Genomic DNA, 110,101 nt, shown 5'->3' on the forward strand with positions numbered 1-110,101 from the left:
GTGAACAGCCTTTACAAATTAATAACATAAACACTGAACACCAACCTGGTGAAAAGTTACAATGTAACTATATTAAAGGAAGAGGTGCATGTGTGTGGTGTGAAGATGAAAAAAAAAAAAATTAAGTCTTCTTCTTCCATAGCAAGGAGTAAAGAGAAAAGGCCTAAAGCTGAAAAATCAAGATGGAGCTAAACAAACGTGCTATTTACAGACAGAAGGTCAGCACCAACAGAATTAGTTAAAAACATTGGAAAGGACTTCCCAGGTGGTCCAGTGGTTGAGAATCTCCTTTCAGTGTGGGGAACGCAAGTTGGATCCCTGGTTGGGGAACTAATATCCCACATTCCACAAGGCAGTCACTGAGCCCACAGGCCACCACTACTGAGCCTGCACACCACATCTGAGATCCAATGCAGCCAAATAAATAAAGAAGTAAAGAAAAAAAAATTTTAAGTTGAAAGTTTTCAACTCTGGGCTTCCCTCATAGCTCAGTTGGTAAAGAATCCGCCTGCAATGCAGGAGACCCCGGTTTGATTCCTGGGTTGGGAAGATCCGCTGGAGAAGGGATAGGCTACCCACTCCAGTATTCTTGGGCTTCCCTTGTGGCTCAGCTGGTAAAGAATCCACCTGCAATGCGGGAGACCTGGGTTTGATCCCTGGGTTGGGAAGATCCCCTGGAGAAGGGAACGGCTACCCACTCCAGTATTCTGGCCAGGAGAATTCCATGGACTGTGTAGTCCATGGGGTCGAAAAGAGTTGGACACGAATGAGTGACTCTCACTTTCACTAATCAACTCTGGGGGGAAGGACAGGATCGGAAGGGAGGCAGTGACTAAAACTTTTTTAAGCAAATCTGGCAGAACTATTGGACTCTCTAAACTATGTGGATAAACTTACTTTGTTAAAAATTAAAATTTTAAGAAAGAAAATCCATCAGAAAAGGAGATGTGGAGGCAGCTGATGTAGAAGTCTCCTTCAGAGAGAGTGGCTGGGAGGAGCTTGCAGGGTGGGCTGGGGGTTACAGGACAGAGAGGAGGCTTCCTGTTCTCAATATATGAAAGCGATGGTATTTTTATTATCTATGGAGGGGAACCCTGGAAAGGGGGTAGAATTTGAAAATACAGAAAAGAAGTTGACTATCTACTCTAAAAGAGACTGAAAGAAGTCAGATCAAAAATGCATAACAATATTTTTTTTTAAGGGACCCGAAGAGAAAGACTTTGAGACTAGAAGAAAATAACGTGAGCATGAGGCCAAATACATAAACCTAAAAGATTTGGAATTGCTCCATATTCCTTCCAAATTGCTTCTGGTGACTTCTGGGTAATATAGGCATAGTGAAGAAAAGCACACTTCTGATCAAAAAATGAGGCACAAAAAATTTAAGTACAGTTGATTTACTATGTATCTTTAACTACTGCTGCACAGCTAAGTGCTTCAGTTACACACACACACACACACACACACATTTTTACATATTCTTTTCCACTATAGTTTGTCACAGGATAGGGACTCTTGAGAATCCCTAGAACAGCAAGGAGATCAAACCAGTCCATCCTAAAGGCAATCAACTCTGAACATTCATTGGAAGGACTGATGCTGAAGCTGAAGCTCCAATACTTTGGCCACATGATGCGAAGAGCTGACTCATTTGAAAAGACCCTGATGCTGGGGAAGATTGAGAGCAGGAGGAAAAGGGGACGACAGAGGATGAGCTGGTTGGATGGCATCACCGACTCAATGGACAAGAGTTTGAGCAAACTCTGGGAGATGGTGATGGATGGGAAAGCCTGGTGTGCTGCAGTCCATGGGGTCGCAAAGAGTCGGACACGACTAAGCGACTGAGCAACAACAAAAATTGAGTATTGCTCCTTGTGCCATATATAAAAGCTTACATCTGCTGACCCGAGTCTCCCATTCCATCCTCCCCCAACCACCTGCCCCCTGTCTGTTCAAAAGAGGACAATTTTAACAACTTTATTAAACATTAGGACAGAGATCAGGGAAACACTTTTCCAAGGATGCATCAAGTTAACTTTTAAGTAAAAGATCAACAGAGATGAGGGCGCGATGGAGCCAGACATCTCTCATGGTGTCTTCCAAGACCCTCTTCTTTCTCTGAGGACAACCCGACTCCTCACCTCAGAGGTGGGCGCCGGCCATCACGTTTGTACCGTGGGATCTGATCCCCGTGGGCCGGGGTGGACACTTTCCCTAAGTTTGGGCAATCGTTTGTTTTTTCAATAACTTTAAATTGTGGCTGAGAGACACGGTCTCCGTGGGTGGCTAGAGCTGAGGTGACACACACACACAAGACCCACGAGATCGGCAGGTCGGCTGAACAGGACAGTCAGTCCACACAGAGAGAACACGGCTGACGCGCTCAGGGACCTAGAGAGCAGGGCGTCTGCGGCCCAGAGAGGGCTGGGCGCTGGGCTCTGCTGGCGCTTCAGCTCTGAGTTCTGCTCCCTGTGCGCCTGACTCAAACCCACACTTGGGTTCTGGGTACCACTCCAGCATCTTTATTGTAAACACCCTCTCTTGTGTCTGTGATTATTCTAATAGCGTTTCCGTGACTGACTGGCAAACAAAAATCACGCCTAGGACAGCCCTCCCTCACTCCCACCCAAGTCCTCTCCTGGTCTGTGACCCCCCACCTCACTCTCTGCCGGGAAGCCCACGGAGTGCCCATAATCTCTTCGTTTCTTTCTTTTCCAGGACAAAACGCTCACAATTCCAAACCCTTTCTTGCCCCTACATACCTGTATTACGCTCAGCTTCTTCTTTATTGGGGGCGGGGGCTGTGTCACCTGGCATGTGAGAGCTTAGTTCCCCAACCAGGGATCAAACCCACATCCCCTGTGTTGGAAGGGCAGAGTCTTAACCACGAGACCACCAGGGAAGTCCCTTGCTCAACTTCTACGCCCTAAACGGCCCAGGTTTTCCAGAAAGTCTTCCCAAATCACTCAGACCTCAGGGATCCACTCTTCTGACGACCTCCGATGGCACCAGCCAGTCTCCATCCCCAGACCCCAGCCTGGGGCCAGAACGACTTCATCAGCACCATCTGGAGCGTGTTAAAAATTACAGAGTCCCTGTCACCACTCTCTCCACCCCAGAGATACTCATTCAGTAGATCTGGGAGTAGCCTGTACTCATCAAAAGGCTCCCAAGTGATTCTTCTGTGTATTCAGTTTGAAAACCACCAGTCTGTACCATTCATTTGGTACCTGATATAATAGCTCAGTTGGTAAAGAATCTGCCTGCAATGCAGGAGACCCTGGTTCGATCCCTGGGTTGGGAAGACCCCCTGAAGAAGGGAAAGGCTACCCACTCCAGTATTCTGGCCTGGAGAATTCCATGGATTGTATAGTCCCTGGGGTGGCAAAGAGATGGACACAATGGAGCAACTTTCACTTCACTTCATAAACTACTTTGTAGAGCTGGTTATTGCTTTGGGTGTACTTTAGATTTTGTTCACAGTAAACTAAAACCTTCTGCGTGCGTGGTGTCACTTCAGTCATGTCCGACTCTTTGTGACCCTATGGACCGTAGCCTGCCAAGCCCCTCTGTCCATGGGATTCTCCAGGCAAGAACACTGAAGTGGGTCGCCATGACCTCCTCCAGGGGATCTTCCGGAGCCAGCAACTGAAACTGCGTTTCTTATGTCTCCTGCGTTAGGCAGGCACGTTCTTTATCACTAGCACCACCTGGGAAGCCCTAGGCCACAGATTTAAAGAGGATTCAGAGAGATATCTCCTAGACCTCCCTTCTCACAGATACCTTGAGAAGTAGTAGATCACTACTCTCTACCCTCCTACCTGATGTGATGGACCTCAGACGGAGAATGTGCCCATCCTACCCAAGCCTTGGCCTCTCTTTGTCATGCATGGAATGCTAGCGAATGCAGGAAAAGGAGATAGCATCTACATCACAGCTGGATACCATTGGCCTCTTCATGACGGTAAATCTGAGTAAGAGTGAAGTTTCCATGAATGTTCCCTTGCCTGGTGTCCTTCAGAACTGTCATCGGTTGGGGGAGTTGGCAATGAACAGAATACTCTGCATCCCTTTGGGGGCAAATCTGAATTCAGGATATAAATTTCATGACGTCCATGTGAAATGGTCCGTTCACAAGTGACACACAAGGGGGCCACGCTGATGAGTCAAATGAAGCAAGACATAGCTAGATTGGCCCATGAATGAATGCCAGTCCCCAGTAGCACGTCACGCTCAATGGCCATCACCAGAAATCCCCTCTTCCAGACCCTAGAGTCCTTTGCATGCATGCTTAGTCCCTTCAGTCATATCCAACTGTTTGGGACCCCACAGACTGTAGCCCACCAGGCTCCTCTGTCCATGGGGTTCTCCAGGCAAGAATACTGAAGTGGGTTGCCATGCCCTTCTCCAGGGGATCTTCCCGATCCAGGGACCAAACCCGTATCTCCTGCAGAGCAGGCAGAGTGTTTACCCACTGAGCCACCTGGGAGTTCCCCTAGTGTCCCTTACACCCTTAGAGAACTGGCTAAGGCCTGGGAAGATGGACACTGTGCAAACATTGTTTAAAATTTTACTGCTGCTGGCCAGGGCTTTGGGTAGACCAATAAACTGTGTGTGTGTGTGTGTGTGTGTGTGCGCATGTGTGTGTGTTGGGGCTGGGAAAAGGAACGCATTGGTTCCCCACAACTCCCTGCCATGAGTATGGGGGCCAAAAAGGAGGAGACCTATAGGACAAGGGTTGATCCCATTCAAAGTCAGCATGATGAACTTGGTGGAGTCGCACTGAGCAGGCAAGGGCCGTCAGAAACTTGCCAGGAAGCTGAATGGTGTCTCACACTTGCTTCTCTCAGAAGGGCCATCACCTAAAGTAGCAAAAACCACATGATCAAGGTTCAAGCTCACAATTCTGGGTCCTTTCTCTGCCCACCTCCCTCCAACCTGACCCCCTCGCCTCCCCTCTGCTTGTCCCTGCTCCCCTCCCGGAATCTCTCGTCCTCCACCCCCATCCTGTGCAGGTCCCCACCTTCCTCCCCCAGACCCCCGGAGCACCTGGGGGTGCTGGACAGGCACGTGCCCGTGATGATGAGGGTGATGCCCCCGAGGAAGCCCCCTAAGCCAAGGACCAGGCCGAGGGCACAGACCAGAGTCCCTGTGGTGTCAGGCAGCGCGGTGGGCACCTGGGGCTCTGGGAGAGAAAGGGAGGGTCAGGGGGTCCTGCAAAGGGGTTCAGGGTGAAGGATGCACAGGTCTGAGGTGGGTAGCGGGGAGGGGGCTCCGTACCCCAGTGCTGAAAGAGCGGCTGGTCCAGGCCCCAGTGCTCCACCTTGCAGTCGTAGAAGTCGTCCACCAAGGGCACAAAGGTCAGGTAGTGGAACTTCCGGAACAAGTGGTCAGGCTGCGCGTAGAAGCTGCTCTGGGTCACGCCCTGGGTGACGGGATGGCCGTTGCGCAGCCAGGTGATGTTGATGACCGGGGGGAAGATTTTGTCCACGATGCAGATGAGGACATTGGGCTCGCCCAGCTGCACGTGAGACTTGGGCAGCACGGCCACTCTGGGGGACACTAGGAAGAAGCAGGCCTTGAATCCCACAGGAGCAGCCTCCAGCTGGGGCCTCGTCAGGGTGGACTGAGGGGTGCTTCCTGGTATCAGCCTTCTGAGAGCAGTGGATGCTCTGGGCTGGTGACACCAGGGCAGAAGCGGGGAACAGAGGGACAAGAGACTGAAGGGACAGGGGGTGCCCAGGAGTTGCCGTATCTGCCAGGCAGGAGGGGTCATTCCTACAGGAAGAGGCTGTTGAAGGAATCTGAGGAGATCTAGAACCTCCTGGGAAAGAAAAGGGTTGAATACAAGTCTCAGATTTTGAGAGTGGGGCCAGGGAGCCAACAGAGGCCTGAGGGGTGGGGCAGAGGCTTCTCTGGACCTCCTCTGCTTGCTGGGGGCCTGGGGGTGGACAGGGGAAGGGCCTGGTACCGTTGGGGGCTCTGGTGCCGTTGGAGCGCTTCACCAAGTCCTCCAGATGCGCTTTGATCATTGCGATACTGACCAGCCCGCTCTGCGGGTCAAAGTAGGCGAAGTTGCCAAATTCAGGCAGACGCCACACAGCCTCCCTCTTCTTCAGATCCACAGAAAACAGCTGTTCTCCATCAAAATCATACGTGAACTGACCTGCACCATCATAGGACTGGTAGAAGGCTGGTCCATAGGAGCCCATGTGGTCAGCTGTGTTGGGTGAGTTCAGGGTCGGGGGAGAAAAGAAAAGGTATCAGCTCTCATCCATCAGGTGTGATGGGTTGAGTCTCTGAGCTATGCCTCATCCTGGGTTCTGCATGGGGGAAGAGCCCTGTTCTGACACTGAGTTGGTCCCTGGAGAGCAGAGGAGTTGCTGAGGGTTGGAAGGGAGAGGATGGAGGGGCTGGCCAGCACAGAGGCAAGGGTTTGGCCCAGCACACTGCGCTGGAAGAAGAGAGACCACCTAAACTCAGGCTTGTGACCCTAGAGTTAAATCTTGACTCTGATCACCGGTCCAGTGGGGTCCTGTGCGTGAGACGAGAAGAGTAGGGGTGGGACGAGGAGAAACTAACTGAGGTTAAGAGCACCCATGGCATGCAAAGATTCTTCAATATACGCAAATCAATCAGCGTGATGCACCATATTAACAAACTGAAAGATAAAAACCATATGATCATCTCAATAGATGCAGAAAAAGCCTTTGACAAAATTCAGGACCCATTTATGATTAAAAAAAGCTTCAAAAAATGGGCAAGGAAGGAACCTACCTCAACATAGTAAAGGCCGTATATGATAAGCCCACAGCAAACATTACTCTCAATGGTGAAAAACTAAAAGCATTCCCTCTAAGATCAGGAACAATGTGAGGGTGTCCACTCTCACCACTATTATTCAACATAGTTTTGGAAGCCCTAGCTACAGCAATCGGAGAAGAAAAATACATAAAAGGAATCCAGATAGGAAAAGAAGTAAAACTCTCACTGTTTGCAGATGACATGATACTATACATAGAAAACCCAAAAGAAACTATTAGAGCTAATCAGTGAATTCAGCAAAGTCATGGGATACAAGGTCAATACACAGAAATCACTTGCATTTCTATATACTAACAGTGAAAAAATCAGAAAGAGAAATTAAGGAATCAATCCCATTCGCCACTGCAACAAAAAGAACAAAATATCTAGGAATAAACCTACCTAAGGAGACAAAAGAACTGTATATGGAAAATTATAAGACACTGATGAAAGAAATCAAAGATGCCATAAACAGATGGAGAGATACTCCATATTCCTGGGTAGGAAGAATCAATACTGTGAAAATGACTATACTACCAATTGCAATCTACGGATTAAATCCAATGCCTATCAAATTACCAATGGCATTTTTCACAGAACCAGAACAAAAAGAAATATAAAAATTTGTCTACAGACACAAAAGACCCCAAATAGCCAAAGTACTCTTGAGAAAGAAGAACAGAGTTGGTGGAATCAATCTTTCTGACTTCAGACTATACTACAAAGCTACAGTCATCAAGACAGTGTGGTACTGGCACAAAAACAGAAATATCGACCAATGGAACAAGACAGAAAGCCCAGAAATAAACCCACGGACCTATGGGTACCTTATTTTTGACAAAGCAGGCAAGAATATACAATGGGGCAAAGATAGCCTCTTCAATAAGTGGTGCTGGGAAAACTGGACAGCTATATGCAAAAGAATGAAATTAGAACACTTCCTAATGCCATACACAAAGAGAAACTCAAAATAGATTAAAAGCCTAAATGTAAGACCAGAAGCTATAAAACTCTTAGAGGAAAACATAGGCACAACACTTGATGACATAAATCAAAGCAAGATCTTCTATGACCTACCTCCTAGAGTAATGGAAATAAAAATAAACAAGTGGGACCTAATTAAACATAAAAGCTTTCACACAGCAAAGGAAACTACGAACAAGGCGAAAAGACAACCCTCAGATGGGAGAAAATAATAGCAAGGGAAACAACTGACAAAGAATTAATTTCCAAAATACACAAGCAGCTCATACAACTCAATACCAGAAAAACAAACAACCCAATCAAAAAGTGGGAAAAAAGACCTAAACAGACATTTCCCCAAAGACATACAGATGGCTAACAAACACATGAAAAGATGCTCAACATCACTCATTATTGGAGAAATGCAAATCAAAACTACAATGAGATACCACCTCACACCAGTCAGAATGCCCATCCATCAAAAAGTCTACAAACAATAAATGCTGGAGAGGGTGTGGAGAAAAGGGAACGCTCTTGCACTGTTGGTGGGAATGTAAACTGATACAGCCAGTATGGAAGACGGTATGGAGACTCCTTAAAAAGCTAGGAATAAAACCACCATATGACCCAGCAATCCCACTCCTAGGCATATACCCTGAGGAAACCGAAACTGAAAAAGACACATGTATCCCATTGTTCATTGCAGCACTATTTACAATAGCTAGAACGTGGATACGACCTAGATGCCCATTGACAGATGAATGGATAAAGAAGTTGTGGTACATATACACAATGGAATATTACTCAGCCATAAAAAGGGACAGATTTGAGTCAGTTCTAAAGAGGTGGACGAACCTAGAGCCTCTTATACGGAGTGAAGTAAGTCAGAAAGAGAAATATAAATATTGTATATGACACATATATATGGAATCTAAGAAGACGGTACTTGTAACTTTATTTTCAGGGCAGCAATGGAGAAACAGACATAGAGAGCAGACCTATGGACAAGGGGGGAGGGGAGGAGGGAGAGGGTGAGATGCATGGAGAGAGTAACATGGAAACTTACAATTGCATATGTGAAATACACGGCCAGTGGGAATTTGCTGTATGACTCAGGGAACTCAAACAGGGGCCCTGTGACAATCTAGAAGGGTGGGGTGGGGACGGAGATGGGGGGGAGTTTTGGAAGGGAGGGGACATGGGTGTGTACCCATGGCTGATTCTTGTTGATGTATGACAGAAAACCACAAAATTCTGTAAAGCAATTATCCTTCAACTGAGCAACTGAACTGAACTGAATTATCCTTCAATTTTTAAAACAAAGGCAAAAAAAAAAAGCATCCGTGGGCACAGAAATGCAGTTTAAGTGGGTGTGAAGGAAAACAGGAGATGGCTGTAGGAGTAAGAATTAAGAAGGGTAGAAAAAGGCAGCCCAAGGTATTGCAGAGAGCAATAGAAAAGGAATTCAAAGTTCAAAGTTCATGTCCCATCTCTTCTGCTCAGCGCATTATGATTAAATGTGTCTCTTGACATGAATGAGGCTCAGCTTTCTAGAAATTAGGGTTTAGGTGACGGTGGATAAGATGGCTTGATAATCCTATGAAATTAATTGCAGAGCAGTCATGAGAAATCACCGTGTGGGCAGCACGATACAGGCCCCAGGAATATAGACAAAACAGCTGTGGGCCCTGCAGACAAGGAGCTCGTGAACAGAGCAGGATAAAGACATAAACAACTCTCTATTGACCTGGTAAAAAATATGGTACTAGAGCTGGAGGTGAATGGGCACATTTCAAACCAGGAAGTTCTGCAGAAATCAGGATGCTGGGACTTCCTTGGCAGTCCAGTGGTTAAGACTCCATGCTTCCAATGCAGGGGAGGCGGGTTTGATCCTTGGGCAGGGAACTAAGATCACACATGCTGTGCATCTTGGCCACAAAATTTTAAAATATAAATTAAAAAAAAAGATGGAGTTCCTTGGTTGTACAGTGGATAAAAATCCACCTGCCAATGCAGGGGACACGGGTTTGATCCCTGGTCTGGGGAAATTCCACATGCCATGGAGCAGCTAAGCTGGTGCACTGCAGCTACCGAGCCCTGGCCCCCTCGAGCCTGTGCTCCACAGTAAGGGAAGCCGAGACACTGCAACTAGACAGCAGCCTGGCTTGCTGCAGCTAGAGAAAGCCTATGCACAGCAGTGAAGACCCAGAGCAGCCACAAGTAGATAAATACATAAAAGTTGTTTTAAAAAATCAGGATGCTGGGCAGCAAGATGGAGGTCTGGGTCTCAGAGAGGGGGGAAGGGGACTTTCTTGGTGGTCCAGTGGTTAAGGCTTCACCTTTCAGTGCAGGGGTTACAAGTTCGATCCCTGGCCAGAGGGTAGCTAAGATCCTACAATGCCGCACGTCCAAAAAACCAAAACATAAAACAGAAGCAATGTTGTAACAAATTCGATGAAGACTCTAAAAATGGTCCACAGTTAAAAAAAAAAAATTTAAAAAACGAAAGGAAGGAAGGAGGAACAGGAGGCACCAGAACATGGCTAGTGTGGCCAGGCTGAGCCTGTATTTTAGGTCCAGGACAGACCTGATCGAAGTGAGAGGGATGGGGAGTCTCTTGGCAACGGAAGTTGCCGTAAACCAGCGGAGAGGAACCGCTCACACTCTGTATCATCGCAAGGGTAACCCCACGCCCGTAATCTCCTCTCCTCGCCCAGCGCCCTCAGCACTCACCCTTGATGGCCCCAACTTCCTGGAGGCTCAGGAGGGTCATCAAGGTGTGCAGTCCCAGGACCAGCCTCCCCCTGAGGACCATTGCCCTCTGGCGCTTTAACCAAATAAGTCCCGCTTGGTGTTGGGGGTAAAGGAAGAAGGTGGAGGTAAAGAGGAAGCAAACAGATTCTGGGGTGGGGGTGGGGAGCCCCCTGCTGTGTTCAGCCAATCAGAGAAATTCTCTCAGTTGGGGTAGCTGTTGCTGGGGGAAGATGCGAAGGAAAGCGCCTGGATGAGAAGATGGAAGAGGTCAGTGGGCCCAGGTGCCCCAGGGAGGCTTGTCCACAGGAAAGTCAGGAGGGGTGGGAGGGCCTTAGACCCAGGGTTCCTACATCCTCCAAGGGGGACCCTTTGAAGGCAGAGAAAAGGCCATCGAAGCGCAAATCCTCTTTGATCCGTGGGGTAGGGGCTCCTACTTATCTTGGAAGTCTTTGTGGACCAATTTGGAGTTGAAAAATAGAATAAATATGGAGGTTCTTTGGCGATCCAGTGGTTAGACTCCAAACTCCCACTGTAGGGGACGTGGGTCCGATCCCTGTCAGGGGAACTAAGATCCCACAAAATCTTTTTTTCCAGCACAGCCAAGAAAAAAAATTACATAGAAATTTTAAAAGGGAAACGTTGAATCAGTTCAGGTCAGTTCAGTCGCTGAGTCGTGTCTGACTCTTTTCGACCCCATGAATTGCAGCACACCAGGCCTCCCTGTCCATCACCAACTCCCGGAGTTCACCCAATCCCACGTCCATCGAGTTGGTGATGCCATCCAGCCATCTCATCCTCTGTCGTCCCCTTTTTCTCCTGCCCCCAATCCCTCCCAGCATCAGGGTCTTTTCCAATGAGTCAATTCTTCGCATCAGGTGGCCAGAGTACTGGAGTTTCAGCTTTAGCATCATTCCTTCCACAGAAATCCCAGGGCTGATCTCCTTCAGAATGGACTGGTTGGATCTCCTTGCAGTCCATGGGACTCTCAAGAGTCTTCAACACCACAGTTCAAAAGCATCAATTCTTCGGCACTCAGCTTTCTTCATAGTCCAACTCTCACATCCATACATGACCACTGGAAAAACCATAGCCTTGACTAGACGGACCTTTGTTGGCAAAGTAATGCCTCTGCTTTTGAATATGCTATCTAGGTTGGTCATAACTTTCCTTCCAAGGAGTAAACATCTTTTAATTTCATGGCTGCAATCACCATCTGCAGTGATTTTGGAGCCCCCAGAAATAAAGTCTGACACTTGTTGGATACACAGTAGCAAAAAATATTTAGAGGCTTTAAATCATGTTTAAAATTATTACTTTATTTCATTATATGAGGGAAAATGTATCATTGTTAGAGATGTTTAGAGTACAAAAGAACTCCAGCGGGCTGTTCTGAGCAGGGCAGAGAGCACTGGGTGGCCTCCATGAGTTCGTCCAGGTCCCCTGTGCCCCATCTCAGACTGAAGGTTGGCCTGTATGGACCAAATCACCCTTATTTTTGGCTTCCAATTGGGCTCAGCCAATGGGAGGCATGGAGTGCCCAGGTGGCACATTGGCAAAGAATCCGCCTGCCAGTGCAGAAGATGCAAGAGACCCGGGTTGGATCCCTGGGTGGGGAAGATCCCCTGGGGAAGGAAATGGCAACACACTCCAGTATCCTTGTCTGGAAAATTCCATGGACAGAGGAGCCTGGCAGGCTACAATCCACGGGGTTGCAAAGAGTCAGACACGACTGATCATACACACACACACACACACAATGGGAGGCATTGGCAGAATTTAGTCTAATGTAAAACATATGTAAAGTTAATTCTCTGTCCTGGTAAACAGAAGTCTAACCAAATATCTGAAGGCAATGTGTCAAAAATGATGAAAGAAATAATTTTCAACTTCGAAGGGATCTGAGAAATCATCAGTTTCCAAACCTGACCACACAGAAGAATCAGCCATGGAGTGTGTTAAAAATACGAATTCTTGGGTTCCATCCTGACCTGAGTTAAAGTAGCCTTTCCACAGGTGGGGCCAGGGGACCTGTGTGTCTAGCGTGCTCCCTAGGTGATTCTTGGGCAACAGGTTATGGACTGCTTTCTGGCACAAATGCCCGCTCTGGTGTTCTTTTCTGCACCAAGTGGAGTAGATAGAGACTTCTGACTTCAAACTAACCAGATTATGAGTACTGATGGATTTTGGTGGCACAGTTTATGGGGACCCCTAGCCTTGGTTCTTTTTGTTTCCATTCCCCAGGATCTAGACGAATGCCTAGCGCAGAGTGATGGCCAACAGATATTTTTGTGGGAACAGTGGTCCTGTCCTACCTTTCTCCTTTGAAGAGTTAGAACCTTCAAACGGTGAGAGGATAGACTGCCAAACCCAAGAATGCTTGTGATCAAGAATGCCGCTTCTTTATTTTACAGCAATTGAGTGTTGTGATCAAGAATGCCGCTTCTTTATTTTACAGCAATTGAGTGTTGAATGCTTTTTATTTCTAAATATATGAAAATTGACAAGCGTAAGAGTTTTGTTGTTGTTGTTATTTTCTAACTTAATGACTTTATAATCCAAGAATCTTGTCACTCTGATACATCTTAGAAATGCACTGAAACTTGCGTTATGGCTTGCAGTGTAGTTGCTTTTGGTCAGCGCTCCACACGCGCTCTACTTGTTGGGTGAAGAATTTTGTAAATGTTATTGGACCAAGAGTATTGATTTTGTTGTTCTAATCTCTCGTATCTTTCCTTATCTGGGGGCTGATCTGTTAATAACTAAGAGTGGTGTATTTAAATCTCTAACTGTGGCTGTAGATTTTTCTATGTGTTTCTATTTGGGGAATCATTTCTGCCCTGTTTATGTTTCAACTATTAAATGCATACTTTTGAGAATTATCGTGTTCTCAGTGAATTGAGCTGTTTCCCAATATGTACTGGCAACCTTTCTGTCTTAAAGTCTTCCCTGTCTGATACTGATACACTACACAGCTTTCTTTTTGTCAGCATTTGTTTGATATATCTCTTTCTATCCTTGAGTTTTTACCCTTTCCGATGTAGCTGTCCTAAATATCGTATAGGTTTTGGGTTTTCCAGTCTGACAGTCTCTGTCTTCTAATTGGTGATTCAATTCATATATTATTAGTCAAAGTGAGCAAACTTACTTTTGCCACAGAAAAGCACAGAAACTTCAGTGGTTTGACAAAATATGGGTTTATTTTTAACCCATGTGCTTGCTGTTCAAGGCAGGCGAGACATTCTGCACCTATGAAATTGAAAATGTAGCCGCTCAGTCGTGTCCAGCTCTTTCCAACCCCATGGACTGTAGCCTGCCAGGCTCCTCTGCCCATGGAATTCTCTGGGCAAGAATACTGGAGTGGATTGCTATTCCCTTCTCCAGGGGATCTTCCAGACCCAGGAATCAAACCTGGGTCTCCCACATTGCAGGCAGATTCTTTACTATCTGAGCCCCAAGGGAAGCCCTCTATACCTATAGCATTTCTTTAAAAGTGCCTCATGTACCCAGACTGGCTTCCTCTTGCATCTCACTGTTGAAAAGCCTTTTGCTTCCAGCTTTGCAGACAGGAGAGGGCCTCAGGAAGGCGCATCTGCTCGTGTGGCTCTGGTCCAGAAACCCCATGCCGTGTCTGCTCACATTCCATTGGCGTGAATTAGACCATGACCCTGCCAGGGTGCGAGGGGCTGGGAAATGCAGTTCAGCCGCGTGTTCAGGAAAATATAATGGTTTGGTGAACACAGGCCACCATTGCCCCATTTCAGCCATACTTATTGTGATTATTGCTGTATTTGGACTTGTTTCTAATACTGTATTTAATTCAATATTCTAGTTTTTCCTTTTTTAGTCTTCATCATCTCTATTTTTAAATTAATTTTATCGAAGTAGAGTTGATTTACAATGTTGCGTTCATTTCTGCTGTAAAGCAAAGTGAATCAGTTACACATGTGCATATATTCGCTCCTTTTAGATTCTTTTCCCATATAGGTGGTTACAGAGTATTGACTAGAGCTCCCTGCGCTATAGACTAGGGCCTTATTAGTTATATATTTTGTGTATAGCCGTGGGTGTATATCAGTCTCAATTTCCCGATTTATCCTCTCTCTCTCTCCCTTGGTATCTGTAAGTTTGTTTTCTACATCTGTGACTTGACTTCTGCTTTATTAATAAGTTCTTTTGTACCATTTTTTTAAGATTCCACATATAAGCAATATCACATGATATTTGTGTTTTTCTAACTTACTTTACTCAGTATGATAATCTCTAGGTCCGTCCATGTTGCAGCAAATGGCATAATTTCATTTTTTATGGCTGAGTATTATTCCATTATGTATACACACACACACACACACACACACACACACACACACACATCACATCTTTATCCATTTACCCGTTGGTGGACATTTAAGTTGCTTCCAAGCCCTTGCTGTTGTAAACAGTGTGACGAGGAGCATTGGGGCACATACATTCCATCTCTTTTTTTAAGTGTTCTCTATACCTCCGCCTTCTTCCCTCTAACCAGGTAAGCACCTTAGCATACTTTCAAATACATTCAAATACTTCTCCTTCGCCAAGGTTTCTGATCAGCCTTACTTCCCATACCTTTTTGGCACCTCCTAACATTTTATCTCCAAGAAGGCAATGGCAACCCACTCCAGTACTCTTGCCTGGAAAATCCCATGGACAGAATAGCCTGGTAGGCTGCCGTCTATGGGGTCGCACAGAGTCGGACACGGCTGAAGTGACTTCACTTTCATGCATTGGAGAAGGAAATGGCAACCCATTCCAGTGTTCTTGCCTGCAGAATCCCAGGGATGGGGGAGCCTGGTGGGCTTCCGTCTATGGGGTCGCACAGAGTCGGACACGACTGAAGCAACTTAGCAGCAGCAGCAACAACGTTTTATCTTGTTGGAATACTTCCTCCCAAAGTATTTTAAACATGAGTACTTGTGTGGCAAACCTTCTGAAGCTTTGTATGCCTGAGAACATTTTTTATTATACTATCATTTTGAATAACATTTAGCTGATGTATTAAATTCTGTTTGACTTTTTTCTCTTTAATATTTTAAGTAATATTATCCCAATGTCTCTTTTCATCCAGTGTTGATGTTAGGAAACCTGATGTCCGTCTATCTAGAATCTTTTAGAATTTTCTCACTTTTCTGCGACTTTTAAAATACTTTTATTTTTTTATTTTTATTGCTGGCTGTGCTGAGTTTTCATGGGTGCACAGGCTCTTCTCTAGTTGCTGCGAGCGGAGGCTACTCTGGTTGCAGTACCTGGTCTCCTCATTGCAGCGGCTTCTCTTGTTGCAGAGCACAGGCTCTGGGGCACACAGGCTTCGGTAGCTGAGGCACATGGGCTCCGTAGTTGCAGCTCTCAGGCTCTAGAGCACAGGCTCAATAATTGTGGCGCCTGGGCTGATTCTTGCCTGGAGAATCCCATGGACAGAGGAACCTTGAGGGCTACAGTCCATGGGGTTGCAAGAGTTGGACACGACTGAGTGACTTTCACTATGGGCTGAGTTGCTCCAAGGCATGTGGGATCCTCCCTGACCAGGGATCGAACCTGTATCTCCTGCACTGGCAAGTGGATTCCTTATCACTGAGCAACTGGCGAAGCCCTCACTGTCCGCTATTTTAAAATATCATTTTATGTATCTAAAACGGGCTTGTCTTTATCTTCCTGTAGGACATTATGGAGCCCCTTTCTCTTTTAATCCTGAGAAGTCGTCTTTTTTCTTTCTGTAACTCTTTTCTCCTATTTTTATCAATTTTAAAAACATTTATTTATATGTAATTTGTTCATTTATGTAGTTGGCTGTGCCAAGCCTCAGTTGCGGCCCACAGGATCTATCATCTTTGTTGTGACCTGTGAGATCCAGTTCCCCGACCAAGGATCCCATTGGGCCCGCTACCCTGGGAGCTCAGAGGCTCAGCCCCTGGACTACCAGGAATGTCCCTCAGTCTTTATTTTTATGAAATTCTGTTATCCATACTGGGCACTTGTCGCATTTCGCCTTTAGGAGAGTTCTTTAGTCCTCCAGCTTACTAATTGGTTTTCAGTTGCATCTCCCACTAGTTATTCTTGCTAACATGGTTTTCCATTGGACCATTGTATTTTTTACACCTAGAACTTCATAGTTTCCCCACATCCCCTAGGTTTTTGTTTTCATGTAGTAACTTCTCTTGCTTTTGTAAATGCATTGCTTATGCTCATTTTAAGTGGTTACTCTATATTTACTAATACTTCTTTTAAGGACACCACTGGCCTGTTTGCTCCCTTGGAGGGAGGGGGTTGCTATTCTGGCCCGTGGACCAGGGCAGGCCGGAGAAGACGTGGGAAACAGGACATGGCCTCCCGCTCTGGGCGCCCGGACCCGTAACGTGATGTTCTGACTTTCAGGTTCCTGTATCAAATCCTCATAATACCTCCTAGTTTCTGGTTCCAACTCACCACCAAGACCATGAGTAAGAGAACAGTGAACTAGTTTATGTGAAAACTCCCCCAACCGAGACAGATACTCATTCATATCCCCACATCTTGCTCTGGACCCTGTGGGAGAGATACGCCCTTGACCCACAACTGTGATTCAGACATGCATAAACCAGTTAACATACTGGGGTCTCCAGATGCCCCTGAAAGAAGTGGGGAGAATAAAGTCAAGCCTGGGGGAGTGGGCGGGGCGGCCAGGGGAGTAGTGACTCCCGTACAAGGTGGCATCAAAATGACACTGAATCACTGAGGGCTTAACAACATTTCTATGGGAAACGCCTGTGAAACAGTAGGTCTACTGCAGAGAAAGATAGATATCCCATGATATTGCTTATGTGTGGGATCTAAAGAAAAGACACAAATGAATTTAGAGACTCATGCTGCCGCCGCTAAGTCACTTCTGTCATGTCCGACTCTGTGCGACCCCATAGACGGCAGCCCACCAGGCTCCCCCGTCCCTGGGATTCTCCAGGCAAGAACACTGGAGTGGGTTGCCATTTCCTTCTCCGATGCATGAAAGGAAAAAGTGAAAGTGAAGTCGCTCAGTCGTGTCCGACCCTCAGCTACCCCATGGACTGCAGCCTTCCAGGCTCCTCCGTCCATGGGATTTTCCAGGCAAGAGTACTGGAGTGGGATAACACTGCCTTCTCCTAGAGACTCATAGGCATAGAAAATCGGAGAAGGCAATGGCACCCCACTCCAGTACTCCTGCCTGGAAAAATCCCATGGACAGAGGAGCCTGGAAGGTTGCAGTCCATGGGGTCGCTGAGGGTCCGACACGACTGAGCGACTTCACTTTAACTTTTCACTTTCATGCATTGCAGAAGGAAATGGCAACCCACTCCAGTGTTCTTGCCTAGAGAATCCCAGGGACGGGGCATCCTGGTGGGCTTCCGTCTATGGGGTCGCACAGAGCCGGACACGACTGAAGCGACTTAGCATAGCATAGCATATATGTATAACTGAAAAAAAAAAAAAAAAAACATAATGGAAAATAATTTGAAAAAGGATGTATATGTATAACTAAGTCACTTTGCTATGCAGCAGAAATTATCACATTATGGCAACCCACTCCAGTGTTCTTGCCTGGAGAATCCCAGGGACGGGGGAGCCTGGTGGGCTGCCGTCTATGGGGTCACACAGAGTCAGTCGATCACGACTGAACGACTTAGCAGCAGTAGCAGCATACTTACATAAAATCTTTAAAAAAGAAAAACTGCCCCAAAGTGGAATATCCAGAGTGAGTTCCTGGGACTGAGACAGGGCAGCGTGGACCCCATGCACAGACCCTTGGACAAGGGCCCCACCCTGCAGTGCAGAGCTGAGAGGAAGGGCGGGGGAGGGGAGCCCCTGGGAGGCGTGGGCTCTGGCGTCACAGAAGGGGCGGGCTCTCGGCCCCATCGCCACGCCCTAATAGGGTCCAGGCTGAGCAGCCTGAACCCAGAAGGCGTCACAGGGCGGTGGGGGAGACCAGCAGGAGAAAGAGCCAGACTTCCTGCTCATTAAACACAGAAGGAACACCGCGTTCCTGACTCTTGCTACAGTCTTTTGTTGTTGTTTTGGAGTTGCAGGAGGAAACTAGGAAACACATTGAAAGAATGAATCAAGCTACTTCTCTTCTTCTCTTTTTCTAATGAGGATATCAGACTGAGAGATCAAAAGAAGGCTGTTGGCTGATAATATTCTAATGCCAAAATCGTATTTGGCAGGATGATACATCCTTTTGAGCAAAATGGGGAAATGTCAGTTTAGGTAGCTTCATAACAGGTTCAAGATTTCTGTTCAAAGAATATTACTTACCAGCTTAGACGTTTCTGGCAAAAGTGTTATAGAGTGTTACAGGGTGCCAGCTTTGACCCTCTCCTGTTCCTCTCTGCTCTCTATTATGTCTGACAAGGTCTTTCTTGGGAAATTTGAATGTTTTGTTCTGTTTTTCCAACTCTTTCCCCCATCTTCTGCCTTCAAGTAGCTCATTGGCTGATATATTTATCTTTCGCATCTAAATGTCAATTTGGCTTAAAAATAGTGAGTTACTGTAATGTACACCTGTAACTTATATAATCATGTGCATCAACTATACTTCAACTTAATTTTTTTTTTTAGGTAAAAGTCAGTTTGGCAAGAAAATCACTTAACATGTGCTTTATCTGTCTCCTCTGTCATGACAAGATTCTTTCCCACACTCCTAGTCCAAGCTAAAGTGAATGTCGCCCCTCCAAGCTGGAGACCCTGCGGGAACACAATCTGCTCGTCTAACACGTGACCGATTTCTATCCGGGCCACGTTCAAGCCCACTGGTCCCTGAATGGTCAGCAGGAAACAGCTGGGATTGTGTCCACCCACCTGATCCATCACGGGGCCTGGGCCGCCCAGCTCCTAGTGATGCTGAAAATGGCCCATCAGCGGGGAGGTGTCTATACTTGCCAGTGGAGCACCCCAACCTGGACAGACTGTCACCTTGGGGTGCAGTGAGTTACTCCCTGACGACCCTGTGGACTCCAAGCTCTGGGGTCCACTCACCATGTGTTGAGGTCACACCATGCCGTGTTTCCTCTCCTCAACCCCCTGACTGTGGTCTGGGCTGGCAGATTCATGCTGGATCTGGAGATTCTAGCATGCATTTATCCCTGCCCTGAGAGAGACTAGAGACTCTGTCCTTGTTAGAAAACCTCAGAAAAGTATGCCCTTCATGCCAGGCCCTCAGCCATGGGGATCGGCCTCTGCCCTCAGTCTCCCTTCAGCCCCTGAAGCTGGGACCTAACTGCCTGGCATTGCTTCCTGTGAAGTCTCCACTCCGAGATTCAGAACTTTGGGGTGATTGCCACATTTTAAAGTTAATTTTATTGGACTGTAGTTGATTTACAATGTTGTGTTCATCTCTGCTGTACAGCAAAGTGAATCATTCGAACACATACATATATCCACTCTTTTTTAGATTATTTTCCCATATAGGTAGGTCATGACAGAATATTGAGAAGAATTCCTTGTGCTATACGGTAGCTCCTTAACCTAGTTTAGTTCAGTTCAGTTCAGTTGCTCAGTCGTGTCCGACTCTTTGCGACCCCATGAACCACAGCATGCCAGGCCTCCCTGTCCATCACCAGCTCCCAGAGTCCACCCAAACCCATGTCCATTGAGTCGATGATGCCCTCCAACCATCTCATCCTCTGTCGTCCCCTTCTCCTCCTGCCCTCAATCTTTCCCAGCATCAGGGTCTTTTCAAATGAGTCAGCTCTTCACATCAGGTGGCCAAAGTATTGCAGTTTCAGGTTCAACATCAGTCCCTCCAATGAACACCCAGGACTGATCTCCTTTAGGATGGACTGGTTGGAACTCCTTGCAGTCCAAGGGACTCTCAAGAGTCTTCTCCAACACCACAGTCCAAAAACATCAATTCTTCGGCACTCAGCTTTCTTTATAGTCCAACTCTCACATCCATACATGACTACTGGAAAAACCATAGCCTTGACTAGACGGACCTTTGTTGGCAAAGTAATGTCTCTGCTTTTTAATATACTGTCTAGGTTGGTCATAACTTTCCTTCCAAGGAGCAAGCATCTTTTAATTTCATGGCTGCAGTCACCATCTGCAGTGATTTTGGACCCCAAGAAAATAAAGTCTGCCACTATTTCCACTGTTCCCCCATCTATTTCCCATGAAGTGATGAGACCAAATGCCATGATCTTAGTTTTCTGAATGTTGAGCTTTAAGCCAACTTTTTCACTCTCCTCTTTCACTTTCATCAAGAGGCTCTTTAGTTCTTCTTTGCTTTCTGCCATAAGGGTGGTGTCATCTGCATATCTGAGGTTATTGATATCTCTCCAGGCAATCTTGATTCCAGCTTGTGCTTCCTCCAGCCCAGCGTTTCTCATGATGTACTCCGCATATGAGTTAAATAAGCAGGGTGACAATATACAGCCTTGACATACTCCTTTTCCTATTTGGAACCAGGCTGTTATTCCATGTCCTCCTGACCTGTATACAGGTTTCTCAAGAGGCAGGTCATGTGGTCTGGTATTCCTATCTCTTGAAGAATGTTCCACAGTTTATTGTGATCCACACAGTCAAAGGCTTTGGCATGGTCAATAAAGCAGAAATAGATGTTTTTCTGGAACTCTCTTGCTTTCTCAATGATCCAGGGGATGTTCTCAGAGATCCAGCGCATCTCTGCTTCCTCTGCCTTTTCTAAAACCAGCTTGAACATCTGGAAGTTCACAGTTCACATATTGCTGAAGCCTGGCTTGGAGAATTTTGAGCATTACTTTACTAGCTTGTGAGATGAGTGCAATTGTGTGGTAGTTTGAGCATTCTTTGGCATTACTTCTCTTTGGGATTGGAATGAAAACTGACCTTTTCCAGTCCTGTGGCCATTGCTGAGTTTTCCAAATTTGCTGACATATTTAGTGCAGCACTTTCACAGCATCATCTTTTAGGATTTGAAATAGCTCAACTGGAATTCCATCACCTCCACTAGCTTTGTTTATAGTGATGCTTCTTCTAAGGCCCACTTGACTTCACATTCCGGGATGTCTGGCTCTAGGTCAGTGATCACACCATTGTGATTATCTGGGTTGTGAAGATCTTTTTTGTACAGTTCTGTGTATTCTTGCCACCTCTTCTTAATATCTTCTGCTTCTGTTAGGTCCATATCATTTCTGTCCTTTATTGAGCCCATCTTTGCATGAAATGTTCCCTTGGTATATCTAATTTTCTTGAAGAAATTTCTAGTCTTTCCCATTTTATTGTTTTCCTCTATTTCTTTGCATTCATCGCTGAGGAAGGCTTTCTTATCTCTCCTTGCTATTCTTTGGAACTCTGCATTCAAATGGGTGTATCTTTCCTTTTCTCCTTTGCTTTCCACTTTTCTTTTCACAGCTATTTGTAAGGCCTCCTCAGACAACCATTTTGCTTTTTTGCATTTCTTTTTCTTGGGGATGGTCTTGCTCCCTGTCTCCTGTACAATGTCATGAACCTCCATCCATAGTTCATCAGGCACTCTGTCTATCAGATCTAGTCCCTTAAATCTATTTCTCACTTCCACTGTATAGTCATAAAGGATTTGATTTAGGTCATAGCTGAATGGTCTAATGGTTTTCCCCACTTTCTTCAATTTAAGTCTGAATTTGGCAATAAGGAGTTCATGATCTGAGCCACAGTCTGCTCGTGGTCTTGTTTTTGCTGACTGTATAGAGCTTCTCCATCTTTGGCTGCAAAGGATATAGTCAATCTGATTTCGGTGTTGACCATCTGGTGATGTCCATATGTAGAGTCTTCTCTTAACCTAGACAGCATATTAAAAAGCAGACATTACTTTGCAGACAAAGGTCTGTCTAGTCAAAGCTATGGTTTTTCCATGTCATGTATGGATGTAAGAGATAGACCATAAAGAAGGCTGAGCACTGAAGAATTGATGCTTTTGAACTTTGATGTTGAAGAAGACTCTTGAGAGTCCCTCGGACTGCAAGGAGATCAAACCAGTCAATCCTAGAGGAAATCAACACTGAATATTCATTGGGAGGACTGATGCTGAAGCTTCAATATTTTGGCCACGTGATGCGAAGTGCCAACTCAAAAAAGACCCTGATGCTGGGAAAGATTGAAGGCAGGAGGAGAAGGGGACGACAGAGGATGAGATGGTTAGGTGGCATCACTGACTCAGTGGACATGGGTTTGAGTAAACTCCGGGAGATAGTGAAGGACAGGGAAGCCTGGTGAGCTGCAGTCCTTGGGATCACAGAGAGTCGGACACGACTGAGCGACTGAACAACAACAGTGTGTTTATGTCAATTCCAGTCTTCCAACTTAGCCCTCCTCCTGTCCTTTCCCTCTTGGTAACCACAAGTTTGTTCTCTATATCTGTGACTTTATAACTACTTCGTAATCGTATTTTTTAATCTTAGTTTGAAAATCATTCTGGGTGTTGCCTTAGAGTCCTGAACATTCCACCCTCTGCTTATGTTGCTGTTGTTCAGTCGCTCAGTCGTGTCTTTGCGACCCCATGGACTGCAGCACACCAGGCCTCCCTCCCTGTTCATCACCAACTCCTGAAGCGTGCTCAAACTCATGTCCATTGAGTCAGTGATGCCATCCAACCATCTCATCCTCTGTCATCCCCTTCTCCTCCTGCCTTCAATCTTTCCCAGCATTATGGTCTTTTCCAATGAGTCAGGTCTTCTCATCAGGAGGCCAAAGGATTGGAGCTCAGCTTCAGCATCAGTCCTTCTAATGAATATTCAGGGTTGATTTCCTTTAGGATTGACTGGTTTGATCTCCTTGCTCTCCAAGGGACTCTCAAGAGTCTTCTCTAGCACCACAGTTCAAAAGCATCAATTCTTCAGCATTCTGACTTTCTGTTTGACCAAGAATTCCTTCTAATGTGCTATCATCAGAGCACAGTCATAAAGTTGTGAGTCAACTCAGGATTTTAAGCATCGAATCAGGTTTGAAATTTGCCCTCTTGGGGGTAGAAAATTATCACAAGGAAACATAGAAGATAAATTATTAAATGCTTCTTTTCCTTTCCCTTTTTCATTGGGCAACTATAGGAAATTAAACCTGTGGATGAGGGAAGGAAAGATTGGGAATTTGGGATTTGCAGATGTAAAGTATTACATACAGGATGGATAAAAAGCAAAGTCCTACCTTACAGCACAAAGGAACTACATTCAACATCCTATGATACAGCATGATGGAAAAGATAGTTTAAAAAAGAATGTCTCAAAAAAAAAAAAAAAAGAATGTCTCTATGTGTATAATTAAGTCACTCTGCTGTATAGCAGAAATTGACACAATATTGTAAATCAAGTATACTGCAATTAAAATAAAATTTTAAACATAAATGAACATAAAACTTAAAAAAAGACAACACTGTGGGATACTTGTAATTTTTATGAGAAATAGTCTAAGATTTTTGAGAGAAAAGGCAAAATTATCCATTGCCAAGAATCTGATTTTACGTGGTCTTTAGAGAATATTCAGTAGGCTACCATCGCCCCCTAGTGGCCAATGGTGGAATTTAAACTTGGAACAAGAAACCAAGGGATTTGTGCACAATTTGTTGGAGTAATCCTCCATTCACAATGGAAAGGTTAGACGTATAAAAGTTAGAATAAATGTAACCAAATGTAGAGGCTTTGGCAGCACCAGCACTTCTGTGGTTTGGCTGTGCCTTTGACAGCCCCCATGGAAATATGCTAATCATTGCTCTTTCCAATATTTATACTTTTTTAATCTTTTTTTTTTTTTTTGGCAGCATGATATGTGGGAATCTTAGTTTCCTGACCAGGGATTGAACCTGCACTCCCTGCATTTGGAAGCATGGAGTCTTAACCACTAGATCGCCAGGGAAGTCTCTATTTATATTTTTAAATAATTGCATATAAAGAAACATACCAACAGAAGCCAACCCTTCAAAATCAACTTTGGAAAGAAGAAGGTCTATGTAAGCAGAGTCCTCGTATCCATAAAGCGAGTGGAATCGTCAGCAGCACTGCCCAGTAGAGCTTTCCTGATGGGAGTGTTTGCATCTGAGCTGCCCGGCAGGGTCCTGCCAGCCACTACTCCTGAGTACTGAAAATGCCAGTGGCTGGTGCGACAAGTGGGTTCAATTTTTCATTTAATTCTAAATTAGTCAAATTTAATTATTATAGCCACATGTGACTAGTGACTACCATATTGGACGGGCAGAGTTGAGTTTACAATCATTCTCTAAAAAAAACATAGGCCCTCTTGGAATTCCATGGTGGTCCAGTGGTTAGGACTTGGCACTTTCACTGCTGAGGCTGTGTCTTCAACCCCCAGTCAGGGAACTAAGATCCCACACAGCACAGCCAAAAAATATAAATAAAACAAACAAATAAATGAGGGCCTTCTCTTGTAGCCTTTAATGGAAGCAGGACGATCTGTAAGATAAGTTGCTAGAAAACTGAAAAATGAAAAAGCATTTGAGTAAGCCAGGGAAGGTAGAGATAAAGTCTTCTCTGGTCACTGGATCATTAGATATGGGGAGAGCAAAATCTCAAAAACCGAAGAGGCCCACTAGCAACTTCATATGTTTACAAAAGAGATGAAGGAACAGTCCAGTTCTGGCAGATACAGAAGCTACAGCCATAGAAGGAATCTTGGCAAACCCTCATGTAGTTGGAAAATGCTGGGAATGAAGCCAAAGGGAATTACCAAGACAAAAAGCTCACCAACTTTGAGAACACAGCACATACGGGAAGGGGGCATCTCCACACACCTCCTCGGAGTCACCTTCTGAGTCTAAAAAACTTCGCCCTGAAGATCAAGCCAGACCCTCTCCCAGAATGCACAAATGACTCCGATGTCATTCCCTCCGGATCTGTGTGTAACAGGGTTAGTTCTGTCTGGAAGCACTGCTGCTGCTGCTGCTGCTAAGTCACTTCAGTCGTGTCCGACTCTGTGTGACCCCATAGACGGAGCCCACCAGGCTCCCCCGTCCCTGGGATTCTCCAGGCAAGAACACTGGAGTGGGTTGCTATTTCCTTCTCCAAAGCATGAAAGTGAAAAGTGAAAGTGAAGTTGCTCAGTTGTCTCCAACTCCTAGCAACCCGATGGACTGCAGCCTACCAGGCTCCTCCGTCCATGGGATTTTCCAGGCAAGAGTACTGGAGTGGGTTGCCATTGCATTCTCCGCTGGAAACACTACACTCTATTAATAAACGTTGGGAAAAGGACAATATTGCAAAATTCTAGGAACTTTCAGATACACGATCAACAGCAACTTTTAATTAGGAAACCTAATCTAATAAGAGTGCTATTTTGATGGTTGGGGCGTCTGAAGGAGAAAGAATCTAAAGGGATATAATAAGAGGGCTATTTTGATGGTTGGGGCGTCTGAAGGAGAAAGAATCTAAAGGGATAGGTTGTGATGACATCCAATGGGGTTACAGAGAGACCAAATGTTTCTATGGTGATTTCACCTGTCCCTGCGTATGTTCTTTGAATATATTACTGCAATTTTGGGAAATAGAAAAGCTTCCACTTTGAACCCTTGGAATTCCACGTTCCCACAAAAACATGTCAATAAGAAATAGGGCCAGGTCTCTAGAAGAGTATGCAAAAAACAATTATGACAAAATAGTTGGAGAAACTTGAAGTAATCCATCCCACCAACACACTCTCTTTTTTTTTTTTTTTTGCCGTACCTTAAGATCCCCCCTCCCCGCTCCCGGCATGTGGGATCTTAATTCTTCATTCCCTGATGAGGGATCAAACCACGCCCCCTGCACTGGAATGTGGAGTCTTAACCACTGAACTCCCAGGAAAGTCCCAAACAGAACTCTTAAACATCTCATTTTGTTCAGTCAAAAGACACGTGAATCTTGGAAGTTAATTGTGAATTCTAGCAATATTAAGAATAACAGTTAATTCTTTTAAAAATTTTTATTGAAATACAGTTGATGTACAACGTTGTGTTAGTTTCATGGGGCTTCCCTGATAGCTCAGTTGGTAAAGAATCTGCCCGAAATGCAGGAGACCGAAGTTCGATTCCTGGGTCCGGAAGATGCCCTGGAGAAGGGATAGGCTACCGTCTCCAGTATTTTTGGGCTTCCCTTGTGGCTCAGCTGGTAAAGAATCTGCCTGCAATGCAGGAGACCCGGGTTCGATCCCTGGGTTGGGAAGATCCCCTGGGAGAAGGGAAAGGCTACCCACTCTAGTATTCTGGCCTGGAGAATTCCATGGACTGTATCATCTATGGGGTTGCTAAGACTTAGTTTCAGGTTTACAATGAAGTGAGTGAATATATCCATTCTTTTCTCTTTTTAGATTCTTTTCCCATGCAGCCTATTTCAGAGTCTTGAGTAAAAGTTCCCTGTACTATTCAATACGTTCTTATTAGTCGTCTATTTTATTACAGTAGTGTGTATATGTCAATCCCAATCACCCAATTTATCCTTCTCCAGCAATCAGTTCAGTTCAGTCCTGTCCGACTCTTTGCGACCCCATGGACTGCAGCACGCCAGGCCTCCCTGTCCATCACCAGCTCCCGGAGTCCACCCAAACCCATGTCCATTGAGTCGGTGATGCCATCTAACCATCTCATCCTCTGTCGTCCCCTTCTCCTCCCACCTTCAATCTTTCCCATCATCAGGGTGGGACCTAACTGCCTGGCATTGCTTCCTGTGAAGTCTCCACTCCGAGATTCAGAACTTTGGGGTGATTGCCACATTTTAAAGTTAATTTTATTGGACTGTAGTTGATTTACAATGTTGTGTTCATCTCTGCTGTACAGCAAAGTGAATCATTCGAACACATACATATATCCACTCTTTTTTAGATTATTTTCCCATATAGGTAGGTCATGACAGAATATTGAGAAGAATTCCTTGTGCTATACGGTAGCTCCTTAACCTAGTTTAGTTCAGTTCAGTTCAGTTGCTCAGTCGTGTCCGACTCTTTGCGACCCCATGAACCACAGCATGCCAGGCCTCCCTGTCCATCACCAGCTCCCGGAGTCCACCCAAACCCATGTCCATTGAGTCGATGATGCCCTCCAACCATCTCATCCTCTGTCGTCCCCTTCTCCTCCCACCTTCAATCTTTCCCATCATCAGGGTCCTTTCAAATGAGTCAGTTCTTCGCATCAGGTGGCCAAAGTATTGGAGTTTCAGCTTCAACATCAGTCCCTCCAATGAATATTCAGGACTGATTTCCTTTAGAATGGACTGGTTGGATCTCCTTGCAGTCCAAGAGACTCTCAAGAGTCTTCTTCAACACCACAGTTCAAAAGCATCAATTCGGCACTCAGCTTTCTTTATAGTCCAACTCTCACATCCATACATGACTACTGGAAAAACCATAGCCTTGACTAGACAGACCTTTGTTGGCAAAGCAATGTCTCTGCTTTTTAATATGCTGTCTAGGTTGGTCATAACTTTTCTTCCAAGGAATAAACGTCTTTCAATTTCATGGCTGCAGTCACCATCTGCAGTGATTTTGGAGCCCAAGACAATAAAGTCTGCCACTCTTTCCACTGTTTCCCCATCTATTGCCCATAAAGTGATGAGACCAAATGCCATGATCTTAGTTTTCTGAATGTTGAGCTTTAAGCCAACTTTTTCACTCTCCTCTTTCACTTTCATCAAGAGGCTCTTTAGTTCTTTGCTTTCTGCCATAAGGTGATGTCATCTGCATATCTGAGGTTATTGATATTTCTCTAGGCAATCTTGATTTCAGCTTGTGCTTCCTCCAGCCCAGCGTTTCTCATGATGTACTCTGCATATGAGTTAAGTAAGCAGGGTGACAATATACAGCCTTGACATACTCCTTTTCCTATTTGGAACCAGGCTATTGTTCCATGTCCAGTTCTAACTGTTGCTTCCTGACCTGCAAACAGATTTCTCAAGAGGCAAGTCAGGTGGTCTGGTACCAGGACCCAGGGACCCCACAGAGACTGAGACAGAACTGTGTCTGAGCATCTCCTGAGGAGGTCCGGATCAGCAGTGGACTGCCGCAGGGGCAGGGGCTCTGGGAGCAGCAGACCTGGGTATGGCATAAGCCCTCTTGGAGGAGGTCACCATTAACTCCACCATAGAGCTGCCAGAATTTACACAGGACTGAGAAATAGACTCTTGGAGGGTACAAACAGCAACTTGTGTGCACCAGGACCCAGGAGAAAGGAGCAGTGACCCCACAGGATACTGACCTAGACTTTTCTGTGAGTGTCTCCAGCAATAGCTAATTCTTAATATTGTTGTTGAGTTGCTAAGTCGTGTCTGACTCTTTTGTGACCCCCATGGACTGTAGCCGGCTAGGCTCTTCTGTCCATGGGATTCTCCAGGCAAGAATACTGGAGTGGATTGCCACGCCCTCCTCCAGGGGATCTTCCCTTCCCAGGAATCTTCTGCACTGGCAGGCAGATTCTTTACCATTGAGCCACCTGGGAACCCCAATTATTAATATTACTCAGTGATAAGAAAAAAAAGAATGAATTGTTGGACAACAAGGTCCTACTTTATAGCACATGGAACTACATTTAATATCCTGAAATAAACTATAATGGAAGAGAATATAAAAATAATATATATATATATAATAACTGAGTCACTGTGCTGTACTGTAGAAATTAACACAACACTGTAAACCAACTATACTTCAATTTTAAATGCTTAGAAAGTAAAATAAGTTTTTAATTAAACAATAAAAAAAGAATGAAATATTGCCATTTGCAGCAACGTGGACGGACTTAGAGAATATTATACCTAGTGATGTCAGAGAAAGACACATACTATATGATAACACTTCTATGTGGAATCCAAAAATAATATAGATGAATCTATATGCAAAACAGACCCACAGACATAAAACAAATCTATGGTTCCCAAAGGGGAGCGGGGAGGGAGGGACAAATTAGGAGAAGGGAATTAACAGATACAAACTACTATTCATAAAGTAGATAAGCAAGAAGGATTTACCGTATAGCTCATGGAGTTATATTCAATATCTTGTAATAATCTATAATACAATTTAACCTGAAAAATATATATAACGGAATCCCTTTGTTGTACACTTGAAACAAATACAATATTACAAATCAACTATCGCATTTTTTAAAAGAATAATAGCAAATTCTCTTTTTTAAATAGGTAATTCTTAAATCGTGCTTACTAGACGCCAGGGACTGTTCTAAGTACTTTTAAAAACATATTTATTTTATTCATTTATTTGGCTCTGCCAGGTCTTAGTTGCAGCGTGCATGCTCGGTTGCTCTGTTGTGTCCGACTCTTTCGGATCCCATGGACTATATACAGCCTGCCAGGCTCCTCTGTCCATGGGATTTTCCAGCAAGAATACTGGAGTGGGTTGCCATTTCCTCTCCCAAGGGATCTTCCCAATAGCATGCAGGATCTTCAGCTGCAGCATATGGGGTCTAGTTCCCTGACTAGGGCTTGAACTCAGGCCCCGGTTATTGAATTTGAAATCTTAGCCTGGACCACCAGGGAAGTCCCTAAGTACTTTTCATATATTTCACTCATCTAATTATTTAAAAGTAAAATGTGGTTAGCACTGTACCTGGTGTTATTTCCTTAGTGAAAGATCTCTCTCAATCAACCCTTGACTAGCATGTAGGCACTCATCTGGCTGATACTCTTCTCGAAACCAATGAACTATGCCCAGCACCAGCTTGTTTTCCCTCAACTGCCCCAGCAAATCACATTCGAGATAGGACCGCAGGAGATATTTTCACCCTGAGGCTCAATCCAATAAGCAGAAGTTAAAGAGATGACCTAAACCCAGTGCAAGGATTAAAAGTGTTCATTAAATTTATGACCCATTAGCCAGGGGTGACTTGAGAACAATTATGTCTGTGAGGACCTTTATGGGGTGGTAGACATAGCCTTTATTTTGATAGAGGTGACAATTACACAATGAATATGCTTGTCAAAACTTACAGGACAGGATAGTTAAAAAGCATGAAATGGTTATATGTAAATGATATCTCAGTAAACCTGTTTTTTTTTTAACTGCACCCCAAAACTCTGTCTTCCCCTATTGATTTTATTATGAAAAGAGAATGCACCATAAAACCACAAAATCTTCAGTAAATTTTGGGGGAAGAAAATTTTGCCTAAGATCAGGCCCTTGAAATTCCCTACCCCCAAAAAGAAGAGCAGAAATTAATTGGCCTGTTTGAATTCTGAAATCTGAATCTCCCACATCTGTATTAAACTGGGATCTCTTCATCATATTACTAAAAATGGATCCAAATTCATGTGGATTTTTAAAAATTTATTTATTTATTTGAATTGGAGGCTAATTACAATATTGTAGTGGTTTTTGCCAAGCACTGACATGAATCATCCACGGGTCTACATGTGCCCCCCATCCCGAAACCCCCTCCCACGTCCCTCCCCATCCCACCCCTCTGGGTTATCCCAGAGCACCAGCTTTGAGTGCCCTGCTTCATGCATCGAACTTGCACTGGTCATCCGTTTCACATATGGTAATAGACATGTTTCAGTGCTGATATGGATCTTTAAACAGTAAGATGCCTTAGGGCTATGCTGTCTGATATGGTAGCCTCTAGCTACATGCGGCCATTGAGATTAATTAAAATTTCATAAAACTAAAAATAAAATTCTTTAGGTGCACTAACCTGTTCTTTCAAGTGCTTGACAGCCACATGCGGCTAGTGGCCACCGTACTGGATTGCAGAGATGTAGAATATATCTGTCATCACAGAAGGATCTACTGGACAGCACTGCTCTAGCAGCCAAACAGGTATGTAGACCACTGGAGTTTACAGACGGGTACTGAACACATAACTGTATAGCACGGGTCTCTGAAAATTCGCTGACATTTCTGATTAAAATCATCTTGAGGACTTCCCTGGTAGTACGTTGTCAGCCTACCAATGCAGGGGACACGGGTTCCATCCCTACTCCAGGAAGATCTCGCATGCCACAGGGCAACTAAGCCCATGCACCACAACTACTGAGCCTGTGCTGCAAAGCAACGAAGGCCCAGCACAGCCAGAAATAAACAGAAATAAATTAAAAATAAAATAAAATCATCTTGAGATGATACATACTATAGCTATTCCACTGGTACTCCAACAAAGTCAATGACCTTCTCGGACACTCAGAGGCAAGCACACCAGTAGAGTTAACTCATGGCAGAGTCTGTGACATGCTGTAGGTGCCTATAACAGGCTGCAGAACTGTAAGCAATCCCTAGAGGGAGGTTTGCCAGCAAAACAGGATTCCTGAACAGCCTATTTATATTTAAATTTCTGCTTAATGCATTGCTTAAAGCTGCTGGTTTTTAGGCCACCACTCAAGGTAGGTTACATTGGAACCCCCTCCCATGGAGGCAAAAATAAACTATTAAACAGTTGATTTTTAAGGAAGTTGCGGGACCGCTTTTTTTAAATTCTTTTTTTTTTAGCTAGATTTTATGAGCGTATAGTTGTTTTACAATGTTGTGCTAGTCTCTACAAAGTGAAACAGCTATACGTATACATATAACACCTATTTTTGGATTTCCTTCCCCTTTAGGTCACCACAGAGCACTGAGGAGAGTTCCCTGTGATCCACAGGAGGTTCTCAATACTTCCCTATTTTATCCATAGTATTAATAGTATACTTATGTCCATCCCAGTCTCCCAGTTTGTCCCACCCCTCCCTTTTCCCCCTTAGTGTCCATATGTTTGTTCTCTCTGTCTGTGTCTCTATTTCTATTTTGCAAAGAAGATCATCTATACCATTTTTCTAGATTCTACATAGATGTGTTAACTGTGGGACTGCTTCATTGGTAAAAGTAGCCACCGCACAGTCCTCCCTTTCTAGATTTTCTCAAGAAATTATTTAGAGACAGGGCATGCAGAGAATTGTCCCCCCATATCTTTAAACCCACAATTCCCTGATAGAAATTTCCATGTTATTTGGACTCATAGACTTGGAGAATGAGTCCTAGTTTTCCACCCTCCTTCCCATTACCTGTGGCCACGTGTGAGTTCTGGCCAATGCATTGTAAGCAGAACTGCTGTGTGCAGCTTCTAGAAGGTGGTCTTGGATCCTTCTTTCTGCTTCCTCTTTCCTGCTGATGGAAGGCAAACATGAAAGCTGGAACTCCAGCAGTCAGATTGGACCTGAGAGGTAAGAACAACGTTGAGGCTACTGCAACAAGATGGGAAAAGTCTGAATCTCTGACACAGTTAAACACCATTATCAGCTCCAGGCTTCAACGCAAGAGAGAAATCAAAGTTTGTCTTAGTGAAATCACAATTGTTCTCAGGGTTTTCTGCTTCTCACAGCTCAGTCAATCCAAACCAATGTATACAGCGTCTCTGGTTCACAATGAAAACAGAACAAGAGTAACTCATGGAAATATAAAACGGAGCTCTCGATGTATATATCACCCTCAGTCATCAGATACAGTCCCAAGGCAGAACCCTGACGAATGTCTCTCTCGGCAGTTTATCTGCGCGGTAATCACACCTCACTTGGTGCCTTGTCAGCAAGACACCCTCCACAGTGCTTGTCAGTAAAGAGCAAGGGAGGGTCTGTGAGCCCTGAAACTGCGGCTGACGGGATGGAGAATGAATCTCAGATGCTGCTGTGTGGGTCTGTGTGCATCTATTGAGCTTGGTGCCATCTCAAAGGATTTGAGAAAGGACCCGGTGTAGATTTCTTTGTGGTAATTAATCAATAAGACCATTCAGCAACTGTTATGCTTTCCAGTATTCCATGTTGCATCCTCATCTGCCACGTAGGAGACTTAGTATCTTCAAAGTATTTGCAATAGCCATAAAATCAATCTTTAAAAACATAACAGGTGGAACTGGTTATTTCCACCACTAAGTGGTGTCAGGCTTTCTAAGGCAGCTTTTCTTTCATTCAGCTGTTTGTTTTGGCAGTGGGGGGTCTTTGTTGCTGCCCATGGGCTTCCTCTCGTGCGGTGCAGGGTCTTTTCTTGTGGGGCACCAGCTCTCGGTGCAGGGCTTCAGTAGCTGCACACTGGGCTCAGTAGTTGTGGGGCATGGGCTTAGCTGCTCCACAGCATGTGGGATCTTCCTGGGGCAGAGATCCAACTGGTGTCCCTTGCATTGGAAGGCAGATTCTTAACTCTGGACCACCAGGGAAGCGCTAATGCAGCTTTTCTTTTTCGCCCAACGTCATGTTTGACGGTGATATTAACAAAAGCACAACAGCTATAACCAAAACATGTGTTATACTCTAGCCAAAGAAATTCACCCAGTGATGCCATCTCTCGCTGACTTGATGACCAAGCAGAAGCAGAGTTAGGGAGTCCACAACCTTCTGGGATATGTAGTGCTCCCAAGTACAGTTATCTAAGTGGTCCAAATTTTACAGATTGTTCTTTTACCATAAGCCCCTGGTTGGTCAGTTAGTAAAGAGTCTGCCTGCAATGCAGGAGACCCCAGTTCAATTCCTGGGTCAGGAAGATCCCCTGGAGAAGGGATAGGCTACCCACTCTAGTGTTCTTGGGCTTCCCTGTGGATCAGCTGGTAGTAAAGAATCTGCCTGCAATGTGCAAGACCTGGGTTCGATCCCTGGGTTGGGAAGATCCCCTGGAGAAGAGAAAGGCTGCCCACTCCAGTATTCTGGCCTGGAGAATTCCATGGACTGTATAGTCCATGGGGTCACAGAGTTGGACACGACTGAGCGACTTTCACTTTCACAGATGCCACAAATATCAGCTTAAGGCTAAGAAGCAGTCCAAAGTGTGGCAGACTAGAGGACCCATCCCCAGCATTCATACTATATAGTCTTACTGACTTCCCTACTCCAAGTCCCCCCTTCCTAAGCCTGCCAACCTGCTGTTGGCTGTGTGCCTGTGTCTGGAACCCTCACACCCTCCTCCAACCTGGGGGATGAGGGGAGTTGCCTGCAGACAACTCCATCAAAGCACGTACAGTTCCAAATGCCATCAGTAACTCCCTCTTCCTTATTAGGTTCAAGTTAAACCCTTTTGAGAGGCAGCCAAGACATTTCAGAACCCAGGCCCTCCTACAAGAATTTAGGTTCTGACTCAACCAAACCCAAATTCACTCCCCAGGTTTCTGTTTCCCCGTATATATCTCCTCATCACCCCATCTAAAAGCCTCCACTGCCCACAAGCCACTGAAGGTGCCGCCAACACCCACATGTCCAGATGCCGGAACACTTGCCCCACCCATGCCCAGCCCCACCCCGAAACTTCCACCTCTGAGCCCTGCCCTTGAACTCCCCTCATCCTTCCTTAGAGCCAGGCCCCAGCTTGCTGCAGGGGAACGAGAATCCCCACCGCAAGCAGAGAACTGTGGTCCTGGCGTCCTCGCCTGCAGCTTGGCACGGAATCGCTCATAAAACTGTTATACGAGGTTGCTTGGCATACTAGTTAAAATAGGCTTTTGTGGATTGGCCTGGGGACCTAACCGCCGTGTATAAATGTTATTGGAGTAAATACATGGCTTTGTTTCCTCGGAGAAAAGCCCTCTGAGCTCAGAGCATCTGACCAAAAGTGACCTTTGGGGACACTCCCCTTTGTGCTCCGAGGGCGACCTCTGCGGTTTGGCTCCAGCTGCAGAGAAAGCTCTGGAGAAACCTCGGCTCTGGCCCCGGCTTGGCTGGGAGTGGGTGCGGGCGGGCAGCGTGGGGAGTGTCTATTTAGGTCTAATCGTCTCTTCAGCCGAGGCCTGGGGTTCGGGGGGCGCGGGGAGAGAAGGATGTCTGAAGCCGTTGAGATGGAGACGAGAGCGTGGGTGATCCCAGAAACCACATCCATCGCCTGACCCCAAACAGACGACGTTCAAGGGCTTCCGCCCTTGTGCTGTGGGAGTGAGAGCTCTGCTGGTGACTCCGGAGGGGCGGCGGGCAGGGGTGTTTTGGGGGCTCGGAATCGCTGCGCTTGCGCGCGGGGGCGCCCTGGGCGCTGGCACCAGGGGGCAGCAGAAGCAGAGACGCGCGCCTCCCGGGCGCCCGCGCCGAAAGGGGTCTACACCTGAGCCCGGTTTTCCCGCGCGCCCGCCGCCGCGGCGAGGCTGGGCTTCTGCATGGCGGGGCGCCCTGGGGCTGAGACCGAGCCAGCTCCGGCACTGCAGGGTTTCAGGGATCCGGGCTCTGTCCTCGGGGGCGGGGACGCGGTCCAGGCGGCGTCGTCGGGGATCCCCGGGAGGAGGAGCGAGGGCGCTGCCTCCCGGAACTCCGGCTCGGGGGTGCAAGGCAGCCCCTCTCCCGCCGGCTCCCTGGGGTCTGCGGACTGGAAGCCAAGACGCGCACACACGTGCAGACGCTCGTACACGCGTGCCCCTCCCGCGCCTGCAGCCGGACATCGGGCGAGGAAAGTGGCCTCGCGACCCGGAGGTCCCGGAAGAAGCGTTCGTCTCCTGCCCAGACGGGCGGGAGGCGGGATACGCAGCCCGGGAGCCTCCAGGGATGCCCAGCGATGCGGCCAGCCCTGAGCAGAGGGTACACCTGGCCCGGAAGGCTCGGAGCTGCTGAACAAGCCCCGGGATGGTGGGGGTAGGGCGCCGGCGCTGGGGGGCGGCCCGGAGTCGGAGGAGACTCCAGCCGAGCCCTGTGCGTCTTGCCATGGCAGGAAGCCTGGAGGAACGTGAAGGCTGATACCCACGAGCCTGGGGAGCCCCGGCCGCAGCCCTGGCTATTAATGACGGGGCAGGCAAGCCTGCACCAAAGGCAGGGGCAGTAAACGCCATCGTGAAAGTCAGCCTCGGTCTCCTCATTCGCAAGGAGCTCAGACCAGGCATCTAAGGCCCCTTCCAGCCTCGAGGGCCCTAAAGGTCTGGAAGGGGTGTCAGTTAAAACCAGGGAGGGTCAGGCGCCCTCACTCTGAACCGCTCAGGCGCCAGGGTCACACAGAACCCTGGGCTCCCACCTGATGTCGCTGGGTGGTCTGTTATCAACTCTCTCTGCATCCTAGCACCTCAACAGGACAAGTCCTCCAGGAAACGTATTAAGCCATCCATTTCTGATAACAGCTCAGCCAGGAGTAAGGGGCGTGGTGGGAGGGGGGTCCGGTGAGGATTGAAATAACAACACAAGCAGCAGGCACATACACCCCAGGAGGAGACAATCACATTTTTTAACCACCAGTCAGAGTGGACGCAGATCATAGTGCTGGACGAGGTCCTGGGAGTCCCTTCCATCCAGATCGCATGATAACTGAAGGATCAGGGAGGGTGGGGGTATCCAGGGCAAGGATGGGGCTGGCCAGGATGTTGGTGGGATGCTCAAGGGACTCAGGGCCACCGTGGTTTCCCAACTAATGTGGAGGAATCTCAATATTTCAAGCATCTGCTGACCACTGGCCCTGCACACACCCCTCACTATTCCACGTCTCCCCTGGGAGAGTAGCCGGGTCCCCAAGTAACAGGTGTTCCTGCAAGACCCCAGACTGAGAGAAAGACAGCAGGCAGGCAGGTCAGGGAGCCAGACACCCAGTAGGTAGAGATGAGCGAGCCCCACCTGGGCAGAGAGAGGCAGAGCCCTGAGACAAAGGAGACCGTGTATTCCAGCGTTCACAGTGGGTGCTGCAGGTGGGTGTGAGGGAGGCGGGGGTCGGCCCCCAGCCCCCCACAGTCACTGAGGAAAGCCCTGAGGCAAGGAGGAGGGTGCTGGGGCTCGCCCCTGGACAGCCCCGTCTCCAAAGTCCGCTGATTTTTGTTGGCATTTCTCTCTTTATCTTTTTTGTCATTTTGTTTTCCAAGCTTTAAATAATTAATATAATTACTTTTAAATACAAAATACACAGTGTCCTTTCTCTTCTCTTCCACGTGTTTGGGGTGACTGGGAGGTAAATTTTAAATAAGGGTCTCGGCTGTCGAGCAGGGCCCAGGCTCCAGGGGGGAGGGCCGCGAGGCCCGGGGCGCCCCTCCCCTGCTTTGCCCCTGATGGGGGACTCTCAGTGCCCTGGCTGGAGGCCCCCAGATGGTGAGAAGCCCTCCTTCGAGGTGGCACAGTCCCACGCTGTGGGACTCCAGGTGGGCCTGGTGTCGGCAGACAGGGTCAGATGGAGGAGAAGGTCCTAGCCCATGAAGCAGACAGGCCCCAGCAGCACCCCGCCCCGCCTCGGAGGGGCCCCCAGTTCTGAGAAGGAGGCGTCCAGCACCGGCAGCTGCTCCAGTACAGGCGTGCGAACCTCCAGCACCGTCCGGCCTTGCTGGGTCTTGAGGAGGGGGAGAGACACAAGAGCAAGAGGAGTGAGCGTGGGAAAGGCAAGCGGGAGCCTGGGCCACCCAACCGCAGGCCCAGGCCCCTGCTCCTTTGAGCGCCGCCGTGATCCCCTCATCTGCGTCACGAGTTCAAACTGTGCTACATTTCCTTTCTAAAGTTTCTTCCAGAGAGTCAGGACTGGGAAAGCTGGGAAAGTTGTGTGTGTGTGTGTGTGTGTGTGTGTGTGTGTGTGTGTGTACACACATGTGCGTGCGCTCTTGAGCCAATCTGGACAGCTGTGGGTTTGTTTTTGAGATTATCCGTCTGTAGTGGTTTGTGCGAGCTCGTGTGACTCCACAGGGATGTGTGTACCTGTGTTTGCGGCTGTGTGTGATGACAGCCAACATGATTCCGCACGTGTGTGTACCTGTGTGACCCTCTCCAGGCAACTCTGGAGACGCATGTACAGATTGGGGGTGTCCTCCCTGGGGAGTGAGCAGTGTTAACAGCCCCATGTGTGCAAAGGGGAAAACATGTAAATATGCTTACGAGCCTGCATGCCGGGCTTTGAGTGAATCCGTCCTCCACTGCCCAGCCTTCCTGCCCTTCCCGACACCAGAAGCAGGCTTCCTCCTGCTCAGCCCAGCGCCCCTGCCCCTCCAGCCTGAGTCCGGGCCCACCCCCATCCAGCTCTCCCTGGTGCCCACCTGGCAGCCGTCCCGGATCTCCTTGATGTAGGGGCTGGTCTCCGGGCTCAGCTCGTCCTCGTTGGCCCCCCGGAGCTTCAGGGGGCTGTCCTGGGCCTCCCCAGAGCACGGGTAGGAGATGTTCTGGCGGGCTGAGACGCTGAGCAGGCGCAGGAAGGTGAGCTGCACCACGCCCACTGGGGCGCCCTCGGAGTCCACATAGGAGAACTGGGGGAGAGGGGGGCTGCGGTCACAGGCAGGGCCGGGGCCAGGGTCACGAGAGCGGAGTGAATGGGGAAGGGCCGGGGGAGAAATAGGGGGCAGGGGTCAAACAGAGGGCAAAGTTTTGCTGCAGGTGGTCAGGGGCAGGAGACGAAGTTAGCAGCAGGAGACTGCCGAGAAGGAACAGAAGCGTCAGCCAGCTCCACGGGGTCAAAGGCCAGGGGACGTCAGAAATCCAGGAGCCTCTAGACCCAGAGGGGGACTGCACAGGGTCAGGGCGGCCAGGGGCCAGCTCTCACCTGAGTGACATCGTCCCTGGGCGTCACACAGGTTTCCCCTCCAGCCGTAAAGTTGCAGAAAACCCGGAAGGCATCCCGAGCACATCCTTGGTTGGGGTCGACCCAGTACTCTCCTGTCAAGTGAGGGGGGGACGGTCAGGGCGCCTCGGCCTTGTACGCAAGAGGCTCTCTGCCCCACACGTCCATCTGCGGCTCCCACTGGCCGCCCCCACCCGCCCTGTCCCCCAGGCATAGCCCGCCCTCACTTCAGTCTCCCTCGTCACTTTATGCCCCTTCCCGCAGCTGCCACCCCTCCCCCGGGCAGCACCCCAGGCTGGCAGCTGGAGTTGGTAGGAGCGCTGACACCCCCACCCTGGTACAATGTGTGGTCACAGGCTTGCACACGTGTCTGTGTGTGTGAATGCCAGCATGTTGTCCACGGGTGTATGTTTATCTGTTCCTGTAGACACTGGGCAGACGGTGAGCTGACGACCCTGGGAGGACCGTGTGTGTGCGTGTGTGTGCGCGCGCGCGTGTATGTGTGCGTGTGTGTGTGTACGCGTGTGTGTATGTGTGCATGTGTGTGCACGCACACGTGCGCACTCAGTCGTGTCTGACTCTGTGCTACCCCGTGGACTGTAGCCTACCAGGTTCCTCTGTCTGTGGAATTTTCCAGGCGAGAATACTGGAGTGGGCTACCATTTCCCACTACAAGGGATCCTCCCAACCCAGGAACTGAACCTGCATCTGTTGCGTCTCCTGAATTGGCAGGCAGATTCTCTATCACTACCGCCTGGGCAGCTCTTTAAAAACCCTTTCTAACAGTAGCCCACGACCGAATGAGCTATTTTGCGTGTCTGTGATCAGTCACTCAGTCCTGTCCTGCTCTTTCCCTTCCTTGGACTGCAGCCTGCCAGGCTCCTCTGTCCGTGGGATTCTTCAGGCAAGAATACTGGAGTGGGCTGCCGTTTCTTCCTCCAGGGGATCTTCCTGACCCAGGGATCAAACCTGTGTCTCCTGTATCTCCTGCCTTGCAGGCAGATTCTTTACCCACTGAGCCATCACACCAGTTGCTAAATATTGAAATGCTTCTTATCTGGTTGGTAAGAGCTGCCGCCCCAAGCTGGCCCCCCACCTCATCCCCACCCCGACAGCTTCCCCAGGCCTCCCCGACAGCTTCCCCAGGCCTCCCCGACATCCATGCTCCTTGTTCACATCGGTGCTGTGGTTCACAAGCCAAGCTCCTGAGGCTAGCACTGACCGTCAGGCAGCTCTGGGTGGCAGAGCTTCAGGTCCTGGCAGGTGCGAGCAGGGCTGTCCTGGGTCCCCATGGGCCGCCTCATTTGCTCGATCTCCTCCCGCAGGGAGTCCAGGGAGCCAAAGATCTCCTCCAGGCCCCCAGGACTACCCGGGGCACCCCCAGTTGGCACAGCTTCATCTTCCTGCATCAGGCGGCTTCCGTCCACTGAGCGCCGCGTCTTCTTGGGCATCTGGATGGGCAGGGGCTGGATCACCTCTCCCGGGGGTCCCTGGGTGAGAGATGAGGTCAAGGTGAGGGAGACGCGGAGAAATACCCAGACAGAGAGGGGCCAACAGAAACGCGGGCCCTGCCTCGTGACTCACCGGGTGTCCCGGAGGGCCCTGGACGCCCTTCTCTCCCTTAGGTCCGGCCGGGCCCTGCCAAAGGAGGCAATGAGGTCATGGAGGGGTCAAGAGGTCAAGTAGGCGATTAATGTTACAGAGGATGAAATCGGTCAAGGGCTGGGGATGAGGGGATGGGTGGGATGTTTGTCCTGGAGAGACAGTGTCAAGTTCAGTGTGGAGGGGGGCGGTCAGAGCTGCTGGGGGTCACTCACTGTGGCTCCTTTGGCTCCTTTGGGGCCAGCAGGTCCCTGTGAAATGAGGCACGAGAAAGAGGCGGTCACCTCAGGGGAGGGTCAGGACATGGAGAACTGCAGAGGCGAGGTCACGAGTCCACAGGACCCTGAGGCCACCCAGGAGGGGCAGGCGGGGGAGACAAGGGGACACCCAGGAGGCGCTGGAAGGACAGGTTGGAAACTCTGCAGGTGCAGGAACATATGGGGGACACGGGGGCCTCTGCGTGTTAGGCTGGCGGTTGCCGTGGAAACCAGGGGGATTATGGGGGCCTCGGGGTTTAGAGGATTGAGGGGAGGAACAGATGGGATACTCACAGGGAGGCCGGGGGGCCCTCCAGGACCAATGGGGCCAGATGCTCCCGGAATGCCCTAGAAGGGGGGGCCTGGTTCAAGTGCGTCCTCCTCCCCGCCCCGCTGCCCACCCCCACCCCGCCCGCAGCACGCCCCCTGAATCCCCACCCTTCATCTGCCCAGACCTCCCAGCACCACGCCCTGCACTCACCGTCTCTCCCTTTTGCCCGGTGGAGCCCTGAGGACCAGGAAGCCCGCGATCACCCTTCTCCCCCTGCTCCCCAGGGGGGCCGATGAGTCCGATGAGACCTGGGTGACCCTGGAAAAGCGGACAGGTGGTAAGGGGGAGGCACAGAAGACCCATGATGGGGAGAAGGAGGACCACAGGGGTTGGAGTCCAGAGGGCAGGAGGGACTCAGGTGGGGCTGCAGGAAGCCTGGGGCTGCCACAGCCCTGACTGAGGAGGGGCCCCCCGAGAACATGGGGTCCCCGGAGGCTTCAGGGAGGAGGCTGAGACCCCTGGCTGCACATGGTCACTCACCTTCTCGCCCTTGGCCCCAGTGTCGCCCCGGAGGCCAGGCAGCCCTGGGGGTCCCTGTGAGGAGACAGGAAGTCACTCTCTCCTGTGGGGACCACCACTCCAACTTCCTCCAAGGCTTGGACGTCCAGCCCCGGGGGCCCCACCCCATCCCACCCCATCCACAGTCACTCACCACAGGGCCTGGAGGCCCAGCCTGGCCTGTGGCCCCGGGACGGCCTTGCTGACCCTGCAGATTTGAAGGGACCGCAGGCATCAGGAGACGTGTCCCCAGCACCACACCCCTCCCAGCCCGGCCAAACCTCTGCATCATGACATACCACTGAGCCAGGGAGACCTCTCAGGCCATCAGGACCAGGCTTTCCTGCTGGGCCTGCAGGACCCACAGGGCCTGTCTTCCCTGGGGCGCCCACAGCACCAGGATCCCCCTGAAACACACCAAAGGGTGAGGACGAAAGGCAGAGGATGGTATGGTAGGGGCAGCAGATCCAAGGTGGGTGGGGAGAGACAGAGGGGAGGGGCCTAGCCCCCGAGACCCCTGGGGTAGGGAGGACAGGGAACCCCGCCTGGAGGATGGGGCATGGGAGAGGCGTCTAGGGGCTGGAGGGTGAGGACTGGGAGGCGCGGGGCGGTGCAGTGGGCGTCCCAGCATCCAGGAGGCTCTCCCCACCTTGGCGCCCTTCTCTCCTTGTCGCCCTTCAGGACCAGGCGTCCCTGCAGGCCCCTGCAGGTGGAGGAGGGGAGGGGGTGCAGGCGGCCGTGAGCAGCCAGGCTCACCTCCCACCCGAGCATCCTCCTGGTACACACACACACCCCTGTGCGCACACACACCTGCACGCACACACACACACAATCACAGAGGCTGACTCATCTCCCTCCCCAAAGCAGTCCTCCTGGTACACACACAGACACCTGCGCACACACAGACACAATCACAGAGGCTCACTCACAGGTGTGAGAGCTGCTACAACGGTACCAGCTATCAAAATACTGAGAAGTCCTGTGCATTGGGAGAAGAGCCTCCTGCCCACACACCACCAGTAAACAAAGGGTTCATCCCCTGCCAGCCCTTTTCCTCCTAGCCCCCAGACCAAGGATTAAATTTGTGCCCACTGCCCCCCCCGCAGTGGGATCAAAGAGCCGCAACCACTGGACCACCAGGAAATCTGCCCCCACGTCTATTCTGATTGGTTGCTACACACACCACCACCCCTGGCAAGATCAGACAGGACATACAGGAGCAAAGATACCCAAATCTGCACAGCACACTCGCAAACACATGTGATCACACACACACACCTCCCCCAAGGACGGCTGGGACACCAGGCCTCTCCCCATCCTGCCCCCCCTCACCCCAGCGGCCATCCAGCCTCCCCCAGGACTGCCCGCAAGGTCTGCCTCGCTTACCCTCTTTCCAAGCGGTCCAGGAGGTCCATTCTCCCCTGTAGGACCGGGGGACCCCTGTGGAGGGAGGGAGAGTGGTGGTGAGGGAGCCCTCAGGTGTGGGCACAGCAGAGGGGATTGGGCCTGCGGGTGGGGGGTCACGGGTACTCACAGGCTGTCCTGGCTCCCCGTCCTCTCCACGGTCACCCTTGGCACCATCCTGGCCCTGCAGAGACACAGCACTGTCAGAGGGAGCCCCAGGCCTGGCTGACCTCACCCCCAAACCTGCCGAGCTTCCCATTCTTCCGTCTGCCCCCCACACCCCCAGTTCCCACCCGCCACACAGAGTGCCTCCAAAGCAGACCACCTTCTTCACCCATCCCTCCCCCTGGGTAAGACTCACCCGAGGGCCAACTTCTCCAGGAGGGCCAGGGTCACCAGGAAAACCAACAGGACCCTGATCCGGAGGGAATCCAAGGGTCAGGGTCATAGCTCCTCCTAAGCCCACCCAGCGCCAACACGATCCCCATGGGTACAGGGCTCACGCTCCCTCTCTACAGGCAGTGCCCACCCGCACCGCCCTAGGAAGAGGGCCTCCAGTAGCCCTTCTCCCCACCTCATGCACGGCCTGCCCTCCAAGGCTTTCAGGTCATATTTCATTTTCTCTCTGGATCCTAAACTCCATAATCCCTCCCAGGAGACCCCGTTCCCCCCCACAAGTCTCCCACAGTCTTGCCCCCCGACTCCAAGATCCTCACACACATTCCCAGGTCTCCATGCACAGGGCCCTCCTCCAAGCCCCCTTCCCAAACTCACAGGGTTCCCTTTGGGACCGTCGTCGCCAGTGGGGCCCTTAGGCCCCGGTGGTCCTGCCTCTCCCGCCTGCCCAGTCTCTCCTTTCTCCCCGCGCTCCCCACGTGGACCCTGAAGGATGGGCGGAGGTTACAGATGGTCCCAAAGGAGGAGGATGCAGCCCCCACTTCCAAGACGCCTTCAGCCTCGCCCTCATCCCCCTCCGCCAGCTAACATCAGGGTGCACACAGAAGTCGAACCCATGGGGGGAGTCTGGGCCCCTCTTTCTTTTGAGGAAAGAGGGGTGGAGCCCACTCAGATCCAGGGACCAGGCCCCCTGAGAACGGCTGGGAGCTGCAGCTCCAGGAGGTCACAGAAAAGGTGGGGGTGGGAATGAGGGGGTGGAGGGGGGCTTGGGGAGCCAGGCCCCAGAGCAACCACTCACCTTGACCCCTGGCTCGCCCTGGACTCCCGGAGATCCTGACTCTCCTGGCTCCCCCTGCAAGGAGATGGGGGTCAAGAATCTTCATTCCCCGGCCCCCCCCAAAATCCTGATATTCCCAGTCTTTCTCTCTCTTTTTTCAGTCACACTGCACAGTTCCTCAGACGACTGAGCACAGGCCACAGCAGTGAAAGCACTGACTCCAAGCACGGGACCACTGGGGTCCCCCGCCTTATCAGTCTCCTTTGAGGCCCCCACCGAAACTGGCGGAAACTCACCCCCCAAGACCATCCATGTACCCTTTCCCAGTACCTTCTCTCCAGGGGGACCCAAGTTCCCAACACCTCCTGGGGGGCCTTGTGGACCCTGAAAGAGAACCAGAAATAAAGGGGAGGGGGTGCCCCGTGGGCGCAGAGCCTGGACGACTGCCTGAGGTCATCGCCGTGAGACGGCAGGCCCAGCGGCGTCTCGGCATCTGTGATGAGGCCAGAGGTTACAGTCTAGGGGAAGGGAGGCAGGGCACTTGCCACACCGGGGCCAGAGGACTCACATCTGCTCCGTTGGGTCCAGCTGGGCCTCGAGGTCCTGGGGGGCCAGGTGGTCCCTGGAGAGAAGCAGATGCCCAGAGACAGGCCAGGAGGTGAGAGAAGGTGAGCCAAGGATGCCCGGAGTGGCGGGGCCAGGGGAGCGGGCGGGGAGGGAGGCAGTTAGGCCAGGGCGGGGTGGGCACTGGAAGCAGGGGGGACTAGCAGGTGAGGCTAGAGTCAGGAGGGGTTCACCCCGTCAAGGGGGCCGCACTCACCATCGGGCCCACGTCTCCTGTCTCTCCCTTCTCCCCCGAGGGGCCTGGCAAGCCCTGCGCAGGTGTACACGACACGGACCCAGGTGACCAACACACCTGGAGCACACCCTCTCCCGGCCCCTCTCCCCAGATCCCAGCCCCTGCCCCCACCCCCCTGCCCTCCTTCCTGAGCAGGGGCTGGCGAGGGTCCGGGGCAGACACCAGCCCCGCTGTGACCCCCACCTCGCAGCCCCTGCCTCCTCTCTCCAGCTCACCTGCAGACCAATGGGTCCCGGGGGCCCATTGAATCCTCTTGTTCCTTCGTCACCTTTGGCTCCGAAGTGTCCCTGGGGACCCCGAGCTCCAGGCTCCCCATCTGCCCCCTGAGGTCGGGGAGGGCAGGGACGAGGACTCAGAGATGGTCCTGGGTCTGGGGTTTTCTAGTCCCGCCCAGAACCGGGCAGCAGGCCTGGAGCCCCCTACCCCCACCCCCACCTCCGAGGGCAGAATCGGGGCACTGGTCACTCACCGCAGCACCAGGCTGCCCCACAGGCCCGATGGGTCCGGGGGGCCCAGGGGGGCCCTGGGGGAGAAAGAAGAGTCAGAGACACCAAGACAAGGGGTGGGGCCAGGAGGGGCTGAGGTTCAGGGGCAGCGGGGAGAAGTCAGAGGGATGAACACTCACGTGCTCCCCCTTGTTGCCTTTGGCGCCCTTCTGGCCAGGGTCTCCCACCTCGCCCTAGGGGAATGTGGGGGGACGTTAGAGGACGCAGCGGGCAGGAGGGCAGAAGGAGCCACGGGCCCTGGGGCTGCCCAGCCCAGCGAGCTCACGTGCAGAAAGCTCATTCCGGGGCCTGGGGTTCTCTCACCTTGTCTCCATCCTCTCCCGCCACGCCCGGGGGCCCGGCAGGGCCAGGAAGCCCCACGGGACCCTGCACCCCATCGCGGCCAGTCGGACCAATGGGGCCCTTCTCGCCCTGTGGGAGAGGAAGGCAGGCGTCGTGACCCACAGATGCTGTCACCCTGGAGGCCCCTTGAGACCCAGCAGCTTCCAGACCGCCTACAGCGCCTCCCAAGGACCCCGCACTCACCGGGACCCCTTTCTCTCCCGCTGCTCCAGGCGGACCCTGCGGTCCCGGGCGCCCTGGGGGGCCAATGGGTCCCCCAGATCCTGCCGAACCTCGCTCACCAGGGGATCCCTGCAACAGAGGCAAGCGTCAGACCCGCTAAAGGGGAGACCACAGCCCCCGACACCAGAGCATGCCCAGCCACAGCTCCCAGGAGAAAGGCCCAGCATCAGAGGCCTTATTCCCCCAGCCTCCCTCTGCCAGGTCCCGCAGCCCTACCTGAACCCAGATGCTGCCCCGCACCCTTCCTCCCACCGCCCCCCAGGGGCCCCAGACTCACTGCAGGGCCTGGGGGACCAGCCGGGCCTTCATTCCCCTTCAGACCAGGCCCGCCCTGTGAGCCAGAGATTGGGGATAACAGACGTGAGACGGAAGAGGGGGACCTCACAGGCCCGGAGCTTAGGAGACACGCGGGGAAGGGTGGGGGCTGGGACGTGGGCGCAGGGTGACGCTGGGGAGCCAGGAGGTGCGGGGCCTCTTCACAGGCATCTGGGTCGGGGTCACACTCACAGCAGTGCCAGGGAGGCCTCTCTCTCCCGGAAAGCCCCTCAGACCAGCGGGACCATCCTTCCCCGGGGCCCCAGGGGGTCCGGGATCGCCCTAAAAGGAAACCAAGGTGATGAACCACTGCCAGCCTCCCCAGTTGAGCAGAGCGACCTCTGCCCCCTCAAACCCCCAACAGGCTGTCCCTTTAGGCACCGAACCCCGTTCTCCCAAGTGCCCCCTCCCGGGCCCTCTGCTGACCTTCGTGCCTTCTTTTCCAGCTGTTCCAGTCAGTCCCTGCTCTCCAGGGGGGCCAGGGGGGCCTGGGTGACCTCTCTCCCCCATGGGCCCGGTTTCCCCTGCGGCTCCCTGGGAAAGAGGCAAACAGACTCCAGTCTCACCCCCGCCCCCGTCTCACTCTGGTCACCTCACGGTACCCCCCAGGACCCCTTCCTGTCTGCCCCAGGGCTCTCCTAGGCCTCCACGCTGGTCTCCCTTCCCCTGTGTGGGGTAGCCACACCACCCAGTGTCCCTGTCGGGGACCTTCCTCCGCTCCAAGACGCAAGAAGAGGAGAACTGGTCCAGGAAACAGATGGAAATCTGAGATCTCTGCTCCAAACCCAGCCCCTACCATGCACCCCAGTGCCGGGGCCCCACAGGCAAAGGAGGGTTGGGGGCCCCGGATCAGGAGAAGAGAGAAGAAAGGCAGACATTCCAACCCCCAGGGTCTAGGATGCTTTGTCTCTGTGGGGGAGGGGTGGAGGGGCAAGCATACCTGGGGTCCCACCACTCCTGGGGGGCCAGGGGGGCCGGTCTTCCCTTGGAAGCCCTGAGAGAGAAAGAGAGGAGAGGGGGGTTGGAACACACAGTCTGGCATGGACACGGCATGGACCCCAGGCTCCCGGGTCACCACCGAGTCCTTGGCTGCGGTATGAGCAGCATTAGGATAGGGGCCACTCCGAGGAGACCCTTCCTTGGGGGCCTTCCAGACAGGACGAGGGGCGGGGATGGGGTCTGCAGGCACCAGAGCACCACTCACCACTTCTCCTCTCTGGCCTGGGTGTCCTGGCAGCCCGTCCTTCCCGGGGGGACCCTGGAAGGGGTTCAGAGGTCAGGTGAGCTTTAGACCGGGCAGGGGGTGAGGAGGAGGGACACTCAGAGCCAAGGCAAGTCAGAGGGCAGCTTACCGGAGGTCCTTTGGGGCCAGGAAATCCGTTGGGGCCCTGAGGCCCAGGGAGACCCTAGAGACAGATCTGGTTGAGCCAGGAGAATGGGGAGCGGGCTGGGCAGGGGATCCACCCCGTGGAGAGGGAGCCGGCGCCACTGGCCCCTGGACAGCGCCGGGGTGCAGGGGACTCGACCACACTCACCCTCTCTCCAGGAGGCCCATGGGGGCCGTCTCCACCTGAGGTTCCCTGTGGGGGAGATGGTCAGAGAGGAAGAGAGGCTGACTTCTAGCCAACCCCAAGGTCAGAGGAGGGGACGCAGCTGGGCGCCGGAGCAGAGGGGAGATGGAGCCCTGCTGAGACCACCAACCTTGGCTCCAGACTTCCCGGTGGCACCTCGAGGTCCCCGCTGACCACGTGGACCCTAGAGAGAGGACAAGGGAGTTGTCAGAAAGACCCCCAAAGCACCCCCTTGGGCTCCTGAGCCGCACGCCTCTTTCGCTGCACTCACCGTGGGGCCGCGCTCTCCTCGAGGCCCTGATTTCCCTGACAGGCCCTGGTGGTGGCAAAGTGAAGACAAGGCATCAGCTCTGAGCCCCCCAGAGCCAGCCCTCCCCCCACAGCCCCCCATTCCCCGGCTTACCCGGGCTCCCTTCTCTCCACTGGCTCCAGGAAAACCCGGAAATCCCAGCGACCCCTGGTGAGGATGGAAAAGGGGGAAACCGAGAAGTCGAGAAGAGGGTGGGCTGGGGAAAGGCCAAGGGGGGTCAGGAGAGGTGACGGAGGCAGGGGGTGGGAGACCCAGGCTCTGCCAATAGCTTGGTGGCCTTAGACAAGCCCTGGTGCATTCTGAGCCTCTGTTTCCCCATCTGTAGAATGGGCGTGAACTAAATTCTGTCTAGGGTCCCCCCACTGTTCTGTCCGTCTGTGCTTCCTGCAATTAGAGCTCAGGGAAGGAAAAGGAGGAGGGGCGCAGTGGGGCATCAAGTCACCTTGGGGCCCTGGCGTCCGGGGTAGCCAGGCAGACCAGGAACACCCAGCTTGCCCTGTGGACAGACAGAGGGCCATCAGGAACAAGTGGGGCCACGGATCCCACTCCATCCTGGAGACCCAGCCCCCAAACAGCAAACATCTAGCGTGCCCCCAACCCCCACCGCCCTCATCCCCCACCAACCCCACCCCAGGCTGCCTGGCTTTTGTAATCTCTCCTTCCTGAGAGTGGATTTTCCCCAAACTCCAGGGCTGGAATCTCGTCTCCCCTGTATCTTAAAATCAGCAGCTCACGCCCTGTGGGCACTGGGATCCCCTGCCTGCCCAGCACCTCTGCTCCCTCCTCCCCAGCACACACAACCGCTCCTCCAAGACCAGCCCCTTTGCAGCCCCCGCCCCGCCTTGCCGCAGGCTCAGCTTTGCAGCCCCCACCTCCAGCCCCCCACGCCCTGCCCCCTGAGGCCTCAGGACCTGTCTTGCCAAGGAGTGGATGTGGGGAGCAGGGATCCGGCCGCCTGACTCCTGGGGCTCCAACCCTGGTTCTACCCTGCACTGGCTGTGATGAACAAGCCCCCAAACCTCCTGGTGCTTCAGGACCGTAGAAGTCCCCACCCCGCAGGGCTGACAGGACACCGTCAGCCAGGTTAACCGTGAAGATGTCAGAGCTCACCGCCTCTCCAACTCTTTTCCTTCTCGGAGTACCTACTGGTCTGAGTCTGCACACACTTTCCCTCTGCCTGGCACCCCCAGGAACCCTGTGACAGCCTCTCTGCATGTCCCCACGAATGTGTTGTGAACTCTTTATAACGGGGACTTTCCTAGGCTTCTTGTGTAGCCCCTCTCAACCTGTCAGTGTCTAGGGGGTGCCAGACACAGAGAGGAGCATAATTAATGCACAGTCATCTTTGACTTTCTGACTTCAGCCATTGGCATCCCTGCACCCACTCTGACCCCAGCACCCCAGGCCTCACCCCCTCCACGTCCTAGAGCACGTAGACATTGGCCCCCTCTCCCCCGTCACCTTCTCGCCCATGAGCCCCGGGGGCCCAGGGTCCCCCGTGGGTCCAGTGCGCCCCTTCGGCCCCTCAGGACCATCCTCGCCCCTGGAACCGGGGACTCCGACCTCGCCCTGGAGGAGAGGGTTAGAGAGTGAGAGATCGGGACTCGGGGTGGGAGCTGAGCCCCGAGATGGGGGGCAGGCCCTGGTGAGGCTGGTGGGGTCGGTGGGGGTCCCTGAAGTTCCTGCAAGACAAGGAGCCCCGAGGGGCAGGGAGAGGGCGGTGACCAGCCAGCCGGTGGGTCACAGAGCACAGGGCTGGGTCCTGCTTGGATCGGGCTCCAAAGGGAGGTCAGATCCTCGAGGGAGCCTGGAGATGGGCCATCCAGGGGTGTCAGGGGGAGGCTGGTAATTGGGGCTCAAAGGGGAGGGTCACCAGCGCTCAGAGTTGGGGGCAATGAGGAGGTCTCTACTCACCCTGTCGCCTTTCACACCCATGTCCCCTTTGAAGCCGGGAAAGCCATCCTCGCCCTGAGAAATACGGGGCGAGAGGACATCACGGATGACGGAAGGAGGGGTAGACAGAGGTGGGCAGGAGAAGGGGCGGAGGGTGGTGAGGGCGAGAGGACATCACGGATGATGGAAGGAGGGGTAGACAGAGGTGGGCGGCAGAAGGGGTGGAGGGTGGTGAGGGCGAGAGGACATCACGGATGATGGAAGGAGGGGTAGACAGAGGTGGGCAGGAGAAGGGGCGGAGGGTGGTGAGGGCAGCTGGGGCTGAGGGCCATTGCTCACCTTTTCACCCTTGTGACCCTTCAGACCCCGAATTCCATCCACGCCCTGGAATTGGAAGGGGAGAGACGGAGTGGTCAGGAGGGGTGGCGAGGCTGGCAGGACCAAGCTCCGGGGCCCAGCTGGCCGCCCTGACCTCAGCCTTCCTCTCCCAGCTGGCTGGTCTCTTACCTTGATGCCCCGAGGTCCTGGGTACCCCAGAGGACCCTGAGGTCCAGATGGACCCTGCAAGAGGACAGAGAGTTGTCAATAAAGGGTCTCAGGGGGTCACTGAGGACGCCCAGGGGTGGGAGAAAGGGAAGTGACCAATTGGAGTCCGGAGAGGGTTGCAGGGGGTGGACTGTTAGAGCCACGTGAAGATACGAGGAGATCCCAAGGACTTGGGTGCCCAGGTCTGGGTGGCGACCCTGCCAGGGGATGTGAGGGGCCATGGAAGAGCTTACCTGGTTTCCTTTGGTTCCGGGAGGGCCTTCCTTGCCCGGGTGACCCTGGGGGTAGGGGAAGGAGAGCGTGACCACTGGTCCCTGTCACTTCCTGCATCCCTCTCTACACTTCTTGGACCCAAATGCCCCCAGGTCCTAATGAAGCTGACTGACCATTGGCGGCATCACCAGTGACTTCCCAGGACAAGGGACACTCTGTAAGGATACTCACTGAGGTGCCTGCAAGTCACTCCCTGGGGTGGAAGGTCAAGGGGGATTTGCATGACGAGGTGGGGGCACTCACCGGGGGTCCATCTGAGCCGGGCATGCCAGGTAGCCCTGGTTTCCCTCGAGGACCCTGCAGGGAGATGAGGACACTCAGTCACAGCCAGACATTTGGGGGCTCCCTGCAACCCGCCTCAGCACACCCACCATCCCCCAGATCCCTTAGTCACTTACCTTCTCTCCATGAGGGCCAATGGCACCCTGGGGCCCGGGGAGACCCTAGACACCGGAGAGAGACATTACAGGGGCCCCCAGGGGTGGGTCCCGCTTTCTCCCCCAGCCAGCACCCCCAGTTCACAGCACAAGCAGCAAAAACTTGAAACCCTTCATTTCCAGTCCCCATGCAGGGTCTGACCCACTGTGGGAGCCCAGGGGGGGGCCCTCAGGTTGTGGGGGGCAGACAGGACCACTCACCTGGGTCCCGGGGGTGCCCTGCTGTCCCGGAGGTCCTGGTTCTCCCTGGGGTCCCTGGAAACAGGCAGCCAGGCAGGGGTCAGAAGGAAATGGTGACAGAACAAACCGGGCAGGGGAGCTGAGTCCCAGGACGGACAGACGAGGGGGCAAGTGCCAGAAGCAGGAGGGGGTCAGAGGGGCAAAGGGAGGAGACCTTGGCAGAGACGCGAGGGGCGGAGGGGCGGGCGGGGTCTCCACACCCATCACTCACCAAGCTGCCTTTGGGACCGTGGGGGCCATCCATGCCTCGGACTCCCTGAAACATGAGAGGGGCGTGAGTCCGGACGGACCTGTGGTTTCCCACGCCAGGCCATCCCCGCCGGATAGGGCAGGCGCGCGGCAGCCGCCCTCTGAACCTAAGCAAACATGGCCGCCCGGATCCACAGGGCATGGGGCTCTGGTCTGTGGGTTTGTTTTGTTTTGTTTCTCTTGAGGACCTTTTTTTTGCTATGCCCAAAGTGTTTGATGCATTAGAGGATATGGCCCCGCGTGGGCACCTGCGGGTGCGGCTCAAGGGGCAGTGGGGGCGGGGCGGGGAGGCATTCAGGGAAGGTGGAGAGGGCGGGGTCAGAGTCAGGGACAGTCACTCACCGGGGGTCCAGGAATCCCAGGAGGGCCTTTGGGGCCAAGGAGACCTCGAGGTCCCTGCATTCAGGTGAGGGGAAGACAGGACCACGTAGGTGAGAGAGCGCATCCCTTTCACGCCCACGCCCCTCCTCTGGGGTCCGAGCCACACTTCCTGCCCCCCCGACACTCACCGACTCCCCAGGCAGCCCCCGAGGCCCGATCTCTCCGTCGTCTCCCTGGAGGAGGACATGTGAAGCAGCCTCGCCTTCCAGAACCCCCCGCCCCCAGCCCCAGCCCCCACCCCGGACCCCCCTACCCCCGGCCCCCACCCCACCCGCCCACGCAGGCTGCAACACTTACCCTCTCTCCATCCTCACCAGGGGGCCCAGGAAGGCCCTGGGCACCAGTATCACCCTGAAAAATGGGCCACCAGGTAAGAGGGGTACAGAGCCCCCAACACAGACAGACGCAGACCGTCTTCAGGGTCCAAGGAAGCTCCTCCTCTCAGCTCCTGCTGGAACCGCCAGCCTCCTGCCCTGACCTCGAAATCCCTCCCTCCCTTCCCCTCCAGGGAAGATCCACCCCCATCACAGCACCCTGCGGCCCCCATACTCACTCTGTGTCCCTTCTCCCCAGGCAGCCCCGGAAGGCCATCAAATCCTCGGTCACCCTAAGGAGGAGAGGGGCAGCCCAGGTGAGGTGCCCGCCCCTTTCCCATCACGTCATGAGCGGGGCGGGGCTATCCCCAGGAAACAGATGAGTTCCGGGTGGGCACCAGAAAGGGGCCCAAGCCTGTTACCTTCACTCCAGGTTCCCCAGGCATCCCTCGGGCTCCGTCAGCACCCGCTCGGCCCTGGGGGTGCAGGGGAGGTGTCAGAGCAAGCAGGGGCCCAGCCCTCCACCCCCTGCACCCTGTTTCCATCTCCCACCCCAGTCACTCACCCTTCGCCCCGCCTTGCCAGGAGGGCCCATGAGGCCCTGAGGTCCTCTGGGGCCCTAGGAGGGAGAAACAGGGGCAGGGTTAGTGAGCACAGGTCGGGGTGGGGGGGCAGCACTGAGCTGGGGACCAGGTCGGGGGAGGCTGCCACCTGAGGTCCCAGGTCTCCAGACTCTCCTTTCATGCCAGGGCTCCCGGGTTGTCCCTGTGAGGAGAGAGGGGGGCTTGCTGAAGGACACGCCCATCGGTGGCCACAGAGCCTTCCCCCAATGCAGCAAAATATCTCTCAAATTGGTCCTTTTCCAGGACTGTCCATACCCCCACACATGGATAAAGGATCCCCTATCACAACACCCCACGCACTCACCAGGGGGCCAGGGCGGCCTGTGTATCCCATGGGGCCAGGGGGTCCTCGGAGGGCCATCTAGGGAGGGCAGAGGAGACGGCAGAGCTGAGCACAGGCAGCAGGAGCACCCCAGACTCCGGGTCACCTCCCAGATTTACCCTTCTTCCCTGACCTTCATTCCGCTGCCCTGATCGTCCTCAACCTCCATGTCAGCCCCCAATCCAACCCAGACCTCTCCCTGCCCTACAGTCACACCGACCTACCTTTCCAACCCCTCCTAGTGCCTTCCTCCACCTACCACACCCCTCCCATGCCCCCCCAAGACCCCTAGCCCTACTTACCCGTGCCTGCTGCAGAATCGCCTGGGCCTGGGCCTCCTGGGCTGCCACCACAGGGCCCTTGTCACCCCCACCACTGCCGAACCGGAACTGTGGGGCAAGGAGAAGAAGAAAGTCTAGATTCTTCCAGGAAATCCATGAGACCCCCGAAACCAGAGGGATCATCCAGCACTTGGGCCCCCATGTCCCAGGTTCCAGATACCCTAAGCCCTCCTCCAGTGTCTCCCCCGGGCTCTGGCTTATCACTCAGAGGTTTTCAGAAATTCAGCTCCTGCCTCCCTCCCTCCCTCTCAGCCTCTTCCTCCTAGATTCCCTGAAATCTAGGATTTTCTGCCTGATTCTAGATGCTCCATGTTTGGTTCTAGATCATTAATGAGGCCTTAGACCCTCCACCCCGATGATCACATTCTTTGGGTGGATCGTCCCGAGAGACTCCTCCTAGGTTTTCCTCCCCTTCTGGTTCCCTGCCCTCCCCTCAGCCTGTTCCACAAAGCCCAGAAGACCACTCACGGGGAGCATGAGGGATGTTCCGGGAGGGCCAGGGGCGCCGTCTGATCCAGGGAGCCCTGCTCGGCCCGGGGGACCCTGGAGAAAGACGGAGTGACAGCGTGTTGTTAGGCCCCTGGCATCATCTTGAAGCCCTCCTCAATGGAACAGATGCAGACTTTCCTAGATCTCCCCACACCCAGTGGAGAAACATGTCATGGAGAAAATCGACAGTGAGACACCAGACTGCTCCCCTCTCCAACCACACGCTGCCTTCTTTTCTGGGTGCTGAGGGCACAGCAGCCCCTCCATCAGTAATCAACCAGCTGATGAGAAGTCACCGAGAATGGTACCCCCCTGGATACCAGCGGCTCCTTTGTAGTCCTCCCCGCCCCCACAGGATGCTCTCATACCCTCTCGCCTGGGTCTCCAACTGGGCCTGGGTTGCCTTGGATACCAGGGGGACCAGGAAATCCCTGAAGAACACAAGAAGGGGGGGTCAGATGTGGGCAGTCAGATGGAAGAGGGGTATGTGGCTGGGGGTGGTCTCCGCAGAAGAAATCTGGGGTTCTGGGAAGCTCTGATTGGAAGGATGCTCCAAGTTCTAAGGAGGCCTGGGCCAATGCTGGGAAGGCACAAGTGAGCAGGTAGGAAGCGTTTCTGCAAAAAGAATGGAGGCTGGGGGGTCACAGCTAGAACTCACCGCAGGGCCTTCTGGACCAGGGGGCCCCTCCACTAGCATGCCCTGCGGAGCCAAAGGTTAAAAGTCAGAGGCTATAGGGCTAGCACCCTGCCTCCTTCCCTTCTTCCCACTGCCCTCTGCTCAGTGACCAGAGTGACTTACAGGTTCCAGCACAGCAGGCTCCCCCTTCTCTCCCTTCAGCCCCCGGGGGCCACGGGCAGCCTGAGGGAGACACACATGTAACCCCCAGTGGGGCCTGTGAGCAGCCCCCACCGGGACTGCCCCCACCCTGGTGCAGTCACAGGTCCTCCAGAGATCTCCCTGACCTAACCCCTCGAACTCCCTGGTCCTCCTCCAACACTCCCTCTTCACAGACCTCCCAGGTCTGCCAAGGGATATCTCGGGGTTCCCCACCCCCCAATTCCCTGCCCCACCTCAGCAAACACACCCTCTGCATCTCCCTGAGAACCTCTCTCAGGAAGGTCCCCAGACAGTTCCTGGGACACCAGTCCCCCAGTCTTCCCAGACCCTCTCCTGGAGGACTGCACCTTATCCCCCACACTTCCTTAGGACCTTAAGAAACCATCAACTTCCTCACCTTTAACCCAACTCACCAAGTAAGATTCTAAGATTTTAGATAGATTTTTACTTGGGTTTGGGGGAGGTCATGCATCCATATGAGAATCTGACGTAATCTATAGTGTCTTTCTCCAGAAAAGAAAAAGGGTATGCCCTTATGCACAGAATTTTACTTAGAGTTTCAAGGGGTTCACAAATTTAAAACTCCCCAGAGATTAGACATTCATACTCTAAGTATATTTGGAGAGCAGTCCCCACTGATACGTCCAACTTAGAGCTTATAACTGGATTTTGAAAAAATACAATTCGGGCTCAGTTACTCAAGCCCCAGCACGGAGCCCCTCAGCTCCTTCCAGCGCCGCTCCCAGCATGGAAGCTACACCCTTCCTCTAACCCTCATTTAAACTTCAAGCCTACCAGTAGCCTCCCTTCCACACTTCCAGTCAAATGCCCACCCCCAGCTCTGGGGCCACAACCAAGATAGGGACAGGGAGATTGGGGGATATTTATTCAACACGTCCCCTGACTCTCTCAACAAAGATCTTCAAAATGCCCCCCTCTACCTCCATCCTGACCGAACAGTAACGATCATTTTCCAAACTCTCCCATGTCCCAGATCAATCCTAAGTATCCGGCATAAGGGAAAGGCAGCAGAGGGTCAAGGGTGGCAATATTAGAGCACGGAGGGTGGAATGAGGCAGCAGGGTTGGGGAGAGAGCTCTGACCGCAACGCAGGCAAAAGATGAAGTGAGCACAGGAAATACCCCACTGACAGGGAGTGGCTGAAGACACAGGGCACAATTAAGGGAGACAGAACAAAGGGACAAACTCTTGGAAGCAAGAATGATACCAGGGCCAAGAAAAATCAAACACGGCCAAGATGGTTAGAAAATGAACCAGATAAACAGGAAGTGGTGGGACAGACAGGAAGCAGCCAAGGAAAGAGGATCCAGGAAGTGGACCTTCAAAACAATATGGCTGCCACAACCAAGAAAGAAAAGAAATTCACAAAACAGACAGAAAGTGACTCTGGGAAATGGATAATGACAAAGAAAGACAATTCTTCCAGCAAACACACATCTTCCAGAAAACATACACACAGCAAGTGGCCATGATAAATATCTAGACCCACAATGGAAACTTTATGATTTGGATGATTGGAGACACATACGAAGTGGCTTATTATCAAAGGATAAAACAGCATGAAAAACTAGAGCAGAAACACAAAGAATAAGTCCCCTCCAGTCCAGTCTGACACAGTCACCCAAACGGATGTCATGACTGGGAGCAGAGGGGACAGACAGGAAGTGGCCTGTAGCTTAGAAAATGTGACAGAGAAAGTTAGATTGTTTGGCAGCAACATGGATAAGAAATGGTTTGGATCAAGAAGAAATGATGGAGACAGATTGAAAATGGACATACGACAGGGGCTTATGACCCAAAGGCCTATGAAATCCAGCTTGATGGAGATAGGAAGGGACCAAGAAAGACAGGAAGTGGCCATAGGATTGGAAAAAAAAACCAAATGCTTCAGACAGAAGGAACCATAAGGAGTCACAAAGTAAGACATTTGACAAGGGAAGGCAGGGAGTAATCTTTTCAAGCAACAGATACAATCCACGTGAACAAAAAATGGTAAATCACCGGTGGGAAGTAGCTCTCAGAAGACAGACAACAACCAAAGAAAACAGGAAGCGATTCCCGCTGGAGGTCAAGCGTGAAAGAGGAGCTTCTCGGACTTACGGCTTCCGAGCGGGCTGTCTCGGCAGACAGGGCAGGGCCAAGCTCCGTCTCCTCGTGGTAATCGTCCCCATAGGCATAGGTGTAATCGTAGGGCCCTGCTGGGGGCTCTGTGCCACCCTCCCCATACTCCTCTGTCAGGAACCTGTCAGCTGTGGGGGGGACCTGGAGATCTGTCTGCTCCTTCCCGGGGGTGGGGAGGGAGAGGGGTAGACGGGGGCGTTAGGGCTAAGAGGAGGTCTCCCCTGGACCCCAGGGTGTGACGACTTCCAGCCCAAGGGGTACTGAGGGTGATGGGGGCCATTTTCCTCCCAAGAAGAGCAAGGGGAGCCATTGTAGAGAAGGGGGATGGCCATCAAAGGCCCCCAACAAGGAGAGAGGTCCAGAAAGTGGGTGTGGTTGGAAGAAATGAGGGGTAACGAGAAGGGTGGCCGGAGGGCTGGACACAGAGTGGACAGTCCATGGACATAACGATGGAAGAAGGGGCCCAAGGAATGACCAAAGAAATTGGTGGAAAGACAAAAAGTGACAGGGTTGGACAAAAAATGGCTCCTGGGAACAGAAATGTGACAGAAGTACAACCACTAACATCAACACGGAAGGGGATGACCCTAGAGCCAAAGAATCATGGCAGGAGACATGGACACTGGAGAAAAATGGCTGTCCTGAGAGACAAGCAGACTCAAAGATCTGGAGTAACCAGGAGACAGAGCATCGTGAACAAGGTGACAAAGAGCCCTCCGGCCAGAAGAGGGGCTGGTTCATCAAGACGACCTAGGGCAAGGGGAGCAGGTCACAGACGCCCACCACCCCTAGCTGGGGCGAGGGTGGGGATGGAGTTACCTCCTCAGGGGGTGGCAAAGGGCTTGACTCCAGGATTCCTTCCTCTTCACCCGGGGTGGGGTCCTACCCCCAAGGGGAAGCGAGGGGAGAGGAGCAGAGGGCGGGAAGGAGGAAAGAGGTTAGCGGTAAGGGAGGCCAAGCAGCAGCCCGTCCTGGCCCGTCCTGAGGGCAGCATCTGTCTGTGCTGGGGGGTGGGGGCAATCTCAGATCTTGCAGCCCCTTTGGAGGGGGTACAGTTTAGGGAGAGTGAATCTCTGAGGTCAGAGAGGTTCGGGGGCAGAGATCTGGATGCCCCGGCTCTACCTGCCGGTAACCGCTGCCTCTGGTCCTGGGGGGGCCCCGGGCAGTGGGGGGAGCTGCCTGCTGAGCTGGGTGCCGGGAGAGGGGAGGCTGGCCCCGGGCTGGGCTGGAACCTCCACTTCGAGAAGGCCTCTGGCCTGGTGAGGGGGACGCCTGCCGGGCTGCTGACCTCTTGGCAGGAGGGGCAGGCTTTCGGGGAGGGGTCCGACGCCCCCTGGGGGGAGGGGGAGCCCTGTGGTTGGGGCTTGGAGGTCGCTGCAGTGGAGAGACACGGGAGGGCCAGTGAGCACACGCCCTTAATCTAGATACAAGGTGGCTCTCCCCAAAGTGGGAAGGGGAGGACCGTGTCTTAGATGTTTGCAAGGGGTTGGTGGGGAGAACAGGGCAAGGGAAGGGGTCCCTCAAGTTTACCTGATAATCAGGGGTGGTGCCCGTAGTCATCACATCATAATAGGGGGGCTCGTAGTCATAGTAGAGAGACTCAGTGGACTGGGGTTGGGGGAGGGGCGGTGGGAACAGGTGGGAGAGGGGGAGGGGGGAAGAGGAGGTGGATGGGAGTTGGGGATGATGGAGGGATAGGAGTCAGGAGAGAGATGGGGGTGAGGAGGGGGGTGGGGAGGCGGATGGGAAGGGGAGTGGGGAGGAGGATGGGAAGCAGGGTGGGGAGGAGGATGGGAAGGGGGGTGGGGAGGAGGATGGGAAGGGGGGTGGGAAGGGGGGTGGGAAGCGGGGTGGGGAGGAGGATGGGAAGGGGGGTGGGGAAGCGGGGTGGGAAGGGGGGTGAGTCCCGAATGTGGGACAGAAGCAGACGTGATTAAGAGATTGAGCCTCCAACCTTCAGACCACTGACCCCAGATCACACTTGTCACTCTAGCTGTCAGGACTCCACCCCACTCAGAGCCTCCCTGCCCTTCCCTCCACCCCCACCAATAGCCCCCGATCCTGCCCCTCCTGGGGCAAGCAGGGGCCAGAGACAGGGCCCTGCCCGCTAGCTTGCACAGGCCTCTACATCCTACTCCTTCTCCACATCTCTTCCTGGGTCTCCTCAGTTCAACTTCTCCTGTCTCTGTCTCTCCCTCCTCAGCTCTCCCAACCTCTGCCCACATCCCCCAATTCTCACCCCCACCCTCCATGGCCTCCCAATCTCTTAATTCAAGGAAGAGATGGAAAACCCAAGGACACAGTTCCAGGAAGACTAGCAGAGGAGGAGACACAAGCAGGGGACACAGTGCCCAGCCACGAATTCTTCATAACGACTTTTTATTTTTAAATGAAAATAAAAAGGTTGATGAATGAGGACTGGGAGGAGGGCAGGGTGATGGCAATAGAGGGGATGGTTGGGGAGGGGGTACTGGGGGGGAGAACAGGAGCCCAACATTGGACGGGGGCTCTGGGCCATTGGGGGAATTCCCCTGGGGCACTGTGGTGGCGGCTTCCCTCCCCGGGGCGTGCTGCAGTTTGGGGTGCACCCAGCTCCCTCACCTGTGCCTGGGGTTCCTGGTTTTGTGGCCTGTGAAGTCTTGGTGGTTGCTGCTTCGGAGATCTCTGCGTTCTGTGCGATGGCTGTCTCTGAGGTCTCTCCCTCCAACCCCCCTCGCACTCCAGCTCCTTCTGGTCACAGGATTCGTAGGCAGCTTGCACTCCCGGGATGATGGAAAGCTCCTGAATATCACCCTGCAAAGAGGAAGGGACAGGAATGGAGGCAGGTGGAGAGGGCTTCAGAGAGACGCAGCATAGAGCCTGGGACATGGGTCAGAGGTTAGACTACATGATGGAGACAGCCAGCACCAGCCCGCCCACATGCATGGTTTCTTTCCAGGTCTCAAAGGACCTTCTCTCATAATCCCATTGAACCTTCACAACAACTAGACAGCTGGACAAGGATCAGAGTCAGCAGGACAAGGATCTTCATGCTCATTTTCCAAGCACAGTGAATTCATAAAGGTTCCAAGGGATGATGACTGGCCCAAGGTCACGCCAAGTGGTAGAATCAGGACTAGACTTCACGCCTTCCACCCTAAGTTCAGCTCTTGGCCTACACCCTGCTCATGTGATCATGCATGAGCCTGTTTACAGTGGCTTCTGGAGACCTAAGGTTGGAGACCCAACCTTAGTTGCTTTGACCTTCCAATGCAGTGATGATAAGAATTCTCTGGACCTCTAGAAATGGGAGGAAGCCAATTATGATTTCCAATGGCATATACTTGTGCCCACATGTGGTACTGAGCAAACCCTGTTCGGGGGTGGGTTATAGCTTGGGAATACTGTCTCAACTCCAGAGCAGAACTTGGGATGATAGAGATCTGATGATATTCTTCGGCGTTCCCCTTGGCTCTGAGCCAGCAGGTATTCAGAAAACATTGACTGGCTGGGTGGCTGCCTGGACGGATGGATGGGTAGATGGATAGATGGCTGGGTGGGTGAATGGGGGCTCAGACACTTGACTGAATGAGAGGGTGGATGGATGATGAGTGAGTGAATGTATGTATGGGTGGACTGATACAGAGGAAAATGAGAGGCATAGAGTAGATAGAAATGGAAGTAGATGGAAGAAGTGAAGAAATGGCTGGATGGAGAGTCGGGGGTTGAAGAGATGGGTGGGTAAACGGGATGCCTGCATGTGTCCTTCCATGCACATGCAGATAGGGTGGATGAGCAGATGGATGAATGAGTAGATGGATGCATGACTTCGGATGGATGGATGGACGGAAGGACAGATGAATAGATGGGTGGTTTAGAGGAAGGAGTGGCTAAGCAGGGGAAGAATAGGCAGGTGGGAGAATACAAGCCCAAATGCTTGAGTAGGTGGGTGAGTATGTAAATGAACAGATGGGTGGATGGATGGGTGGATGGATCAGTTGAGGGAGTGGATGGATGGGTAGACTAATGAAAACGGCCCGACGGAATAAATGACTATGGACAATCCTGCCATATAAACGGGCACTTAATTCTACAAAAAAAAAAAGTAGTCCTAAAGAGAGGAAGTAGAAATAGACATTTATGAAAGGAAAAGTGAAGGGTCAAGACACAGGAAGATGGAGTACTGAGGTCAGGAGGGGAGTGAACGCAGATACAGGACCAGCGTCCTCTCTCTAGTTGCTGCGGTTACCTCAAAGACTTCCTCATCCAGGATCCGAGCACCGAAGATGATCACGCCCCGGGTGTCCAGTACTGGACGGGCGCTCCGGGGGAGGGGTCGAGTGACTCGCTTCTTACAGTCAATTATGAGGGTGACAGACTGGCCCTTCACAGCCACAGCCACACGGTGCCACCTGGTCATGGGAGTGGGGAGAGGTTCCAGTGACTGACTGACGGGAGGAAAGTCACGAGAGCTGGGGAGCTGCTGATGAAAAGGCTGACAAACCAATGGTAACACAGTAGCAGTCACAGTAGCTACCATTTACTGGGTGCTTACAACACCCCAGGCACCATGCAATCACTTTCTCATTTGATTTTCATAATTCTACTATCCCTATTTTTCAGACATAGAAACCAAGTCTCAAAAAAGTCAAGCAGATATGTATGGCTGAGTCCCTTTGCTATCTACCTGAAACTATCACAACATTGTTAATTGGCTATACTCCAATATAAAATCAAAAGTTTTTTTTAATAAAAATGAATAAAAGAAAAAAAAAACACTCGAGTAACTTGCCCAAGGTACAAGGTAGTCCTACGCACCAGGATTTAATCTCTGAAGCCCAAACTCTGGGCTAGAAGAGACTTGACTAAAGTTTGGGCAGTGGGTAAGCGAGTGGTGGCCCAAAGGGATTTCCTAGATTAGGGGGCGGAAATTGAAGGCAGGAGGAGAAGTGGGTGACAGAGGATGAGATGGTTGGATGGCATCACCGACTCAATGGACATGAGTTTGAGCAAGCTCCAGGAGATGGTGAAGGACAGGGAAGCCTGGCATGCTGCAGTCAAGGGGTCACAAAGAGTCAGAAACGACTTAGCTACTGAACAACAAGGATTAGGGGGTGGGCGTTCTGGGAGCAGGAACCAGAGGGGAGCTCCTAAGAGACAGTCCTGACAGGCCAGAGGAGTGCACTGACTTACTTGCCATCCGCCAGGCTGAGGCCTCGGAAGACAGGCTGAGCCGGCGGTTGCGGCCGCCCAGTCTGGTCCTCGTACAGGAAGCGGACAGGTCGGCCGAGCTCCAGGCCCAGCTGCCGGACGCCCTGGGCACTGTAGAGGGTCAGGAGGGGCGCCTGGAGGCCCGGGCGGGCCCGGACCGCAGTCAGCAGAGAGAAATCTTTGGGAAAGCCTCCTGGGACACAGACACACAGCGGGAGGGAGAGGCAAGGTGAGCCATCAACCCCTTCCCCTCTGATCCCACCCCCCGGCCTCGCCCGCAGTTATCCCTGCTTCGGTAGGTCACCCATACCTGGAAAGAGCTGACGGGTGGGTGCACTGAGCTGGGCGGGTCGGGACACTCGGTAGGCCACATCAGCTGGACAGATACCTCTTGCCCTCCGGACACCGTCAGGGAGGGCGGGGAACCTCAGGGCCCGAAGCACGTCCACGGGGGCTGTGCCTGGGAGAGTTTGTGAGGGTCAGGGCAAGGCGCGCACTCCCAGGGGGGCACGCACAGGGGACTTTGGGGGTCTAGAGATCAGGTTCCTGGGGCTCAAACTCCCTGCAGGATGTAAGTCAACCTCGCCCTTCCACGCTTCTGAAAAGAGCATGCATGGATGGGAAACCAAGTCACCTGTACAAAGGCAGCGCTGGGCCTGCACTCAGCTCCATGCCCACCACCACCCCTCCTCCCAGCCTCGGCCTTCCTCACGCTCTCCCTGTCTCCATCTCTCAGCCTATGAATCTCTATTCTGTCTTTCTTTTTTTTTTAAAGAAAGCCCGAGTAACTATTTTAATCAGTTTATTATTTACTTTCTGGCTGTGCCGCTTGGCATGTAGGACCCTATTTGCCCAGCGGGGATCAAACCCGTGCCCCCTTAACCACGGGACCACCAGGGAAGTCTCTCTATTCATCTCTCTCCTCCAACTCTCCACCTGCCTCCCCTTCACGTGCTCTGTCGGTCTCCGTATCTGTTGGTCTCTCTCTCTGGTTCTTCCATCTTCCTCTGCTTCCCTCGCCCTCTACCCATCTTTTCCTTTCTCTGGCTCTTCCTTCCTCTCGGTCTCTGGGTCTCTGGCCTCTGTCCAGTGTCTCCAGCATAAACAACATCTGGGCAAGCCATCATCCTGGGCACGGGAGGGGCTGGGGGCCACCAGGGAGGGGGTAGACAGGCAGCTCTATGGAGAGGGGGCGTCAAGCTGCTGCAGGCCCCGTGTTTGGGGGAGGCGGGGGCCACTCCGACCACACAGAGAAAGGAGATACAAGAAGGAGCCAGCCCCGGAGCCTGTGCCCCTGGCTGGGGAGATGGGCTGGGGTGGGGGGGCACACGGGGAGCCTGAAGCTGCCACGCAGAGCCGGAGCAGATCCAGGGCCCAGAGCCACACATCTGCAGATCCCATCAGAGTCCTCTGCCCAAAACCCGGGCAAGCTCCCCACACCTGGATCTTCGACCCTGCCCTACCACCCCCGCCACCCGTGGCCCAAAGATTCTAGAGCCAGGCCACCAGCCCTGTCCACCTAGAACTCGGCTTCCGAGGGCTCAAACTCCCCAGGAGACAGAGGTCACCTCTTTCTCCCTCACTCCCCCAAACACACGCTGCTCACACCATCAGTTCCAGATTGGAAGAAAACCAAAGAAAGTTCCAGCAAAACTTTCAGAGAAGTGTGGGGCAGGGCAGGGGCCAGAGAGATCAGGAGCGCAGAGCTGGGTGGGGTGGGTGAGGTGGGGCGGGCAGGCAGAGAAAAGGCCCTTTGAGTCCAGAAGCCGGGAAACCACGGCCTTGCCCCCTCCCACCTCCCTGCCCTAGCCTGGCCCCCGCGTGTGGCAGCTCCGCAAACATCAACACACAAGGGCCGCTTTGAGAGACGAAGGGTAAGTAAGACAGAGACACAGAGACTCACAGAGACCCCAGGCCAAGGAGACCTCAGGGGCCCCCACCCTCTACCAAACCCCAGGAGAGTCCAGCTCAACCCTATAGACGGCCTAGCCACAGGTCTGCCCACCCGGCTTCCTACTTCATGTCACATAGGGGCCCCCCTGGCTCTGGCCTCAGTCTGCCCCAATCTCCCCACTGGTGACCCCATCACCCCCACCACTCTGCCCAGTTCTGATGAATTCCACACTAACCCACTTCCCTCCAGAGTCCCACCTCTACCCACTCAGCCCCCAAATAAGAGAGAGTCATCTCAGCCACCTCCCTGCCTCCACGTTAAAGGATCCCTTTTCTCTCTTAAAAAAACTCCTAGGGTCTACAGACATCCCGTACTTCAATTTTCTGTCCCTGAGCTCCTCCTGTCTTGAAAGTTCTTCCTTCCGAAATCTAATCTAAATCCTTGATGCTGCTTTTCTGACCAGAAGAAATAAATAGTCAAGTTATATGCCAATCAGTCTCCAGGGTTTGCGGTGGGGGGGCTTACTCCAGCCTGCCTAGTACCCAGGTACTCTCAGCCTCCTCCTCTCCGACGTCAAACCCCCTTTCCCCAGAGCCAGGACTTCTGGATCCCGGGGAAAAGAAGGAAAAGGTTGGGATTGTGGAGGCCAGAGTCCCAGGGGAGCCCGGCTGGGCAGAGGGGGAGGGGCAGGGCAGGAATGCAGAGCGTTGGCTCCCGCCTCAGACACCTGATCCTGGCCTGTCCAGCGGCCGTCCTGTTGGCAGTCAGCCCCACGGCTCCCCAGAGCCAGCCGCGTGGCAGGATCGAGGGCACGGAGGGGGAAGGGGATCCTGTCGGGGGAACCAGTGAGACAAACAGTCCAGGTACCCCTTCTTTCTCTACCTACCGGGCTCTGCTCCTATCCAAGGATGCTCGCCCTCACACCCCACAGATGTGGGCAGGAAGAAGACAGACATGCACCTCCCATCCATCAACACTCGCATCTGCCCCTGACTCCAGCACCTGGCTGGACCACACTGGCCCTGCTGGAGGACCCCAGCATCCAGCCCCACTCAGTGACCCTCCACCATTCAGCCTTACCTGCCCTCCCCTGGTCACTTCAGAGAGGAAAACAAATCTCCATTCTGGCTCCAAGGGACCCAGGTGTCCTGCCCTCCAGCCTGGACCCTTGACCGCCCCAAATCCCATTCTCAGACCCAGAAGCGTCCCCCCTCGTCCCTACATATCCGCTGTCCCCTGTCCCGAGGACATGCGGACCTCCAGCCTGATTCCGACGACCCAGGCGTTGGGACTCCGCTTACCTGCCCAGGCGGGGGCGGCGCTCAGCCACAGCAATAGCAGCACCAGCAGCAGGAGGTGATGGCAGCGGCTGCACCGCTCCATGGCTGGCACCCGGAACGCCCGGTCCCGGGGACCAGGGGACGCCGGTGGCGCTGGGTACCCCGAGGCTGCAAGAGAGCGAGCACGCCGGGCTCCTGGGGAAGTCGGAGGCTGCCGGGTGGCCACGGCTCTCAGGGACCCAGCTCCATTAAGTGGGGCGCCGTCGGGGCTCCGGCGCTGTTCCCTCCTCGGTGGCCGCCGCTCCTGTGTGTCCCCGGCCACCCTAGCGGCCCAGAGCCCCCAGCTCGCTCCCGCCCCCGGCCCAGCCCCCGCCTCCAACCGCCCGCCCACAGCCACCAAGGGAAACCCCACCCCCTATCTCCACCTGGTTGGGGGGGAGCGCGAACGGGAACCCTCCCTCGCAGCCCTCGGGCTGCTCTCCTCTGCTTCTCGCAGGGACTCAGTGGCCTGTACTTTAGGATGCTCTTTTCGGGGAACCCCAATATCTCTTCCCTAGTCTACTTTGGGGGGACCCAGAGGTCCAGTCACAAGACCCCTCCCCCAATCCTCCCCCTTGGAGACCCAGAGCCCCTTTTCAGCAGAGTCCGGGGCGGGATGTAGTGGGAGGGGAGAGACGGGCCCAGGGGTCGCTACCTCCCCTCACCCCATCTGGTCTCCATAATTATTTCCCCTCTGCCCGGCCCGCCCGCTGTAATTACAGAGCCCGGCCCGGAGCTGGGTATTTATAGACACCGCTATAGATAGCGACTGGGGACCTGCAACCCGACGGCCGCGGGCAGCGTGGGGAGCGGGGGCGTCAAGGCTGGGCGGGGGTGCGCTAGAGGGGAGGCCCGAGACTGGACAGACACACATACAGGCTGATCGGGTCCCAGGGGATGGAGGGGAGGGCACCACGTAAGGGCGTCCTGGAGCCCAGGTGGAGAGGCATCCAGTCGGGGAGGGGGGCGGCGGGGGGCGGCCACACGGGTTGGCAGAGTCCGGGAATCGGGGTCACTCGGGGACGAGGCCGCCTCCAGGCGGGCAACGCCGGAGGAGGCCTCGGCGCTCTACGCCCAGGGCGCCCCCACGGGCGGGCACGGCGCCGGGTCTGCCCGGAGCCCGTGGCGTGGCCGGAGGGCCGCCCGGAGCGAGCCGAGGCGCCGCCGCCCGCTGGCGCTGGGAGGGCGCCGGGGAACAAGGAGCCTTTGAGAGCCGGCCGCCCTCCTCCACGGCCGCCCCGCCCCGGCCGGCGCACCCTCGGCCCCCTCCCTCGCCACAAAGCGCGCCTTGTGTCCCCCCACCCCCGCGCCCGCCTCCCAGCCCCAGGGAACTACGGCGGCGGCCGCAGCGGCGTCCAGGGAGCACGCCCCACCGGATACCCTCCCACCCGCGGCCAGGGGCGGCGTTCCTCCCCACCCCCAAGACAGTCACCTCGGTCCAGAAAACAGCGATTTTAATTTGAAAGCGATTTTATGTGAGTGAAAGACAGGGGAAGAGAACCCCGGAGAGAAGAGCCGCCGGGCAGAAGTCATGCAGCCCCAGCACCCCACCTCCGCAGGCCGGCCATCTCCCCTCAATCAGGCCCTGACACTCAGTGTCCCAGGCTCTGCGGGGTGAGCCCGGGGCTGCAGGGGGAGCTGAAACGGGAAAGGCCTGAGGACAACTCACCACCCCGGCCCTGCCCTCAGCCCAGGCCCCTTCCCCAAGACAGACATAAGAGCCGCAGAGAACCCAGAGCACCCCGGCCCCTGCCTTTCCCAGACACCACCTCCACCACTGGCATCTCTTAGTCAACCTGGGGAAGTACAGTACTTCTTTGAGTCTAACTGCAAGTCTCTGTCCTCGAGGAAATTAAAAATAGCAGATGGGTTCCCACCACCCCTTCACCACCACCACCTTTTTCAGTCTGACTGCTGGAGGTGGGGAAGTGTGAGACAGGACTCTGGCCAGGAGACAGTGACAGGGTCCCTTCCTTCCAGAGAAGCCCCCATCTGCCAGGCTGGGTTAGAGGAAGGCCTGTCAGAGCTTGCCTCCCATGTCCATCAGTTTGGGGGGCCTGCCCCCCAACGTCCATCTCTGCGGGAGTTCTCTTTCCATTCTTCGGATGGGGATGCCGAGTCAGGCAAGACGACAAGAAGCAAGGACCTGGGAGCAAGGCCAGGGCTTTGTGCTGGGGGAGGAGAGGCCACTCCAGGCTGGAGTTCTGAAAGCCCCCCAGACCATGGCAGAGCCAAACTCGGAGACTCGAGGCCGCCGCAGGGAGAGGCCCACCAGGTCTGGGTCCCTCTGACTTGGGACCTCAAGCAAACCCTTGCAGGGTTTAGGGACACCCCCTGGAGGCCTCAGTTCTGCCCTGTGCTCCTCCTTCCCATCAAGATTCTAGGAACACAGTCCCTCCCCACCCGGCCCGAAGGCCCAGAATCCCTCGCCGCTGTGCCCTCCCCCAGCATGAGGAACAGCACGTCTGTGAGTGGGCTCAGGCCAGTTGGTGGGGAGCCTCAAGCATCTCCATGAGGAAGGTGTCGATGGGGGTGTCGCCGATGAGCTTGAAGAAAAACAGATGCTCTAGACACTTAAGGCCTATGGACCTGAGAGCAGGAAGACGCAGCAGCAGCTTGGCAAACCTGAGGGCATGGGAGATGCTGAGTAAGAGCTGGGGCCACGCGGGCCCTGAACACGCCCCGGTGGCACCCCCACCCCAGCGCGGGCCCGGGGCCCCTCAGCGCTATCTCACCGGCCCTGTTGCTCAGGGTACTTCTGTTTGCAGTAGGTCTCCAGGGATGCATATACTTTCTCTCGCAGGACCTCAACCTCGCTGGGGTTGGAGAGGCCCTTGGCATCTGGGATGGCAGGAAGAGAGGAGGAAGAGGAAGGAGGGCCAATCAAACCAGGACAAATGCGGAGACAGGGCCCACACGATGCTCCTTCTGGGCCCCACCTGCACACCCTTCACCAAATGCCTGGCCAGGGGAGCGGGGCACAAAGGGTCTCGGGGATGGGACTGGAAAGGGGATGTTTTTCAACGAATGTGGGTTCCTCTTGGTCAGCTGGGAGATTTCTAGGTTGAGGGGGGCAGCTGGGTAACTGAGGAGTCTCCGAAGAAGAGGCGGCTGCAAGGCTGCCTGGGTCTTGAGGAACAGGGGCAGCCCTCCTCTTACCTGGATTGAACAGAATGATTGCCCGCAGGCAGCCAAGTTCTGTCTTGTCCATCCTCATGTCCCGCATTTTGGACACTAGCTCTGTCAGCACCCTGGAGAGGGACCTGCAGGTCACTCAAAGGTCACAGCTCAGCCAGCCTTGGACACGGACCAGCCTATAGCCCCGCCCCCTCGACCACCAGGCCAGCCCAGCTGAGGGCCACTGACCTATCGAAGATGGCTCCCACGCCTGCGGAATGGGCTGAGTTGCGGTGCACGTGGAGACCTGTGGCGAGGAGGATGCCGTCTCGGACATCGATGGATCGGTGAGAGAAGGAGGCGATGAGCAGCTCGTTCCACCCTGGGGGGGCGGGGGGTGGGGTGCCACAAGGGTCAGGGGCCAGGGACGAGGCCACGGGATGGAGAGCACATTGAGGGAAGGGGAGAAGAGGGGGTGAGGTCAACGAGACTGGCTCCCTGAAAATGCAAGGTAAGGTCTCTGGGGTCCCTGAAGGTCAGGAGGTCCAAGAGGGGTCCAAAGACAAGAGGTCTGAGGGGTCCATGGTCACTGACCTGCCCGTAGCAATATGACCTGGTCATCCAGAGGCAAGGAGGAAAAGTGGGGGATCCTCTTTGCCCATTCAACAAGCGTGAAGAGCTGTTTGTCAGCTGCCTGGCAGATGTTGGTCACAGGGTCATTTGGCTGCAGGGATGAGGGCTCAGAGTTACAGGAGGTTTGAAGCACACTGGGAAACCCCCCACCATAAACCCTTTGGACAGTTCCCTGGTGGCTCAGTTGATAAAGAATCCACCTGCAAAGCAGGAGACCCAGGTTCAGTGCCTGGGTGGGGAAGATCCTCTGGAGAAGGAAATGACAACCCACTCCAGTACTCTTGCTTGGAAAATCCCATGGACACAGGAGCCCGGGGGGCTACAGTCCATGGGGTCGCAAAGTCGGACACAACTTAGCGACTAAACCAGCACCTTATCTCTTCAAGCCCCTTCTGAACCCACTCCTGCTCTTCTGGCATTCAGGAAGACAACTGTTAATTTGGGACTTGCCTGTGGCTGTTTTGGGAGTGAGAACAGAGGATGCTACCATGCCCACCTCAGATGTGAGAGACCATGTCTGGGGGCACTTCCAGCCCCCGGCAGTGTGAAGTCGTGGTGAGGGGAAGGGATGGGAGCAGGAGACAGCACAGACCTAGCCCGCGGCCCCCCACCCCCAGCAGGAAGGAGCGCACTCACGCTGCTGCCGCTGCCCCCGGTCCCCCCGGGACCCTCCACGCCCTGGTCGCTCTTCTGCTCCACAGCAAGCTCTGCCTCCAGGATCCTGTCCACAGGCATCTCCTCGGGGGCTCCCCCAGCACCCTCCCCATCCCCGTCTTTGTCTTTCCCCCGCTGACGCTCCTCCTGTACAGCTAAGGGGGAGGGGGAAGGAGGAGAGAAAAATGGAGAGTCAGTAGCCAGCCGTGAGGAGATTCCAAAGTGTCCTTAGGGCCATATCGGGGTCTCCTGGCCTAACTCAGAAGATATTTATAGAAATTGGGGAAGTCACTTGAAACCACGGCATATTTGTGGCAGTCTAGACACAGGAGTTATGAAAGAACAGATGACTACTCCAAGAAGTAAAAGAGGTGGACAGAGAAATTAGCAGAAAACTAACATTTAAACAGAAGGCCTTCTACATACTAAAAAACATGCCAAGCGTGCTTTAACATTCATTCCAGTATTTATAACCACCCTGTGAGCTCTTGACCCCGTTTTTAAAGATATTGATTTTGAGGCAGTTCATTAAAACAGTTTGTCCAAGTTCACACAATACATGGCACATCATACATGTAAACCTAAGTGTTCCTAACTGCAAATCTGGTGTTCTTCCGACTCAACCAAGTGGCAGGAGAAGGCGCACTGGGCCTGGGTCTTCAGGGACATGGATTCTGATCCCAGACCTGTCACTCTTTTGTTGCATGACCTTGGGAAAGCCAGGCTTCAAGCTCATCTTCTCTAAAATGAGGCAGGTGACCAACATAAACTCCCTAAAGCATCTCTCTCAGGATTTCAGAATCAGACTAAGATAAAACAGAGAGAAAAAAGAGGAAAGATGTTTTGGGAGTCTTTTAGTAAAGGCTGCAGTTTAAGAGAGCACAGTCCCAGAGTTTGGAGAAGCCAACACAGATACCACGGAGACAGAGGCCAGAGTGGAAGGTGGGTTCAAAGAGAAGAAAAGCTAATCCGGTTAGAGAGGGGGAGCTAGAGAAACCATCCTGGAGAAGTAAAAGTGATCCTAGCACCAGCCTGGGGTGAGGGGGGTGGGTGGTGGTCAGAGGTTCAGGCCAGAGTGGCAGAACCATTAAGAAGGAAACTCAAGGGACCAGATCGGGGTACCAGGGAGGAGAGCGAATGTGCATGGGAGAGATGAGTGAAACAGCGCCCTCTGGAGGAGAGAGAGGGGCCCCGCCTTCCAGAGAGGGCGGACCCGGAAGTGCTCCCTCCCCCTCCTCCCACAGGACACAAGGGGAGGCCTGGGGCAGGCCCTTACCCTCCCTCTTCATGCCAGTAGCCAGGCACTTCTGGTAGCGGCAGTACTGACAGCGGTTCCGCTGGCGCTTGTCCACCGTGCAGTCCTTGTTGTCCCGGCACGAGTAGGTCAGGTCCTTACGGATGGTGCGCTTGAAGAAGCCTTTGCAGCCCTCGCAGCTGTAAACCCCGTAGTGTTTGCCTGTGAGACGAGAGGAGGGACAGTGAGACTGCACGCACACCCTGGGCCACTAGGGCTCCTGTCCACCTCCTCCTGCCCACCCTACCCCCAGCAAACTTAGTGAACCAGGATGTGAGGGATGATACAGTTCCATTCTTCTCAGGGTTCAAAAACCCTAGCCCAGTCCCCTTCCCCCTCTGACCAACCCCCACCCCAAATCTAAGCTGGAGGTTCCTCAATTCTCATCACGCCTCTCCCAGTTCACTAGCTCAAACAAAACCTCACGAGCCCCTGGGAATCCCCCAGATGATGGTACGTGGTACACACACTCTCTTCCTTCCTGCTAGTCCTCTGAGCCCCATACCTGAGCTTCGGTCCCCGCAGATTGCACATAGCCGTTTGCCAGCCCCAGGGCCACCTGGAGGGGGTGGACAGTGCAGGCCCCGGACCCCTAAGACTGGTGGCTTCACATCTTCAGGGGGGCCAGACCCACCCCCAGGGAGCGACACTGTTGAGTTAATCTGGGATGGGGGAAATAGGGAAGTCACAGGGAGACTCATTGGGAAGGATAATCTCTCAGAGGGGACGGACATCATTCTCTACCACCTAGGCAGGGCCCTGCACCGCACGTTACAAAGAACACTACACTGCCGTGCCTGGGAAAGGCCACCCCTGGAGCACAACCCCGAAGAGATAAGACATAACGGTCCCCTGAAACTGTGCAACACAGCGGCCCCAAAGGGCTTTTATCTCAGAAGGGCAGATGGGACCAAAAAGGCAAAAAAATCACTGATAGACAAAACGGACATCAAGAATAGTAGGTTCTTTTATAGCACTGGCGAGGAGGCGTGCACTGAAAGCTCAGTGGCACCTCAGGAAGGGCCAGGGGTTTCACAAGGACCACAAGCCTGCCAAGACTAGAAGTTCAGTGCACCAGGGAAGTTCATACAAGGATCTAGGGTCAGGAAGAAAACAAGGAAACGAAAGTGGAGAGGCAGTTAAGTGGTCACGACCTCTCACCTGGGGACTGCTGACAGGCCCGGAGAATCCTGGGGGAGCTGGAGGGGGCAGGCCGGGGGACCCCATGGAAGAGCTGATAACTGGGAAGGGGGAGCCCAGTGGTGGGGGTGGCATCGAGGGTGGTGGTGGAGCCCCAGAACCTCCAAGGGACGCAGCTGCTGAAGGGGGCAAGGGTGGTCCTGGAGGAGAAGGGGGAGCGGCCCCCTGGGGAAGGGGATTTGGGGAGGAACTGTCTGGGCTCCGGGAGTCTGGGGGGCGAGGGAGGGTACACACAGGCACAGACACACAGAGACAGGAGAGACAAAAAGAGAAAATGAGTCTTGGATCACCCAACGGGAGACTTCATTCTCTCTCTCTGATTTCCCCACCGCGCCCCCATCTCACCCCTTCCCAAGTCCAGACAGCCTACTGCCAAACAAGGGCTGAACCCCTAATCGTGGTGGGAGGAGGGGGCTGACAAACGAGAGGAGAGCTGACGAGAGGCAAGCTCCAAGTAGTGAATTTGGCCACCCCAGGCCGGACGCGTCTCGTGTGGGTGGGGCAGCACGTGGGGGGAACCCGCCAGCCTCTGCACTCCCAGCTCGCCGCCCGAACGTGCAGGGGAGAGACCCCGCCGAGGGCGCGGAACTCGCCTCCCAACGTCCAGGGTCCTCAGGCTCGAGGACTGGGGCCCTGCGCCGGGGACCGCGGGGGAGCCGGGCCTCCGGCGGCCGCCACTGGGAGAGCGGAAGCGCCCCCTGGCCGCCCCGCCCCGGGGGCAGGGCACTGCGGCCCCCGGGAGGAGGGGACGCGTGTTTACAAACAAGGGGGCGGGGGCGCCCGGGAGAGCGCCCGGGAGGGGGAAGGGGCCGCCGGCGTCGGGGTCTCGGCGCCCGGGCCCGTCTGCGGGCTCACTCACCCCGCCCGCTGTCGCCCATCCCGTCCCGTCCAGCCTCCCCCGGCTCCGGCTCCGGGGCCTGCTGTCCTCCGGCCGCCGCCGCCGCCGCCGCCGCCGCGGGATCCAGCCAGGGCCGCCGCCGCCGCCACCGGGACGCGACCCCACAATGCATTTCTTTTCGCACCCCCACCGGCCCACACTGCCCTGCGGCATGCCGCTGGGGGAGGAAGGGCGGGCGCGCAGCCCAAGACATGACTCCCGGCAGAGTGTAAGGACGCCGAGCGGCACCAGGGATTCCCGAGGACCGCTCGGGGGGACGAGCCGAGCACGAGGAAGCCCCAGAGAAAACGACTCTGGCTTCAACCAGGTCAAACTAAGCGCTTCGCCCGGCCCTGTACCAAAATGACAGCGCCAATGTGGCAGCCATCTTGGTATAGACGGGAAGTCTTCGCGCTAGTTCCCGCCCCCTCGTCCAGTTGGAAACGGAGGAGGCGGTCTTCTCCCGCCTGTTGCCAGTCTCGCCCGGCATCCCCTCAAATAACCTCCACGTCCGCGCATGCGCGCCAGGGCTGGCCCGCATCCCCGCAGCCCGGAGTGCGGCCATATTGGTAAAGGTACTGGGACCGAGGTAGAACGGGACTTCCCAGTTCTCGCGGGAGCTAGGGGCGGGACTGCCACGTCCGAGCAAACCGGGAGAGGAGAGGATCCCGGAGCCGGTGAGAATTCTCTGCTTTTCTCTACTGTCCTTTCCAGGCCCTTTTCCTCACCTTGCGGGTCATAGAGACGAGAGCCCAGAGAGTCCATAAAGTGGAGGATCAAAGCCTAGAGCGGAGCCCCGGGGGCCCTGTATCAGGGAAGGGGTTCGGGGATAAAGAGAGTCTCGGGAACAATGTGGGTGGGGACAGAACGGAATGGGGGAGCGGCCCATAGAAGTGGACGGTGGGCGCGGACGGAGTAAAGCGGACCCCGCATGGGTGTAGAAGTGAGGGCCAAGTGGAGTCACTCTCTCTGTCCCTCTGGTCAGCGTGATGGCCAGAGGCCTGGGGGCCCCCCGCTGGGTGGCCGTGGGACTGCTGACCTGGGCGGCCTTGGGGCTGCTAGTGGCCGGACACGGGGGTCATGGAGACCTGTACGAAGACCTGCACGAGGACTTCCACGGCCACAGCCACAGGCACTCACATGAGGATTTCCACCACGGACACAGCCATGCCCATGGCCACGGCCACACTCACGAGAGCATCTGGCATGGGCATACCCACGGTCACGACCACGGACATTTACACGAGGATTTGCACCACGGACATAGTCACGGCCACTCCCATGAGAGCCTCCACCACCGAGGACACGGACATGACCATGAGCACAGCCATGGAGGCTCTGGGGAGTCTGGGGCTCCAGGCGTCAAGCAGGACCTGGACACTGTCACTCTCTGGGCCTATGTGAGTCCCCTGGGGATGGGGCAGAGGGAGGCTAATGCTGTATTGTTGGGAAACCCCACACCTCTTAACCCCTGACTCTCCCTCACCAGGCACTGGGGGCCACGGTGCTGATCTCTGCAGCTCCATTTTTTGTCCTCTTTCTTATTCCTGTGGAGTCAAATTCCCCTCGCCACCGCTCTCTGCTCCAGATCTTGCTGAGTTTTGCTTCTGGTGGGCTCTTGGGAGATGCTTTCCTGCACCTCATCCCTCATGCTTTGGGTAAGTGATCTTTCGCTTCTACCTTAAATCTTAATGAATTTTAGTCTTTGGGCAAGACTGTTCTTTCCCCTTTGTGACCCCTGACCTTCCATTGTACCTGCAAATACACACCCCTTGCTTGGTTCCCTCACCTGGCCTTTTCTCTCTTTTCTTCCAGAACCTCATTCTCACCACCCTCCAGAGCAGCCAGGACATGGACATTCCCACAGTGGTGAGGAAGGGGCGGGTAGGGACATGGGTTGGGGTGCTGGAGAAGGTCTCTCTCTCCTGTTCTTCTCCTATGCTTGGGGAGGAAGAGTTTGGCATCCACGTCTCCCTTAATGTCTCAATGCATCTATTCCCAGGCCAGGGCCCCATTCTCTCTGTGGGACTGTGGGTCCTCAGTGGAATTGTCGCCTTTCTTGTGGTGGAGAAATTTGTGAGACATGTAAAAGGAGGACATGGACACAGTCACGGACATGGACATGCTCATGGTCACACACATGGAAGTCATGAACATGGAAGACAGGGTGAGCCCAGGAACAGTCTTTCTGAAAGCCATATTGCCTACCTTTGGATCTCCTCATTTTAAGGTTCTGAAGTGGGAGACTATCCTCGTGAGGATACATTGGCAGATCTTTGTTCTCTGCTTACACCAATTCCTTTCTTCACGTACAGAGCGTTCTTCGAAGGAGAAACAGAGCTCAGAGGAAGAAGAAAAGGAGGCAGGGGCGTTGAGGAAGAGGAGAGGGGGGAGTACAAGGCCCAAAGATGGGCCAGTGAGACCTCAGAATGCTGAAGAGGAGAAAGCAGGGTCAGGTGAGAGCCAGGGTTCCATAGGCTTGGGCAAGAGACATAGTTGTGGATTGCTGGAAATAGTGCTGTGGGTGATGGCAGGTGTCTGGGAAATACTGGAGCTGGATATGAAGTGGTTTCTTGGGGAGATGTGATAATGGCTGATCATGGCTGGGACTAGGGGTGATGAATGCCTCTAACTGTTTCATCTTCCTTTTCTCCTGTAAAAGACCTGCGTGTATCAGGGTACCTGAACTTGGCTGCAGACCTGGCACACAACTTCACAGATGGTCTAGCCATTGGTGCTTCATTTCGAGGGGGCCGGGGGCTGGGGATCCTGACCACAATGACTGTTCTGCTCCATGAGGTGCCCCATGAAGTCGGAGACTTTGCCATCTTGGTCCAGTCTGGCTGCAGCAAAAAGCAGGTTGGTGATGGCGTACACCAAACATGGTTGCCTCAAGCCCTTTACCCTCTCTCACCTAGCCCCAACCCAGACTGCCACTCATGAGTTCCAAAGAAATTGTACTACAGGCATACTTTGTTTTATTGTGTTTCTGTATTGCACTTAGCAGATACTGCATTTTTTACAGATTTGTAGCAACCCTCTGTTGAGCAAGCCTTTTGATACCTTTCTTCCAACACTGTTTGTTTACTTCACATCTGTGTCACAGTTTGGTAGTTCTTGCAACATTTCAAGCATTTTCATTATTGTTTGTTACGTTGATCTGTGATCTTTGATGTTGCTGCTGCTGCCGCTGCTAAGTCACTTCACTCGTGTCAGACTCTGTGCGACCCCATAGATGGCAGCCCACCAGGCTCCCCCGTCCTTGGGATTCTCCAGGCAAGAATACTGGAGTGGGTTGCCATCTCCTTCTCCAATGCATGAAAGTGAAAGCAAAAAGTGAAAATGAAGTCGCTCAGTCGTGTCCGACTCTTTGCGACCCCATGGACTGCAGCCCATCAGGCTCCTCCGTCCATGGGATTTCCAGGCAAGAGTACTGGAGTGGGGTGCCATTGCCTTGTTCCAACTTGCTGAAGGCTTAGGTGATGGAGAAGGCAATGGCACCCCACTCCAGTACTCTTGCCTGGAAAATCCCATGGAGGGAGGAGCCTGGTGGGCTTCAGTCCATGGGGTGGCTAAGAGTCAGACACGACTGAGCGACTTCACTTTCATTTTTCACTTTCATGCATTGGAGAAGGAAATGGCAGCCCACTCCAGTGTTCTTGCCTGGAGAATCCCAGGGACGGGGGAGCCTGGTGGGCTGCCGTCTGTGGGGTCGCACAGAGTCAGACACGACTGAAGCGACTTAGCAGCAGCAGCAGCCTTTTTTAATCAGTAGAGTATTTTTTAATTAGCTCTTACATTGTAGGTATAATGCTATGCACACTTACAGGATAGTATAAATATATGCACTGGGAAACTAAAAAATTCATGTGACTTGCTTTATTGTGATGGTCTCACAGTATCTCTGAGGTATGCCTGTATTGGTGACAGTGGATTCTCTAGTAGTGAAAAGAAGTTACGTTTGTCTTGCAGTTCAGTAGTTCTTGAACTGTGATGCAGAAACCATTTGAATAGTATAAGGGTCTTTCACACCGTGCCCCCTACCCTGACCTGTTGAGTCAGAAGGTCTGTGGAAAAGGAACTCTTTGTTATAAGATCTTTCAGAAAGTGTCTATTCTAGCCCCCCCTCTTTTTGCTTTACTCTTTAGTTTCCAAGGACATGCACCCAATTCATGTACACCTAGACCATTCCAGCCATGTCTAAACCACTGATAACCTTTAGACGTTGATGAGTGCCTCTCTCTCTTTTCTGCCCACCAGGCGATGCGTCTGCAACTACTGACGGCAGTAGGGGCACTGGCAGGCACAGCCTGTGCCCTTCTAACTGAAGGAGGGGCAGTGGGCAGTGAAGTTGCAGGTGGCGCAGGTCCTGGCTGGATTCTGCCATTCACTGCTGGTGGCTTTATCTATGTAGCAACGGTGTCGGTGTTGCCTGAGCTGTTGAGGGAGGCATCACCATTGCAGTCACTTCTGGAGGTGCTGGGGCTGCTGGGGGGAGTTGTCATGATGGTGTTGATTGCCCACCTCGAGTGAGAGATGGGGTAAACCAGCCGCAAACCTCTAGCCTCTAAGCCCTCCAGGTCAGGGGTCTGTGGAAGCTGGGGGTCCTGGCCTGGGACATCTACCAAAGGAGAGAGTTGTATCCTAGGGAAATGGTGACTTTGGCTTGAGGGCTGTCAAGATCTGGCATACAGGGGCTGCAGGGGTGAGGATGACGCCCAGAGGGACCATAGTGTTGGGCACGTGCTGACCATGTTGTTGGGTTTGAGGACTAAAGCCAGAAGGCTGAGAGAGGAGTCATGGCAGCCTGCCCCACGTCCCCCACCCCACCTGTTCACAGAGGACCAAGCTGCCACACACAGGCTTCTCCAGGGCCCACCTCCCTCTCTCCCGCCTGTTGGTGGAGGCTCCAGGGAAGACCAGAGCCCTCGACAAAGGGAGTAGCAGAAGTCGGGGATAAACGTCAATCGTGTGACCTGATTTGGGAGTGATTGGGGGGTGGGGCGGGGACGGCTAGTTGCTAATCTCACGGCCTAATTTTTTTTTGTTTGTTTCTATTCTTTTATATTACTTTGAATAGAGGAGTGGTGGGGACCGGAAATAAAGCCCTCGGACCTTTCGTTCCACGCGCAGTGTTTGTCTTTTTCGGGGGGTTGGGGGCTCCCTTCCCTCGGCTCCCCAGGTCCCCCAAGCAGCGGCGCCTGGCCACGCCCCCGCGGCGGGGTCCGGCCCCGCCCGTGGCCGCCGGCGGGGATTCGATTGGCTCGGCTTCGCGCTAGCCGCGCCCCCTCTGCGCTCGGAGTGGCCCAGCGTGGAGCCCCGCCTGGCCGCCGGCCGTCATGGCGTCTCCGCTCCGATTGCGCTCCGCGCTGGCCCTGGTTACAGGTGAGGGGCTCCTCTACCGGGCGGGTTGGGGCGCCACAGTGACGTCCGGGGCTTGCCGTCCGGCCGCGCAGTCGCCCTGATCTCCGGCCCAGGTCTTACTACCTCTGCGCCCCACTGACCTCTGACCCCGCGCCCGCTTGTCCTCTCCCGTCCCAGGTGCGGGCGGCGGCATTGGCCGCGCCATCAGCGTGCGCCTCGCCGCTGAGGGGGCCGCCGTAGCCGCTTGCGACCTGGACGGGGCAGCAGCACGGGAGACGGTGCAGCTGCTGGGAGGGCCGGGGACCGAGGAGGGGGCGCCCCGCGGAGCCCACGCCGCCTTCCAGGCTGATGTGTCTGAGGCAGGGGCCGCTAGGCGCCTGCTGGAGCAAGTGCAGGTGAAAGCAAGACGCCCTCGCCCTTTTAAAGCCCTATAGCGTTGCCTCCACGGCCCTCGGCTCTACACGGTTTCTCGGTGTGTAACCCCCGACCCCCTCTTCCACAGGCCTGCTTTTCTCGCCCGCCGTCTGTCGTTGTGTCCTGTGCGGGCATCACCAGAGATGAATTTCTACTCCACATGTCTGAGGACAACTGGGACAAAGTCATAGCTGTCAACCTCAAGGTGGTGGTGACCTCTGAACCGGTGACTTCTGGGTCCTCTAGCCTGGGGAAAGAGTTGGAGGACCGTCACCCCAACTGATCCTTCCTGCCTTGTGACTTTCCCTCTCCACCACCAGGGCATCTTTCTAGTCACTCAGGCTGCAGCCCAAGCCCTCGTGTCCAGCGGCTGTCCTGGCTCCATCATCAACATCAGTAGCATCATAGGCAAGGTCAGGCTGAGCTGGGAGGAGGTGAGCCAGTCAAGTGGGCACAGAGAGGAGAGCCCCTCCTTGTGACCCCTGACTCATCCCACATCTCCGGCGCACCCATAGGTGGGGAACATGGGACAGACAAACTATGCAGCATCCAAGGCTGGAGTGATTGGGCTGACCCAGTCTGCAGCCCGGGAACTTGGACGGTTGGTCAGACGCCTGGGGGCATGTGAAAAGTCAGAGGAAGGGGTCAGTGTTCAGTCCTTTCTGGAGTCAGCAGACACTCTCCTTTCCACAGACACGGGATCCGCTGTAACAGTGTCCTCCCAGGATTCATTAGAACACCCATGACCCAGAAAGTGCCACAGAAAGTGCTGGACAAGGTAGGAGACTGTGGGTGGAGGGCAGAACCATTCGGAGACCAGCCTCTCTGGGCTTCAGAGAGAGGATGCTGGGCCCAGTGCAAGGCAAACAGCAGATAGTCAACAACTGCACAGGGAATGAAGACCGCCCCCCGCCCCCCCCCCAAAATCACACCTTTTCCTACAGAAAACCCACAAAAGAAACTTTCACTCACACATGAGTGTTTCCTTACAGGTTACTGGAATGATCCCAATGGCACATATGGGGAACCCTGAGGGTGAGCACTGAATGAAGATACCAAAGTCTGTGGTATCTGAGGGGGGGGGTCTCACCAAGATTGGTAGTGGGGGGTTAGGGAGGATTCTGGTGGGAGGTGACAGCTACTTTGGGTCTGTGAGTGAGGATTCTGCCCACTCCCCTCCACTCCCATAGATGTGGCAGATGTCGTCGCATTCTTGGCATCTGAAGACAGTGGATACATCACAGGGGCATCAGTGGAAGTCACTGGTATGAGGCCATCGTGGGGAGAAAGAGGGCAGAGAAGTCGAACCCAGACGATAGGAGAAAGCTAAGGAGAGGAGCCTGGCGCCACCAAGGGAAGGGAAGGGCAGGGCAGGAGTTCCCAGAGGCCAGGGACAGAAGTGGGCGCCTCCCCTGCTGCCGGCTTGTCTCCACCTACACATCTGTCCAAATGTTTCTGCCCCTCCCAGGAGGTCTTTTCATGTAACTGCCTCAAGGACCCTGGACTCTGCTCACCCCCCCCACTGCTCTGCTGGCCTCCTGCTGATGAGGACTCGGAGTTCCCAGGCTACAAAAGGGGTGGCTGTGTATGGCTCAGGAATGCTGAATATGGGAGGCAGGGGTGCTTGTGACCCTAATAAATTCCAAAACCTCTTCCCTGCCACCTCCGGTTCTTCTTGTGTCCAAGTCCTCAGACCCTTCCCCACCTCCCCCTCCTTTCCCTTTTGCGAAGGATTGTTCCCTTTCACTGCCTGGTCTCCCAGGGCAACCCCCGCCGCCGGGTGTGAGAGGCGAGAGTGTGTGTCCCTGTGTGTGCCTGTGTGTGCGTGACACTCTGGGTCTTTTGGAGGGAGGGGTCTCTGTCCCACCCCTGCCACTGATCCTGTAGCCCTAGTCCCTTCCCCCCAATTCCCTGGGTCCTTACAGTCCCCAAGGGTGATTTGTTCATGGTCCCATCCTGGTGTCCAGTCTAGCCTTGAGAGGGGGTCTTGGAACAGGTGGCCCTCCCCCACCCCTCTCCTTTCTCTGAGTTCCCCCTCCCCTTTCTCTCCACCTTACAATAGCTGCAGCCGGCCAGGGGTCGGATGGGGGGATTAGGGGAGGGGGCCAGGATTAGGGGAGTGGGCCAGCCGATGAAAGGGGCTGGAGGAGAGCAGAAGGAAGGGAGGGGGCTGGGAGGAGGAGGAGGAAGGGGAGGGGGTCCGCGCTAATCGACTCTGGAGCCCACATAAGGACTGGCCACGGACTGAAGGAGAGGACAGGGAAGTAGGGGGAACCGGGGGAGGGGGTGAGGGGACCCACTGCGGCCTTGCCCCAGACACAGGCCACCCCCTGGCAGTTGCAGCCCAAGTCCTGGAACCCCAGTTCAGGCTGGAGGAGACGGGACGCCTATCACGATCTTTTCCCCCCACCCCGCCCCCCGTACCCCTCTCATCCCCTGCCCTCAATGGGGACCGGTCTGCCCCTACCTCTTCTCTTCCTTCCCCGACCCTTCCTTTACTGCGAAGTCCTGGAGGAGGCTTATGCCCGCTTCCCGCTCCAGACATTCGGCCCCTGGCGGGCCCCCCGCCCCCGCCACGACACGCGCACACCCGGTCCCCGAGAGGGGCCCCACCTCGTGCGGGTGCGTGTGTGTCCCTGCTTCCGCGTGGTGCCTCCATCCCCCCGTACCTCCTGGGCGCCTCCCTCCCCCGCCCCGGGCCGCGGCTCCTGATTGTCCAAACGCAATTCTCGAGTCTCTAGCTCTGGCCGAGAGTTGAGTCTGGACGTCCCGAGCCGTCGCCCCCAAACCTCGAGGGGGAGAGCGGGTCGGAGGGTGTAGGGAGAGCCAAGGCGGAGGGCGGCGCAGGTCCCCCGGGTGGGGAGGGGATCCTGGGCAAGTCGGGACTCGGCAGTGTTCACGGGGCCGGAGGACGGCAGCGGCAGAGACTCCTCTGCGGCTTTCCCCGCCTCCGCCTGGGGATCCCGGGCTGGGACTGCGGAGAAGCCGTGCGGGGGAAGCGGGCACGCAGGCCCCCAGAGCCGCCGGGGGGAGGCGGCCCCTCTCCCCACGCCCGCCGTCCCCTCCCAGGGGTTCAGCGACACCGGGCCCCGCCCTGCGGAGCGGAGGCCTCCACGGGGGCTTCGGGGAGGGGACGGCGCCAGCCCGGGGACAGGAGCGCGGTCCCCGCGCGGCGCGGGCCCCGGGGGCGGGGAACCGGCGTCCACGGCGCTGCCACCCGCGCGCGCCTCCGGGTGACGTCCCCGCCGCCGGGCGGTGGGGCGCGGGCGGGCGGAAGTGACGCAGGGCCCAGCGCCCGGACCATGGCGGCGGCGGTGGCGGGGGACCGGCGTCCACGGCGCTGCCACCCGCGCGCGCCTCCGGGTGACGTCCCCGCCGCCGGGGGGGGCGCGGGCGGGCGGAAGTGACGCAGGGCCCAGCGCCCGGGCCATGGCGGCGGCGGCGGCGGCGGCGCCAGCTGCTGTCTGAGTGGCGGCTGGGGACCGGACGGCCTCGGCCGGGGAGCCCGGCCCCGGGAGCGGCGCTGCGGCAGCTGGGGCGCCGACGGCGGGACCTGGGTGAGGGGCCGCGCGGGGGCGCGGTGCGGGGAGCCCTCGAGGGCGGGGTCCGCGCGAGGGCCGGGCCCCCTGACACCCTTCCCCCATCCGCCAGCCCACCTCTCCGGCGCGGCGGCGGGGCAGCCCTGGTGCGGTCACCATGACGACGCCGGCGAACGCCCAGAACGCCAGCAAAACGTGGGAACTGAGCCTGTATGAGCTCCACCGGACCCCGCAGGTGACAGGGGTTCTCCAACTGCAACTTACTGCCTTTCACTAGACCGCTCCATCCGCAGACCCCCTTCTCACAGCCTCTTTCCCACTTTTGGCCCCTTTCTGCCCAGCTTCTCACTCCCTGCCCTGCTTTGGAATCACTTTTCACATTTAGCTCGTTTAATCCTCAAAACTGACGTGCCAGAGAGGTAGAGCCAAGTATTATTGTCTTCGCTTGAAAGATAGTAAACAGGCTGAAATTAACTTACCTAGTCTTCAGTTCCGCATAAGTCAGTGCATTTACTACTCCCCTTGGGAGTTCATTGAAAATGGAATTCTGGGCCGGATCTCACACACACACCGCCCCCCCTCCCCTCGCCACTAACAGTAATGGGATGGGACCCCAGACTCTGCGTTTTTAGCATGCACCATAGGGGATTCTGATATAGGCAGTACCAGGACCGAACTGGAAGAGATTCTGTTGACTTAAGTCTTTCCTAGAAGGAAAATCTGTGCCGTGCCCATCTCCAGGCCTATCGCCAAACCTCAGATGATCCTATTTCAAAGCATCTACTCTTAGGATTTCTCTCTTCCTCAAGTAGCCAAATGGGATACCCAGATTCTGCCATCTCACTGTATTTCTCAAGACAACAGTTTCATGAACCAGTTGTTTCTAAGATCCTTTTTACCTCTTTACACCACCACCTTTCCACTCATTGCCGTCTCCAGGAAGCCATCATGGATGGCACCGAGATTGCGGTTTCCCCCCGGTCACTGCACTCAGAGCTCATGTGCCCCATCTGCCTGGACATGCTGAAGAATACCATGACAACCAAGGAGTGCCTCCACCGGTTCTGCTCTGACTGCATCGTCACGGCACTGCGTAGCGGGTAACAGGAGGGACGTGTTTGAGGTTGGGGGCAGAGGGAGAGAGTGGGGCCTCTGTCCCCTGTGACTAAAGGCTCAGGGCCGCCTTTCTCCCACCCCAGGAATAAGGAGTGCCCTACCTGCCGAAAGAAGCTGGTATCCAAGCGGTCTCTGCGGCCAGACCCCAACTTCGATGCTCTGATCTCTAAGATCTACCCCAGCCGGGAGGAGTACGAGGCCCACCAAGACCGGGTGCTCATCCGCCTCAGCCGCCTGCACAACCAGCAGGCGCTGAGCTCCAGCATCGAGGAGGGGCTGCGCATGCAGGCCATGCACAGGTTTGGGGGCCACAGGGAGGTGGACGCGGGGCGATGGGACGGAGCCACGGGTCAGACACCTGGGGGTCTCTGCTTCTAGGCCTCAGCATCGTGAGCGTCGACCACCATCTAACTGTCATGCCTGGAGGTCGTGGATGTGAACCATAGCTTTTTCGTTGGCAACTAGCACTACTATTGTTTTTTTCTTAATACTTACTTATTTGGCTGCAGAGGGTCTTAGTGATAGCATGTGGAATCTAGTTCCTTGACTAGGGATCAGCCCAGGTCCCCTGCAGTGGGAGTGCAGAGTCTTAGCCGCTGGACCACCAGAGAAGTCCCTGGCACTGTTCTTAATTCCTCACCTTCTAACTTTCTAGAAGTTAGAGCAGTAGAGTGATTTTTGAGCATAAGCTTTGGGTTCACACTGCCGGGAATTAAATCACCTCCTAGGGCAGCATCACTCAGTCTTTAATGTGTATTTGAATTACCTGAGAGTTTTGTTTAAAATGTAAATTCTAATTCGGTAGGTCAGGAGTTGGGCCTGGATTCTGTTTCTCCAAGCCTGTGCTCCTGGGCCTCAAACCACACTTTGAGCGGCAAAGGGACTATGATCTCAGACTAATTATTTAACCTCTCTAAGCCTCAGTTTCGTCAGCCATTAAAAAAATGGTATAACTATCTGTGTCTGTAGGATTTGTATAATTTGGGGCAATCAGTGCAAACAGTTGGCAACGTGCTTGGCACATAATTAGTATGGAATAAATATTAGGGATCATCGTTAAGATTGCCCTGGTTTCTTAACTCTCTGAAGTTTAAAGTCTAAAGCCCTTATCCTTGGTGCTTTCTAATTTCGACCACTTGCTCCCACAGGGCCCAGCGTGTGAGGCGGCCGATGCCCGGCTCAGATCAGACCACTACGATGAGTGGGGGCGAAGGAGAGCCCGGGGAGGGAGAGGGGGATGGAGAGGACGTGAGCTCAGACTCGGCCCCGGACTCTGCCCCAGGCCCTGCTCCCAAGCGACCCCGCGGAGGGGGTGCAGGGGGCAGCAGTGTAGGGACAGGGGGGGGTGGCACTGGTGGGGTGGGTGGGGGCGCCGGCTCTGAAGACTCGGGTGACCGGGGAGGAACCCTGGGAGGGGGGACCCTGGGCCCCCCAAGCCCTCCCGGGGCTCCCAGCCCCCCAGAGCCAGGCGGAGAAATCGAGCTCGTGTTCCGGCCGCACCCCCTGCTCGTGGAGAAGGGAGAATACTGCCAGACTAGGTGAGAGCCTCGTCCTCCCCAGACCACTGAGAGACCAAGGGTCATGGTCTCCATCACGAGTGGGCCTCGCCCAGACCCAGAAAGAGTCCCCAGCCCAGAGGCCCTGTGCGCATCTCCCACTTTGCTGCTCCATTTGAGGCGTCTGTGCCCTCAGTCTGCCCCCTTTCCTACCGCAGGTATGTGAAGACCACTGGGAATGCCACAGTGGACCATCTCTCCAAGTACTTGGCCCTGCGCATTGCTCTCGAGCGGAGGCAGCAGCAAGAGGCGGGGGAACCGGGAGGGCCTGGAGGGGGCACCTCTGACCCCACCGCGGGACCTGACGGGGGCGGTGGGGAGGGTGGGGGTGCCGGAGGAGCCGACGGCCCTGAGGAGCCTGCCTTGCCCAGTCTGGAGGGCGTCAGCGAAAAGCAGTACACCATCTACATCGCTCCCGGGGGCGGGGCGTTCACGGTGAGCGCCCCTGAGTGTCGGGGGGCGGGGAGGGGGGCGGGGAGGGGGGCGGGGTGCGCAGCCGCAGACCCGACCCCCTCACCCATCTGCCCTCTTCTCTGCATCCCTGTCTCCTTTCTGTGTCCCTCCTTCCCCATCATCCGGGTCCTCGCTTTACCCCGTTTATTGTTTCTTTGTCTTTCCTCTCCCTTTGGTCCTTTTTGTCTCATCTCACTTTTCTGCTCCCCCTTCCGCCGCCTCTGTAGACACTGAATGGCTCACTGACCCTGGAGCTGGTAAATGAGAAGTTCTGGAAGGTGTCCCGACCACTGGAGCTCTGCTACGCCCCTACCAAGGATCCAAAGTGACCCCACAAGGGACGGCCAGAGAATGGGGGCCAGGGGGTGTCCCAGAGTCCTGGCCCACCCCTTGCCTGGCTTCTTTGTCCCCCAGAGCCCCCCAGCCTGACCAGCCAGCAAGACGACACAAACAGGACAAGTGGCTTTTATACAAAGTATCTATATCAGATTCTTCTATATTGTACAGAGTGGGGCTTGGCCCCCGTCTGCTGCCTTTTCTATTGCCCTCAACCTCCCGTCCACAAGATGCTGGGGAGAGTGAAAAGCCCTCCCCTCTGTGCCCTCCTACCAACAACAACAAATTTGCTTTTTTTCCTCTTTGAAACCTGCGGTTCTGTGTCTCTTTATCAGGGGTGTACTAGAAGGAGATGGAAACAACGATTGGGGAGAGAACCCTAGAAATCATGTAGTCTTGGAAATGGGGAGGAGATGTCAAAGGCTATTCATGGTGTGTAGGGCCCATTTTCCTGAATCTTCAAATCAGCAAATACGTAGGAAAATAGAAACAATCTGTGAAGCTGGAAGAGTGGAGAGGTGTGAAGTCAGTTCCCAAGCTTGCCCCTGTGACCTGAATGCCCAGGCTGGGATCAGGGGTGTCAGTACCACAGGAAAAGTAACTTAAGAGAGGAAGGTATGTCTGTAGACATGGCGGGCCTTGATGTTTGGAAGGGGGATGATTCCTTGACCCTGCCAGAGAAGCTGGTTCTAAATCTGGAGAGAAAATGTGCGGAGGTGGGGAGGGCTGCGACCCCGCCTCCCTACCCAGGATTGTAGTTCCACACCGTCTCAGAGGTGGCTGAGAGCAGAGGGCTGGGGGTGTTCGGTGAAGCGCTCGCTGCCCGCTCACCTCGAGAGCGGGGCTGCATCTGGGCAGTGTGGCGCCAGGCTGCGGAGGGGTCCCTCTCCAGGAGGGACCAAAGCTGCCCCCGGCCGCGCTTCGGCCTCTCTGACCCTCACACTTACTGTTTCTGTCGCCATATGCGCCCCCAGCTCCTGCGGCTGGCTCAGCCTCGGCCCTCCTAGCGGAGGGGTCAGCCTGGGGGTCTGACCTGCTGACCCAAAGGGCACCCCACTGCACGCTTAGCATTTCTCGCTGGCGCCCTCTCGTGCCCACCACCCTCTGTGCGGCGGACACGGGGAGTCCTCTGCAGCCCTGGTGGCCGGGCGCCCACCCCTGAAACCGCTCACCCTGCAGAAATGGACAACACCGGCTTCCTCCTTCCGGGAGGAGCCCCGTCTCCCCTTTCCTGGAGCCTCCATCCTGGCTCCCTTTCTCTCCTACTTCAGGCATCCTGGGGGGAGACGCCCCCGGGATGTGAAGGCGACAGGAAGGTAGGCATCTCTCCCGGGGTTTCGAAGGAGAGAAACCCGATGGGGAGGAGTCGAGGGAGTACCGAGTTGGGAGCCGAAGAAGAAGAATCTGGAATGAAGCCGGCTTGTTTTTGCTTCCAGGGGCTGCCTGCAGCGACCGCCCCCCCGCCCCCTCAGCCAGCCCGCCCGCCAGCCTGCTCCCCGCCCTCTTGCTTCGCCCTGGAGCTGCAGCGGCCGCCCGGTCCCTTCCCTCCTCGGGCCCCAGGCCCCACCGCCCCACCCTCGCCCTCTGCCTCTCCCGCTCCGATCGCCCGCCCTGCCCTCCTCCGCCCCCGAGCCGCTCAACTTCACAGGCCTGCCTTCTCTGTGATGACTGCATGTGAGTGCCGGGCAGAGCTGTCGCCCCAGGGACATCTTCCTTGCCCACAACAAAGAAAAAGTGACTCCCAGCCCTGATCCCACGCCTCTCTTCCCCAGTGTGGGTGGAAGAGGGTGCAGGAGGTGCCAGTTCTGTCCCTTCCACCCCCTGGGTTAGTGCCCCAAGTCCTTCAGCCTCTGCCAGTTTGACCCGCACCTGTGGGTGAGGCGGAGTGAGCACCAAGTATACAAAAGGAAGCTTGACTTTTGTTAAACGAGAAGATACAGAGGAAAGGAGGCGAATAACAGATTGTGGTGCAGATCCCTGATGGCTGCTTACAAACCATGCAACCTTGCTTCAGAAAGGGCCTTGTGAGGCGGGACCTGCATGTGTACAAGGCGGGACCCTCCTTGTCCAGTCTGATGTGCACGGGGTGTGTGTTGGGGGATGCAGAACCCCTGTGGTAGATTGCTCTGGTGCTTAGAGGATGAATGACAAGTGGTCCCTGCAGGAGGGGTCCCAGACGTGGTGCAGAGTGATTAAGAAGAGCTGGAAACTTCAGGGTGGTTAAGGAGAGCTTCACAGAGAAGGTGCCTCCAGGGAGGGGACCTGGGGGGAACGGAGGAGCGAGGGGAGCCTCTCTCTCCCCTCTTCTTCCTCTCATTTTATCGTTTCCAGGCTTCTTGGTCCCCAGACCATAGCAGATTATGTATCTACGTGCAGAAGCTGAGCCCCCGAGCCCAGGGCTGCAGGAGACCCCTGCCCAGCTGAGGCCCAACCCTGAGGCCTCTGTTGTTGCCTGGCTGCCGCCCAAACCCTGGCAAACTCCTCACAGGAACCCGGGGCTCCTCGGGACAAGGCAGAAGTCACTGAGGCCCTCGGCCACCCACTTGGCGGGGGGCGGGGCTCAGCCTGCCTGTACCACCTCTGTCCCTCTGCCCACCCCCACAAGCAGCTGCTCTCACCTTCACCCCCCTCCTGGGGGCCCAGGCAGAGGAGGAGGAGGCAGGACAGACACCCGGCCCCCCATCTGCTGTCACCCCCCAGCTAACCCTGCCCCACCACGAGGCCCTGTCCAGCCTGGCCTGCGGACCTCCTCTTCGCTTGCCCCAGCCCTCCCAGCACTGCCTGGCGCATGTGAGTGAGCGGCCCTTTCCCTGCCCCCTCCCACAGGAGACAGGCCCTACCGCTCGCTCAGCCTCCATGCCTCCACGGCTGTGGCTTCGCTCCAAATACCCTTCTGCCTTGGCGACCATCCACGCCCAGTGGGAGGGACAGAGGAGGGCCCTGGGGACAGACCCCCCCAACAGAGTGAGAGCGACTGCCTCCTCGTGGGGGGCATGATGCAGCACGCTCCCCACTGCACCCCATTCTGGCCAGAGCCGCCACATCAGGCAACTGACTTGGAACTGCAGCGGCCCGGTCCACCTCACTTCTAGTTCACAATCTAATCCCCTGGGAAAAGTTTTTCTTAGGAAGGAATCTGTACTTTCAATCTCTTGTCCTCCATCTGAGAAGTTTAACCAGGCTGCCTGGGACCTGCTGTCATCTCGGATGGATTCGATTCCCTGTGATTTTTTTTGAAAGCATAACTTTATAGAGACAACTGAATCCCCAGAGATCTCCATGACAACACCCACCATCAAAATCCTTGTCGCCAAAAAAATCCCAACCAGCCCCATCACTCCCCTCAGAGGCTGCTGGGTGCTTCTTGCCCCCAGAGCTAAAGCTCCACCCAGCACCCCATCGGACGAGGCCATCTTCCTGTGCCCGCTCCTGGCCCCACAGGCCATGTCAGGGTTTTTTCTATGAGCTTCACCACACTTCTTGCTAAGAATAAAGCCCAGACAAAGGCTGCTCTTTCCAGCAGCACCGGGGGCTCAGGCACATATCCAGGGAGGCAGCATGGAAATGGAGGAGATGGAGACCAGAGGAGGAAGGAGCCAAGGGAGGTTGGAGGACAAAGTGGGAGGTTCTGGATGTGGAAAAAGTAGAACAGGGCTGTGTAGAAGACAGGCAAGAGACCCCTGGCCAACGCAAGCACTTCCTGGCGTTTGTACTTCTTCCACAAGACTACTCGCTTACTGTCTTGTTCATGTGCTAGGAAACTGGTTTTGAACAAGAATCAGCAGGGAGTCCCAGGAGCATCCCTCAAGATGGGCACCCTTGGGCCCAGCCTAGCCCTGCGAAGGGCACCATCATCACTTTTTTTTTTTTTTAAGATTTATTTATTTATGTTTGGCTGCGCTGGGTCTTCGTTGCTGCGCTTGGGTTTTCTCTAGTTGCGGCGATCTAGGGCTACTCCAGCGGCAGTGCACACTGAGCTGACTTCTCGTTTCCAGGCACAGGCTCTAGGCTCCAGGGCGTCAGTAGCTGTGGCTTCAGTAGTCGAGGCTCTAAAGCACTGGATCAGTAGTTGTGGCACATGGGCTTAGTTACTCCGAGGCATGTGGGATCTTCTTGGACCAGGGATTGAACCTGTGTCCCCTGAATTAGCAGGTGGACTCTTAACCACTCGACCACCCGGGAAGCTGTGTCATCACTGACCCTTGTAAAAGTTTCTGCTGGGGGAGTTACCCCTTGGGCAGCACCTTCAATAAATGTATTCTTACTGTTCATGTTCTAGGATAAGGTAGACCTTCATTCTTGTATTAACTTCCTCTTTACAAAGAATACTCTTTAGAACTTGGCAGATTTCTCCCAGTGATGTATCAGAGAAGCTGGTTATTGCCACACATAAGAAGGGATTACAGCTTCCTGGTGGTCTAGTGGCTAGGATTCTGCGCTTTCACCGCCATGGCCCGGGTTCGATTCCTGGTCAGGGAAAACTTTCTTGGAGAAGGAAATGGCAACCCACTCCAGTACTTTTGCCTGGAAAATCCCATGGACGGAGGAGCCTGGTATGCTACAGTCTATGGGGTCACAAAGAGTCAGACACGACTGAGCGACTTCACGTCACTTCAAGAAGAGATTAAAAAACCTTAGCAGTGAAAGGATCACTTGAGAGGCTGCTGGTCAGTTTCACCATTTCAGGAATTATGTGTTGAGTCCACCACATGTCACAACCTGGGTACCACAGACAGGTGTGTGATGTGGCCCCTGCCTTCAAAGAATTTGATCTCAGGGGTTCATACTGTCTCAGTATTGAATCTAGGATCAAGTCCTATCGGGGGTAGCCATTATAATATCTCTCAAGTCTGTTCACTCTTCTCCATCCCTCCACCTCCCTGATCCATCCGCCACCTGGACAGTCTGGCTCTTCTTTGAATCACGGAGATCGCTGGAGAGGCTGGGAAAGGCCTTCAATAAACAAGCAGAGGGCTGTGTGAGACAGACCTTTCTGAAATGCAAATCTGATGGTTTGGGGCACCTTGCTGAAGCACAGTCAATGGCTTCCCACTGACCTTAGGTTAAAGACCCAAGTCGTTAACCTGGCCGCTAAGGCTCTGGGAGGTCTGCCCCGCTGGCCTCCGCTCAACCCGCCTTCACTCAGCGCTTCACTCTGCCGCGTCCTCCTTTCTCCCGCTGCCTGGACCCTCTGCCTGAAAGTCTCCTTCCATTTCTCTTCTAAGTTAGCTCCTGTTCATTCTTAAGTCTCCGCTCCTTTACCTTTACCATAACCTCAGGGAAGGTACCCAGACCCTCCTTTCGGGTTAAATTCCCCTCTTCAGAGCGCCCAAGCCGAGGCGCGCTCCTCCTCCAAGGCGCTGGGCGAGGTCGCAGGTCTACATTTTGGGGGGATTATTTGACTGGAGTCTGGCTCCCCTGGAACGTAAGCTCCCTGAGGGCAGGAGCCGTGACTGCGCCTGCTCCTTCTCAGCATTCCTGGGACCCGGAACTGGACACTGTGAATACTGAGTTGAAATGCCGGTTGGAAGGGTGCATGCGCGCCTGAATCTGGGGCAGGGGCTTGCGTATTTCAGGATCTTAGAATGGACTGAGGCAGTGATTGTCCAGCAGCTGCAGCCCAGAAGTCTCATTTCCCCAACACCGTTCCTTCCTGCATGTTTCCTGGCATCATCCATCTCCACCCTAGGGTCCCCGTTCCAGCCTTCTCCACCTTGCCCGTGAGATCCCTTCCTCCTTTAACTTAAAAATAATAATAATAATAATTATTGGAGTATGATTGCTTTAGCGTTGTGTTAGTTTCTGCTGTGCAACAAAGTGAATCAGCTGTGTTTGTGTGTGTGTATGCTTACTCAGTCGTAGCCGCTCTGCAATCCCATGGGCTGTATGTATACATATATCCACGCCCTCTTCAGCCTCTCTCCCACCCCACCACCGCTTTGACTTTCTAATGCTCCTTCCTGGTTTTGCCTGGTTGGCTTCAGTATAATGTGGCAACAGGAGAGGATTCAGAACCAGAAATCTGGGTTCAATAACTGGGTAAAAGTATTAGTGATGTGACCTTCAGCTGACTTTTAAACCACTTTGAACCCTAGCTTTCTTATCTGTAAAATGGGAACATCAGAATCAAGCAAGATGGAGAAACTGGAAAATCTGAAAGCACCATCACCTAGAAATACTAGATTAAAAGTAAAAAAAAAAAAAAAAAAAAATTAAATGTATGACTGAGTTCTCAAAGGGAAAGTAAAATCCTTGGTCCAAAAACAAAGAGGAAACTCAAAACCAGTGAGCTGCCTGTAGCTAGAGTTCTAAGGAGGGGGCAGGGAAGGAACTGGTTCTGTTAACTAAGGGCTGTTTATCAGCCCCCCAGGGACAGATGAGATCTTGATCCTGAAGAGGTAGGCAAATTAGATAAAAGGCAGCCAAAGTTGACCCAAGAAGAAATAGAAAGCCTAACAGATCTATAAATCCTAATAAATTGAATGGGAAATTTTATGTATGCGTACACACACACACACACACACACTACCCAAATGGTTTGTGTAAGTATTATTCTGCTAACTCTTGAAGGAACTGTGTATTTATTTACATAGACTGTCTTAGATAATGGAAAAAGAGGACCAACTGAACTTATAGGAGTGAAAATCCTATAAAATAAATAAAATATTGCTAAATAAAATATTAGCACACCGAGTCCAGCGGAGTTTATGCAAGTACATGTATATATGCATGTGTGTCTATGTGACTAAGCAGTGTTTATTCCAGGAGTACAAGGATGGTCTGCTTAAAAATCTGTTAATGATATTTACAATATTGACTTATTAAAAGGAAAAAATATGGTTATCTCAATAGGTACAGAGAATGCACAGGAAAATGTTTAATACTATTGATTTTAAAAACAAATCTAGCTAACTAGGAATAGAAAATAACTTCCAACATTAATACACAGATCCTAGTTTTTACTGTTCTTACTCAACTTGTGCTGGCGAGATGGGGGGTCTGAACTGACACAATAAGAAAAAAAAAGAAAGCCATCACTGTACACAGATGATTGCCTATTTACAAAGAAAACTTATGAGAACCCTCAAACAAAAACTAGCACATGGCTTTCTGGAGGCAAGATGAATAGTCAAACACCAATATGCCTATACAACAGCAATAAACAGAAGATTGTGTTTTAAGAAAATATCATTAGTAATAGCAATAAAATTTATGATACTTAGGAATAAATATAACAAGATATGTGCATGATCTTTATGAACAAAATTATAAAACTCTTTTGGAGAACATGAAAATAAGACCCCCCAGAAAAGAAAAGTACACCATGCTCATGAAGAGGAAACTTCAATATAAAATTGATCATTTTCCTCAGGTCTGTAAATCTAGTACAGTTCTATTTGTACTAGATAGATATTTTATTTAACAAGCTGTTCTTAAAATTTTTGTAGAAGGGTAAATGGCCAAAAAAGAGTCAAAACAAGTTTGAAGTGGAAGAATACTTGAGTGTTTGCCTCACCGTATATCACAGCTTTAAAACTAGAGTGATTTTTGTTAATATATTTGTTTATTTATCTGACTGCACTGGGTCTTAGCTGTGGGATGCAGGAACTTTCAGTTGTGGGATGTGGGATCTATTTCCTGACCAGGGATCGAACCTGGTTCGATCCTGTGTTGGGTGCATAGTGTCTTAGCCCCTGGATCACTAGGGAAGTCCCATAACTCTGGTGTGATTTAAAGTAGTGTCGTCCTGGCATATGGACAAATTAGACCTTCAAAGATATGAGGACTTAGTACAGACAAAACTGACGTGTGGAAAAGGACGGACTATTTCTTAATTTGTCTGGGGTTAATTGTCTATCCCAATAAAAAACAAAATAGGTTCCTGCATTACAACACATCCAAAAATAAATATCAGATAACTTAACAATATGTGAAAAATAAAACTTGAAATTCTTTGAAGAAAATACAAGAGAATATATTGACAATATCAGCATAGGGCAGGATTTCTTAAATAAGACCAAAATGCAAAGATGGATACATAAGCTACTTTAAAAAAATTTTAAACTTCGATGAGACAAGAAACAGCATAACAAATAAAAAGACAAGCCACAGACTTAGAGACTATTTACAATCTATATGACCAGCGAAGGATGAGTATTCAGGATTTATAAAGAACTCTTGCAGGGAATTCCCTAACAGTCCAGCAGTGAGGAACCTCCACTTTATCTGCCATGGGCTTGGATTCGACCCCTGATTGGGGAACTAAGATCCTTGCAAGCCACACGATGTGGTAAAAAATAAAGCTGAAAGAATTCCTTCATACCAAGCAAAATCAATGAAAGGGGAATTAAAAAGAAAAAGAAAAAACCCTTGTCGATCAACAAGAAAAGAACAAGACAGGGAGAAATGAGCAAAAGCTGTGACTAGGCAGATCACCAAAGAGGAAGACCAGATGGCCAATAAACATCAAAAGACACTCAACATCCTTAACCCAAACTGTCTACTTCACTGTAGCAATAACATTAAAATAACTCTGATAACAACAATTGTTGACAAAAATGTGGGATAATAGGAACTCAGCCATTTTGGATCGAAGCGTGAACAACTATAACAGATTTGAAGGGAGATTTGGCAACACTTCAGGCTGTAAATACACATACCCTAAAACCCAGCGACCTGGCTTCTAGATGTATTCCTTAGGAAAACATTTCTCCATATGCACAAGGAAGCAAGGGCAAGAATGGGCATGGCAGTATCATTTGTTTGTCCAGAAAATGTGGAAACAATCTAATCTATCCTTAAGATAAAGGAATGCATAAATAAAGTACAGTTTATTCTTACAATGCACTGCTACACAACAGTTAAAATAAGTGAATTATAGCTATGTTTACCAATATTTGAGTAAAGGAAAGTTGCAAAAGTGGATGTTACAATTTATTTTATAATAAGGTGGATGTTGTATGATATTTATGAGTTTAAAAATACACAAACAGGGACTTCTCTGTTGGTCCAGCGGCTAAGACTCCATGCTTCCACTGTAGGGGGCCCGGGTTCGATCCCTGGTTAGGGAACTAGGTCCCACATGCTGCAACCAAGCATTCGCATAGCACAGCTAAAGACCCCAAGTGCTGCAGCTAAGGCCCAGCACAGCCAAATAAATAACATACCAACAATGATACATGTTTTAAAAAGCATATTTTTAATATTTTATTTATTTACTTATCGGTGAGTTCTAAACTTGATTTACTCAGGGGAGATTTTTGAGCTCCCTTCCAGATTCAAAAAAAAAAAAAAATTTTTTTTTACCATTTTAACTTTTTATTTTATTGGAGTATAGCTGTTTAACAATGTGATAGTTTCAGGTGGACAGTGAAGGGACACTGCATATACATGTATCCATTCTCCCCCAAACTTGCAACAAACATATTTGTCAAAGTACAAAATATGCATGGGAATAATTTCTAATGACTTCAGAATGATAATTACCACCCAGGAACAAGAGAAATGGGATGCATTTTGGCTGTAACTATAATGCTTTTAAAAATTATTTTGAAAGAATAAGATAGAGAGGAACAGAGGCAATGGGAAAATGAGGGTTTGCTTAATTGGGTTGCTGATTAAATTCTCCCCACCCTCCAGAAGTGTGTGCTTCGGAATCTAGCAGAGGCTCAACCTCAGCCTTTCACAGGCTTCAATTGTAGTCATCTTTTATTTCCAGGATATAGAGCAAGAGATTGCAGAAGCATTTCCCTGGGGCCAGAAGAGTGTTAATTATGAGCAGATGTTCGGGGTTTCAGGGTGTGCTGTGCCAGAACTGAGGGCTGGATCCCAAGTGACAGAGGTGCCCAGGTTTGTCTCATAAATGCTGTATGTGATAGAGGAGGTCCTCTGAAGTCTGTGGACCAGGGCAGGACATCTGTGGTCCAGATCTGAGGAGACACTGTTTGTGATCATATTCGTATTCACTTCAAATTCACTTTCACATATTCACTTTTGAATATGCTAAGTTTCTGGGACCTTTGAGACATGCACGTAGGGATGTCAGGTAGGAAATCAGATCCACAAGTCTGGAGACCAGAGGAAAGACATACATTTGAGAGTGATCAGCTGATAGCAACTGAAACCAAGGCTCAGTCGTGATGGATCCCCTGGAGGGAGAATGTAGCATGAGAAGAGGAGGGGTCCAGGGCACACGAGCCTTGAGCATCTGGCTCAAGGCTGGCCAGGATGGCCAGACAGAGCAGGATGAGGACACAAAGGTGCAAGGAGCAGCCAGGGGGAGAGGAGAAACACAGGAGAGCCCTCAGTCCTGAACACCAAGGGAAGACCAGACTGTGCTTCAATAAAGAAATGGCCCAAAGTGTTGAATACTGGTGAGAGGTCAAGTAGAAGACAACTGAAAAATGGATTTAATGACATGAGGTTCACAGAAAATGCACTTGCCTGACTTGGGAGGGCAGACACCAGCCAAAGTGTGTTAAGGAAAGAGTGGGCATGAGGCACTAGAGAGAGAATTTCCCCCCAGCTTTTCATTAAAAATTTTAAACATGTTCAGTTCAGTCGCTCAGTCGTGTCTGACTCTGCGACTCCATGGACTGCAGCACGCCAGGCCTCCCTGTCCATCACCAGCTCCCGGAGCTTGCTCAAACTCATGTCCATTGAGTTGGTGATGGATACATGTATATGCAGTGTCCCTTCACTGTCCACCTGAAACTATCACATCGCACCATCTCATCCTCTGCCGTCCGCTTCTCCTGCCTTTAGTCTTTCCTGGCCTCAGAGTCTTTTCCAATTAAACATGTGGAAATGTTGAAACTATAGTACAATGATCAGTTGTGAATTCGCCACTGCACTTAATGTAACAACTGTTATCATTTATACATACATGCCTGTGCGTGCTCATTCGCTTTAGTCGTGTCCGACCCTTTGCAACCCTATGGACTGTAGCCCACCAGGCTCCTCTGTCCATGGGATTCTCCAGGCAAGAATACTGGAGTGGGTTGCCATGCCCTCTTCCAGGGGATCTTCCCGACCCAGGGGCTGAACCTGAGTCTCCGGTGTCTCCTTCAATGTAGGCAGATTCTTTACCGAATATTCTTTACAGAATATGCTTAGAATATACTTAATATTCTTTACAGAATATACTTTAAAGAATATACTAAAAAAAAACCCAACCCAAATTTATTTTATATATGTCTTTTTCAAGTCAGGATCTGATCAAGGTATACACGCTATAAGTGTGAGGCTGAATGATGTACCAGGAACAGTCAGAGGAGGAGGAGATGAGGTGGAGGAGGCTTTGGCTTTGGGGGTTTTACTTTGGGAGGAAGAGGTTGAAGATTCAGGAGGGGGAGTGGGGTTAATCAGGAAGATGAGAGGCAGTCACAGGGAGAAACCGGCTTTGAGCAAGAGGAGGCCAATGCCTCTGCTCCTGGGATTCTCAAAGTGGGGTCCCCAGCCAGTAGCATTGAGCATCACCTGGAAACTAGTCACAAATGAAAATTCTAGCCCCACCCACCCAACACTGAATAGGAAACGTGGTTTTTTCCCCTTCTTTTTTCTTTTCTAAATTATGAAAGTATGATAACACATTTACAGGAGACTTGGAAAATACAGAACAGAGTTACATATGGTTCCAATATATATTACAATTATTTTTTAGGTAGATAAATTAAGAATTTCTAGTTGGTGTTTCAATATCAAACTCTCAAAAACGAATAGAATGAATAGACAGAGAAGTAGAAGGATACAGTAGACCTGAAAAGCACTATGAACCAATTGAACATACTTAAGATGTATATGATTTTCACACAACAGCAGGATACATATTCTATTCAAGTTTCCATAGACTATAAAACAAGAGACACTGGAACATGTCCAGGGACATAAAATAAGGTGCAAAATTTCGTGATCTAAAGATATTGAAATCATACAGAGTCTGTTCTCTTAACACTGTGGTATTACGTTAGAAATCAATATCAAAAGATATTTGAAAGTAACCCACATATTTTCAAGCGCAGTCCAAGAGAGATCTTTGACATAGCCATCAAAAGACTAAATAAAGTTAAAAGAAAAACACAGACGGTGACTACAGAGAAGAAATCATTTAAATGAAAAATGAATGTCAAAATGAGAAATTAATATCAAAGATACTTTAAACATCCTATATATTTGGAAATTAAATGTTTACTTTTAAGTGATGGATGTATCTAAGAAGCCGTAATGGGGAAAATTAGAAAACATTCATAACAGAATAAAAATGAGAACAGAATTTCACAGAATTTGCTGCATGCTGTTGAAGCTGCTCAGTGCAATTAATACAATATGGAATCTTGACTAGGGCATGAAAACAAATTACGGACACCACTGTAAAATTTTGTGAAATTTGAGCAAAATCTGTACTGTACTTATACTGTATCACACGTTCATTTCCTGTTTGTTTGTTTGTTTTCATTTTAAACAACATCATTGTTGTTGTTCAGTTGCTCAGTCGTGTCTGACTCTTCGTGACCCCATGGACTGCAGCACGCCAGGTTTCCCTGTCCTTCACCATCTCCTGGAGTTTACTCAAATTCATGTCCATTGAATCAGTGATGCTATCTAACCATCACGGCCTCTGCCACCCTCCTCCTTTTGCCTTCAATCTTCCCCAGCATCAGGGTCTTTTCCAATGAGTTGGCTCTTTGCATCAGGTGGCCAAAGTATTGGAGCTTCTCAATTAATCCTTCGAATGAATATTCAGGGTTGATTTCCTTTAGGATTGACTAGTTTGATCTCCTTGCTGTCCAAGGGACTCTCGGGAATCTTCTCCAGCACTACAATTCAAAAGCATCAATTCTTCAGTGCTCAGCCTTCTTTATGGTCCAACTCTCACATCTGTATATGACTACTGGAAAAACCACAGCTTTGACTATATGGACTTCTGTTGGCAAAGAGATGTCTCTGCTTTTTAATATGCTGTCCAGGTGTGTCATAGCTTTTTTTCCAAGGAGCAAGCATCCTTTAATTTCACGGTGGCATTCCCATCCACAGTGATTTTGGAGCCCAAGAAAATAAAATCTGTAACTGCTTCCACTTTTTCCACTTCTATTTGCCCTGAAGTGATGGGGCCGGATGCCATGATCTTAGTTGTTCCCACATTGAGTTTTAAGTCAGCTTTTTCACTCTCCTCTTTCACTGTCATCTCTTGACTTTTTAGTTCCTCTTCACTTTCTGCCATTACAGTGGTATCATGAGGTTGTTAATATTTCTCTCCCAGCAATCTTGATTCTGGTTTGTGCTTCATCCAGCCGGGCATTTCACATGATGTACTCTGGATATAAGTTAAATAAACAGAGTGACGATATACAGCCTTGTCTTTTTCCTTTCCCAATTTTGAACTAGTCAGTTGTTCCCTGTAAGGTTCTAATTATTGTTTCTTGAACTGCATACAGGTTTTTCAGGAGACATGTAAGGTGATCTGATATTCCCATCTCTTTAAGAATTTTCCATAGTTTGTTGTGATCCACACAGTCAAGGGTTTAGTGTAGTCAGTAAAACAGAAGTAGATGTCTTTCTGGAATTCCCTTGCTTCCTCTCTGATCCAACAAATGTTGACAATTTGATCTCTGGTTCCTTTGCCTTTTCTCAAACCTGCTTGTAAGTTCTCTGTTCATATATTGCTAAAGCCTAGCTTGAAGAATTTTGAGCATAAACTTGCTCGTATGCAAAATGAGTGCAATTGTATGGTAGCTTGAACATTCTTTGGTATTGCCCTTCTTTGGAATTTGAGTGAAAACTGACCTTCTCCAGTCCTGTGGGCACTGCTGAGTTTTCCAAATTTGCTGACATATTTAGTGCAGCACTTTAACAGCATCATCCTTTAGGAGTTTAAAAAGCTCAACTGGAATTCCATCACCTTCACTAGCTTTGTTTGTAGTGATGCTTCCTAAGGCCCACTTGACTTCACACTTCAGGATGACTGGCTATAGGTGCGTGATCACACCATCGTGATTATCTTGGTCATGAAGATATTTTTTGTACAGTTCTTCTGTGTATTCTTGCCACCTCTTCTTAATATCGTCTGCTTCTGTTAGGTCCTTACCATTTCTGTCCTTTATTGTGCCCATCTTTGCATGAAATGTTCCCTTGGTATATTTAATTTTTTTGAAGAGATCTCTAGTCTTTCCCATTCTATTGTTTTTCTCTATTTCTATGCATTGTTCATTTAAGAAAGCCTTCTTATCTCTCCTTGCTATTCTTTAGAACTCTGCATTCAAATGGGTATATCTTTCCTTTTCTCCTTTGCTTTTCACTTCTCTTCTTTTCACAGCTATTTGTAAGGCCGCCTCAGACAGCCATTTTGCTTTTTTGCATTTCTTTTCTTGGAGGTGGTCTTGCTCCCTGTCTCCTGTACAATGTCACAAACCTCCGTCCATAGTTCATTAGGCACTCTTGTCTATCAGATCTAGGCCCTTAAATCTATTTCTAACTTCCACTGTATAATCATAAGGGATTTGATTTAGGTCATAGCTGAATGGTTTTTAAGTCTGAATTTGGCAATAAGGAGTTCATGATCTGAGCCACAGTCAGCTCCCAGTCTGGTTTTTGCTGACTGTATAGAGCTTCTCCATCTTTGGCTGCAAAGAATATAATCAATCTGATTTTGGTGTTGGCCATCTGGTGATGTCCATGTGTAGAATTTTCTCTTGTGTTGTTGGAAGAGGGTGTTTGCTATGACCAGTGTGTTCTCTTGGCAAAACTCTATTAGCCTTTGCCCTACCTCATTCTGTACTCCCAGGCCAAATTTGGCTGTTACTCCAGGTGTTTCTTGACTTCCTACCTTTGCATTCCAGTCCCCTATAACGAAAAAGACATCTTTTTTGGGTGTTAGTTCTAAAAGGTCTTGTAGGTCTTCATAGAACTGTCCAACTTCAGCTTCTTCAGCGTTACTGGTTGGGGCATAGGCTTGGATTACTGTGGTATTGAATGGTTTGCCTTGGAAACTAACAGAGATCATTCTGTCATTTTTGAGATTGCATCCAAGTACTGCATTTCGGACTCTTTTGTTGACCATGATGGTTACTCCATTTCTTCTAATGGATTCCTGCCCACAGTAGTAGATATAATGATCATCTGAGTTAAATTCAACCATTCCAGTCCATTTTAGTTCGCTGATTCCTAGAATGTCGACATTGACACTTGCCATCCCCTGTTTGACCACTTCCAATTTGCCTTGATTCATGGACCTATCTTTCCAGGTTCCTATGCAATATTGCTCTTTACAGCATCGGATCTTGCTTCTATCACCAGTCACATCCACAACTGGGTGTTGTTTTTGCTTTGGCTCCATCCCTTCATTCTTTCTGGAGTTATTTCTCCACTGATCTCCAGTAGCATATTGGGCACCTACCGACCTGGGGAGTTCATCTTTCAGTATCCTATCTTTTTGCTTTTTCATACTGTTCATGGGGTTCTCAAGGCAAGAATACTGAAGTGGTTTGCCATTCCCGTCTCCAGTGGACCACATTCTGTCAGACCTCTCCAACATGACCCACCCGTCTTGGGTGGCCCCATGGGCATGGCTTAGTTTCATTGAGTTAGACAAGGCTGTGGTCCATGTGGTCCATATTATTACAGTGATAAAAGATGCTGATCAGTTTTCACAATCAATAGCCAGACCAAAAAAAAAAAAAAATGATAGTTATAACTATCAGGTTGTAACTTGTAACTATCAAGTTGATAGTTGTAACTAGTTGATATTTATAACTATCAAGTTAATGGGAACATGATTAACCTAACAATATAAAATAATTATGTACAGTTTGGGAGATTAAGTAACGTGTTAAGTAGAAGTGCATAAATGCACATGTTTTCATCCAGTCTGTGTCTTTGGTTGGTGCATTTAATCCATTTACATTTAAGGTAGTTATTGATGTGTATGATTCTATTATCATTTTCCTAATTGTTTTGGGTTTATTTTTTTTTGGTCTTTTTCTTCTCTTGTACTTCCTGCCTAGAGAAATTCCTTTAGCATTTGTTGGAAAGCTGGTTTGGTGATGTTGAATTCTCTGAACTTTTTCTTGTCTGTGAAGCTTTTGATTTCTCTGCCAAATCTGAACAAGAGTCTTGCTGGGTAGAGTATTCTTGGTTGTAGATTCTTCTTTTTCATCACTTTAAATATATCATGTCATTGACTTCTGGCTGGTAGAGTTTCTGTTGAGAAATCAGCTGATAACCTTAAAGGAGTTCCTGTGTATGTTATTTGTGATTTTCCTTTGTTGCTTTTAATATTTTACCTGAGTCTTTAATTTTTGTCAGTTTGATTCCTGTCTGTCCCAGTGTATTCCTCCTTGGGTTTATCCTGCCTGGGACTCTGTGCTTTCTGGACTTGGTTAACTATTCCCTTTCCCATGTTAGGGAAGTTTTCAGCTATTATCTCTTTAAATATTTTCTCAAGTCCTTTCTCTCTCTCTTCTCCTTCTGGGACCCCTACAGTGGGAATGTTGGTGCATTTCATGTTGTCTCAGTGGTCTCTTAAGCTGTTTTCATTTTTTTTTCATTCTCTTTTCTATATTCTGTTTTGCAGCAGTGATTTCTACCATTCTGTCTTCCAGGTCACTTATCCATTCTTCTGCTTTAGTTATTCTGTGATTGATTCCTTCTAGTGTATTGTTCATCTCTGTTTCTTTGCTCTTTAGTTCTTCTGGGGCCTTGAAAAGTGAAAGTGAAAGTTGCTCAGTGAGTATCTGACTCTTTGTGACCACATGGACTATAAAGTCCCTGGAATTCTCCAGGCCAGAATACTGGAGTGGGTAGCCTTTCCCTTCTCCAGGGGATCTTCCCAATCCAGGGATCGAATCCAGGTCTCCCTCATTGCAGGAAGATTCTTTACCAGCTGAGCCACAAGGGAAGCCCAAGAATACTGGAGTGGTAGCCTATCCCTTCTCTAGCAGATCTTCCCCACCCAGGAATCGAACCAGGGTCTCCTGCATTGCAGGCAGATTCTTTATCAACTGAGCCATCAGGGAAGCCCATTTCTGGGTCTTTGGTAAACGTTCATTGCATTTTCTCCATTTTTTTCCCAAGATCCTGAATCAGCTTCACTATCATTATTCTGAATTCTTTTCCTGGAAGGTTGCTTATCTCCACTTCATTTAGTTATTTTTCTTGGATTTTATCTTACCCCTTCATAATCCTCTACCTTTTCATTTTGATTAACTTTCTGTGGTTGTGGTTTTCATTTTGGCTGCTGCAGGATTGTAGTTCTTGCTTCTTCTGTCTGCCCTCTGGTGGAGGAGGCTAAGAGGCTTGTGTAAGCTTCCTGAGGGGAGGAACTGCAGTGGGAAAAACTGGATCTTGCTCTGGCAGGCAGCGCTGTGCTCAGTAAAACTTAAAAATTTTACTCAGTAAAATAAAATCTGATTTTCTGCTAATGGGTGGGGCTGAACTCACTCCCTCGTTATTTGCTGGGCCTGAGGTAACCCAGCCCTGGAGCCTACAGGCTCTACAGTAGGGCTAATGGTGGCCTCCAAGAGGGCTCAGGCCAAAGGACACCCCCTAGGACTGCTACTGCCAGTGCCCGCGTCCCTGCAGCAGGCCACTTCTGGCCTACGCTGCCACAGGAGCCCTTCAACACAGGCAGGTAGGCCAGCTCCCGTCTCCTGTGGGGTCACTGCTCTTTTCCCCTGGGTCCTGGTGCACAGGAGACTGTGTCTGTGCCCTTCAAGAGCAGAGTCTCTGTTTCCTCCTGTGGAAGTCCTGCAGTTAAACCCCCCTGGCCTTCAAAGTCAGATTTCCTGGGGATTCCTAATCCCTTTGCTGGATCCCTAGGCTGGGAAGCCTGACATGGGGCTCAGAACCTTCACAGCAGTGGGAGAACTTCTTTGGTATTATCGTTCTCCAGTTTGTGGGTCACCGACCCAGCAGGTATGGGATTTGATTTCATGGTGATTGTGCCCCTCCTACCATCTCCTTGTGGCTTTGCCTTTGTCTTTGGCTGTGGGGGTATCTTTTTAAGTGGGTTCCAGGGTCCTCCTGTTGATAGTTGTCCAACAGCTAGTTGCAATTCTGGTGCTCTCACAAGAGGTAATGAGTACACGTCCCTCTACTCCACCACCTTGAACCAATCTCAAAACATGTTTTTTTTTAATACTTATTAATTTTTTAAATATCTATATGAATGCATCTTTAAATCTGCAAACAGTCCATATCTATTAAAAATCCTCTGACTTTTAAAGGTCAGAATCCCAGAATCTGCGTTTTAATGATATTTTCTAAAGGGATTGTTATCATTTTCTGTTGCCATAATTTTATTATTATCTTGGTGGTGGTGGGAGGGTGGTGGGCAGGTCGTGGGCGGGTGGTGGGCGGGTGGTGGGAGGATCGTGGGCGGGTCGTGGGCGGGTCATGGACGGGTCATGGGTGGGTCGTGGGAGGGTGGTGGGGTCGTGGGCGCGTGGTGGGAGGATCGTGGGTGGGTCATGGGCGGGTCATGGGAGGATGGTGGGAGGGTGGTGGGCAGGTCGTGGGCGGGTGGTGGGAGGATCATGGGCGGGTTGTGGGCGGGTGGTGGGAGGATGATGGGAGGGCAGCACAGCTCTGTAGTATTAGCATCTGGCCGACCACCACTGGGATTCCCGCCTGGCCCGGTGGAGGTGGTGTTTTTGGAAGAGGGAGGAGGGGATTTGAACCTGGGGGCCCATAAACACATCCCTTCGTGGCCTGTATCTGTTTCCCCATTCCTAGCAGCCCCTTCTCTGGAGCCGAGTTCATGGCTTGAGGGCTGAGGATGGTGGACACACCAAGAGGCGTGCCTCCTCCTGCTTCCGCTGATTCTCCTCCTCAGCCTTGATCACCTCCTGTCTCTTCATATCCTGGCCCTGCTCAAACCTGCTGGTCAGGTCCCTGGGCGGTTTGATGGCGTACTTCTTAGGGGGTGCCTTTTCCTCCTCCTTGACACTCTGTCACAAGACAAGAGAAAAATGATCGGCAGCCACTCACACTCTTGCTCCTGGAGTCTGCAGGCTCTCTGACCCCAAACACAGAAAGAGCCTCAGCTTCAGACCTGTGACTGTGGGCATGTCCTCCCATTTCCCTAACCGCAGCATCTTCTGCAAAATTCAGTGAGAACCGTTTCCCCAGACTTGATCTGCCAAATGCAGACAGGCCAATGCCTGTATGAGTTGCCCATCTAGGCCGGAGCTCAGGAGGTGTGACTTCTGTTCTTCATACCCCACGGCCTAGACTAGCTACGATGTGGATCTGATTTAGAAAATGGGGCAAATTGTCGGGAATCAGATTTTCCGGATTTTACCACTGCAGGGCTTCACATGTTGACTTGAAGTGAGAGTTTCCTGGGCTCGGAAAAAGAACAAAGCCTGTGTGTGTGGGGGGGCACGCGCGCGCGCGCGCGCATGTGTGCATGAGCGTGTGTACACAAATGTGTGCTAGGTGGCCAGAAAAATGTCCAGGAAAAGAAACCACAGAAGCTGCAGAATGGGGAGAATATCCTGGGTTTGCTTCTCCTGGGTTTAAATCTCCTGGGTTGCTTCCAGCTGCAACTCGTGAACAACCACAAGATTCTCCCCTCAACGCGAGATGAGGCCGTTTTCCAGAGCAGTGTCTCGAGAGAAACCCCACGTTCCCTCTTGAAATGCAAAAGGGTACTTGACACCCTTGATGCAACTCAGGAAGGTCCCCGAGATACCCGTCCCCACTAGAGAGGAACCCTGAGTTTCACACCACAACTCAAAAAGAGCCCCGTTTTCCCCCTCCTCTAATCGAGATGAGGGTCGATTCCCCTGCTTCGTCGGGAAAGGAATCCCGACGTTGCCGTCGGCCCTCAGGGGGAGGCCAGTCTCCCCTTGAAACTCGAGCACATTCCCAGGAGTCGTGCCTCAGTTCGAAAAGACCCCGATTTCCCCATCCACTCCAGATAAGCCTGATTCCCCTGCATGGACTTGACTGGAACCCAGAAGATAGACTCAAAACACGAAGGGAGGGGTGACAGCCCCATGGAACCTCGAGAAAAAGCCCCAGCACCCTGTGTCCACTGGACAGGAAGCCTGACACCTCTTTTACACCTCGAGAGGGAAGTTGAATTCCATGTCTCCACACAAGACGAAGCCTGACTCCCCTGTTGAAACTCCATAGGAACCCCGAGATCCATGTCAGGACTGAAGAGGAACCCTGAGGTTCCGGCCTCAACTCGAGATGAGGCCCTATGCCCCTGCACCAACTGCAGAGGAATCCCGAGAGGCCCCTCGCAACTCAAATGGAGACTTGACTATCCTGAGGCAATATGAGTGGGTTTGAGGTCCCCGTCGCAACTCGAGAGGAACCCCAAGTTCCCTGCCACGACTGGAGAAACCCCAGGAGATTCTCCCCTCAACGCGAGATGAGGCCCCTTTCTGCTGCCGTGTGTCAAGAGAAATCCCACCTTTCGTCTTGAGCCTCGGAAGGGTACTTGACACCCTTTAGGCAACTCAAGAAGTTCCCCGACATACCCGTCTCCACTCGAGAGGAACACCGAGTTTCCCACCACAACTCAAGAAATAATAATATTATTATAAGTATTATAATTATAATAATAATTATTATATAATTATAATTATTATAAATAATAAAATTTATTATTATTATTATTTATTATCTGCTTGCTAATCATTTTGTTCTGTTCATCGGACCAGGAATTCCATGTGTTCTCTCATTTTTTCATTTTCATTCATTCTCTCATATTTTCCAGCATTTGAAGTGGTGTCTCTTGAACCACATCCTTGATTGGATGGCCATGTTCCTCCTCAGGGATCCTGAAATTCCCTCATGTAATGGTTAGCACTGTGGATTCCGAATCCAGGAAATATGTTTCAACATGCCCTCCAGGCAATTTTGATGCACCAGGTTGGAACACCGTCACTCTTTTCTGAAGGAAGAGGGAAAGATGAGCACAGGTCCTTGTGAATTTGGTGACAGGTGGTCGAAGGAGTCCACCTCTAACGGCTTCAGCTTTCTCTGTGGTGTAAAAGCAAGATCACCACATGAATATGAGGTGAGAGACAGAGAGGCACCTCATCGGCTCCAGGTTCAGGGAGTTTAAAGTGGTCAATGACCAGCCTGGTGTGGCTGGGTCACTAGGCAATGCCTCGTAGGGACCACGAATGAGGAGTGGTGACCGTTTCCTGGCTGGAGACTTCCTCCGTTTCTTGACTTGCAGAGTAAAATCTTGGAGAAAAGAGATCATTAGGCTCACCCAGGGTTGAGATTTTTGCCTGAGACGTATGAAGGATGAAAACACACTAGTGCGAGGGAGTTCAGGAGAGTTGATGGCAAGAGAGTTGATGAAATGAAGAAGCACAGACGTGAAGCTGCATAAGGCAGGGCTGATGCAAGAAGGAATGCTCCGTTGACCTGGAGGTCCTAGGAGACTGAAAACTGGTCATGAGAGGAGCAGAGACGGATGGGAGGAAGGATAGATGGGAGCTGAGTGATTCTGGAAGAGCTGCTTCAGATGACAAGGGCCAGGGCGTGACAGTGTGAAGCAGTGGCTGAGCTGAAGTGGAGACGGTCCAGGTCATGAAGTCACCAACGTGCTGAGGAGCTAGGTGGGGAATGGGTCCTCTCCTCGGATGATGAGATGGAAAGAGGCAGTCTGCTGAGTGCCAGTGGCCCCCTGAGTGAGGCAGTGAGGCAGACAGTAGCCAAAAGGAAGGAAAACGGCAATTTAGCCCAACAGTTGGGCCTCAGAGGCCGTGAGTTATTTTATACTAGAAACTGGGGGTGGAGGATGAGGGTCTGGAGGCAGCCGTCTGAGGGGGAAGAAAGGACCCTCATGTATGAGAAAACAAACATCTCTCATTTTAGAAGCCTGCAGAGGAGGTGGTACCCTCCAGGGAGAGTTCAATTTCAGTGGAAGTCAGGAAGTAAGGGAGCACTCCAAGGAGAAGTGAGGGGTAGGAGGAGGCTCCCAGCTTATTAGAGCGCGTGTCAGCGGGGCAGGGGGTGGGTCGGAGCCAAAAAGCACAGTCTTGTGGAAACAGTAATGCCGTAGAGTAGGTGGGCCAGGGAATGTACAGGCAGGCTGGATATCATCTCATCAGTCTCTGGGAAACTGTGAGAAGTGGTGGTTCAGGATGCGGAGCAGACCTCCTAATTCAAATCCCAGCCTTGCCGTGCAAGACTTTGGTCAAGGGCTCTGGACCCTCATTTTCACATCTGTAAAATGGGGATAACAATAGTTCCATCCTCACAGAGTTGCTGTGAGCCAACCTGTGATTCAATGACTTAGTGTGTTAAACACTGAGAACAGTGTCTGAACAGTTGCCTCAGATAACTTGGTCGTGCTCCCAAGCCTGGTGGAGCAGGCTCTTGGCTCTCCTGGCCCCTGCCCTGTGCTAGGTAGGATAGCGACCCTTGGATGGAAACAAGGAGTTTGATGAGCAGCTGCAAATGCAAAAATGACTTGAAGATCAAAGACATCCAAGAGGATTCCGGTAGAAAAAATGGACTCTTTGGGGCCAGCAGCCTGGGGACACTGCCCACACAGGGTCTGGATGGAAGGCTTGGTTCCTCAAGACCACAGAAGGTTTCACTGCTACATATCAGGCCAATTATGGCTTTTCTAATGATATCGTGGCTAGCTCTACTGCAAAAATACAAGACCTCAACGCTGGAGATGCAGAGGAACTTCCGCAAAAAAAAACCCTCAAACCCACTGATCCCCAAAAGAGGGGAGATAAAAGAAAGAATCGAGATGGTTTCATGTTGATAAAGATAGAAATACAAATGTATGATATATCTGACTTGCCTCCAGACATTATAGTGTGTGAAGTTACACAGCTGACATCCAAATTTTGCATTATTTTGAGAGATCCTCAGAAGAATTTAAAGTCAAGTTTTGTGTTTGTTTTTTTGTTTTGTTTTGTTTTTTACAAAGATAACCAAAGAAATCTTAAAGGAGACAGGCTATGCTGTTATTTGAAGAAGGGATCTTTGGATCTTGCATTAAAGCTCTTTGATGAAGATAAAATTAGAAGCTACAGGCAGGGACAGACTGGGAGCTTGGGGTTAGTAGATGCAAACTGGTATATATAGAATGTATAAACAACAAGGTCCTACTGTGTAGCACAGGGAACAACATTCAATATCCTGTGATAAACCACGATGGAAAAGAATATGAAAAAGAATGTGTATGTATGCGTGTAACTGAATACTTTGCTGCACACACCATGGTAAACCAACTATACTATCTCAATAAAAATCACAAAGTGGCAAAGTTTCAGCTGAAGCTATAAGTTACAAAGTGGCAAAGTTCCAGCTGGTGCTTCAAAAAAGAAGTACAAAATCTACAAGTAGAAACTGTCTCTGCAACAGAAGCAATTGGACTGGAGACCTGAAAGGAGATGGGCCAGCCGGAATGTACCAGGAGTGAATTGTCATCATCAAAAATATATGTCATCCAATGGATCTGGAGGGTGTTCCACTGGTGCTGAAGGAGATCAGAGAACACCTTTGAATAGAGTGTTCAAAGGTCAGACAAGGTAGGAAGTTCCTTTTCTTTAATAGGCATGCAGCTGGGATGGACTTCCTGTCCTTGAGGAATGCAGAGAAAGCTTGCTGTTGTAGTCAAACCCTTGATGGAAGGGGGTCGGATGGCCATCAAAGCACTGCAGCAGGTGGGATTACAGACTATCAGGTTGAGGAGACCTCAGGAGAGAGGGGGAGTTGAGGGTAAAGGGAACTCTCCACAGACTGTGTGTGTTTATGTAACTGAAAGTGGTTCATTCCCCTGTGTGTGGTGATATACCAAG

At 52.4% G+C, this 110,101-nt stretch overlaps 6 protein-coding genes, 1 long non-coding RNA gene, 1 other non-coding gene and 1 pseudogene across 22 annotated transcripts; 6 read left to right on the top strand and 3 right to left on the bottom strand.

Moving 5' to 3' along the window:
* Positions 1 to 4,554: 4,554 nt before the first annotated feature.
* On the bottom strand, positions 4,555 to 10,637 carry BOLA-DOA (major histocompatibility complex, class II, DO alpha). Of its 4 annotated transcripts, none has more exons than XM_059880355.1 (5): positions 10,501 to 10,637; positions 6,167 to 6,220; positions 5,281 to 5,562; positions 5,024 to 5,185; positions 4,555 to 4,862 (listed from the first exon to the last, which is right to left on the bottom strand). In XM_059880355.1, exons 1-5 carry the CDS (start codon positions 10,580 to 10,582, stop codon positions 4,801 to 4,803), a joined length of 642 nt encoding a protein of 213 aa, XP_059736338.1. In that variant the 5' UTR covers positions 10,583 to 10,637; the 3' UTR covers positions 4,555 to 4,800. The 4 variants fall into 4 exon arrangements, with proteins under 4 accessions (XP_059736338.1, XP_010816352.1, NP_001192849.1 ...); XM_010818050.4 differs by having other exon boundaries at positions 5,972 to 6,220; NM_001205920.1 differs by having other exon boundaries at positions 5,050 to 5,185; positions 5,972 to 6,220; positions 10,501 to 10,611.
* Positions 10,638 to 36,566: 25,929 nt separating this feature from the next.
* On the bottom strand, positions 36,567 to 66,049 carry COL11A2 (collagen type XI alpha 2 chain). Of its 9 annotated transcripts, none has more exons than XM_024983579.2 (66): positions 65,745 to 66,049; positions 62,860 to 63,009; positions 62,532 to 62,742; positions 61,588 to 61,750; positions 59,961 to 60,152; positions 58,482 to 58,733; positions 58,179 to 58,241; positions 57,339 to 57,518; positions 55,179 to 55,238; positions 55,038 to 55,079; positions 54,748 to 54,810; positions 54,359 to 54,433; positions 53,852 to 53,938; positions 53,532 to 53,588; positions 53,316 to 53,369; positions 53,170 to 53,223; positions 53,027 to 53,080; positions 52,844 to 52,897; positions 52,588 to 52,641; positions 52,419 to 52,463; positions 52,252 to 52,305; positions 51,872 to 51,916; positions 51,622 to 51,675; positions 51,382 to 51,426; positions 51,227 to 51,280; positions 50,944 to 50,988; positions 50,672 to 50,725; positions 50,504 to 50,548; positions 50,186 to 50,239; positions 49,733 to 49,840; positions 48,714 to 48,767; positions 48,365 to 48,418; positions 48,233 to 48,277; positions 48,092 to 48,145; positions 47,926 to 47,970; positions 47,743 to 47,796; positions 47,595 to 47,648; positions 47,331 to 47,384; positions 46,817 to 46,924; positions 46,583 to 46,672; positions 46,353 to 46,406; positions 46,037 to 46,144; positions 45,815 to 45,922; positions 45,631 to 45,684; positions 45,475 to 45,528; positions 45,221 to 45,328; positions 44,967 to 45,020; positions 44,715 to 44,768; positions 44,477 to 44,530; positions 44,168 to 44,221; positions 43,747 to 43,854; positions 43,334 to 43,387; positions 43,103 to 43,156; positions 42,955 to 43,008; positions 42,218 to 42,271; positions 41,868 to 41,975; positions 41,723 to 41,776; positions 41,551 to 41,604; positions 41,221 to 41,328; positions 41,034 to 41,087; positions 40,698 to 40,733; positions 40,465 to 40,518; positions 40,103 to 40,370; positions 38,863 to 38,975; positions 38,363 to 38,569; positions 36,567 to 37,668 (listed from the first exon to the last, which is right to left on the bottom strand). In XM_024983579.2, the coding sequence occupies exons 1-66, from the start codon at positions 65,824 to 65,826 to the stop codon at positions 37,528 to 37,530; spliced, it is 5,385 nt and encodes a 1,794-aa protein (XP_024839347.1). In that variant the 5' UTR covers positions 65,827 to 66,049; the 3' UTR covers positions 36,567 to 37,527.
* LOC132343598 (uncharacterized) lies at positions 58,974 to 60,769 on the top strand. The gene is made up of 2 exons (XR_009492498.1): positions 58,974 to 59,077; positions 60,298 to 60,769. It is a non-coding gene; the product is annotated as an uncharacterized lncRNA (long non-coding RNA).
* A 1,150-nt stretch (positions 66,050 to 67,199) lies between the features above and the next one.
* On the bottom strand, positions 67,200 to 74,079 carry RXRB (retinoid X receptor beta). 2 transcript variants are annotated; one of them, XM_005223208.4, is made up of 10 exons: positions 73,520 to 74,079; positions 72,622 to 72,869; positions 71,966 to 72,122; positions 71,443 to 71,622; positions 70,149 to 70,321; positions 69,474 to 69,603; positions 69,129 to 69,261; positions 68,922 to 69,025; positions 68,498 to 68,603; positions 67,200 to 68,387 (listed from the first exon to the last, which is right to left on the bottom strand). In XM_005223208.4, the coding sequence occupies exons 1-10, from the start codon at positions 73,749 to 73,751 to the stop codon at positions 68,240 to 68,242; spliced, it is 1,611 nt and encodes a 536-aa protein (XP_005223265.1). In that variant the 5' UTR covers positions 73,752 to 74,079; the 3' UTR covers positions 67,200 to 68,239.
* An 86-nt stretch (positions 74,080 to 74,165) lies between these two features.
* Positions 74,166 to 78,663, top strand: SLC39A7 (solute carrier family 39 member 7). Of its 2 annotated transcripts, XM_005223259.3 has the most exons (8): positions 74,166 to 74,214; positions 74,523 to 74,937; positions 75,027 to 75,195; positions 75,353 to 75,406; positions 75,540 to 75,704; positions 75,853 to 75,993; positions 76,200 to 76,396; positions 77,798 to 78,663. In XM_005223259.3, exons 2-8 carry the CDS (start codon positions 74,527 to 74,529, stop codon positions 78,068 to 78,070), a joined length of 1,410 nt encoding a protein of 469 aa, XP_005223316.1. In that variant the 5' UTR covers positions 74,166 to 74,214; positions 74,523 to 74,526; the 3' UTR covers positions 78,071 to 78,663.
* A 197-nt stretch (positions 78,664 to 78,860) lies between these two features.
* HSD17B8 (hydroxysteroid 17-beta dehydrogenase 8) lies at positions 78,861 to 80,977 on the top strand. 2 transcript variants are annotated; one of them, NM_001046324.1, is made up of 9 exons: positions 78,861 to 78,922; positions 79,079 to 79,296; positions 79,404 to 79,520; positions 79,636 to 79,728; positions 79,831 to 79,916; positions 80,009 to 80,093; positions 80,308 to 80,350; positions 80,506 to 80,580; positions 80,784 to 80,977. In NM_001046324.1, exons 1-9 carry the CDS (start codon positions 78,877 to 78,879, stop codon positions 80,798 to 80,800), a joined length of 780 nt encoding a protein of 259 aa, NP_001039789.1. In that variant the 5' UTR covers positions 78,861 to 78,876; the 3' UTR covers positions 80,801 to 80,977. The 2 variants fall into 2 exon arrangements, with proteins under 2 accessions (NP_001039789.1, XP_059736362.1); XM_059880379.1 differs by having other exon boundaries at positions 78,863 to 78,922; positions 79,636 to 79,749.
* A 1,047-nt stretch (positions 80,978 to 82,024) lies between these two features.
* On the top strand, positions 82,025 to 82,087 carry MIR219-2 (microRNA mir-219-2). The gene has a single exon (NR_107849.1). It is a non-coding gene; the product is annotated as a microRNA mir-219-2 (primary transcript).
* A 679-nt stretch (positions 82,088 to 82,766) lies between these two features.
* RING1 (ring finger protein 1) lies at positions 82,767 to 86,624 on the top strand. The gene is made up of 7 exons (NM_001105051.1): positions 82,767 to 82,872; positions 82,967 to 83,089; positions 83,794 to 83,954; positions 84,054 to 84,269; positions 85,119 to 85,508; positions 85,685 to 85,961; positions 86,207 to 86,624. Exons 2-7 carry the CDS (start codon positions 83,012 to 83,014, stop codon positions 86,306 to 86,308), a joined length of 1,224 nt encoding a protein of 407 aa, NP_001098521.1. The 5' UTR covers positions 82,767 to 82,872; positions 82,967 to 83,011; the 3' UTR covers positions 86,309 to 86,624.
* A 21,304-nt stretch (positions 86,625 to 107,928) lies between these two features.
* Positions 107,929 to 109,634, top strand: LOC100139414 (HIV Tat-specific factor 1 homolog; annotated as a pseudogene).
* Positions 109,635 to 110,101: the final 467 nt, after the last annotated feature.

This window comes from Bos taurus, chromosome 23 (genome assembly GCF_002263795.3).
Source record: "Bos taurus isolate L1 Dominette 01449 registration number 42190680 breed Hereford chromosome 23, ARS-UCD2.0, whole genome shotgun sequence".
NCBI lineage: Eukaryota > Metazoa > Chordata > Mammalia > Artiodactyla > Bovidae > Bos > Bos taurus.

Excerpts from the sequence above, each read along its gene's own strand:
- SLC39A7 (XM_005223259.3), top strand. The coding sequence starts at position 74,527 with ATGGCCAGAGGCCTGGGGGCCCCCCGCTGGGTGGCCGTGGGACTGCTG. Across the intron at positions 74,938-75,026 it reads CTGTCACTCTCTGGGCCTAT|GCACTGGGGGCCACGGTGCT; the intron begins GTGAGTCCCCTG and ends CTCCCTCACCAG. Across the intron at positions 76,397-77,797 it reads CTGGCTGCAGCAAAAAGCAG|GCGATGCGTCTGCAACTACT; the intron begins GTTGGTGATGGC and ends TCTGCCCACCAG.
- RXRB (XM_005223208.4), bottom strand. The coding sequence starts at position 73,751 with ATGTCTTGGGCTGCGCGCCCGCCCTTCCTCCCCCAGCGGCATGCCGCA. Across the intron at positions 71,623-71,965 it reads CTGCGGGGACCGAAGCTCAG|GCAAACACTACGGGGTTTAC; the intron begins GTATGGGGCTCA and ends CTCGTCTCACAG. Across the intron at positions 69,026-69,128 it reads GTGGGAGCCATCTTCGATAG|GTCCCTCTCCAGGGTGCTGA; the intron begins GTCAGTGGCCCT and ends AGTGACCTGCAG.
- RING1 (NM_001105051.1), top strand. The coding sequence starts at position 83,012 with ATGACGACGCCGGCGAACGCCCAGAACGCCAGCAAAACGTGGGAACTG. Across the intron at positions 83,090-83,793 it reads AGCTCCACCGGACCCCGCAG|GAAGCCATCATGGATGGCAC; the intron begins GTGACAGGGGTT and ends TGCCGTCTCCAG. Across the intron at positions 85,962-86,206 it reads CCGGGGGCGGGGCGTTCACG|ACACTGAATGGCTCACTGAC; the intron begins GTGAGCGCCCCT and ends CCGCCTCTGTAG.
- COL11A2 (XM_024983579.2), bottom strand. The coding sequence starts at position 65,826 with ATGGAGCGGTGCAGCCGCTGCCATCACCTCCTGCTGCTGGTGCTGCTA. Across the intron at positions 48,278-48,364 it reads GTGGAGAGAAGGGAGCCCGG|GGCCTGTCAGGGAAATCAGG; the intron begins GTAAGCCGGGGA and ends TGCCACCACCAG. Across the intron at positions 45,685-45,814 it reads CGGGAGAGGATGGAGACAAG|GGCGAGGTGGGAGACCCTGG; the intron begins GTGAGAGAACCC and ends ACATTCCCCTAG.
- BOLA-DOA (XM_010818050.4), bottom strand. The coding sequence starts at position 10,582 with ATGGTCCTCAGGGGGAGGCTGGTCCTGGGACTGCACACCTTGATGACC. Across the intron at positions 5,563-5,971 it reads CGGCACCAGAGCCCCCAACG|TGTCCCCCAGAGTGGCCGTG; the intron begins GTACCAGGCCCT and ends GCTTCTTCCTAG. Across the intron at positions 4,863-5,023 it reads CGGGGGTCTGGGGGAGGAAG|GTGATGGCCCTTCTGAGAGA; the intron begins GTGGGGACCTGC and ends TTGCTACTTTAG.
- HSD17B8 (XM_059880379.1), top strand. The coding sequence starts at position 78,877 with ATGGCGTCTCCGCTCCGATTGCGCTCCGCGCTGGCCCTGGTTACAG. Across the intron at positions 79,521-79,635 it reads TCATAGCTGTCAACCTCAAG|GGCATCTTTCTAGTCACTCA; the intron begins GTGGTGGTGACC and ends CTCCACCACCAG. Across the intron at positions 79,750-79,830 it reads TCAGGCTGAGCTGGGAGGAG|GTGGGGAACATGGGACAGAC; the intron begins GTGAGCCAGTCA and ends GCGCACCCATAG.